Source organism: Lonchura striata, chromosome 1, assembly GCF_046129695.1.
Source record: "Lonchura striata isolate bLonStr1 chromosome 1, bLonStr1.mat, whole genome shotgun sequence".
NCBI classification, from domain to species: Eukaryota; Metazoa; Chordata; class Aves; order Passeriformes; family Estrildidae; genus Lonchura; species Lonchura striata.
In genome coordinates this window covers 106,166,310-106,310,488 of record NC_134603.1, presented here as the reverse complement: position 1 = coordinate 106,310,488, position 144,179 = coordinate 106,166,310, and positions in this window count along the sequence as shown.

Here is a 144,179-nt window from a genome sequence, read left to right as displayed (position 1 = left end):
GTGGAACTGGTGAGTATACAGATTGATTGCAAATATTATTGTGGTGAATAAGTACAAGCATTTGAATTGTCAAACTGCTCAATATTATGTTAAACAGAAAGTCATAAATCTTTCCACCATTGGGGCATCAAACAAGAATACTTGTATGTCATAGGTATGCACAGTTAGTCTGGTAAATAACACAGATCCTTTTCTGAGCTATGGATACAAACTGCTCTGCCAAAGCTTCTAATTAGTTCATGTTTGCAACAGATATACATAAAACATCTAACACCTACTTAAAACTTTATAAACTTTTACTACAGATGCAAAGCTCATCCATTTCTTAAACCATCCAGAAAACATCTCTTACCAGTGAAGAAAAGTTTTCCTAATATCTAACCTAAACCTGGTGGACTTTAGGCTGTTTCCTCTTGTATTATCACTTGTTACATGGAAGAAGAGATGGACTCCCACCTTACTCCAACCTCCTTCCAGGTGGTTGTAGAGATCAATAAGGTCTCCATGAGCCCCCATTTTCCCCAAATACCCTCAGCTCCCTCAGCTGCTTTTCACAGGACTTGTGCTCCAGACGCTTCACCAACTCCATTCCCCTTCCCTGGACACACTTCAATATCTTTCTTGTAGTGAGGGGGCCAAAACCTGAACACAGGATTTGACGTGTGGCCTCACCAGTGCTCTGTGCAGGGGACTGTCACTGCCCTGGTTCTGATGGCCATATAATTTTTGATCCAGGCCAGGATGCCATTGGCCTTGTTGGCCACCTGGGCACACACTGGTTCATGTTCAGCTGCTGTCACCAGCACCGCCAGGTCCTTTTCTGCCAGGCGGCTTTGCAGACTGTGTCACTGGCTGTGGTTGTTGAGAACAAGTGCAGGACACTTCTTGTTGAACCTCTTACAGTCAGCCTTAAACCATCGATGCAGCCTGTGCAGTTCCCTCTGCAGAGCCTTCCTAACCTCCAAGCAGAAAAACTGCAATCTTCAAACTGACTGAGGGCTTACCCAATCCCCTCATCACTGGCGAAGAAACAGAAATGGCCTCAATACTGAGCCCTGGGGAACACCAGTGATGTGTGCTGTTATGTTGGGCCACTAACTTGACAGAGAGTGGTTCAGTGGCACTGGCTAAAGTTCTATTTTACTTGAAGTAATTATCTGTTAGAACTCAAAATGTCTCTCAGACATTTTTAGAGGTTCCAGGCCTTGGTCAGAAGCATTTTAGACCCTGATAGGCAGCTGGAAACAGCTGTGATTTTGAGTCTGAGCCATGGAATGAGTTACCAACTTTGGAGGTGGAACAAGAAGTCACAAAAGGTTAGATAGTATAGTAAAAGTAGTTACAAAACAGAGGGTAATTTTTTTTAGTATTGTACAGGGGGGTTTTAACACTTGTACAGGGGGGTTTTTTACTTTGTACATGGGTGTCAGAAGTTCCAAGATGGAGGAAAGTGGGATGATCCTGTTCTTCCTCCTTCTTCTTCCTTGCCTCCATGTTCTTGGTGATGTTAGCACTCACAGATTGGTTTAGAGTAGAAAAGAACTTTGTAATATAGGTAGTAGGTATTGGGGGAAACTATAAACATGTAATAGGTAATATATCATATAAAAGATAGCAGCAGCCCTGGGCAGGGGGAGAGAAGAAGAAGACACCAGACAGCGAGGGTGACAGGAGTGTGTGTGTGTCTGCCCAGGCCGCTGATCAAACAGCTGCAGCCCAAGAAGACAATCTTTTAGATAACCAACAATAAACTGCCTTGAGACAGAACAACAAGAGCCTGCGCAGTTTTTCTTTGGAAGCACGGGTTGGAGGAGAAATTTCACCACCTTATGAGACCCCAGAGTAAGCCCGGGGTTCCCACAATTATCCTTACCTTAGTACATGATTTCTGCACAAAAGAGATGTGAGAACTTATTCCAAACTTGTGCTGTGCCCTGCCTATATCACTATTTTCATGCCTTTTCAAAAATGACATTTTATCTTCAGTAAAAGATTTCTAAAGTAAAAAAAAAAAAAAGTTAAAATATTAAACGCATGATCTTTTGAAAAGATTATTTAGCACATCTCTCAAATATACCCATTCTGCACTAGACACATATTGCTGACCTTACAGGTATTTTGTGTGCTTGTGACAGGTTGTGACAACCTTCCTGTGTGTATCTTCAAGGCAGTCTCTACTGGTTACCTTCTGCTGTTAAGGATGAGCTCACAGTATATGACCAGCTCCCACCATGGCATAAATGTGGGGTCACGGTGCTGCAGCTGGGCTGCCATGGAGGACTTAAAGTTCACAGATTCCTGCCTGCAGCGCATATCAAACACATCAGGTGAGCACTACTCAGTCCTTTCTTATCACATCTTCTGATGTGCCAGACACCTACTGCCATCACATGTCCTGACGTGGATTCTCACCTGTCTGGGAGAATTGCTTGAGAAGTCTGGTAGCTACAAGGGTCAGAAAGGCAGCAACTGAATAAAAAATAATGTAAATGTAAGTCAGCTGAAACTGCTACTAGAACTCGTAAGTTTAACAGTTCTTCTGTGTCTATAATACATCACTTCTAGCTCTGTGTTTCTGTTACACCACAAGAGAAACTTTATGGAAAAGGGAGGGTTGGGTTTCTTTTAAAGTTGTGATTATTATTATTATTATTATTATTATTATTATTATTGCAAATATTAAAAAGAACCCCAAACCCAGTCTGGAGCTATTGCTCCTCGAGCCTGTCTACAAGGTATGGTGGGTTTGTTAGCTACAAAATTAGAGGGATAAACAATTCTATTAAACCAAATTTAAAAGATAATAATTTGGCCTCCAAGAATCAAGTGAAATAATAGAATTTCTTTTTAAATAAGCCTGATCTCTTTCAACTTGTATAGCCTGTCTGCTAGGCACTGATTTGCAGTAATCTGTATTCAGATCTGGATCAGGTTTAGGTTCAGTTGCTATGGCTCCCTGCTTTAAGCTCTCCTTACACATTCACCTCTCTCCCCCGTAATTTTTTATGACAGATTTATTGTAAAAGAAACAAAATTTTGGGTTTCTGAAGGCTGAAGAACAAGCAATACCTTCCTTGCTCCTCGTTTAAAGTCAGGCAGGGCTGTATACAGAGAGGACAAGGAAGGACACATACCATGAGACCATCTGGCAACCCTGGGTAGGCACTCTACAGAGCATTGCCCTAGGGGTACATACTGTCCAAACTTGGCTGTGCCTTCCCTGAGGTGCAAGATGCATCACCTTTGAACCCCTAGATAAACCAAACTTATGCTTAAATATAACCACACCATGACTCCCACCTGAGGAGCATTCAACTCCCACTGCTGTCTGCCCCTGCTGTTCCTAGGGAGTTTTGCCATTGGCTTTAATAAGCTGGAATTTTCACTTGATGACATGGGTCTATGACTATCTTGAAAGAGTCAGATCTAGGAGAAGCAATGAGGTCAACTAGCATGAAAATAAATATGAACAAAACTATTTGTCCATTGCTACTGTTATGGAATACACACACTAAAAAGTACTCAGAAAATTTCATCCTTTTTATAAAATGTCAAACATTATCTACCAAGATCTCATCTCCATTGTGGAAATCTGTTGGTAGAACACCTATAAAAGAGATGGGAAAAGATTTTGCACATGTTTCTCCATCCCATTACCTCTTTCTTATAACCACAGAAATCCAAGGATAAAATAATTTTAAAGTACCAGGATACCATGATACCAACACTGTAACAGTGGAGTGATGGTGCAGACAGTCCTTATTATATTGTAGTACACACTGTACATAACTTTGGAAAGATTTGTGGCAGAATAGTAATTGGTTTTTTTTTCCATTCTACTAACAGTGAAAGAATAAATCATAAATGTAATCTATTCTTCCCTGGTAAATTTAACCTACTCCTTTAGCCTTTTCACTATAGTTTTCTTACACATATAGGCAAGTATACATCTACCAGAGATTCACCATATTTGTGAGAGTAAGGGTGTTGGACCTTTCCTCTCTTTACTGCTAAGAAAACAAATAAAATGTCAGAAAAAGGAATTAAATGTGCACATTTGTCCTATCTATGGTCGCTAATAAAAATTTCTCCACACATACAATTTCTTCCACCATCAGATGAGCACTTCACATATTTTACTCATACTGTCTACAAAAGATCTCTCACAACTTTGAATGTTATCAACCCAATCAAATGCAATGACAGTCATTCAATAAGAATAATTCATTTTAACTATATATATAAAAGAAATTTAAAAACAATACTTACATGTAAAGAACAAAGAAGAACAAATTATCTTATCCAGATCATCTCTGAAATGAACTATGAGATTTCTCTATGCTCTCAGTCCTCTTGGAACTGCTTTATTTATAATTTTTGGCAATTACTTCAATATAGCATCTGCTGGTACTTTAGAATAAGGAGAATTTGTTCTGTACAAGTATTAACATAAACTGTGATGCAGTCTAATCATGCAGTTCAGTGTATTACAGAGGTATATGAATGACGTATGCAAAAAAAAGAACTTTAACTCAATGGATAATCAACACACAAATCAAAATGACCTGTGGCAAGTAAGCGCCACAAAGTTGGCCACAATTATATGCAATAAGAAGATTAAATTGTGCTTATTGTTTTTATACAGTTACTAAGATATCTTGAATTCTTAATAAAATCCCACATACTTCCCAGAACCAGCGTTTCCTTCTTTGCATTACCCAGTGTGCAGTGTCTGACACCTTAATTGCTGATGTTGCTTCATTACCCTCAAGGCAGAAATAATATCTTTTGTTTTCCTTATCTTTGATATTAATAATAGAGAACCTGTATCACTAAGAGTTTAAAGATGACCCTCTGAAAGGGATTGTGATGTTTCTTGTGTTGACTGTATTTTAGCCGATAGCCCTTTTCTGACACAGCTGCTTAGATCAGCAGCACTGAGACTGGTACAGCCATGGACAAAGTAATATGCTGGAGCCTTTCTTTGCATCTCAAATCACAACCTCTTGCCAGCAGTTTAGAAGTAATATATAAACTACTACTATATTTGACACCAGCTTTTTCAGCTGTATCACCCATTTTCAATTTTAGTGTTCCTGAAGCTGACAGGATGCCCAAACTCCTCATAATGAAGCCATTTCTAGTGTAAAACATAAGAAAAAAACTATAGGAGATTTGAATTGAAAATATATTACTCAGCTTTCATTTTGGAAATGAAAATAAACTAAATGAAATTATGGCTGCCTCAAATAAATAGTCCACTGAGTGGAACAATTCAATTTAAATAATCTACTCTGAAGAGTATTTAGAATTCCTTTCAGAATTCATTTCTTACTTTCCATAATCACCAGTGCCCTTTTAATAGTCATTTGTGGTTTAGTGATGACTTTTAGATTCTCTTTTGTTAAAGAAATGACACTGTGAAAGTCCTAAGTGGTCCTCATTCAGTTCTTAACATCGAGAGTTTAAACCTCCAGAAAATTATGTACCGTTCCTTAAAAAACAAGTGGGCTGGTGAGAGAGGGAGAGATTTTATTTATTTGTTTATATTAGTGCCCTCATTTTCTTACTACTTTTTTTTTTACATCTTTGTCCAATAGGACTCAGATGTGCTACTTCTGGCTGCTCTACCAGTTCCTACAGGAACATAATTCTGACTAAAATATTGCATGAAAGTGCACACCTGAGGCCTGCAATTAAAACATAGTTACTCTCTCACTGATGATTTGTCTGCTCTATTAGAATCCAGCTCAAACGTTTAGAATACTATTCCATGAGCAAAGCTACCAGGAGTTAGGGGTGCAATGAATCTATTTCCTCTATAAAATTATGATCCTGAACAGAAAAGGACTTCAGTTTTTTTTTTTTTCTTTAGTACTTGTCCAAAGTTATAATTTCAAAGGTCAAATATCAAACCAATTTCATTTAAAAATTCATAACACTTTCAACACTAATGGTTAATTACATAATAATTAAAATTAACTGAACCTAAAACTAAGATCTAAAAACTAACATTTCAAAAAAAACCTAAAAGTTTATGGTCCAGAGTGAGCTATTTAGGACAGCTACATATTCCAATATTGTTCTGCTTGTTAGTTTTGGAACTAGAACTACATTACTCTATCCACAGAAAGGACATAAGAAGGAAGAAAGTGCTGCAATTCTTGGGTTAACACTATAAGGTAAATCCAGTTTTTTGTAATCATTATTTAGTCTCACCCATGCCACACATATCCCAACACAAGCAATAATATCAGGTTGCACAATCTCTTAAAATCTCCTTGAAGCTGAAGTTTATGTATTTCCCCTCCCATCCCAAAAAAGATGCCCAGAGAGTATTTATCAATCCTTTAGTCGAGGAACAGACTGAAATTAAAAAAGAAGTACTACTCTGATTTTTAACAAACATTGTTGAACTACTTAGTATTTTAGATACTATTTCCTTCCTTAAATTATAATTATTAGTCTTCAAACAGTAAAACTATAAAGAAGGAAGAATATGAATAATGTAAATCCTCACTTCAAGGCACAACATTTCAACATTTTTCTGAGTTGCTAAAACATATCAAAGATAGACAATCCACCTGGAGTCTGCTCAACTTTGAATTATAGAACAAGGTCGGTAAACTCAAAAAAGCCCACATGCTAATACTGTTATTTTTATATTTTGAGGATTTTTCATGAAAGGATTGCAATTGTTATGTTCTACTTATAAAATCAGGAATTATTAAAAAAGATAGCATATTTCATTTTACTATTATTTGCTTAATTTTTATAATACATTTAGTAAAGATAAAAAAGAGGAGACGTTTTCACAAAAAGCATTATGTTAAATGTTTTTTTTCTGAGGAACAGGTTTTCTCTTTCTCCTAAGAGAAAATATTAATCATAAAATAATATTTTGTACTGCCATTTGATTTCTCTAAAGTGTTTTTAAATGAGCTGTTCAATAAACAATTTTTTTGGGGAATAGCAACACTGATTTAAGATATTTCTATCCCTCAACTCAGCCACAGAAATATCTGGACAAATCTGACTTTCAAATGGACTCAACTAGAAGTATTCAAATTATTTCAGATTTGCATAGGACAACTTCCAGAAAAGTAGCTGGGAAGAACACATCTTCACTCATTAAAGGCAATACATAATAATTAATTTTCCCAATTTTTCACCACAATGACCCTGTTACCTTATTTTTCGAAGCCAGTTCAAATATATGTTTTTCTTATCTCTTAATTATTTTTTCCTCTTCCGCTGATGACATAAGACAGAAAGAAACAGTTATGTGCTATGATTTTATGCATTAGATAATTTTTTGTGAGTCCAAAGTAAAATAATATTAATAGAATCACAAAGTATACATCATCAATGACTGGAAGACTCAGATTTTTTCCTTAATTTTATAGGAGAGAAAAGATAAAACAAGACCTTTATAGAATGGCTATTATTGTCTCACTTTTTCGGGCTAATTTTGGCAGTGTGTGTGTTCTTTCCAGTTTCAGTAGGTCACTCTTGTCCAACAGAAATCCTCACACTGTGGAAGACTGAGTTCCAATTCAAAAATATTTGATCAAAACTACCTAGTGTAGTTACCTTGCTGACCTTTTTCTTTTCACCTTTCCCCATCTGATTTTTAAATTTGCTATTAATTTTTCAGAATAAATACCTGATCTTAAGTAAGCCTGCAGATCAGCACTTTCTTCTTTTTTCCCCAGAATTTCCAGAACATCACAATGTTACTTTTGACCTAGAACAAGAGTAAAGGAGGTTACTCTTGAATAATGGTGTATCCATTGGTGCTTAGAATAGCGTGTCTCTTGCTGTCCTATAAAATTTTATTACTCATGGTGAATGACATATTTGAATGGCTACTGTGGGATGAATACCTTATGTTCCATCCATGATCTGAAACACTTTCATTTAATTTGGGGGTGGTGTCCTGGTACATCATTTAATCTCATGGAGCATTTCCAAATGGAAACCTTTTTTAAGAAAGGTGAAGGATCACAGCACAGGACAAATGTGTTATCTGGTAAGCCTGAGAAGCAAGTAAAACTTTCTGCAGAGGGGAGAGGAAAGAAGTGACCATCACCTATGAAATACATGCTGACTAAAACGTTGGACTAACCTTATGGAATTTATTGTAGTTATGGAAGTGTCAGCTTTAATACAAAAATATGATTACACATAGAAGCTACCAGTAAAAAGACTGTTATGAAAATGCATCAAGTTCAGCCTGTCTTCCAAGCTGCTGAGGGTCTGAAAATCTAATTTTTCAACTTAATGCAATTTGAAATGAGTATTTTGATTTCATATTCCCTTTTTGGAATGTTTGGGTAGGGCTGATGTCAGCCGGCTGCCAGACACCTCCATCCAGTCACTCCCAAGCTCCCAATCCTCAATGGTGCTGGGAAGAAAATAAGATGACAAAAGCTTATGAGTCAGGATAAAGACAGGGAAATTACATACCATCTACCTCCAGGGAAAATCAGACTAGTCTTTGGGAAAATTACTTTAATTTATTACGAATAAAAATATATCTAGGTAGTGAGGAATAAAGACAAAATTAAAGCAGGATGTTTCCCCCAGGCTCACTTTCACTCCTTCACTCCCAAACCCCACCTGCCCTGACTCTGCCCTGAGGGATGCAGGAGATGTGGGTGATGTGGTCAGTGTCTGTATCATCCCCTCTTGGCTGCTCCTGATCCATCATGGGCTCCTCTGCAGAGGCTACAGCTCCCTCGGGAGACATCCACCTACTCTGGTGGGAGCTCTCCAGGAGGAGATCTCCTGTCAACTCCTGCTCTCCCCTCAGGGCTGTCTGGGCCATTTCTCCCCCTTTTCCCTTCACCCGTTCCTGCCCAGGGCTGAGGGTCTCAGCTGTGCCTGTCATTGCCTCTCCTCATTGACACCCTTGCAACACCCACCAGCACCTATTTTGATCAGAATCCTTTTAAAATTTTGGGTCAGGTGTATGAACATGAGCACATGAACATAGTTGCTGAAAAGACATTATATGGTTCAAAGTTTCAGAAAATGCTGACCATACAATTTGTGATTATAGAGAAATTAGAGTAGTTTTCAACATCCTAAAGGTTCAAAATGCTTATCAGGTTTTACACAGGTTTTAGTCCAGACAACTCATATGCAAAAAGCCACTTTGGCAACACCAGTTGGTCAATCCCCTGAGATTTCTCTCTAAAGAGGTTAACTTTAGTAAATTATCAAGAAGTTTTAAGAATATTAGTTTGGAGGATACCTTCCTTACCAGGCAGTGGCATGGAGTGGATGGTCAGAAATTTTGTGTGTCAAAGGGAACCTGTCTAATGCCTGATGGAGCCCAACCTGGTTCGAGGGCTCCATGAGGTGGAAAAGTCTCTCCTCCAACCTGTGTTTCCAAAGAAAGGCTCAGCAGTCTCTTGTTGTTCTGTCTCAAGGAAGTTTATTGTAAGCTATCTAAAAGATTGTCTTCTCTGGCTACTGAGGTTTGCTCAGCAGCTCAGGCAAAGGCACACACACCCCTGACACCCTCTCTGACTCCCGATTTCTTCTTCTCTCCCCTGGCCAGGGCTGCTGCTATCTTTTATATGATATATTACGTGTTAAATGTTTACAGTTTTTCCCCAATACCTACTACCTATATTAAATGGTGCTTTTCTACTCTAAACCAATCTGTGCGTGCCAACATCACCAAAAACATGTAGGTAAGGAAGAAGAAAGAGGAAGGACAGGATTGGCCTACATCCCTCCATCTTAAAACCTCTGACCCCCATGTACAAAACAGAAACCCCCCTGTACAGGTATTAAAACCCCCCTGTACAGCACTAAAAAATTCTTCCCTCTACTTTGTGACTACTTCTACTATAATATCTAAACCTTTGTGACTTCTTGTCTTTTCTGCAAAGTTGGTAAATTATTCCATGGTTCAAACCCAAAATCACAGCTGTTTCCAGCTTCCTGCCAGGGTCTCAAATGCTTCTGACTTGGGCCCAGAACCTCCAAAAATGTCTCAGGGACATTTTGAGTTCTGACAAATGCCTGTCTTTGTATTAAGCCCCCAGTTCCACCCGGGAGGGGACACAGCCTCATGTTTATTTAGCCTTCTTCAGCCACCACACACAAAGTTCTGCTTCTTCGCGAATGTTATATTATTATAAACCTTGAAAAATGGAAAAATTCTACAGCTGTTGGAACTTCTCATATCTTTTTATCTGATAGTTGCCTGACCTATAATAAATCTGTTATCTGCAGAAATAGCTTTTTACTCAGTGATGCTGAATACTAGCATGAGTAAGACAGACAGATGCTGTACAAAATGCAATGTGTTCCATGATAACATCAGCAAGCCAAGTGTACCTCTGAAACTGTAGCACAATTATTTTATAGAAACATTAAAATACATATGAAGCAGACAAAAACACACTAAGCATGTTAAAATATCTGCAGTTTGCTTTGTCTGGAGGGAGCGTGTCTGGAGGGACCTTAAATCTGCCTTTATATTGCAGGTGGAAGAACAGAACCTGCCTGCACCACTCTATCCAACACCGACCTAAGCAGAGACATTAGAGGTCATAGAAATCCTGTTTGTCTTAAAGCTTGAATCTGGTCTTATAGCCTGAAGATACAATGAAAGTAAGGCTGCTTACACACTATTTCCAGCTCTATTTCAGGACAACAGATTTAATGACATAAGAATGAATTAACTGACAGTCTCTCCTCCTTGTATTCTCTGTTAATAAAAGATAATTCAGGCTGCACTTGAAAAATAGGACAGACCAGATTTATTATTCCCAGTGGGACCTTAATTCTGCTGCCCTGTATATCCATTTTGCGCACTGAATTAAGCTGAAGTTCCATGCATAAAGTAGGAAATAAACAGACTGCCAAGGACTCTTAAAATTAAGACATCCTCCCTGATAACAAGGTGATTGCTCTGGACCTACACAAATCACCATAAGAATACCATCAATTTTTCTTTAAAATAGATATGTGAAATCTGGTATATGAAATAGGTTGTACAGGTATAACCAAAGATGCACTTTTATTGCATGTGTACTTTATTTATTATTTTGAAACTACTTACATATATGCCTTCTCTAGTCCAGAACAGACATATGAAGGCCTCCCATGTAGCCAGTGCAGGGGAAGAAAATACTCAGCTCAGTCTGGTTGAAGCATCTGTCAGCCTCACTTCTACATAGCAGATCCTCTTCAGGGTTGGGTTTCTGCACAGCCTAGGCTATCTAGAGATATATCACTCATCTCCCTAATACTCCACTCTCCTCTGCACAGCTGTTTCTTTTGCTATTTATTGTCTTCTAACAGGTGGTCAGCAGAACCCACCTTGCTTACTGTGCAACCCCACACCAATATCTTTGGAAGGCAGTGGCTGGTACTTGGGTCACTAACACTTTCAGATCTCCCATCCCAAAACTGTTATCAGGATGAAAAACTGGAAAGATTTTAAGTCTGCATATTTGTGCCTTTACAGCACGTATATGACCCTCAGACAGAGGTAGTCCAGAGCTTTTGGGTACACAAATAATTCTGCAACAATTATCTTTTACACTGTTTACCCAGTGCATATCAGAATCGTCCAATAAGTAAGAGCTGGGCAGATATTATGAAGATCTTGCTTAAATGACTGGTACTTTTGGAAATGCTTCAGCCCCTGATCTGTGTCTATTTCCATCAAAACTAAATGTGGCTAAGCTCAACTTCAATTTTAGCCAATCATCAAAACCTCTGAATGCATGTAAGAGAAAAAACTCCAAAAACTAATGACACTTATAGGGGTAAAATACACCTGAAAGAAAATTTCTTAAATAGATACACCTTGATCTTTGGACTTTTAGCCAAGGAGAGAGTCAATCAAACCAACAAAAGAAGTGGAAGAGTACTGGCTGTTACTATCCTCACTGATCACTCTAAATTACTCAGGAAAGCCCAGGACAGTCTTTTCAAACTATAGTAGTAAGTGAAAATCAGAGAATAAGGAATCCCCAGTTATAATTGGCGGGGTTTTCACCATCAGTACAGATCTAAATGACAGCTCAAAGCCAAAACAGGAACAATTGTATCTCACTCAAAATAAGAAAACATGATTTCAAGTATTAAACTCCTAGCAAAACCCCAAGAATATACAATTACAAGGAGAAAATTATTTTTAGAACCACTTCTGAGTTGAAACAAAACACCTTTATATATTTACAAGGATGATTTTAAAGGTTGATTGGTAATCTGGTGAAGCCTGCTTCAGCAGATCAGCAAACTACAAACTTAAGGCACCAAGGTTTTCTCACTTTGAATTATAAGCATTATAATTGTATATTCTGAACCCATAACAGCAAATCTTGATGGAACCAAGTCATTAACCTGAATGATATGGCTGATTTTTCTAAACATCTATTAAAAAACATTATGAGCACTTGTTTATCCGCACTTCTATAAGCTCTCAGCATTGAGTCTATTTATTTTTCTGCATCTAATTACTTTGCATAATGACATGTTTATACTACTGGTAATCTTCTCTTTGAGAGTAGAATTATGTGTACAGTATCCATATAGACATGATCCAAACTGAAGAGGTTAATGAACATGCTATTATAAGTAAAAACTTTTTAAAGGAAAAAAAGTTTTATATATCATTTAAAAATATCAGCATCTTTCAAAGACCCATTTTTTATGGGCTGACATTTCATTTTGAATATTTATTTAAAATAGTAATGAAATCCTGTCTGTCCTGTGGAATTTAGCTGTTCATCCCAATAGCTTCAGGGATGCCCCCTGAATTCTGCAGCTGGGTTTATGTTGTTCTCATAGATCTAGAAACAGCTCTGGAAGTCTTGTAAAGACAAGACTAAAGAGATGTTTCTAGTATCTTCACATAGCATTCAGATCACCTGTGTGGAAAGGGCAATATTTTCTCTTTTGTGCTGTTTTCTTATAATAAAGATATTATCAAGTTCTAAAAATAAATATATCTCAGTGAAGAGAAAGATAGTTAATTATATTCTTATTAAGATCAATCTAAAAATGGGTGAAGATTCAGATCACTTAAATTTTTCAGCTTATTCTCATGTCCATAATTTCATTAAATATCTGAAGCACTTTAATTTGTAGTTTAAAAATAATTTTCCTTATATACTTGTTCTGAAAAAAAAAAAAAAAAAGCAATAGCCTTTGCCATTTCCTTTATATTGTGTTTTTTTCAAGGATTTTCCTACAAACTCATACTGATGAGTTTGCTTACAATAATTTTTTTTTCTACATTCCTTCTTTCTCCTGCTCACTAAAAGTATTTGCAGTTTAGAAGGTGAGGAAAAGTCTTTCCCTTCAAAATCCAAGATGTAATTCTTTGAAATTAAGTCCAGTTGCATATCCAAAAGTCATTACAGGTCTTTAAGTCAAGAGCCATTTAGGCTTTTGTCAAATACAACAATAATTTGATATTTCTTGCGTGAGCCTGGCATCTTTGTACCCCCAAAGCACATGAATTCATATTCAGATGGCTGAGCATGAGCATGACAGCTCATGTTCAACAGGTGGCTGGCATGAACTGGCATTACAAAGCAAAGAATGGGTAAATCACATCAGAAATCTGGACATAAAGTCTGTTGTGCAACTCAGAATTCAGACCCTTATACAGATAGGAGCAGAGGAAGAAAAAGCAGAAGCTTTATTCAGGCTCACAAACACTTTCCTTGAGACACTTCCATTTTTCTTCCCAATATGACATCCATGACTACAGTGAGTGTAGATGATCGTCTTACTGGATTTTGCTCAATACACCCCACAAGTAACCTACACCATTATACATTTGTTATTCTCACTCTGCCATGCAACTTATGAGTGTTTGCAGACAAAAGCTCTGAAAACCAGGCTGGTCCCTGTTAACTGTTTTGGTCTTTTGGATTACCAGTGGTTGTTTTCTCAATTATTTTGCAGTGCAGGCCTAACCAAGCCATTCTGGTAGCACCTACTTTATTATTAAAAGAGGAAAAAAAGGTACCTAAAAATAATACTTGCAGTTCTAAAATGTACCATTAGGTATAACGACATTTTTTAAAATTCCTCTCCATTTATTTGCCAGGTAAGGAAAAATGATAATTGATGATTTAATTATACCATAAGGCAGTTTATTTGAGAGAACATAATAATTTATTTTTGAGATACAAATTTAAGTACTCATCTTTAATAGCTATTATACTGATACTGAAATTAATCACTGAAACCTGTATTCCTTTCAGGTCCATGAATTTATTTCAGCTGCTTGTTGATTGTAATGGGTATCTGACATAAATTTAAAAGCATTTGAAGCTAAAATATTAGTGACAGGGAAGATGTTAAGGAAAAAAAACTATGGAAAATTTAATTTATTTTTGGATAATTAATGTGAAATTGTATAGAAATTCTATACAGAAAGGCTAGTGTCTTTTACATTCTAGATGTGATTCAACCATGGAAAGACTATGCAGAATTACAACTAATATTTTACTACAGATCTGTGACCTCTATACCTGGGAAAAAGTTTATTTCAAAATATTTGTTTTATAAATACATAATTCTATAGTGTGAAATAATGTGGAGCTAGAATATTTTCATCTGTTTTCAAAATGAAATTTCATATATGGTTATTTATTGATACTTAGGTAAATAAGGATAAAATTTAAAATCATCAGCATAATTTAAATATTCATGTTTTTGATTTTTTGTTTTGTATAAAAAACAAATTCAAGCTTTTTCCTTTGCTGTGTCAGTGTTTAATGTTTCATTTTACAGTAATAAAACTTCAGTTTATGTTCTGTGTATGTATTCCAAGGTTTTTTTTAGCTATTTAACTTGAAATTGAGTTTGAATTGAATATATTCAGTATATATTAATTTTGTTCATCTAAGGAAATGGCAAATGTATATATAAATGTAATGAATTTGATCTCCAATGTATATACTTAATTGATTTTACCTAAATTTGGTTTCTCCATCCCAGGAACATTGTGTATGTTAAATATGAGCAGGGAGGCTGGACCGGTTGATCTACTGTTCCAACCTTGTTCTGTGACTTTGTAATTCTGTTTGTTTTACTGTATGTGTTGTTTATTTGCTGTAGTTGTTGTGGAACTCTACATGAATCAAAACTTGGTTGATTTCAATGTTTAAATAGTATTTAGCCAGCTTAAAAGAAGAACTAGGGGCTGGTAATGAGGAAGCTAAAAGAATTATCTAGCTGTGATAAGATGGAGACACTTGTTTTTAACACTTGTCATTCCTTCATTTTTTACATTTGATACCATTCATTAATAATTTTTAACATTTCTCAAAACAATATGAGTTGGTCACATGTTCTGTGGAAAATAAAAGGAAGTGCCAAACCAGTTTTAACACTTCAAAAGACATTCAACTATGGTGTTACATTTTTCCAAACCCTGCTGAAAATCAGCCATCTCTTCTCTATTGCACATTTAAACCATGTCAATTATAGACATAATATTGTGTAATTTGATATAAAAAATGAGGTTATATATCTCATTTAATTGTTTCAAATGCTTACTTTGATAAATGTATGCAGAGGACATATAGTCATTAAGTTCTGCCAAAGTCATTTGAACTTACATGTAGTCAAAACAGTCATTTATACAGATAGAGATACATAAAAAATTGCTGTGTGACCTACTTGACAACATTTAAGTGACTAAAAATTTGGATTTTTACTTATGCAAAGACAAATGTATATTGCAGTGTATCAGCACTTGAAAACAGATAAATATACCCAAACATCTGTGGCATCTTTCTTTCATTCTGTCCATCTCTCTGGTCTTCAGTGCCATCGTTGTAATTGGAAGGCATTAACTTACATGCAAGAATTTAAATGTATATTATTTAAGTAGTGAGAAATTATGTACTGCCAGATGTCATGTTAGGGACATGGTTTAGTGGTGGATGTGTTAGTGTTAGGTTAGTGGTTGGCTTGATGAACTCACAGGTCTTTTCCAAGCCAAATGACTCCATGATTCTGTGGTAAAACCTCTAAAAACACAACCTTGACAGCATCAGCATGACAGCTAAGAAACCTGAGGACTGGTCTTCAGAAATAGCATGTCTGAAAACAATTCCAAAACACACTTTAAAAAAATTTAAAGCCTTGTTCATGATGTGATCTAGTTTATCAGCTTCTGAGTATCCTCAAATTCTGGACAGTTGTTTTTGTCACCTGGTTTATTTAGAGCTCTAAATCACTGTCTCTGTCAAGAGATAATGATGATCTACGTTCTCCATCTTCGCTAATGTTTTTGTACAATTAACATATTTAGAATTATCATCCATAGAAACTCTATATATTTAAAACTAATAGAAACTAAAAAGTGATGGAGCTCTCTGTCAATTATTAATTGCCAGTAAAAGGCAGGTGGGCACTGTGTGAACACCTTTGTTCACAGCCAGACCAAGTGATGATTCTTCTCAGGCCCACCCAGTGAGAAGACTTATCATAAAGGCATCCTTACCCAGCAGTGGTGGAAACTTCGACTGACAAATGCTGGTTCTAGGAAATATTTAAAGTTGTCTTTTTCATCAGTAGCAACTTCAGTAGCAAAAAAGTCTGTAGAGGAAGTCTTTACTCCATCTCAGGCTTTTGCATCAAAGAAAGCAGTGATTAACAATGATACTTGTCAAGATGTTGAACCTCTGCTTCAAAACTATAAAAACTATTCTTAGTTAACTTGGCTTCAGAATCTGCTGGGTGAACAAACACAGAAAACACCTCAAAGCAAAATCAGAGTGAAGCCTGCAGTTATCAGGAATATTCTACAAAGTGACAAAGCCAGAAATTCCAGCCTTCCATGTTCCAGCTGTTAATTCTTACATGCCCACAACTGTTTGCAGCAGCTCACTGTGACAATGAAGTGTCTGTGGAACTCCTTTGTAAAACAGACAGTTATACAAAATAGAGAATAGAAAGGCTCTTATAGTGCACTATGTTATACTTCCAGGAAGCAATTAGCCTTTGTGACAAATCCCCTATCCCCAGGATTTCTGAAGATTTTTGTAACAAGTCCGAGTGGGCTGAAGTATCTTCAAGAGTCTCTGAGCCTGGAGTTTATGAATTTCCAAAGCCTTGTGAGCTAACAATGCATGAAAGAGGGTCCAGGCAGAGAAAAGCTGGAGTTTGTACTAGGTGACGACTCTGAAGGAAGTCTGTATTTGTGTTTCTAAAAATATGGATATTTTTCTTTCCCTGAGGAGCTAGGTTATTATCAGAAAGATGGATGCTTTTTTTTTAAAGCTTGCTATTTTTCCCTAGCCAAACACTATTTGCAAGAAATGAGAGATGGTTCATTAGAGAAAAGCTAGAACACACTACTTGGGATTGATAGCTTATTTATTTCATGGTGATTAATTGGAATAATTTTTGCATCAAAATTTTAATTTACACTTCTCTAAAGCTGTTGATTTAAAGGTGACTTTAGCATTTGTCAGTTAGCTATAGCGCTTTGCAAGTAATAAATCTGTTTTCTGTGACAGTTGGATAGGAGCTTTGTGTTTTTCCCGATATAGCTTATACACCAAACTCCTATAGAAATATATCTACACAAAGACCATTCCCAATGTGGTATTTCTCCACCACTAATGGTAACTATATCTTTTGTACAATATTGTACACTCAAGTGCTATGTAAAAGAATTAAGACTTTCAACTTAATTTGATGATTTTGACAATGCAGTCCTTGCTGGTTCTATTCTGTCAATATGAATAAAATGTGCTATAAATTATTTCTGCATGTATGTGCAAACTGCTCAAAGAATAAGAATATTGTGCTCAGAAATTAGAGACCAAAAGACATAAAGTCTTTTTTTGCTCAGGACTTGAACGACAGAAATGTAAAACATTCATGAAAAACCAAGGCTGATCTCAAATAACTGAGGCAGAGATATAGATGTAGCCTACATAGGACATGAAATGCTGAACATGGAAATAACTGTGTGATCTATAGCCATATGTCACTAATTTAATCCTGGTGGAGAAACAATTTGGCTAAAAAGTTTTGCCTCTCAGTAAGGTTCTATATATATGGCAAAATCAGTGTTTTGGTTTAAGTTAAATAAAATCTGTAATATTTCTAATATATGGAATATGTTTTGTCTCAATTTTCATTTGACTTAAAATAAATACTAATTGTCCCATACAGACCTGAGAAAAGTAGAGTGCTGTGCTAGACTGTGAGGGATTTGAAAATGATATAGGATTGTTTCATAAGCAATAACCTGTTTTCTGCTTGATAATACTTGTATTTTGCTACCAGTTAAAATTTCCAGATGCATTTACTTGTATATTGCTGACATATAATCTTTTTTGGCAATAATTATTTTTCAGAGTGGAATTGTTTCTAATCAAGCATAGTTAAGAACCTGGAAGGGTTTATGCTTATGATTATTAGTAATTTTTGTAATTGACAGTATGCATGCACGTGGTATTAACTAAATTTTTGCTGAATTTTCATAACAATATATACTTTGCATATGTAATGAGAATCCTAAGTTTCTGTAGTTAACAAGAGCAAATATTGCAGATGTTATTCTGGAAGTTTTGGCAATGGATAGAGATCCCAAGAAGTAATATATTGGCATCATCAAACATAATCAAATATGTTATCTGTACTTTACACAGAAATACTCATTAACCTCAATGTTTTGGAACATACAGTGTCTAGAGAAATAAGTTTTGATAATGTAGATAGAAGTTAAAGATTTATGTAAGGACTCTAAGATGCAAATGGCTATCACTACTCTGGCAAATAAGATAATAAAATATGTGAAAAGTACACCCACTAAGACAAAAATGAGCTAAGAAGTTATGGGAATCTGGTTTTTTTTGTATATTCCATTAAAAGACTTCCTTATTTTGCAGATTGCAAATATGAATGATACAAACTGATTAAGATAAGATATTGGTTCTAACAGCTATTCCAAACTGTAATACATGGGGAATAAATATATTTTCTCCAGTGTTCAAGAAGAAATTCTCCTTATTGTGAACTAAAAACCCTGAGAGATTTAAAAAAAACATGCTAAGCCTGTCCTTGTAAAATAAGGTTATGAAGGTAACAAAGATGGTCTATATATAAAATTTTGATGAAAAATACAGGAAAGTTTATTTAAAGTAGAAAAATGTTTGAAAGCCTTGGGCAAACAAATCCTTGTTTTTGGAAGGGACTTTTGCTTAAATAAAAAGTGAAAATAAATAAGTAAGTGAATAATGAAATAAATAAATAAATAAATAGTGATAGCTTAAATAAAAAGTAATAATAATAGCTTAAATAAAATAATATAGTAATAATAATAATAGCTTAAATAAAAAGTGAAACTCAGTGTTTCTAAATTTAAATTATTGTTATTATTAGCCACAAAAATATAGATGGTGACTTCAATTTATCCAATATACAGACTGCTCAAGTGATAGTGGACTGGCCTGCTATGAAATCAGTAAAATCTGATTGAGATAACAGAATTTGGCATGCTGACAGAAAACAGTGTCCAGCTCTTACAGTGAAGAAAGTGATGCAAACATCTAGACAGGTTTTTCCTGTCCTCAATGTAAGATTGTATATATGCAATACTGCAAGACAGGAATATCCAGCTTCTCAATGAGGTCATTTCACATACTTCCAAATGAGCTATTTAAAGCAGAAAGCAGTAAGTAAATCATCTTTAGCTTGCTGTAAAAATGTACATTTTTTTTTTTAATCAAAATATCCTTGTGAAACTCTTTTAAAAAATGCAGAAAATAATATCAATTACATTTTAGTTGTATTCTTTGCAGCCTATTACTGAATATCATACTGGGCATTAGAAAAAAATTATGTAGCAACAACATTAACTTACTGTCCAAAACAGAAGCAGAAAAGGAAGCAGGAAAGCACATTTGTTCAATCAAAGAGTAAGCTTACTTTCTCTCTAAATTGATTTCAGAAATATTTAAATTTGAGTTAAAAATTGCTAATAGTATTTCAGCTGTTCCAAACCTTGGAATATTCTATTTAGATAAGGTGGCTGAGCAAATTAAAACATAAAGGCTAAATTCATTCTGAATTCATATAACAGTCCCAGAGTCACTGAAAGTGCATTAGAATTAAATTTAATGCCTACAGATCAAATGAGAAATATTTGTGCACCAATTAATCAAAAATGCATTTTAATGTTCTTCCATAGAACATCATGACTGACATTTCATAGAGACAAAGCTATGGATTTTGAAAGAATTGGCAGTGTTTCAACAACTGGAAGGTGTTTCCTCTCTCCTCATCGCTTCCTGAAGCTGCTATTATAATCTCTATTATAGGCAAATAAGTCCTCCAAAAAAAGAACATTTTACTACATAATTTCAAGAAGAATTGCTCAAATATATTTCAACAATGCTCCCTCTGCCCTAGGGAGGAAGTGGAACAAACCCCCAGCCATCTGCTTGTAGAAACTTCCCCTGAATTCTAAAAACTGAGGCCAAGTATTCATTTTTCACATTGATCATAAGGTAAGTTTTGGAAAGACAAATATGCTCCAGAATCTAAGCCTGGCAATGGTCTTTTCAGTTCCTCTGTGGCCTGTGGGTCCCATTGCCCCATTCAGCAACCCAGAGAGTGTGCTCCCTTTGTAAAGGCACTAAAAGCACACAAAACCCAGAGTGGAAGGGACATTCAGGTGTTTAGCCAGTTTTAACAGTACATTTTTGCCTTTTCTGCTAGCTGTCAATTTGCCAAAGTTGTATTACTATCCAGTTGCCAAGCTGTCTGGTTTAAAGCCTATTTGTTTAAAGTAAGCTGTTGTTACCCTTTTCCATCCCTCAGGGCAGTGTTTAGATGGACTGTGCTGGAAAAGGTACTGAAAACATATATTTCTAGGCATTTTATAATATCTTCACTAATCCTGAACCTTGACTGAAAGTACCTATGGTGTCCAAATAAGGAAAACAAGCTTATGCATGTCCCTAAGTGTGAACAAACATACAACAAAAATATTCTAATATGTGTTGTAATGCTTACAGGCACTGTTGATGAGAGAAGTAAGCTTGCCCTTGCCTTGGTTCTCCTTCTGTTGCACAAGTAATTGACTTTCAGGGACCAAATCCAAGCGCTGTTAAAGTCAGTGGAAAAATTCCTATTGTCTGCAGTGTTCACAAAATCTATACTGAAGTGCTGTAATTCTTTAAGTGTTTTGTTCTGGTGTTGGTAATTAAACTTAATTTCCGCTTTCTTTCAATTCATCTTTATTTAAGTTTCTTCCCCTATATAAAGTGCCCAGACATGTAAAATAGAAGCAGCTGTGTTTTTATTAGTACTATAAAGTATGGTCTTAACCCATTAGTAAGAGTGAAGAAACAGAACAACTTTATAAGTCTTATTTTGTCAAAGGAAAACATTTTGTGAAGCTAAAAAAAAAATGGGAGAGTTACTACTTAAGTTGAAATTAGATGTACGAAAAATTACAGATGTCACTTTGGGATTCCAGACTCTCTAGACGTATTGTGATGAAATATAGAATGTTTCTGCTCAACCGGCAAAAACTGAGACAGTTCTCAATACTTCTAACAAGTTGCACTTTATGTATGTATTTCATGAAGTTATAGAATAACCAGGAGTGAAAAAGGCTGGCTTGGTCATTTAAGATGAGCCATATGAATCACTTTCTGTTCACAAGTAAGAGGTGAAAAAAAATATAAAATTCCTAGTCTTAGAGAGAAAAAGTGTATTCAATGATAATCACAGGTATAGTAAATTGGTTTTTAAGTCAATGGAAATATGTGTCTGAAGATCTGGCTGAGCAGTTATATTCTACTTATTTTATCCTGTCATAAATCATGTAAAACTGTTGGAAAAATTGATATCAGAAAGATAGAAAACTGGCATAAAGAGAGAACCACTCATAGAGACCTCTTCCTGGATGCAATGCAACACTCAAAATTTTGTGTTTGCATGAGTAGTGTCAGTAACTGCAATGGGATTACAAGTGAATCTAGCCAAGCACAAATAAAAATATTTTCAAGATCAGAACCAAAATGCTACTGTTCTCAAATGTTCTCAAGTGACTTTTGAAATGAACTGTGTTACAGATGAGGGCCATACAAATGGCTGACAGTAAATCTTTGTTGTCATTACCATTATCATCAGTAGTGCAGAAGGGAACGGATGGCAGCACAAGGAAGCAGGCAAAATGGCATATTAATGTTCAGAGCTGAAATCCACTCACCTTGCTCTGCTCTTAGTTTCACAGACACCACTTCTGCTTATGGAGATGTCTTCACTGTGGTAACACAGTTCTGTGGCTGGTGTGTGCTTATGGGTTAGATAGAATGAAACAAACATTTTAAAAAAAGGTATTTTTAAAAATTACACATCTAGAAAGTGGTGAATTAAACGGCAATCAGAGCCTTTGGATAGGACTAGTAGGTAGCACTATATGGAAAATCCTAAATTAACACCACTGTAATAAACATGCTTTTGGATTTGTGTTGCTATCAGAGAATACCAGATAAAGATTTGATACTAGCTCTTGTGCAACCACTGGTAGCTTAAATTTTAACTTTTTTAATTTTTACCAGTATCATGCTACATGCTTGTCTAGATCAAATTTACTATTATTGAAGTCAATAATGTTTAATAAGCAATGCTAGATCAACACAATTAGAATGTTCCTCAAGAATGTATGAGCTTTATCAAAAACAGAATTAAGTTTTTAAAAGCACTTAATGTAGGATGCAAACTACAAGTCAATTTTTTATAGAAGTGCACAATTCAATTTTGATAAATTCTGTAGGGGACTTTTTTCTCCTAAAATTTTCTTTTTTCTGATAAATTTCACCTTTTCATTATTATTCAGGACTGCCAGCATTTGCCTTAATTAAACAAAACCCAGAACAAGTTATGAGACACAGATTCTTCGGTTTAACAAAATTCTGGTTCATAACACATATTTATGGATGTGAAAAATCCTACTAGAGCCCTTATATTAAAAATTGAAATAATTACATTAGTAATAGTATAGTGATGAGTATTCAAGAAAAGAAGAAAGTAAAATCTTCTACAAATAATCCCAAAGTACACTAGATGATCACATTTTTTTAAAAAATCCTCTAAGAATGAACACTTTAAGCAGACCTACAAACATCAGCTAACCACCCTAATGTAAAAAATGCAACCTGAAAGATCAAAACCATTTCTGCTATTAGTAACTGCTCAAAGAACTATCTTAATCCCAGTTTCTCCACATGCACACAGCACAAGTTAGTAAAATAGTAAATTTTGTCACAAGGTCCAAAGGTTTTTAGGTTAATGACACTAAAACAATGACAATGTACCAAACATATTCTGAGGACTGTGGTAGGATCGGTCACTAGGTGATGTTATGTTTTTCAACACAACCCCCTTCTTTAACCTGTTAGTTCAGAGTCTGAAAGGAGATGTATAAAAAACCCTTGTAAAATAAGCATAACATTTAAATCATTTAGCTTGCCTCAAAACTAAAAACTATTAAATTGAAAGCTGTGGATTTTTTTGAACATTAGTGCCCCCAGCTACTGAAAAAAAACCTCAAATTTTTAGTTTCTGTTTGAGTTCTGAATAAGAGCTTTCATGCTCAGAATCTTGCCTGTTTCATTCAAATGTTTCAATTCAAATCATTAATGCTACAATTTTTCTGTGGTAACCTGGCTTCTTAAAAAACAATATGCAATGCAACTGTAAGAGTTAAATGTGATTTTTAATAAAATGGATCTTTTTAGTTCAGTGTCAAAATAAAAATATTGCAGTGAACACTGTAATGTAGGAACCCCTTTTCAACTAGTGAGAACAATTCATACTACAATAGTCAGTAATTTCTTACGGCTTTTTCATACAAAAATATCATTTAATGAAAATAAATGGTTCCTGAGGAAAAACATAGCTTTCAACACATCACATATTTAATTTAAAAAAATAATAATTATTGGGGTTTTTTTTTAAGAATAAAAGGTCCCATTTTTCATTTTCAGATCAATTTAAAATTTAAACTACTATATGTAAATTATTTTATAATAAAATCACTCAGATTTTAAAAGTTTGTCCTAAAGTCTATCTCTTTTTGTGTATAATTGCATTCAAAGGTAACTAAAGTCCTAAAAAAAATATTTTGGATGTGGAAATTGTTGTCTTGTACTCCAGACATGAATGTGACTAGTCCTTAATACTACCAAAAAATTTTGTTGCTTCTGCATATTCCTTGACATAAAACAATTTATAACATATGCCATATGAAGGAAAAGCATTGCAGATTTGTTTGTACATATATACTTACATATATAGTTGACATCAACTAACAATAATTTTGAAGTGGAATTTGGGAAATATAGGGAAATATGAAGCTCCATGATGCAGTTAATTTCTTAAATAAGCTAAATGCATCTTTAATGAAAGCTATTTCTCCCAATTGGCTAAAAAATAAACCTGTTCCTAATTTGAGATTTGAAATCATTCTCTGGTATAAAACCATATTGTGTATTTCCTGTTCAATCACATTTAGCCATCAATTTCACATTATGGCTGTTATTTCAAAATGCAGGAGTGTTACAGTTTTTATATTAACAAAATCATTTATTAATAACTAATCAAAATCCCTCCCAAACATATTTCAAGAAAGAACTGAAGTTGAAGCTTTACGTTGTGACTATAAACATGAACATTTCTTTTTCAGACTGATTGACTGACCTTTGACTGACTGACTTTTTCAGGATCAAGTTTTGTTGTTAAAGGTCTAACACTGCTGTAAATGGACTCACATCATCAGTGAAACAAACATATAGACATATGTTCCATCTTTCTCCAGGTGTACAGGTGTAGGGTGACATACTCTGTTCTGGAAGGCAGTGAGATTTGGCATCCATGGTGTATGAATATTTGCCCTTAGTAAACTGTTACAGAAGATGCTCCTTTGTTTTGTCAAATTCATATAGAATTTAGATAAATAGATCAAATTCATATAGAATTTGATACTGACAAAAAAAGGACTAAACCTGGAATTTATGGTGAGCATCAGTGGACTAAATATGTGTAGCTTAACAGAAAGTTTACAAATCCCTTCATTTGGGCATTCATGCCACAACTTTTGCAATTGTTAGTTCATTTTCAAAGTTACTACTTATGCTAGGATACAAGGTAAAATTTCCGAAGTTTACACATGCATCTTCTGTAAATGTTTTATATTACATTTCATTTTGGTTACTTGTGTTAAACCCCTGCTGAATCTTATAGATATTAGTTTTATTCTTAATATATACTTTATTATTAAGGTCTTAAGATTTTAAGATTGAAAAGTTTTTTGTTCCAAATCATAGTATTAATAGTATTTAACTGTCTGAAATCATCCAGCAACTAATTAATAAATATTTCATAAGAACTGTGACAAGAATTGTCAGGAATATTAAGGTGTTTTCAATAAGAAAAAATCTGTCTGAGGGACTAACTTCTCAAATGCCAAAAATAAATTTTATTTGTAGAAGTCCTGCTGTGATGCCAGTACCCTTGCATTTGAAAATATGCCATATACTAGTAACTTATTGAATAAGTCTGTTGGTCATCAAGTTTTTTAATTAGAACTAAGAAATAAAACAGAAAATTAGGACTCTACCATGGTGAAAATTCCTGATTGGAAAAACTATTATGATTTTAAAAGAAGCAATTTGAAACATCATTCACAGAATCATAAATTGGAGAAAGATGTAAGATTGACTTTTAGACTTCAGACACCTTGCAGATTCAGTAAGAATTGAATCACTGCAGTTTTACTATGTCTACCAGGTCTCAGGATGTGTACTTTAAATTATATGGTATAAATCTGCTTTAAAATGTAATTGTAACAAAATAAAAATAATTCTGTATAATTTTCTTAAATTAACTTTTAAGTGGTGGTTCTGCATAAATCCAAAGAAATTAATTTATGCTGTAGTTATTTTGTCACAATCAATAATCTTTCATATATATTCTTTAATAGAATAAAAAGAAAATCTAGTATGTGGGAGATAGAAAGTAATATTTGATAGACCTGTTAAGATGTCTCCTGAAAACAGTTATATTATCATGTTATACCTAAAAAGAATTTTATCCCAGATGCTGAATTTATGCTTCTCTAGATAAAGCTGGTCAGTTTATAGGCAAATGCACCGCTGTTATGGAAGCAGTCTGTCATATTTTCTGTTTCCATACATATTTTGATGTAAATAAAAAAAGATTTATAGCAATATACATTATTACCTCCTCTATTGTTCATATAAGCATATATAATGGTTGTGTGTTGTCTAATCAGACAGCAAATAGGGTGCAGTCTTTTACTTAGAAATATTAGCACTTTACATTAGGCTTAGAATTTTGGACATAAAATATCTAAGATATCCTCTTCATTTATTATTCCTCTTATTCAAAATATTGCCTGTAAAGAATATATATATATATATATATATATATATATGCATATATTATTATTACATGCATAGATGTAGCTATGTAGTTGCTTCCAGGGTGCAATAATTTTAAATAGAAGTGAAATGAGATCAAAAGACAATATCCACTCTGAATTTCTCAAGGGAAAAATGTACTTGGTGTTGTTTGAGCAATATAACCTTTTTTCCTGTGGTCTACTACAAGCACAATGTGTTATTATATATTTTCCTGCAGAGAGAAACAAGTACCCACCTTTGGTCTGACTTACAACGGAGTAAGTGTAGGCAATAAAAAGTAAATTAATGATAATTTTTTTAAAAATAAGCACTAGCAAATAGTTTTTATGAAAATTGAACTGAACTGAACTTGCTTCTGTGCTTTAAGAATTTAAACACTTCTTAGCAAGTGTATTTTAAATAAACTGGCCAAAGTGAAGGTTGAATGGTTAGATAATATTTCTGTAACATATGTCTCTCCACATGGGCAAGAATTCTAATAAGACACCAAAAGAAGTTTAGACAAGTTCTGATTAGGCTCTAACCATGTCTTACTCAGATTTTGCCATTAAAGAAGTGATACACATAGATAACAGAGTTTTTCACTTTTGCTCATGATTTGAATTACTCTTTTCTAAGTGAAAAAGGAAAATAACCAGAAATCTTCCATTTTTCAGTGTAATACTAATCTGATATCAGCCCATCTCCCAGTGCCTCTAGAAAATCAGAAATATGATGGTGTGCTGGTGGTCCTTGAGATAGAGGCAGTTTTATTCATGGTAGTTTGTATGGGGTTGTGTTTTGCATCTGTGCTGTGGAAACAGCATTTATAATTTAGGGACATTTTAGCTCCTGCTGAACAGGGCTTGCACAGCATCAAGTCCTTTTCTGCTCCTCACCCCACCAACACTGGGGCTGCACAAGCAGTCAGGAGGAGACACAGCCAGGACAGCTGATCCCAACAGACCAAAGGGATATCCCACACCGTGTGGTATCATTTCAGTATTTAAAGCTGGGAAAAGAAGTAGGAAGGGGTGCATTTCCAAAGTGGTGGCATTTGTATTCCCAAGTAACAGCACGTGTGATGAGGCCCTGCTCTTCTGGAAGTGGCTGAACTACTGTCTGCCCCTGGGAACTGCTGATCGAGTTCCCTGTTTTGTATGCATGGCTTTTGCTTTCCCTATTAAACTGTTGGTATCTCAGTCCATGACTTTTCCCATTTTTACTGTTTCAACCCTCTCCTCCATCCCACTGTGAGGGAGTGAGCCAATAGTTGTATGAGACTTAGTTACCAGCCAGGGTTAAACCACACCAGATGTAAAAAAGGGAAGCAAAAGAATGTCTTTATCTACTAGTCAGATTTTAATTATGGAGAGTTTAATATTAAGCCAGTTTTTTAGAATTAATTCAGAAAAATCAAATACACAGAATTTTCTAATTTTACCAGTACTTGATTGGATTTTGTCTTCGTAAAATATGAGATAGCATTTAAAGTTCACAAAAAACAGTGACATTCAATCACAATAGATGAAAACAGCATAATCCCTTGGATCAGGAAAGGAAAAATTGGAGCATATTTTTAAATGTCAACACCAGCAATCAATTATTACTAATTAATAATCAAATACACTTATAATTCTACTTTGCCATATTATTTGTGTTTACCAAGAAAAACTTAATAAATTATTGTGTTCTCAATTGAACAATTATCATATGAGTTTACTTCAAAAATATGAAAGTATAAGAATATTAATTTAAAATATTTCTGCTTAAATTGTCATTGTATCAAAAACAATACCACTACATTAATTTCTGGTAATCTGTACTGACATTTGGATTATGCAAAAATGAATTTTGATCCAGGGTTTATAAAATCCATTTTTTCACTTAAAATTACAGATGCCCTTTCAAAGACAAGTTAAGTCTTACACATGGAGGTCAAATGAAACAAATGGAAAAGGGGCAGATTTCTTTTTGTCATGATTATAGTATAGAATTTACATACAATGTCTTCAAAGCTTTCATATTTATAAAGATCACTTCTATATTACAGACATGTTTTATGCACCTACAATCAAAAATATGGGTTGGAAAGCCCTACATGCTGTTAAAGGGCCTATGGTTGCCAAATAAAAATCAAGCTTCAGTGAGGAGCACCAGCAATCAAAGGTGTGTCATATTCCCTAAGCTAAACATGGACTGAGATGTAATTGAGCTAAGAAATTTATCTTCTTACTTTCCAATGAATTATCAGGCAACTCTTACAGAAAATACTCGCAACACTATATATAGGGGTAAGGAAATTATCCCTTAAGGAATTATGATGGTTTCCATCAAGCACTCAATATCTCCACAGATAATAGTAATTTCATCTATGCAGGCATAAGCCTTCTAAAATAACCTTAGCTAAAGCAAAAGCAATAAGCTCCGTCTGAAAGGTGTACCACTGAGACAAGGCTTCATTAGATTCGAAAGAGTAGGGAATTAAGAGTAAGTGAGCTTATATCTACCCTACAAGTCACTGTAAGACTGCATCTATTACCTGTTTATCTTGGGACAGCCTGTCACCTGAAATGGCAGGTGAGCATTCTCCATGAGCCAAGGCAGCATGTCTAAAAAGGCCCTGCAAACTGTGGTTGTTTCCACAGTTCTTGTCTCTACGTGACCATTGCATTGCAGCAAAGCTACAGAAGCAGAGAGGGTGCATCAGGAAAACCTGGTAAGAAAAATAAACCTATCTTTATGTGCTTCTCAAGGAAAAGGAGGGAAATTTGCTTATAAAAATGGTGAGGGGCAAGGAAACAGGAGGTAAAAAAAAAAAAAAAAAAAAAAAAGAATGCCTTGTTAGTATTACCCAACCTGCAGAGAAACTGCTGCATTTAATGAGCAATCAGAATGTTCATTTAGTCTAGTGTCAGATCTTGTTTTCAAGGAGACATTTGTACGCTTAGATTGTTAATTAGCTACAGCATCCATAACCATCCCCTGCATATAGGATAAGGGCAACAGTATAATTGAAGCACATGTAGAATTATAAAATCCAAAATGAGATTTCAGGAGTGGGAAAAAACTGTGAAATTAAGATTGTCTCTCTTTAGATTCATGTGAACAGGACCTTTGACAGAAAGTACCAACATAGATACAGGCCTTTACAAAGATATAGCGGAAATCACATTCTTCTTCTCTTGTTTCTCAAAGTTGGATAATGGAACCATATCCCACTGACTTTCTAAAAATATTTTTCAGACGTTAGTATTATAGTTAATGTGTCAGGAGCGGCAGGAAAGGCTGGAAAAAAACAGCCAATCAGGAATGCATTTAATATGAGATCAATATGTAATGTTTGTGCATATAGGTTACGTAGTGAATTCAGTAGGGGACAAATCATGAGGTTTTAAACTCTGGAGCTTTAATTTTGATGACAGAACACACAGACTACTACAGAAGATTGCATATGCCCAGCAGTAGGTTTAGGTTTTATAAAGCCTAAACTAATTTGATCTAAGGTAACTAAAGTAGCCACAAGCAAAGTTAAACTGAGGGTATCCAGTTCCTCTTTATTGATTGTATTGCAGTGTCTTGCATACCTTGCTGACTTTTTACAGGGGAAGTGAATAGAGAGCTATACCAATTTTTCACATTCTTTCACATTGAACACATAACACTTTTTAACAAAGAAGAAAATATAAAAAACCTTTTGTAAGCTGAATTGATACAGTTCATGTACAAAATCAATAGAAGCATAATCAATAAACAAGGCACCCTTGTACCTTGTCCAAGCAACAGAATTAAGATTTCATTAAATTGCTCTTCAACTTCATGTCTGGAAGTGTTATCTCACTCATGTTTCAGGAATCAGCATATCAGTCCTCAGGAACTAAGGATGCACTTCTGTATCATGTTTCAATAGCTGTACTCATGAGGACAACACGTTGTCTTGGTCCAAATGGCCACCAATTGCTTCACATGACAAGCAACCAAACTCTACCTGTAAGTGAAAAGAAGGGGCAGCAAGACATGCCCTATGATCTTGTCAGCCTTTGATGAAGCTAGATATAGTTGGCAGGATCCAAAGGGAGGTGTTTTCTTTGAACCAGCAGAAACTGGAGGCAGGGTAGGATTCTGAATGCTGTGGCTGTTACAGTTTATCCATAGTGTTCTCTACAAATCACTGTAGGGATGAGTTGGACCATGCTTTCATTACTTCCTTCTGCATATCCTTTTTACAGTGTGAATCTAGCACAGGATGCCTGTTGGGTGCCAGGAGGCTCTTTTAGGCATAAATCATGTTGCTGTTGTATTAAGGTAGCCAGACCAGTAGGCACCTGCCAGGTATCTGCTGGGAACTCAACACAGAGGAGAAGAAGGAGTCAAGGATCTCCATAGAGTGCATGGAAGATGGCTTCTTGTCATGGCTGGTGAATGAGCCTGTAAGGGGCAGTGCCTCTCTTGACCTGATGTTTACAAGCAGAAAAGGGCTGCTGGGAGACATGGTGGTCAGAGACCTTGTGGGGTAAAGTGACCATGAAATAATGGAGTTTTCAATATTTGGTGAGGGGCATTAGCAAAACTTTTATGCTGGACTTCTAGAGGGCAGACTTCAGGATGTTCAGGATGCTTATTCAGAGAGCACCTTGGGAGATATGAGGGATCCAAACAAATTTAATGTATCTGTGTCACAAAACTAGCTGTCCTGTTGTGATTACTTTCAGTGAATTAATTTGTTCTTGTTCTCAGCACTTTACTGTGCCTATGTATGTTCACTTCATTTCTCTCATAATTTGGGTGCCTATTTTGAGGCCACTAAAATCTTGTATTACTCATTCAGAACATATTTGATTGCCTTCCCTTCTTAAAGCAATTCTTCAAATATGGCATCATTTTTTTGCAGCTTGTTTCCTTTAGACTGGAACCAGCACTGTATGTATGCATTTGTTCTCAATGAGATTTTAACAAAGCAAGCAAGAATAGAAAAAAAAAAAAAATAAAAAGTCAGCAAAATTTTAATTCAAATTACACAATACATTTGAGAAAAGTGACAATTGGAAATTAGAATGGTCCTGTGTAGACCAATGTGGAATTATTATACTAAGACTAATTTTTCAAGAAACTGAAAAAGGAAAATAAAGACAATGAAAACAAGAAATGGATGACATCCTAATAGAATTTTATGTTTTCCCCTGTAGAATGGCCAATTTGGAATGGGTTTCAGTTGTGGTCAGAAGGTAAAAATAAATATTGCCTGTAAAGGAAAATATATTATGAAAAAAAATACATGTTGTTTTGTTTGAATGAATAATTGTTCATCAAAAAATTCCTTAATCAGAAAATTTTTCTTCAAACAAGTATTACTGTGGGAATTCAGGAGACCACAGATGACAGTTCAGTGAAGCACAGAGAATTAAGAGCTAATAGAGAGCAACCTCTAGGGCAATAATCTAACAAGGAAACTGCACATATCACATTCAAGTCAAATGACTGTATTGGTCACTGTCTAGTCTTTGGTGACTGGTTAGTAGTGTCTAGCTAAAAGCTAAAAAGGAAGTAAGAAAATGAACAAAATACAAGGGAAATAGGCTATTTTCTCTTGGGGAATTACTTCTTCAGTTATTAGAACTTTGTAAACTTTAGAGGGAGTGGAAATGGGGACAGAGAATGGGGAAGAGGAGATTAAAAAGGATAGTGGAAAGCTTCCAGGCTAAATATATATTTTCCAGCTGTATAAAAAAAGGCTAAACCTCCAATATCTAATCATCTTGGAAGTGGCTACCTACCACTGACTTCATGTTTGAAGGCATTTGTTATGGTAACTGAAGACAAAATTTTGTAAAAAGTATGATTATAATAATGCAACATTCTCACAATTCCATATATCCTGTTTTCAAAATGCTACACCCTATATAATTCATCTTGACTCACAAAGCTACCTTAGTTATGTCCCAGTAGTAATGTGCTTTATGGAATAGATAGCTGAGGTCTGAAAGCAATACAGCAATGTGTCCTGACTTGCAGGATATTACTATATATCTACATTACATATATTACATTATCTACATCTATATTACATAGATACATCAGTGATATGACCAGCAGAAGCCTCTGCCCCTCAGGCCCCTGAATATCATAAGCTGTAAACTGTTTGGGGTCTAGAATTCCACGGAACTTAGTGGAAATGTGTGTCAGGGCCTTTAAGCCCTACCTTCATCCAGCTATGAATGTCTGAAACAGTTAGGGCTTTTGACTATCTTCTCTACAAACCTTCAAAAAGAAGCTAGCCATCCATTCCCAGAGAAGAGCTGTCAGTGTTTCTGCATCTTCTGCCATCCTCTGGGACTATAACAACTTCAGAGTTATTGTCTTAGGTTGCAATGTAAGATGTAACCAAAGTACTATTATTATTACAAAGTATTCTATCACCATCTTCATAAACTATTAAAACAGGGCAGGGCAGTGTTCTTTATCTTTTCCATGACTCATGCCTGAATACCCACTCCAGGGACATATCTTTTGCTAATGGGCCATCAAATCTCACTGCATGACTGAAAAAATTACATCATTGCATTGTGAGATGCTCCACCCAGGGGTGGAACCAAGCATTCCTACCTGGGTATAATCTGAGGTCTGGAACACCACAGGGGGCCTTATCCACTGAATTCTCAGAGGAAAACTGGACCCTTCCACACCACCACTGGACCTTCAGAGGAAGACCACACTGTTCTACAGGATCACTGCTTCAACAGAACTCCATCTGTCACTCCAACAGGACTGCAGCCATCATTTAATTGGATTGCTACCACCACCGTGACCGACAGGGTTGTATCCTGACTCTGTGAGTGTTTCTGTACTATTGCACTGATTTTAATTTTCCTATTAAATTGTAGCTCAGGCTTGGAATCTCCCACTAATTTGCTTTCAAACTAGAACAGTTATTTAACTGGAAGATGTTATTAAAAAAGAAACTGATACAATTAACCATACAATAATTAAACACCATGTGAAGTTTTATATTCATTATATACTTTATAGGATTTTTGTGAATGAGTCACAGAATGTAAAGCTTTGAAAATCATAACTGGCCACAGCTGCAACACAGTAATGAGCTCCACCTTGGCCTTGGTTTTGGGTGTCACAATATAGATTGGTAAGTGGAACCTGAAGGTAAGTTAGGCAGTGTGTATTGTTTGTTAGCCCTTTAGTGTGGGAAACCAGGGCAGGGGTAATATCCCCCTGTCTGCCTTGGGGTGCTCTGATTCTCAGGGAAACACTGACTTTGATCTTCATTCATGGAGAAGGCCTCCAAAGCTTCAAAGTAAACTAGAAACCACAAAAGTGTGAAATAGAATGTAGAGTTTGTAGAGAGTAGTTTCGTATGTCACATGGATGAGAAATTTAGGTTTTAGGATTTTTAGCATATTGTAGATGGGTACAAGATGGAGAAGACAGGGTGTTGTCTCAAGTTCCTTTCTTCTTTCTTCTTCCTTCTTTTTGGGTTTGGGTAGTATCTTGTAATTGGGTAGAAAAATCCACATTACGGGTCTTTAGGGGTCAGTTTTTGGGTTAGGAAGAGAAATAATCTAGGTGTCACTTTTTAACTGGATAGTTTAGTTTTTGATTAGACTTAAAAGGCCTTGCAATATGAGGTTGTTAGCCATTTTTGTGCTGTTTTCCTGCATGCAAGTTCTGGGTGTAGTCAGTGTGCGGAAGTCATGATAACAATAAAACAAGACTGAAAAAGTCCTGTGCATCTGCTTTTCCTGACAAAGAACTGCTTCAGGAGGGTTTCCCCCTGTCAAGGGAGCCCTCAGAGAGTTGCCCAGCATGGGGCCTGCAAACTCACATTTAGAGAGCATGAACATTGCTTTGAACCTCAGTTAGAAAATTAGCATTCATCAGGCAAAATTTTTTCCCCATTTTAGGGTTGTGAATTAATTTGTTCAGGGAAGAAGCACCTATAAAGGAGACAAACTGTTTTGTAATCACAATGATAAAAAATTATAAAATGAGGAAAGCACATAAAGAAATGATGACTACCAGTTAAGTACCTTCACAACAACTTGCTCCCTTTTGTCCCCCACACCAGAGAAAACCCAGAATTGTGCACTGGAGTAAAGACAGGGAGTTCACTTAGCAGTTGCTCTCATGAGCAAAACAGACTCATCTTGGGGAATTTATTGACAATTAATCTATGTATTCACGTACTGATTCAGATATTTGGAAATGAACAGTGCAAACACTAAGGGAGAGCATAGTGTTCCTCCCTCCCCAAGCTTGTCTCCCCTCTCCTGCCACCTTTTTATCAGCACAGGTTACACTCAGTCCCTTCAGTGAGGTAACGGCAGCTCAGGAAAAGATCAGGACATAAGAGTCTCGCTCAGATGTCCCTTTCTTCTCACTCTCCATTAAAGGGTTGCAGCTCCTATTGGAATATCTGCTGTACTGATCTGCTGAGTACCTCCTTTTTATTTTCCCCTGACCTTGCTGTTCCTGCTTTTTTCTTCCTTGAATTCTTCATCCTCTCTCTCTTTTCTCTCTGCCCTCTATATTCTGTGGCATTTTGTGACCGTACTTAAATATGTTTTCCCACACCTGATGGTTCCTGATGTGCTCATCTGTATCCCTTGGTAGGACTGTTGCATGTTCCTGGAATGGGGTAGCTCTGTCTTCATAAGACACCACCTCTGTAGTTGCCCAGTGACCACATTTGGATGCTTGCACCCAATCTAAGGGCTTTGGAAGAGAAACCAAACATTTCCTTTGCTGAAAGACTGTATACCTGAAGGTGTCACAGGTTTGGCTTGTGATCAGCGGGTGTATTGCAGTGACAGGTCTTGCAGAGTGCAACACTGAAAGTCTTACAGAGTAGTCAGTTCCAGAAAAAGGAAATATCACAAACGCAGTGTGTTCTTACCATATCTTTGAAGAATATAATCATGACATCCCTTCAAATATTTAAACTGCTCTAGTTAGTGCATGCTACAGAAGTCTTACTTTCCCTCTCATTTGCTACACACTCCTTGAGCTAGGAAGCACGGTATATCTGTTATTGCATGGCATATATTCACACAGCCTTTTTGTGCAACAAAAGCATTGAAAATTAAATAATTCATTTGCATCTAATTTCACCTAGATTTTGTGAAGCATTGCATACTTGTAACATTGCAATTCATTTCACCTTTTTGAGGAGAGATCTCAAGTTAAGATTTACAGTGCATCCCTGTTCAAAGAGGTCCTGTGAATTCCTGGTACCCTGGGCTGTAACAAACACAAGTGAAAGGCATTCAGAAATCATTTGTACTTTAATTTAGTTAAATGCTGAAATAAGTGTTGACCGGTTGGCATATTTACCTGTTAGTCAAGTCAAATCCTACAGTGCACTACAGATGGCAAATATTTTGTTAAAAATCTTGTAATACCTGAAGTCCTGATAGCAGACCTTTTCCCTGCTATCATGTTGTGCAGGACCATATAAACCCTTCAAAATTGGTCCTGATATTTAAGTACCATCTACAGCCTACAGTAGATTATGCAGTATGAAAGAATTAATTCAATCAATTTCTCTGTAAAAATTATGACACTGCTACGTGGCTCTAAAATATTTCAAAGCCTCTTTCAATATCACAGTCACAAACTATTGTGCCAAAGTCCCTCACGCCTACACCCTAACACCAAATTGTTTTCAGAGGAACTGCCCATATGTAAGTGAGAAAGTAATTTGGCTTGGTATGTTGTCTCCAATTGCAGAACACAGAGACAAAGGTCTTTTTCCCTCCTTCTTTTGAATCTTAAGATTGATACTTTAATTATATGCAATGATGGCTCAAACATCAAACTTACTTTGAGGAAAACAAGTTATAAGCACTGATTTTGTCTCAATTGCTAAAAAGAAAGAGAAGGAGTATAAAAGTGATTGTTTGTCTGTTTTGCAGGCAAAAGGTGAAAAATATTAACAAAGTAGAATTCTAGACATTAACCTAGTGAAACTGGGACACATTTTATTCATTATGTATTGATCTCACTAAGTTTGACAGATCCAGTACTGCTAATTTCTAAATCAAATTAAATTTCTAAATTCTAATTTCTAAAAGCTATTATACCTTTTTTGTATTATGACAGTTTTAAAAACCCAGCATACATCCAGGTGTTGGAAACTTCCCTTTACCTGATAGCAGATGAATTCTGGGGGGAAGATACATGCCCAGTGTTTCCCACAACATCTTTTGTTTATTAAGCTGCAACTTCAAGTACCAATCTGGTTTTGAATCAATCACCTATTTTTTCACACATTCACTTTTATGTACCTGCTTAGAGCACAAATTAGCATGACAACATGAATTATCATTGAATCACAGAATAGTTTGGACTAGAAAGGACTTAAAAGGCCTTTAAAAATGTCCAGGGATTGGGTCACTCCTCTGGGCAACTGTTTCAGTGTTTCACCACCCTCATCATAAAAAATTTTCTTCCTTATGTCCAGTCTGAATCTACATCCTTCAGTTTGAAGCCATTTCCCCTTCTCTGATCACACAGGCCCTACTAATATTGTATACTCCAAAGAGCATGGCTGTGCTGGCACACCAAGAGTTTCTACATAGAGTTTGGAAAGTCCCTCAGAGGACCTTTTGTAGATATTGTTCACATTTCTGGGCCCCATAATTTAGAAAGGATGTTGGGGTATGTGATCATGCCCCACGGAGGGCACTAAGCTGGGGAAGGAGCTGGCAGACACATCCCCTGAGGAGTGACTGAAGGCACTGGGTTTGTCTTGTCCAGATGAAGTTTGTACAATTCTGTGTCTAGGTGAGAGTAAAGGAACTGGGAGACAATTCTGGAAATGCTTATATTACTACATAGAAGCTGCTAGTGATGTAGAAACACTCAAACCTGCGAGTCTGAGGAAACTTCCTGTGAGGAAAAATAAGATCTTTTCATTTCTTGAGTTCAGTGACTCAGAACAGGCAGAAGTGAACTGAGGGAGATAAGGAAATCTTTTGCTAAAGGAAACACTGAAGTGTTTTTTCTGTTCTTTTCCCAAATGAATGTTCACTATCAAAAAAAAATCATATATTATCTGAGATAAGAACTACGCTAGGAAAATAAAAAGTGGGGAGAATTTTTTGGAAACAAAAAGAGAAAGCCTACAGCTGAGAAAAAACAATGAAATCTCATTCACACAAAAGCAAAAAAGAGAAAAAAAACACAGAAAAAAATCTAAGCTACTTTTATTTATGATGAGCTAAAAAGCATTACATTAAAGTAGTAACAGATTCTAGAACTAAACTAAAACTTCCTAATGATAATAGTGTGGTAAAACAACATAAAGTAAAAGATATTGCCACACAGATATGGGATTGTGTCCACCTTTCAGTGCTCTCTAATCTGAAGGAAAAATGTATCACTTTACGACTTTACATAAGAATTTTTAGATATGATCTTTCACTTCTTCTAATCGTGAGGTGGCCCTATTTTTTTACATCAGTGCAACTAAAAATAACCCCAGTGCCTTGAGTTGCTCTAACATCAAATCAGCCAAATTTTAGAATCCAGCCTCATTTAATTAGAAATAATTATAACAATAAATTAAATAAAGAATATGGAAAACAGAAGTATATTTTTTTGTGTATTTGAAAGGGTTGTGTTAATCCCCACAATAATTTTCAGTGCCCCCACTAGAATTAATTTTTCAGTACAAAAACTACTCACCATACTGTGAAAATAGATCTACTATATCAACAATTTTAGCTTTTAAATAAGCCAATACAAGTGGATAATTATTAAATCTTCAACAAATTTGGTAAACTGTCATGTATTTTAGTTTGCAAGGGACTATATGACTAAAGACACAGGAAATTCTACCACTGAGATCAATAATCAGGCTTTATCTTATTGTGAATGTACTTGGAGCATTGGAAATTATTTTTTGTTTTCTTTTCTGTTTATATTCATAATTGAGTACAAAATACCTCTACTTTTAATGTGAAGGAAAAATTATATCTTCTTAGTGATATTTCTTACATACACAGAGAGAGTAAAAGGCTCAGCTGCCTCTTCTACTTTCCCTTTATGTTCACAGAATATTGCCGTCCTGCAGAGTTTTGTTTGCCTCAAAGTACCAATTCCATTGAAGGTCAAAGACGCTGTATTTGCACAGACAGTGATCCTAAAACTTCAAATAACCAAAACTGTTCAAAAGACAGAAAAGAAGCTCAGTTATTAAAAAAAAAAAAAAAAAAAAAATCCCTGAATTAACCACTGCCTGAAACTCCTTATTCTGTTTCAAAAATCCATAGCTTCATGTGGGCCAAAGCTACTTCCTTTATGCTTTGCTTTTTGTCGTTATATCTGCTTGACACAGGATGTTTCTGACTTGTGGCAGATGCACCTCCCTGAAATAAGTGTACTTTAGTAGTGCTTAAGCTCTTGATTCTCATCTGTAAATTTTTTGGGCTTCTCTAGCAGTAGACTCAAATCCCTGGCTTTATCAATGCTCCCTCTTATAAGAACTTGCTGCTTTGCTGAGGCTTGTTGGATAGGCACATCGAGCTTGGATCATTAGTGTAAGAATGACTTTGACGTGGCATGCTTCCACCTGGAATATTGTCCATGAAAATATAGCAGGCTGGATTTTTCAGTGCTTACCTGATAGAGTAAATAAAATAGAAAGTCACATTATTCTGAGGCAGCACTGTATTTGTTATAATCTTAAATCTTAAAAGTGATATGATATTTCTGTATGCATGCATCCCTGAAGGGGAAAAAAGGACTAACCAGCCCCCTGTAACTGTGTATCTGTTCTCCTTATTGTAAGTAGATGTTTTAGCCTTGAAGCAGGACCTGTATTTTGACAGCCTCATGCAATTGCTGTGAGACCTAGAGTCAGGAGACTATTTGCAATATAATAGAGATTGCACCAGTAATAATGGGAGACACTTGCATCTATAAATACTTTTCAGTTTTAGTATAGAGTAAAAAGCATATAAGTGTTCATGTCTGTGATGTTACAGGTATCCAAGTCAGTTTATAGGCAGAAAAAGACACAACTCCAAATTTAGTAGCGTAAAGGGCAACTGCCATAAAGTGAGCCATCAAAATTTCAGCAATAGCTCTTAAAAAGGTTTTCAAAGTTCTAGCTGCAGTTTCATGAGGTCATTAAAGGAGAAAGAAAATGCAGAAAGGCAGACTGGGGACTGGGAGGCAAGAACATGACATTGAAAAAGTCTGCCCGCAGTTGATCTTTCAATGTATAGAAGGGAAGTCTAAAACCAGACCCTTAGATATGGTGGGTACAGTGAGATATGTCTGCAAAGCAAACAAATAGGACAAAAGATGTACAGACCTCATAAAATATGAATTAATTACTGAAGGATCATTTTGACTTTGCCAATATTTTTGCCATGTATGGTCCTTGTGGTAAAAAGTTATCAAAAATAATTTCCCCAACCTGTATGGAATTTTTTCTCATTTATTTATTATTAGGACCACAGAGGGGAAAAAAAAATCTTTTTTCCATTCTTCTCAATTGACTTCTAAGTACAAAATAATATATCGAGCTTTTCAGGTAATGTGGTATTAATTTTAGGAGCATTTTATATTCTGTAAACAAAAATGAGGCTTCCATATGAAACCTTCTGCATGAAGTAACACACTAGGTTTTATATCTTTACTTGTCTTCTCCTGCAAGTGCAGCATCTCTCTTTAGGGTATTGTAGGGCAAGCAGCAAAGTTTGAATATTTGAAGTAAGTTGCATTCAAGTGAGGTCTAAATACAGATCTCTGGATCTTAATTCATCATGTCTTCTTTATTTATCATTCCTTCTGATAGGTGATTTTTTTCCTGCAATCTATATTTTTTATACCATAGTGTATTGATGACCCTGTTTATTTAAAAACTGAAAGAACTTCTACTGTGAAAAGGAAAGGAAATTGTTACTTTGGATGCTTAAATCTATACCTATCTCTCTATAAAAACTGTACTGATGTTCAGAAATGTGAATCAGCTGCAATTTTCAACCAAACCAATACCTTTGATTAAGGGGCACCCACTAAAAAGCACACAGCATGGGCTAAGTAATGGTCCTGTCAAAAAGGAAAATACCTACTTGTCATGGGAAAAGAGATGATTCCTCATGCACTGAGTTGAGAAATGAGTTGTAAGGTTTGGAATCACTGTTAGCTGAATGTGCTTGGACTTCTGCCCATCAGGGAGTAGATGCCTGCCTCTACACACCCTGTCATTTGAAGATCTATGGCAGTATTATTTGTGAAGAACAAAACATCTGCATACAGCAAATATTTTTCAAGCTTTTGAGGCACTTTTAATCTGCTTATAGAGGCAAAGAAGACACAAGAAGTAGAGGATTTTCCCAGCTCTTTGTTACACCAAATATAAGTAACTGAAAGAAAAGGAGAGAAAAAGAGAAGACTTTTGTATAACTTCATTAATTATTCATTTAATAATTTAACATATCAGACGGCAAACTAGCTACATGTGTCAAAAGGAGTGAATTTTTTAGAGAAAAAGAAGTATGAATAATACATATTTATAATAATATTGTCTCCCTATCCCCTGCTGTATGCCCTTATGTTTCCTACTGATAATTGTCCTTTTACAAGATGCAGCTCAAGACATGTGCTGGGTTTCTGGAGTACACATTGTTCCTCCCAATTTATTTCTTTGTTTTTAAATTCTTTGTAACATGATGTTATGTTTCCAGATTATGGCTGTATTTTTTTAAATGAACCCTTAATAAGTGACTGCATTTAGCAAGAAAAACTTCTTAAGGAGAAGATATCATGTTTCCTGTTTCAGAGATAAAAATAAATTCCACCTTTTTCTCCCGACTTTATTCTCTTTCCATAGTAAGCTGCTAGCAAACAGGTTCTGCTTTCTTAATGTCCATGAACTATAAGAAAAATTATTTTCTGATAGTTACCTTCTCACTTCATAAAGTTTCTTTTCAAGCCCTTATGCTAAGAACTGAAAGTGTTTAAAAGTCAACAGACTTTTAAACAGACTCCTGATTATTTCTTCTGCCTCCCTTCCAATCAAACTGTCTGAGCTGTCCAGCACCAAACTAGAAATTATAAATGTTAAAATTAAGATTAAGCTATGAAAATAGTGCTGATCATATTCTAGGTTTCAGTTACTGTCACCTAGACAGGCCAATCTAGATCTTTATCTTCCTTTCATTAAAATAAAATACGTTACTAATTGCTTTATATAACTCAATGTGATTCTACTGGCATAAAACTAATGAGTACATGATGTATTTAAATCCACTTAAATAATGAAATAAAGTATGGAAGAACATCTTTCCTCTTCCATGCAACATAGCAAAACTCAAACCTCTCCCACAAATGCTAATTGGATGAACTACAGGATTACAAACTCCACTTCTTTACCACTTGTGAGTGAAATCTTGCATTTTAAGGTGGGAATATATTCCTAGCTTTCTTAATAATTAAAGAGTCATATTTTTTTTGTAGCTGTAAGAAAGCACAATGTAATTATAAAGAAATAAGCAATTTAGCTTACATTTTTCAAAGATGGGATTAATATATTACCTCCTCTTCTACTCACTACGATTTGAGCCTGCTACCTAGTTTATTTGTATTAGCAGATGATCCTTGGAAAGAATGCAAATGAGCCTCATTAACTCCAGGAGACTGATGCTCTGGCCTGTGTGTTTAACTGTCACAGAAACATTAAGAGCAAGGCTGTTTATTGCTGTTAATTAGGTGAGGACTTGAAGCAAGTCACTGTTGATGGAGATCTCTTAACAGGACTGAAGTTAGTCACATTCTGTATCCTCTGCTTTGAATTAATGCTGAAAGAGTCTTACATAGTCACTACTTTTTGCTTTGCTGCAAGGACTACTGCAGATGTTTTAAAATTATATTCAAGCATTTGCAGTCTTTTGTTTTTCCAAAATGACATTGAGCTGTAAGTTTCTTAGTGAGGTTGTGAAAGGATAGATGATGTATAGCCAAAGTTTGATTAGAATCTCATTGAAGAAAACTTCTCTCTTCACTCTGCATGCTATTTTTTATACAAATCCTTTGAAATATAACCTTCTTAACTCGCATGGCCAAAATTATGTCAATCCTTTCTTTGTTAAGTTCTGGTTTTTCCCATGTTTCAGAGAAGGGGAATAAAAGCTAAGAGGTCTGTACTGGTTTAAAGTATAAGTTTTTTCAATAAATAGTTCACACTTTCTGTGGAGAAACCAGATGAGTGTCTATAGCTATATTCTTCAACATTTTCCCAGTATTGAACACTTTATAGACTTGAATGGCAAGAATTTTCCCTGCAGTGTTAAGAACTATTGTCTGTGCCCTGGTAGGGATCTTCATGCAGGTATCACCACTAAGAACAGCAAATTGATCTTTCTAGCTTGCACTGTACCATGGCAGAGAACAATTTAAAAGAGGAATCACCTAAATTTTATGCAGGTGATGGTGGTAAGAAGAATGGAGCAAAAAAAGTAATTAAGAAGAGGTGCCATATACAGGGAACCAGTGTCTAGATATCTCTATTGGAAAAATGATAGAAAGCAGCAAATGATCAAGTGGCTATGGGGAATTTGTGACCAGACAAGAAGCAGAAGGAAATGATGGGCAGAAGAATGAGATTCAGAGCTGTTGGAAAGGTAGGGCCCAGACACAATGATGGAAAAAGGGAGAGTTGTTGAGCAAAGAGAGTAGGAGAGTTTAACCCTAATGAACAGGAAATTACGTAGAGCAAGTCTGATTTTACATTAAGCCATTGTATAGAGTTTCAAATCATAATTTAGGTCTTTGAGGACCTAAGCTGAAATCCTAAGCTTACTAAACTTCCACTCATGAAGCTTCCTTCCATCTCCTTGTGTCCTGTTGCTCACTGGTCACCAGAGAGAGGAGACACCTTCCCTTCTACTTCCCCACTTGAGGAAATTTTAGTCTGTCACCTACAACCTTAATTAATAGCTTAAATGTTCATTTTATGCTACATTCTACAAGCATGGCATTAGACGCTACTATTACCTGCAAAAAATTTGGTATATTAATTTCATATATTTGATCATAGTTGGGTAAAACCCAGCAGTTTTTCATAAGACCTACACTTGTCTGTTGTTGAATTAGAAATATATGGAATAAAGGAGCATGGTTAACAGAAGATCTTTGAATCAGTAAAATTAGTAAAAAAACAGGATCCTATCCTTGCACATGTCAGAGAAATCCAATGTCATTAGCAGTTAGTAGGCAACCAGTAACTTTACTCAGGTGGTCACTAAGAATACAATCTTTATTTTCTGGGAATTTGGCTTGCAACTCCCACATCTTATTTGCAGAAGAAGTGACCACACAGCATGAAAGTAGAATTATTTTTGAACATGTAAACTACAGCATAAGGTTAGGCAATTAGAAAAACAGAGTTATTTTACAGTGATTTGCAATTATAATTGATAACAGTGATTACTAATAGATGATAGTGATAATACATAAAAAGATTTTTTTAACCTGAGTTTCTACATGCTTTTATTTCTCACTTTATCACAAGGGGATGCCGTACAAATTCATTTATGAGCGTTAGTGAAGCATTAATATATTACAGAGATGAGCTCTATGAAAAAGTCTAAGAAGAAATTAAGTATTCTGTTTTCCAAGCACAGTTTGAATAGTGCGCAGTAAATAAACTATGGGATCATAAAACAAATGGAATAAAGCAAAATATTGAATTGCTGCTGACTAAGTAAGTGGCTTACATTCTGTGCCTCAAATGAAGAAGAAGTCCTGTGGAAAAATAGAATGAGATCATATAATTAAATGCTCTACCATAATGGATCCTCACTAGCATGTGAATTACATTTCGCTAGTAACATTAAATCTAGCCTTTGCAAACATTTCAGTGCCTGACTCTGCAATTTAGTGCTATTATTTTTATGTGAGAGCTTTGATATATAATTGTTATATAGAATATGCTTATGGTCAGTGGCCAGCAGTTCAGTAGAATTACAGTGTTAAGAAGTATAATTCATGAAGTGCTAGAAAATTAGGTATATTCCTATATAGAAGTGCCACATTGTCAACAAAATGCCAGTGGATGGGATGGGATGACAAATGTAAATGATGTGATAATAAATGTAAAATGATGTATAGGTGGAAATTTAAAGTGTGCTTTCACAAAATACAAACCTCTGCGCTTAGGGATTTCGCAACTTAAATTTGTGCTGGCAAGACTTTCTCAAACACTAACCACATATTCTGGAAAACTGATAAATATAGAAAGACAAGTTAAAGATGCCCTTGAAAATGAAATATAATCTCCTAAGTCACTTCAGAATTTTCAATATCTTCACTGAAAAAACTATGTAATACTTCTGGTATACATTTTATGGAAGAACAGAGGAAAACATGGAAAAATCTCACCATTAGAGCTGGAAGTCCCAATAGGGGATCACTGCTGTATTTACCCTGCTATTACTATGCCCTCTCTCAGAATTGACTTATGCAAGACATAAAATTGATCTATTGTGCTTGAAATCCAAGAGCAGAAGTATTCCAGTGAAATATTTTAGCCTCAGGTGTGTGGATCTTAGCATTATGCTTTTCTCTTTCAAAAGTAAGAGATCAGTTCCAGTGATTTAATTTCAATATGGGAGTAATTCTTACAGATCATCAATTGCAATCTACAATAAGTAAGCAAGAAAAATGGAGCTGCAACTTCCAGGGCTGCAATATGTGATTAGGAGACAAATTCAGCCCCGTGTAAGAAGAAGAACATACAGATCCTAGCCATGGGGGAGCACTAGATTAAAATATGTGACTCAGGTCAGCAGATCATTTACGTGTCGGAGGGCATGCTCTGCAGAAGGAAGCACTTCTTTATTCTCCACATGCTTGAACGATGTAGACATCCTCTCTATATGGACTCTGGGGCAGGGAATAAGCTTGCATTCACCACTTCAAAGCTCTTCAGTGTGACTCTCAGTCACTTTTTGTCAAAACTGGGCAGATGGAGGAGACGCCTCTTTTCAATCAGTCTTGCCTTCCAAAGAAAAGTGACCTAACTCATAGCTATTTTCAATATGCTGATGGCCAGTTCTACTTGGAAAGCTGTTTATCTGACATCTTACAGGTTTCCACTGGGCATCTATATTTTATTTTAATCACACTCAAATTTCCTTTCTCTTAATGCCATTTTCAAGCTTTCTGACCATGGATATTTATGTCTGCTTCTCTTCCTCTACTTCCCACTATTGAGGTGCTGTGCCTAAGAGAGTAGGGATGTAGGGATGTTTTTGTCATGGTTTATTAGATGGTCTCTGGTGTTCTGACAAGTATGAAGGTCTATTCCATTTGGCCAGTTATTAGAGATATGCTACAATTTTTAATTTTTTAAATTTATTTATTAGGAAATTTCATCCTCTAAGGTCAAGTGCTTTGTAGCTTATATATCTAAAGTACTTAGAAATATAGTTTATATGTTAAAATTCTATAATTTTTAATATATAACATTTAGATATTTAATTTACATTAAATGTTTGGTTATATGACCTTAAAATGCATATTTCAAACTTTCTTGCTCAGTTGAAAGACAGCAATGAATAGCAAAAATGATACAAAAAGAAGACCCAGATCTTTGAGCAAATGGTATCTGGGAAAAGAGTTGTAACAAGCAAATTGATAGGTTTTGGTCTTTAAATAACATGAAAACAAAACTGATTAAAAAAAAAAGAGCAGCTAATATTGCAAAATGAGTAGCTAAATGCAGCTCAGTGATAACTGATTAAGAATACCAAATAATTTATTACAATAGAAGCATATTTAAAAACTGGTGGCATTTAAAGAACAAGGACTAACACTGAAAAAAACCAGTCATCTTGGAATCCATTCATTCTGTGTCAATCAAGTTGGTTGAACAGCTGGAAGTTGGAACAGTTGGAAGTTGGTTTTTTGCACAGCTTTAGTACAAAGAACATATTCACATTTCAAGAATTATCTATCATTATAATAAAATGTACATTAAAGTACTAGCTTTTCTCAAAAAACATTGACAATCAAAGTCAATGTAATCAAATAGTTTGCTATTTAACTCCTGAACTTCCATCTCTCCATAGGGTATGAAAGCCACCTAGCCTCTTTTTTTTAAAAATCAGAGGACTGGAACAACTTGACAACTGTGGCAAAGTCAAATACCTAAAATATCTGCACCAGGGAAGAATTAAATTGCACCTTCCAATGCCTGTAGTTCTAAGAGCAGACAGAACCAGAGGAGTTGTAAACACCGTTTGGAGAGCAGCAGGATCAAGTGGGATGAGAAGGCACCAAGCATGAATCAGACACCAGGAAAAAAGAAGGGCTGGCTGATAATTTGAAGTTTTTGCATCATCTTCTTTCATTTGTCACTGGAAATGCTTATATTTTGTTTTAAAGGGGAAACGCCACTGAGCAGGAGAAAGTAGAATAATTTACCATCTCTCTTTACGTAATTTTGTCCCATTTCCCCTTAAAAAACTAATTTTGTTTCTATTGCAGACTCCAGACTTGTTTGATCATTATGTAGTTCTTTTGTCATCAGCAAAGGAATAAATTTCTGACAGGATACAGAAATGACATGTTGTCCTGTTGCAGTTGACCAATGAATATAGGTTTTTAATATGGACTTTTTGCCAAACATCTGAATTATCCTCTGAAGTTGGAGTTAAGTGCTTCTAATTTAAATAAACAGTAAATATCTGCAAAAATCCATATAAAATGTAATTCAGCATCACAATTAAAAAAAAATATTAGTTTGTAGAAACCAATAGCTATATTTTATGTATAGCACATGCACAGGGATGTCTGCAGAGCTCTATTCTCTGACCATTCAAACACTGTCAGCTTTGTCCATCATCATTTTGAGGTTCCAGAAAATATTTTCAGGGTTGGAGATTTTAGTGGTTTACTATTCAGATAAGGTACAATTTCACTAGAAAGCATACAACATATCTCTGAATGCTCTAAAAACATAAACAGCAGATAATATCAAATTAATATTGAAAGAATTTGAGCTAGTTTTAGTCTTAAATGCAAAAGTCTGATCTGTTTTTACCTTCTGCTTTTAATAACAACTGATCTGAGTGATGTTGTATCGCAACTGTTATGGCAATTGATATGACCAAACATTCACTACTAGGGCAATAATCAGGTATTTAATAGAGATGAAGGACTCTCATTCAGTGTTTGGTCTCTCTCAGACAGCACCTGTATCTCATGTTACTTTGCAAATGTATGCTCCATTAATATATCCCAGGTTGCTCCTTAAAATGAAATGTAGAGAAAAACAAGCTGAAATCTTACAATGTTGATGTATAGTATTAGAAGAAGTGGTAGCATTAAGTCCCATGACCTCTCTGATGGTGTTGAATGATATTTGCCATCATATACCCTTTGCTGTAGATCTCAAAAAAAAACCCCAAACAAACAAAAAAAAAAAAAAAAAAAAAACAACAAAAACATGAGCTAGCAAACAACAGAGTTACAGAACTTCAATATTAACATATGAAAATGGAAAATGTAGCTTATCTCTATGGTTAGAACAGTTTTCTCTTTTCCCAGAAATTTTATGTCCTATTTACTAAGCTTTCAATTCAACATGTACCTGTCATATACTAACACATAACATATTAAAAACACAATATGAAACACTACATAGCTCAAATATTAGCAAAAATGCCTTAGTACATCCCAGAAAAGTTCACCCAATCTAGCCTTTTACTTATTTCACTCAGGAAACAGACTGAGTAAGTAGATGGGTTTTAGATTAGCTCTCAACAGTCACAGGTTCTGTCAGACCAAAAGGAGAAGTGAATTATGTTTTCCTGTATCAACAGTACTTGGTTTTAAGATAGATACATTTAGAAGCTGTACTTAAAAGTCCTGTGTTTAATTGCAAATTATATACTGGCTATCTGGAATGGGTAAAGTACCTTAAGAATTCACCTTCCAAATTATAAATCCAAAACAATATCTTGATATGCTATTAAGAGAAATCAAGATTGGTAAGTTAAGTCAGTAAAACAGAAATTATGGAAAATTAAGTTATGCAAAGATCTATAAATCTCAGAGCTTCTTCATAACTCATACATCAAAATAAATAAACTTCATTATTTTTTTGGTCTATCATTCTAAACAAATCTGGAGGTACTATGAATTGAATTGTCATTTTTTATTCCCATCACTTGTCATGTCTTAACTGTAAATTATTCCCTTCATGTTTGAAGCCTCCACCATAGGAGAAATTTCTTTTGATCATCTTTCTGTTCTGCTACAAATTTTGAAAGCTTCCATTAGATCATGTCAAAATTGCTTTATTTTCTAGATGAATTTATGTAAGAGGCAGAATACTGTATGAATTCTGATATAAAATAAAGATACTAAACCATTCCTTTAGGGTTCCTCAAGTAAAACAAAAAGTGACAGATGTCACACTTCTGTCTGGTTACTGTAAACTGTGAAAGTCTCATCTTTGCATTCAGGAAAAAAACAAAGCAAAACAAAACAAACAAACAAACAAAACAAAACAAAACAAACTACTGAATGTTCTTTGCTACTGATCTGTCAAGTGTCGACATCTGGATTCCACTGTGCAAGACCAATGCTGTCAATTTTAACTACAGTAATTTGTCATATAGTTTCCATAAACTATATGATGGGAACAAAGAAGTAAGTTTCTTTAATGCTAAGCCCTTTACTGGGTTGTATCTAAACAAGCAGAGTGTGAAATCTCTCATTGCTGTGGTCAATATGCTTGTAGCTTCAGTGATATAGCAGAATATGACAGTTTTGTTTGTATTAATGACTGTGACCTTTAGCTATGCACACCATCAATTTCTGATCCCAGTCCTTGGCTCCTTGGCTGCATCCCTACCAATGTAATTTATGCCAAGGGATTGCCTTGTCTTCTATGCTTCAGCATTAATAAAAAACAAAAGGGGAAAAAAAAAGGGGAGAGGGAAAGAAAGAAAGAAAAACCCCAACTAAAATGCAACACCTGTTGCAGACAGGTACTACTGTTAGTTGAGTGAGTGATGGCCTGTGACAGTAGATAGAAATGTCTCACCTGCATGTATGGCATTCTTGTCCAAATAAGAGTGCACATGATATGATTTATTTCTGTGGATGTGGGAATCTGTCATGCATAAACTATGAGTTTCATTTCTTATCATAACCATTGACTAGATTAAATCCTCTGAACTGTTACCCATTGTGCCAATGTGTCTTCTTACTGCGATGCATTTCTTCATTTTTTGAATGCAGGATAATGTTGAACAAGAAAGCTCGGAATGGTGTCCAAGAAACCTCTTAATTATGACAAAATTTTTGCAAGTAGTAGAATAGAGCAAGGTAAATCATCCTTACTTTTTTGTTTTGTTGTGGTTTGGTTTTTTTGTTTTTTTGCTTTTTTGTTTAGCACAATATTCAGCTGGTTGCTGATACTTCTGTGTAGTCAGCTGTGAAGGAATATGAATTACTTCACTTCCAGTAGAGATACAGTTTCCTTTCCCTAGAAAATGGGAATCTGGCATTCACATGTGCCTTGCATTTAGACCTCAGAAAAACACCTACAAAGTCTGTATCAAGTGGAAGTGGGTATAATCCGTACTAGTTAAGTGAATATCTTCCTTTAATCTTCATTACCACAGGACCTTCTCCATGTAACTGTCTCATCTAACGTTCTGCTCTGGGGTCAAGACTTAAAAAGGGGAGCATTAGCTAACTGAAGTATTAGCTCCTCAGATGGCTCATCATAAACTATTAATAATGGTCTTGCCTTATTCTTATGTCTCATAGATCTAGTCAGTGTCAGCCATGTTAATCTTTTTTTTCACTTTCACTTACCATGTATAATGTCTGAATAACTTACTGTTTTATAAGTTTAATAATTTTCTTCATATTTTATTTTTCTTTCTGAATTAGTACTAAATCTTAGTATCTGGGATATTTCATAGACGATGTGTTTCAAGATTAATAGTGGAACCTGCTTTAATCTTATATTTCCTAAGAAACTGCCTTTGTACATAAAATACTACTTTTTATTCTATTTAATAGATTGTACATCATAGGAGATTCAGCAGGAAATAGAACGAGGATGATTACAAATTACTTTCCAAACTACTTGCTAAACAATACCAAGACAAAGAACATTTACTCTTTTCTTCACAATGATCCAATATTTTTTTCTTTTGCATTCTCACTATATATATCTACAGATATCATTTGGCTTGGAAATAATTAACTTTCTATTCCAGGGAATAAAACTGTGGTAAGTTTAAATAGTTATATATATTTTTTCCTAAGCCAGTGTGATAGGATAAACCTGGTGACATTTCTGCTCCCTGTTTCTCTCTCTGTAACACTTGTTGCTGATCTTGCTGTCATGTGGGAAACTGCTTCCATGGAAACACCCTCTGCACTGTACGGTATCTGCTTTCGATTTAATGCATTTTTCATAACATATTTTTTTTCTCCGTTTGTATGAGGAATTTGCCATTCTTTGGGTATTCTTGTAATATTCATGGTCTCCCACCCCTGTTCACAAATACTGGGTGTGTTGCACACTTCCACACCAATTTGTGTGATTCCCTCGGGGCTGATGATGTGACTTTGCTATCAGTTCTAGTCACAGACACCAAGTGTCTACTTGATCTCATGCAGTACACACTGTGCAGCTCATCCAGATCTTCTTAAACTACCTCAGCATTCACCACTACATGGATCCACAACAAGATGCAGCATTTGCACTTTGATTAAATGCAGCATTTGAAATATGGGAAAGGAAACAGTGATTAAAAACTTCAGGATTTGAAGTGAGACAAAAAAAAAAGGTAGCTTTTCAAGAACCATTTTTTTGAAAGATACAGTGGTTTTCTAGGGGAGTCTGTGATTTACTGCAGTCTCTAATTTTGTTTATATCTGGAGAAAAATTAAAATACGCCACATGTGGAGAGCACTTAGACTAAGAGTGATATAAATGTGAGGTTTTTTTAGTCTGTTCCATCTTTTTTATAAAAAGTTAACACCAGACTTTGGTGTTAGCAAACGTTTCTGAAGGGACTTGCTTTTTAAAAACAGTATTAGATTAAAAGAAAAAGGTAGACAGCAAACTAAAACTCACATTTTTTTTAATAAAACAACAATGGTATTCACAAAATTAATAGTAAAAATAAAATTGAGGTCCTTTTTTTTCTTCAAATAAACAATGTAAATGTTGTACACATATAAAACATATAAATCATAGAAACATTTAATGATTTGAGTGAAAAAGAATCTTTAAATATCATATAGTCCAACTCCCTTGCTGCATATTTAAATTGTGATTCAAATTGTGAAGAGTCAAAAGTTTGAAAATACCACATCTAAGTTTGCTCTTACAGTAGTTCTACCTGCATGTGAAAAAGCTAGCCACTACTAATTAACATTCAGTAGAAGATGAGCACTCCCATTAAGCTAATTTAACAATACCAAAGATTGAATTATTTTTCAAAAGAGCTGATTAGCACTGTAGAGTGCTCTTAAAGGCAGGTAAGTCTTGAGGATGTACTTTCCAATACATATCAGCACTTTTAAACATGGATTCATGACCCATTTCTTATAGTTCTGTGTTATGAAGCATGGACTTTGTAGGAATTTATCAAGTACGCATTAAATACCTGAGCAATCTTTACCCTTGTAACCAACATTCATTCTCACCCCATTGCTACTGGAGATTTCATGTAAAGTACAGCAGCTTATCCTCTCACATTGTCTCTCCTTCTCTGGTATTGAAGTAATAGTATCTTCTCCACTCTAAATCCATCAGTTGTTTGGAGTACTAGTTAGCCATGTATATGTAAGTGAAGGTGATCTATTAATAATGTTAAGTGTTGGCTTTGGTCACAAAAAGAGGAAGAGGCATGCAGAAAATAGGAGCACAGTACTGTAAGAGAGAATGTACTGATTACAAGCTGTTTATAATTTCAGCTTTTATAGCAGAGCCTTGCTTGGATTCCATGGCTACATGCTCTGCAGTGCTCTATGAGACATAAGAATAAGGCAAGACTACACTTATTCAAAGGAATTTGTCCAAATAATTTTCATTCCCTTGACTGTCTCCTTTCCAATGGAGATTAGATCTTTTGAATCCCACTTATCTACTCTGGCCCTTTGATGCTTACGAAAGGACAGTTTCTAAGATGGTTTAGCATTAAATGGTGAAAAGGTGGTTTACCTTTTATTAAGGATATGTAGAAGTAAGATCCAAGCACCTTGAAATATCGAGGTTGCTTGGATCCAGACAGAGTCATTACATATGGTTATCTCTAAAGTAGACCAGAGAGAACTCTCCAGATACCAGCATTTCTGATCTGTTGGAGCCTTCCTTTGGAACAGGACTGAGGTAGAGATTGTTGGAAAATCTTACTCTTCTTTGTCTGCCCAATGATGCCAAAGTTACAATTAGTGGTACATACAATAGAAATGGTGGTACATACAGGAGAAATCTGACTTTGACCAGGTAGCCCTTCTTCAGCAGCAACACAAGAAGTTTGAGCTACATTCTCTGACACGCTCTGAACTCTTATTAACAATGTGTGAGGGTAGTGAGTAGTGGAATAGCAAAACCCCTAGCTCCAAGAAAACCAGCAGGAGAGGCCCTGGCCCTATGCCACTGGAGCACTCTGCATAGGAGTCTCTGAGGAACATGTGCCCTGCTGTGTCTGCCCACAGACAGCAAACAGTGCCTTGGCATCTGTTGCTAGTACAGCCCTGGAAAAGTCCAAAATGGTTTTCATCTTTGGGCTTGAGGTACAATTGGAATTGTTCTCAGAAGGCAGAAAGTCATAATACAGTCCTTAACAGCACCTTGCTTCATGCTTCAATGCAAACAGTCTTGTCTTTTGACTTTAAAACACGGTGACATGAGATGATCTGCTCAAAGTGTCACACATTTCTGCTGGCAGCCATGGTGTGCAACTAGTCAAGAGCTTTTCTTCTGCCTATTTCTCATTGCTGAAAATCTGCAGGGGGAGTAATTAGAAGAAAAAATTTTCAACATAAATGATGTTTAAGGCCCATGCTAAGAGCTTACTCATCCCATCTGCTTAAGAAAATCATCCCTCCAGTAAATTCATTTTTAATTTGAACAAGAACCCTGGTTTAGTCACACCACAGTCATTTTTAATTATGTTATTGAGACTATGTTGGATCTTTCTTGCCCTTCTGGGCTGATGCTTTATTTCATCATCAGTGCTGCCTCTTCTTGACTCTTCATTAGGAAGACAGGGACTCAAAACACAATACACAAAGCAGACCCACTTTTTTTTTTTTTTTTTCATTCAGGGTGGTTATTTTCCTAAAAATACACTCATTTACTTTTTTCCTTTCCCAGCTGTCACACAGAGGCATTTTTAGCATCTGTTTGTATTAGGAATCTATAAATAGGAGTATCTACGTGCAAAACAAGGAAAGAGTTTTTCCCTTTTTCCTTTGAAATAGGTGGGAATAAAAAGGATATATTGATAGGATAAAGGATATATTGAAACGATATATTGAAAGGATATATTGAAAGAAAATAGTAAAGGAAGGAATGCTGAATATGTACACATAAATTTTCTTCTAAATAAATATGGCAATTAATCAGTTAGAGATACATTAAGACTACTGTACTTTAACAAGCAAGGAAAGTGATACCTACCTAACTCAGAAGCCTCAACAGATATTTGGATCACACAAGGCATTTTGTATGGGTTCTTGTTGGAAAAATAATTCACAGACTAAAAAATTTTAAATATTGTCCTACCTATCTTCAGCTTCAGCATTCTGTATGGATTAAACAGTTGTACATGGACAGCACATTTGCACTATGCTTTTGAAAATTAGATGGTCAACAGTAGCATTAACACAGCCAGCTCTCTCCAACTACATTCCAAAAATTGCACTCCACCATGAAAACCTGCTCTCAATAAAGTCTGTTTCATGAGAATGTATCTCATCAGTGTGACTGATGATCCCTCTGCGTAACAGAATATTTCCATTGAAGTACTATGGAAAATGCGATAGAAGACAATCAAAAGTGTATGGATTTAAGATATTAGAGGGGACAAAGATAGAATCTAGATCTCAGATTCAGTGATTCCTTTCAATTTATCACATGATCAGTCATTTCTTGCCTGGCTATTGTTGTTTTGCATCTACTGCCTGGTGCTACTTTAGCAATGACTGCAAAAATGCAGACATTTGTGAGGTGGTAGTTAACTTCTTCACGAGAGAAAGGACTCTGGCTTTGCACTTCAAGCACTGCAGAGCTAAGAATATTCTTAGTGTCATGATCAGCAGCTCCCATCCCACAGGCAGCTGCAGCGGTGAAAGAGGAAAATATTCAGGAGCCATTTGCTATTGACTTGTCCTCCTTGACACAGTACTTTATCTCAGTTTAGTTAGTAGGGAAAGTTAAAGGCTGGAAGTGTCAAATGACATTGTGAACTGTGATCTACTTTCTCGCCCTTCATTATCACTTTCTGTCTCCACTGGTTGAATTAAAAGGAAATGGCCATCTTGCTCAATTTCCTCAAAGTATGTTTATAGATACCTGGTCAGAAGAAAGGCTCTTTCTTAAACCTTGATTTGTATCCTGGAAAGTAATTTAATTTCAAGGAATTTTAAACTGAGACACAATGCTAAAGAAAGGTGCAACTGAAGAACTGGAAAGTACTACAGTTCTAAGACAAGGCTCCAGACAGCTGAACAGTCCTTTGTGCAGTGGACAGATTTATCTGATGGGAAAAAAAAAGGAGAGAATCTCACCAAGGTTTCATCACCACTACACAGATTTTCTGTAGAGCTGTCAGTGACATGTGATCAAAGCTTCCTTAAGCTACCTTTTGTAAAAGAACTGATTTTATTATCTCTAACTTATTAAAACTTGGTTGTGATATTTCCTTTATATTTTGCATTGTGTTTTAGGAAATACCTTATGACTGTGGTTATGAACATAAAATTAAAAATTCATGCTATACTATGGAGCATCTTGATTTTTAATAAAACTTGAAGCTTATTTATGCAATGGAAGTATGCTTTTCATATAGTGGGATGTGTGTTCCTCTGGAAGTTTGTAATAAAATATTGCTGAAAACATGCAGATCTCATTTCAATAAAGCTAGTACTTTATATAGAAATGCAAACAAGATCTCGTCACAGTAGATATTTTGGAGAAGTGCGGGCAGGAAAAACAACAATAGGAGAAGTGCATACTACCTGAGATTTAAAATATGTATTTATTACCTAGAAGCATAACTGCTCACACTCTTGCCCTTGTAGTTTAAAGTCAAGTATAACAGAGCACTGTTGTTACTGTCTTTGCTTTCCTGGCCTTTTCTGGATTGAACCTCCGCCTTGTTCTGTGCATTCAGAGCTGCTGTGCTCCTTGCCTTACCTCCTCCTTACCTCCTTGTCTGCAGAGGAATGTAATTGTGAATCACTGGGACCAGATGACAAAATTATGAGATTCTGGTGCACAAAATAACCTTCAGATTGTGACAAGAATCTGCCTCATCAGTTCATTTGTTAGGATGAGGCTCTGCTTACTCTCCTTTCATACTTCAAAAAAGTGTCAGACAATCCTAAGCTTTCTTAGTCTGAGAGTTCTCTAAACAAACCTTCCTTTTCTGTCTTACTGCCGAAAGTTGATAAAGACTCTTCCCTTACAGGTTCCTTGGTTCAAAGCCCATGGGAACACTGAAAAGCAATTAAAAACTAAATTTGTTTTCTTACTTTTCAGTTTTAAACACAAAATACTTTCCCAACAGCTTGGAGATGCTAAGTTCTGAACACTTCCAAATTTTGGAAGACCATAGAAGAGGGTACTTCCATGATGGGAGGCCTATTTTATGGTGATTTTTTTGTAATTGCTGATTAGGAGGGTGCAACAGTTCAAATGTGACTGAGCTAGACAGTGGCTAGATTTTCTGGCTAAAAACTGAGCAATGACAGAAGGACATGAACTAACAGAGCAGAAAATGATCTATGGCATTATAAAGATTATTGGAACATGACAGAAGAGCTGTTGTGGTGATAAAGCATGCACTGAAGAGGTGCTGCTTTGAAAACAGAAACAGAAGCTAAAGTGGCAGGTTAACACACACATTTAGAGAAGGGCTGTTAAGAGTAAGGAGGGAAAGCACAATCTTTGTAACTGGAAAAACATTGTGCTCCCCATTTTATGTCTTCAGAATATGTTAAACACTACTCATGAAAATGCTCATGCCTTGTAAAAACGACGGAAGCTTTGGATTTTGTAAGAGGAAGAAGTGTTCAGAGCTAGACAAATAGAATGAAATTATGAAACTTTTATCAGTGTGGCTTCATCTTTTCCTCCATTAGCAAGACCAGCACCAAAGCTCTGAAAGCAATTTTAGTATTCATACTTGGAAAACATGAATAAAGTGAAGAGAGAAAATTGACAAAAAATATGTTTTTTATAGTCTGAAGAACTCATTTCTAACGAAGGCCTAAAGGCTTTTAAACAACCTACTGAGATGTAACTTTCTCATCTATACATATGTTTCACACACAGAATATGCCTGCCAATTCCACATTTTTTTGGTTTTATCTTATCAATATTTTAAAAATGGCTTCATGTAGAAGGTTGACTTCATCTTCTCTTACTCAGACCATTATACAACCGCTGCAAAACACTTACTGCATAAGAAAATCTGTAAATCATTCTTCCTAGAGTAGAAAGACATAAAATAATATGCAATAACCAAAACTGAACTGACTTATATTAGAAATGTATGACAATTTTTGGTGTTTTTTTTCATAATGAGGGTAACTAACCATTGGAAATCTTTTGATATAAAGAATACTGGGTTATTATTGAATAGCTATATAACAGACATACTGTAGCACAACTGAAAATTTTGGAGCTTGAAGCAAGAATCTCTGTGGCCACTAAGAGGCAGAAAGTTATGTTAAATTTTACAATAAGTCCTCATATCTCTGTTTCTGTATACTCGGGCCGACAAATGGCACAACAGAATCCTATGGATCCCTTCAGGGATAATGACCTATTAATGACCTATTTAGAAATAGTGTTTCCTGGGAATTTTCACAAAGGAAAAGCAGATCTGTAGAGTACTTCTGTTCATTCTTTGTCATGAGGAGTTGCAGATATGTTGACAGCAGTTGCTGCCTTTCTCTCTGTTTTGGAAAAAAATTTATTTTATTTTAGCATGAGAAAGTTTATTTCATCTGTGAAAAGAGTATTTTGAAAACTTAAATCAGAACTATAAGGACCACTGTTGCACAAGTGAGAAGAAAAGAAATAATATAGAAAAGATAATACTGAGAAGAACAGGTAGAAGTCAGAACTCTCAGGCTTAGGTGAGAACTCCAAAGAGAAAATGTGGGGAAAAAAGGTCTGTAACAAAAGATGACAGATGTCTTTACATTCACAATAACACAAGAAGCAGTTGCAAATTGGCTCAAGATAACTCTTTTATAGAATGTAAAAACTGACAATGATAAAATACATTAGAGTTCTAATTGCCCTTTTAAAAAATGATATCAATACAGTAAATGAGCTTCTAAATGCCTGTAGATGCCTTTTGTTGTTTTTCCCCATATTCAGAGTTATAAAAATAGCTGCTCAAAATCAGCATTGGTGGCTCTGGCTCACAGATTCATTCTTTGCTGTTGTAACTAAAACAAGCTGTTGACTAAAATTGACACTGATTTATTAATTTACCAGATCAGAGGAAGGTCAGTAATAACTTGTCCTCTTCCTCCTTAATATTATCTTCAAGTTTACAGTCAGATCTCACAGAGATTTTCATTACATTAACTATACATTATGATCTTGGTAAGAAATCTATTTGAGTCTACAAGAGATTTTCCCCTCATTACTGTTGGATCAAGCTGAGCTGGACTTTGCAGAAACGTCATTTGGCATCTGTCCATACCATAAGTCATACAATGCTCTATTCTTTGAAAGTATTCTAAATGTTTCTTGAGCACAGGAATGTCTAAATCCACAGAATTTATCTAAGAGAGAACATTTCCTGGAAATATTTTGTGGATGGAAATACAGGAAACAAAATATTCTGTACCTGTAGATTTCATTAAAGAAATAAATTAGAACTCTCCTTCTGTTAGAATATGATCACTTTCCCACTATTTAAATACTCAACCATAAAACTGGCTAAATGTAGCTAAATACTTTTTTTATTTGTTTAAAAACTCCAAAAGAGAAAGTGTACAAAATTCCAAAGAGAAAGTGCACAGCTAATCACTCATCTGCTAAAATGTGTGGCATTTACTCTTAGGCGTTGATAACACATGCTAGGATGTGCAATAAGTGCCATCATGGAATGTAGGTATGCATTTTTGTAACATAATCAGGCATAAACCAGGTACCTGACGATAGAAACAGGCATATTGATCTCACTGTGAATGTGCCAAGTAATGAGAAAAGGGCTGAAGGATCTTTGGGGGGAAAAGAACTGACAAGTAACTTAGCTCCCAGAACAATTAATTTGCTCTATGATTTCCTCTTGAACCATAGTAGATGTTCTCAGGGGGAAAAAAAAATAGCATGTTGTCTGAGATAGTGAATTTTTGCAAAATAAATTTGTTTCAGAAACACCAAGCTGGACAGTCCTGTGCTTACAATGGTCCAGGAACACTCATACTATAGAGAACAATATTAGACATAATGATTGCTATGTTTGTGGAGCTAAATATGTGGCAAGTGTCTAGTGAATATAACTTCTTCCCCGAAACTAACAGTAATGATGCTGATACACAGAGGAGTTATAGATAGAGGTAGAAAAAGATAAAGACACAGACAGAAGACTAATATTGCATTCTTTCTGCAATATCCTGCATGTAACAGAAACAGCATCTTGGGTGGATACAACACAAAAGACTGGTAATTCCGTCCATATATATTTCTTCTGAATTCATATTGACTCCTCAAAACTTTTCAGGTCCGTGAACAAACATTGGTATCACAGCTATAACACTTCAGCATGTGAGGGTATCTCAATTTGAATCTTTCCTCAAAATTTGAATCTTTCCTTATCTCTGTACACCTGTAGCATCTTCACTGACAATTAGCTGAGACATTCAGAGAATACATTTCAAGAATACTCCTGCAAAATCTGCAAGCAGTTGTTTAAAAGCCAACACCAGATGTGCACTATGAGCGTGCCATATTAGCATGCCATGGTTTTGCCAGATTTTTATGACTTCTTTTGGTTTGTGTGTTGCTACAACCATAAAAGATTATTGCGTAAATGCGATTAATTCAAGAGCTCATCATTCTGCACACAAGCTCAGTGTAGTTCTCCACTGGTATAGTATACTGAAGGTGCAGCTCTGCCTTTCATGAGAATTGGTTTGGCTATTGGATCCAGAAATAACACTGATCGCTTTTTATAAGCTTAGTTTTTCAGGAAACACTAGAAAAAAAATCCAGTAACAAGATAATTTAGTTACTCTCTGCTTATGTCAGATGTCAAGAAAGTGATTTCCCATCAGAACAAATGAGTTAATAGGATAACTTGGACTGGGAATGAAAGCTAGCCAGCCCCCACTCAAAGTGGAGTGGTCTTCAATATTTACATCATACAACCCAGAATTTTGTCCAATTTTGATTTATTATCTTAAGAAATAGAGATTGATATTTGATTAGCCTACTTTAGTATATCTTTCTGATGACTGATATACCAATGAATTAATCTTTCTGCAAAGAATCCACAGAAAATACTCACCTCACATTTATGACAGTATTAATGTCCATACCACAGATAAGTTTTAGAAAAGATACAATAGAATGTGTCTCATCAGAAGCGATCTCAGTTAACTTCCGTTTAATTTTGATGTGCACATATTACCATAGTAATGAGCATTTCAGAGATGCCCAAGACTCCTTGGATATGATAAAACTTCTTTACTTATTGTCAGAGGAAGCACTGATGCCCACAAATGAGAATCTTTGAAATATTTTGCTTCAGACTGTCAATTTTTGACAACCAGCAGTGAAGTTTTTCTTTTTGCAGAAAGAGCACTTATCATTTTGGAATCTTTATATGGACTACAATTTGGTCTGACTAGAAAGCTGGACAACTGATCTTTCCTGATAATGTTTTTAAAGGTTGAGCTCCTGATTGTATTGACAACAATCATCATCCTAACAATGAAAATCAACATTTAGATTATTGCTGTAAAAAAACTTTGCTTAGAGTGCAATGACTCTGATTCAGTGGCCTCTTGCTAAACAATTGCAAATGATAAATTTGGCTCAAGAAAAAGATGGTGCTGAAAAACCAAGACCAAGACAATTATATAACTTGTCATTGAGAACATCACCAGTTAGAATGCTCAGTGATGCAGAGCAACCGAGCAATATAAGCAGTGATGTCCTTATCAGATTGTAAGTTTCACCTATGAAATTGAAATCTCTAGACATTGACAGATAGGGCAGACATGAGGTGCATCTTTGGCAAGGCTATGACTTCATCCCATGGCCTTTACTTACAGTATCTGATTTGCCTATCTTATTAACAATTATCTTGCTCACAGGAAAGGGAGAGAGGACAGTCTTTTCAGAGGCTTGTCTCTTGTTTGCCTTAAGATAATGTGATCATCTTTCTAAATAAGAATATCTAATACAGGTTGAATAACATCAGCCTATCCCCATGACTGCCATTTTAGATAGCAAACAAGCAGGCACATTCATTTAGATTCTGCAATGGCAACTGTTTTATCTCAAGCCTGTAAAGTCACACTCAAGATCATTCTGCACTGTTCCTAGGAGTGGCTCCAGAAGTTCTGCTGCTTGTCAGCATCAGCATGTAAACCTTTTCACCAGAAATCTGAGGCCATAGTTATGAAGCACAGTTGCTGGGGTCTTAAATGTACTAAAACATCTTGACCAACCCAACTTAGGGCTTCTATTGCCATTTGGCACAGACATGGGCCAGGAACTCCAACTTAACTCTGGGCCTTCAGTGTCAGTCTAAACTATGTCATAGGAGTTCCTCCTCAGCTCAGCCACTGGGTTGGTTCTGACCCTGATGTGCAGAATGGCTTCCTGGCTCACTTGAACCTGTGCCATCACTATGGCTCTGCTTGTTGACCACTGAACTGTGTCTGACCCTGGCTATGATTGCTGGACCTGATTCTGCTCCAACCTGCCAATTGTAAATCCCTGGCTTGACCTTGGACCTGCCTTATTGCCACAAACTTGCCTGGCAATCTGGACTCTTGATTTAGCCTGGCTCCATGTCTGGGACTGAGATCTGCAGTGAAGGATATAGCACACTATAGCAACAAGCAGTTCCAGATCTTACATACAGTATGAAATAAAAAATAGTATCAAATAATTTCTACATCAAGCCCATCATTTCCATAGGACAGGCATTTTTAATGCAGATGACCAGTTACGATTAAAAACCTCCAAGTGAATCTTCTGCTTTCCTAATTAAAACATTTTTGTAAATTACTGCTCTTGTCTTTACAGGCTTGTTGGGTACATCTATGTTAGTGAATATAGCTGGTGTGAACTCCTAACTAATGGATTTCATTATGACCATTTGTTCTGCCAGAGTAAAGGAATAATGACTACAAAAACTGATTTCCTTATGTGACCGCCTGTAGGTGGTGGTCAAGTCACCTTTTAATCTTCTTTTAGATAAAGTAAACAGATCCATTTTCTTTAGTGCCTTGGTATAAAACAACAATAGTCCTCTTGATTGTTGTGAGGAAATTTTAATATAAATTAAATGGATGATAATAATAACAATATAATGAAGACCTGGTCAGAAGGTCAGAGGAAAGGGATGGAAAGTTACTAGCAGAAGGAAAGAAAGTAATGTCTAAGAAAAGCCTTATTTTTTTAATTTTATTTCTGATCTCAGATTTGGTTTCACAATTTTCTAAGGGTATTTTCATGTTATGATGAAGTTCTGTTTCTCATCTCCCATTATATTTTACTATTAATCAGATTTGGGCAAAGGAAAAACAGTGATACATAAAACCATAAAGGAAGTGAATTCAGTGGTAGTATTTGAAGTATGTTTCATTTTCTTCACATATACATTTCCCAACCATTTTTAAGGTAGTGTATAATTAATCACACCAAGTTCTATAGTAAGAACAAAGGTTTTTCAAGACCATATTAGATTATCTAATAGATCTGATGCCAGGAAGCACTCATGAGTAGTGATCAGTCCTAAATATTTTAAAAAAAAGAGGAAAAAAGTCCACTATGGAGAAATGACTGTGGCATAAAACATTCTCAAGGAAAGAAATGCAGCGGTATGCCAACTCAAGGCCTTGTAAATGCTTCTCAGGAAGAGCTGAATTCTACATATGCAATTTGAGGCATCTTGAAAAGAGCATATTTCAGGACAATTATTGAAAACTGGCCCCACTGTGAGCAATGTATTTAAAAAATCTAAAATAACTGATCAAAGTGGAATTTATTCTTCGTAGTTGTCTGAAAATTTGAAATGTAGACAGTATTCTTAGATATTCTCCTCATACTTTTTAAAACACACCTATAAAACAGTGTTTAGCAGAGTTGGCCATGATTTTTTTGCATTTACTGTAAAGACCTTTCTGGGATTTTCAGGGAACTCTGTAGTACGATTCTCTCCTTTATGGTGAGAAACTTTAAAATTCTCAGTGTAATGAAAACAGAAGGAATTTGCTGGGTTACATCATATCTGAATAAAAGCAAAATTATTTCAATTCAAGGGAGTAAACTTTTTTCCATCTATACCATGGACATAGTCACAGACCACCATCAATTACAATTAAATAAAGGATATCATGGACCTCATCACTGATTTGTCACAAAAGCAATTTTCAGGACTAGATATAATGATAGACTACCATTTTAAACTGTGATTCCTGCAAAATAAGTTTTTGCAGGAAAATCAGATCAGAAAAACAAACACTAGGAGTCTGATTAAGTACCTTAATTTCCTAGTTCTATCCTTCAGCAGGATGAAAGCACTTACAATGTCCTCTTACATTCTTGCCAGCTTAAATTGCCTTCAGGTTTTTATATTACAGCAAGAAATAATTTCAGTTTAGTTCAGCTTAGTGTTTGGTTTGTTTCTTCAATAATATTTTAAATGTTGTTGAGATCTGTTAGGTATCTGTAAAACAGCCCCAAGAGGCAATTTAATTTTTTTCCTTCTCCTAAATTTTAAAAAAAGGAACACAGTAAATTTGAGTTTTTGAGAGGATCAGAATACAGGCAAATAAGGATACTACCATACTGTTTCTGTTGCAAAACAGGAGCAAAGGTGTGGCCTTCTCTTCAGGTTAAACAAATACAGAGTAGTTTCAGGTAGATACAGAGACTTATTTTCTTAGATGCTTACCTAAGACAATTGAAAATTGTCAGAAAACAAGCCATTACTTCTGTCAAAAACATTGATGGGAATGAAATTAAAAACATCTTTAGAATGTGCTTATACTTTACTACTACAATAGACTTGGAACACTGCATGAACCGCAAGAGACAACTGCTATTAGCCTCGAGTTACAGTCAGTAAGGACAATATGACAGCATAACGGCTTAGAGTAATCTGCAAGAAGTTCACATTCTAGACAATTTCCTGAGTTTAGCTTCTTATTAGCTAAGTAATTCTTCCTTGACTGGTATTTTATTTTATTCCCTTTGACTGGTTTTTTAGAGATGCATAGCCTTTTCCCTTCCCTAAGATCAAATATTTAATTTGGGATTTCTGAATTTGAACTTAAGACATCACACCAATATTTGGAACTGAATTCATCATTTCTCAGCATGAATTTCTAAGTATGGGAAGATTCTTATTCTTATGGAACCTTAAATTTACTGATCAGGGCTTTTTGTGGGGGGGTAATATAATTTTAAACTCAGTGAGTTAGAACAGTAAACCATGGGACTTCAGTCTTGTACTGTATTTATTTCCTCCTAATGTTAATTTTATCAGTGGAAACAAGCTTTGCTCTTTCACCTGTATAAGCAGCTGCAGTTTGTTTGATACTGGATGCACCTGATTTTGTTCAGAGGCATATTTTATAAAAACCCTTACCATATATTCAAAAGGAAGGAAGCTATTATTTGGCCTAAAATTATTTTTATCACCCTTACTATTAGCTAGAAAAGGCTATGAAAACACAATTAAGCAAAGTTTGTTGCCCCTCTTTTTTTTTTCTAGAGGAGTATGTCTTTCTAGCTTTGCACACCATTATATCAATGTGAAGCTGAACTGTGTTTCATTTGCTTCTGGGACTTAAAAAGAAGTGAATACTTGTCTTGTATTCATGATAAAATTCTAGAGGTAACTGTGAAGTGATAAACCAAGGGAGAGTAGTTAACTGAGATGATTGGAAAACTGGACAGAGTATTTTCAGCGGGGAAAGGATACGTCTTCTTTAAGGGGTCATACCAGGTTGTGAATACTATTCACAACTATATATACCAGGTTGTATCTACTATTTAACTATGGTTAAATAGTAGATACAGTAATTCACACCCTTCCATTCAAGGTGTGATTGTGTTGGCTGCCTTCCAGAAGACACTGTGTGTGAGAAGTGAGCTACCTTGAGCAGACCATGTCTGCTCTTCTGGGCACTGTTCTCCAGGTCAGAGCAGCCCATATGTCAGCACCAGCGACTGCTGCAAGGGACTTTGGTGGAGTGCCCCATGCCAGCCTGCACTGCACTGAGGTTAGGACAGGCAGACCACTCCAACCTGCCAGGAAAAGCATATGGCTCTGATTTTCACACAAAATGAAATGTACTGTGGCATGGCACAGAGGAAGAACTCTGTGTAAGCCAGTGCACTGCATGGTGGAAAAATCCATACAGGGTCATTCTGATGTGATATTAGAAACAAGAATTCTCAGCCTCTGAAGAATGTAAGGTTGACCTGTTATCTATATTATTCTTTATTCCATTTTACTAAACCAGGTATTCCATTATACCATTTCTTTTGGGGCCATTCTTACTGAGATTCAGAAAGAATCCTTCACTGTCTTTTCCTCTCTTTCTCCCACCACCTCCGTCCTCCCCACCACCAGTGCAGAACAACACTGAAGCTGATAACATCCTGCTCCTTCATTATTACAGATTCTGAAAAGATTTGTCAGGTGGTGATCAGTCAGTAAGAATGAACTATTAAGAGATCTTGAATGAGCGCAGAGCTTAGATTGAAACGAATAAGTGCTTGAGGGTAGGAGGAATGGCAGAAAAGAAGCTGTGGTGTGTGGAGGGAAGCCAGTGCTGAGTTTAGGGGATGGAACAGTAAGAGGACTGCTCAGGTGAGAAGTTGGAAGATTTGATATGCATTCAACATTAAATTTAATGCTTGTTCTATGGAATGGTGTTGCAGCCTAGTAAATCTGATTTCTGCCATTACCACAACAAGACCATTGGCTTCCTGCTGACTGGCAGCTAAGGGTTCAAGATTTCTTTGGGTTTGACTTTGCCTGAGCAGGTAATACCTTGTAGTACAGTGGCTGACTAGTGCCCAGCTAGTTGTGAGCTTAATTTCTGAGAATATATGATAAAAGTCTGAAAAACACATGTAATCACTGAGTAACAAAAATAGCCCTGAATGTTAACTGTGGCTGCAGGGAAGTCACTCTGTGATTTTTTAGCTTTAGTTGGGAATCTGTGAAAAGAAAGAGTGCAAAACCAGACTGTTTTAAGAAAATATTTCAAAGAGCTACCTTTTCTAAAGATTCACAGACATGAATACTTCTCATGGTTATTGATTGATCAAAGCCCTCTTCACGCAGGCTAAAATTTGTTGCTTTCTACCTCTTAGATCCTACTTAAGGCTCTTAAGGCATATAAGGGATAAGTGCTGTACAAAGGCTCTACTGGCTTTTGGCAAAAGGATAATTTTTAATAATAACATTGAAATAAGTCCTTCTTGAGCTCAATTCATCCTACTTGAATCCCTTCTTGTCGCTGTATCCTTCAAGCTCCTTCATGAAAATGTCCTGTATCTCTAGCGCTCATTTATGTTATTTGCTCCAATGACCTTACTTGACAACTTACTCCAAGTGTTTACTGCTCTTTGAACAAAGTAGTTCTGCCTGAATTCAGGTGCAGTTAAGCGATAATAACATTGCTGCTCTGTTTTATGAGGCAATAAGGTGGTTCAGCTGAGTAGTTTATCCCAACAAGGGAACCAGAATATTGCAAAGTAAAACACTCACATAGCTCTTTGGCCACAAAATATGTTTGTAACCAAACACTTTAAACAAGGAGCAGCTTATTCAAGGCTACATCACAATTTACAAGTTCTTCCCTGTTATACTTCTTAGGCAGACACCTCCCAAGCAGCACATGTCACTGAGCTTTTTGGTTCAGCAGAAGTGCCTAATCTGCAGCACTGATTGGACCAGTGGATCTTGATCCTCTTCATCCACTACACTAGGTCAAAACCTCACTAAAACAGCTTAAAATATTTGTCTTACAGTCTTATTACTCTGAAGGAGGGGGCAAATATCTCGGACAATTAAGAGAGAGATCCACCTATTGAGACTTTGAGTTTTGAAAAATGGGAGAAGTTCCTTGCATGCCTTGTCATCCATGATCATGTAAAAACCTACAAAAGGCAAAAGATGAAAGATAAAAAAGGTGAAGATGAAAGCAAAAAGGAACTGCATAATCTCTATTAAAAATTTGAAGTGATGTCTGATAAAACCTGCTCAATTTTTTGTGAAAATACCATGTTGCTGTATCAGCAGGGAAAACGTACTGTCTTACCATGTCACTAGGAAACAAAAATCCTTTTCAGCTTTTGTTACGGATGTCAAATATCTTGCAAATATTTTTAATCCAAATCATGGTAGTTACAGATGTCTTAATTGTATTTGAAAATAAGGGGCAAGGTACTTTGAGTTTGAATGTAAAACATGACTTTGCTGAATAAAGATGGGTAACTTCTAGATCACCATACAAGAGACTTTAACATGACTGTTTCAAATTAAATCAGCAATGTGATTGTATCAAATTTTCAAGTTTTAAAGTTTTAAATTATAAAGCACTTAGTGGAATCTGAATTAATTTATTTTTTATTTCGCTTTTGAACTTAACAAGAAGTTTCAGTCCACATTTGCCCTAGTACAACCAACAGAGGTTTCAATCTACATTCCTAGAAACTAATAACTATAACAACAATTTTTCATTTGTTTTTGTTCAGAAGGCAATTCTGATAAATCTAGTAAACACCAGGGAATATTTTATTAAAGTGTCAGAAAATAAAAATCAATGAAGGAGATAACTCTGCTCACATGTCCACTCTCTGTCACTTTTATTTAAAACCCCAATTAATTTAATTATTATAATATTGATTGCTAATTTTTGAAATGTCATATTAGCCTTTTCAGTTCACCCAGTGTATTTAATCAGAAAAAATTTTAACTGTTGCAAAGAGATACAGAGAATAAATTAGAAGATGAATCATCACTTGCAGAATTTTGTGACATTTCATTATAAAATCCATACTTTGACTCAACTAAGGTGGTAACAAGGTTTATTATAAATTCAAAATCTAACATAAAATTTTTAACTGACCCTGGGCTAATAAGTTTTCATTCTGAAACCATGCAAAGCACTGGATTTTGGAAAACCTGCAGAGTTTGTTCATTTGGACACCATGCTGTTCATCTGTTTGAGCTGTTTGCTGAGATTCACCGCTAAAGCTGCAGTGAGAATAGATGATGTAGACTGGATAGTTTCAATTAAGAATTAACATCTGCAGTCATAGGACATATTTATTTCTCTTGGAGAGCATAGATACAGTAAAAACTAACAATGAAGTGTAATTAGAATTTTCAAAAAAGCAATAACCCATTATGACTTCATGTGCTTTGCTTACAGGAGGTAAGGTTAAATTTGCACTTATTGAGGTTCTTGTAGGTCCTCTGCAGGGGTTTGAAGCCTGAGCAAACTCAGAAGTAAAGGTATCCAGGGAGATTCATCATGTCCCAAATCATACGTGAGAGAAAGGGACACTGGCCTCCTGTATCCTGAAGTTAGAAACCTTTTTTTTAAATATTAACTTTGCCATAATTTTATCATGTCAAAGAGCCTTAATGAGTCTTGTTTATCACACCATATAATGAACTATATTAAAATTTGGAAGAATGATGTACTCGATTCAGACTGACATCAAGGATAAACTATTAAAAATGTTTCCTCTTATAAATACCAAGCTGCAACTTTGCTAAATCCAAATCCCAGAGGTTATTCTCAGATCTAATATTATTGCAACATATTGACCTATTTGTCAAAGTCCATAAGTGGGTGACTGATCAGGGCTATTGAAATGAACTACATGTTTCTTTGCAGACTGGACTTTATTCCACAGCGTCTAAAGCAGTTACATAGATAAATCTCCTAGTGCTAATTGAAAGTTATATTGCCTATTTTAAAGAGAGAGAAAAATGAAGACAGGCTAATGGTCAAACAGGAAAACCTGATCCAATTTAAATTTTATTACCATTACTCTTTTAGTAGTAACACAAAATACACCTAGACATTGCTCTAATCCAGTGAGAAAACAAATTGAAAAGTGTCAGCAAAGGTCAATAGTGGCTGGATGAGCTTGACTTTTCAAACATAGTATACAATTACTATTTAAGGTCCTACATGAAGGTTAAGAAAGTGATCGAGAGTAGTCAACTTGGTTTTACAGAGAGAAAACTTCCTGATCAACCTGATAACCTTCTAGAATGAGCTGATTGGCTTTGTGGAGGAGGTGTGAACAGGGAAGACCCTTTATCTTGACTTTGGTAATGCATTTGACACTATACCACAGCATTCACATAGACAAACAGATGTACATGTTATGTTAACAAGTTAGATTGACTGAGAAATTATTTAATGTCACTCCGAAAGAATCAGTAGCACAAAATAAAGATGAGGATCCCTATAGTATCCAGTAGTGCTTAACATAGTCAGTATTGACATTGTGATGGGACAAAATGCACACCCAGGAAGTGTACCTAGGATATAAACCTGGGAGGAGTGGCAGACACACCAGTGTGTTGTGCTGCCTTTCAGAAAGATCTCTACAGGTTAGAGCACGGCAGGAATCACCTCAAGTTTAACAGAGAAATGCAGAATGCTGTATCTGAGGAGATATAACCCAATTCACCAGCACAAGCTGGGATCTGATCTTTTGGAAAGTAGCTTGGTAGGAATGAACCAGCAGATTCTTGTACAAAAAAACTGAATATGAGCCAGAAGTACATGCATATGGCAAAGATCAAAAACATCCTGAGCTGTATTAGTAGCAAAAATGCCAGCAATTTGGAGGAGGTGATCCCTCTGTTACTGGAGGGGTCACATAAGGAGTACTGCACCCAGTTCTAGGTGGCTGCAATGAGTTTGACTGGCTGACCATTGTGCATCAAGGAGTTAGCAAAATACATAATAGTCAATGTCAGTATATTCAGGACTATGCTGGGTTGCATGACCACTGTGTTCTTCACACCTGTATGCTTTTTTCCCATCATCCAGGTCATCAGTGACTCTGTTGAATAGGATTGCCTTCAGTGCAGTGCTGTGCTGCAGGACCAACTCATCCAGCTCATTGTTATAGAGGATCTTCCAGGCAGTTCCTGCCTGGTACCAGCAACTATACCACCTGTGTGTACTTGTATCTAGGAGAGTGGCAAGAAGTTGCCACATGAGCAGCCTTTCTGTTTGACATTGAGAATGATCATTAGAGCCATTTTCTTGGAGGAAAAAAATTCCACAATAGCTTTAGTGACCAAGGAGGCAGAACCTCTTCCATGGAAAGGTGTCTGCACAGTGTGCAGTGTGTGGATTAGGGGTCTGCTTCATGCTACAGCACTTGTGGCCCCAGCATCTGAAGGTACTTAGGATTATTTGTACTTTTGCCTCCTTATAGTTATAGTTAGCTCTATATAAATATCTTTCAAAAGATATCTTAAAGCGTGTCAGTGCCTTTTTTTACGGGATTCATGAGAGATATCATCTTCTGGAGCAAAATATCTTCCAAGTCTAAGAAAGATATGAATATATGTAAGTGAGGCTAATAAAGGGTTGCAAAGATGTTAAAGGACTTGAGGCTTCTGTCCTACAAAGAGACAAGACAGATGAGACTGTTTAACCTTGAAGGTCTTGCCAATGTGTATGAATACTGTGGGAAGGAGTAAAGAAGGAACCAACATCTTCTTGGTTTTGCCCAGTCACAAGACAAGAGGCATCAGGCATGAAATTAAATACAGGAATTTGCATTTAAACATAAGGAGAATCTTAGTTGGAGTGTGGTTGAGCTTTGGAACAGTTTGCCCAGAGGTGGTGGTGTCTCTGTCCTTGGAGGCACACAGGACCTCATTAAATATAATCCTGGGCAATCTGCTGTAGATTACCCTAATTTGAGCAGGGAGTTGCAATAGTGATTCTTCAGATATCCCTTCCAACCTCAGCTTCTGTGAAGCAAAGATTTTGAGGACATATTTATTTTTCAAGTGTCTCTAAAGCACACAGTTCATCTGTATCTGTCTTTATAATGGTAAATATCTGTTTCTTATATTGATGTAAGCACCACCTTTTTTTTTATAAGTCAACTATATTGATGCTTTCTGTTTTCCACATTTTAATTTCACTAACCCATTTTTTAGAGAAATGTCAACAAGTAAGAAATACCTTTTAGCACTTGATCTGCAGCTCCATTAATATCAGGTTTATTTACTTACCTCTTTACACATGACAAATATTCAGTAAAGGTACATAATGTGCTACTAAAATTTACAATATTTACTTTTGTGAAATGACAATCTTTTTTATGAAGTGCTTGGTAAAGCCTTTGTAACTTCTTTCCAGATATTCTTCCTTGTTTCCAAGAAGAAAGATTTTTTTTATCTGACATTAGAATTTATGTGAACTCAGTATGCTCCTAACAGTACTCTTTCATTAAAAGAGTCATGGGGATGTAAAAAATGTTCAAACACCTGAAAGTACAGCAAAATGGAAAATAACAATCACAGTTTTTTGGGTTTTTTTTTAATGGAAAATCATGTAAAGTAAAAAATTCTTATGGAAGAAATGACTAGAAAAGAAAAAAAAACATTATGGCTAAGGAACTTATAATTGAGTTATAGACAAAAGCTGGAGAAGGAAATTCTGAGACAAATAGGCAGAAATTCTGATTGAGGATGGAGGGAGGTCTCTCCTTAAATATGACATTTAGACCAAAGCTGACAGAAACCATGTGACTTGCTTGGAACTCAGAATGGAAAGATGCAGGAATGAACAAATAAGCTAACAGATTTATGGAAACACATTTTAAAAATTAGATTTTTAGCTGTTTAAAAAACCTGGTGACCATTTTTCTGAGTAATACAAATACTATGAATAATTTCTAAAGGTACAGTATAGAATGTAGAAGAATTTACAATCTAGAAATTGTTTGATCATACTATATTCTACCAAGGGATATATATATAGTAAAGTAACTGCTAAACTTTAACACATGTTATTTTTTAAATGCATTTCAGTCATAAAAATGTTTCTTAAGGCAAACCAATTGGTTCATGAAGAACTAACACTAGCAGTACACAGGCAAGATAAAATAATGCTACTTTCTCCATGATTGCTTCCATCATGACTGATTAGTATCATGTGTTTCTGTTTATATACTTCATGTATGCATGTGTTTATGTTTATATACTTCATTTATCTAGTGTTAATGCAGGATCAGTCAATCCTACCTGTAAGCAACTTCATTAGTATTTTAATTCTACTACAAAACTAGCAAGCTCACAAATAATTATGAAGATGTGCTTAATATACATTTCCTTCCATTTCTTCATTTCTGTGTTGTGTTGTAGCATTTTCACTCTCTCTGATGTAACAGTGAGTCATCATCATCACCTTTATGAATACAAAGGAACTGCCGAAAAAGTAGCCCCTGGAGAAAATTACTTTTCAAGGGCCTCACTTGGCAATGTTTGGGAATTTCCCCCAATATGTAGCCAGCACAGATCTCCTGGAGACACTGCTATTGTATGCTTTGTGCTTAAAGTTAACCTGGGTGGTGTGGTGCATGACTGTGTGTCTGATAGTACTCAGATAGTTAACAATTTGAATTGTTTGAGTTTTCTGAAGACAGCCAGAAAATGTAGTGTTTGGAACTGCTAAGAACCCTAAATCTGTTTACAATTTGCTGAAATTGCTGTTTTGTATATTTTAAATTTTATCTCAATGTAATAATTTTTTTTTTTAACACACCAAAGCAGTAAAAGTTTGTCATTTAGGCCCAGTAGTGAATACAGTACTTCTAATTCCTAGATAAGTAAAGCTGTGTTGTAATGCAGGATGGAATTTTTTGACCTCATGCTAAAATAGGACAACCCTATCAGCAGAGAAAAAGAGGTAGCTTTAATGCAGTAATGTAGTAATGACTCCCTCTTTCACTTGAAAATGTCAAAATATGCACCAATAGATGCACAGTATAGCCTCAACATGCTATTTGAACTCTGGGTTGACATGTTTACTTATCATGACATTGTATTTCTGTGGGTATTTCTGTGTGGTTTCCTTTGAAGATGCTGCATTGTCCCAAAAACAAATTAAATATGTGGTGGGAACAGATCTCCAATTTTAAGTAAATTGAAAATTATTGGAGTGCCTTGTAAGTGGGCATCTCCTTGAAATTAGCTTGTCATCTGTCTCCTCATGATTCAATTCCCAATAAGTTGCCTTTCCCCATGACATTCTTGGCCTCTGTAATAAAGTTTGTGCCATTTTATTGGGCTCAGGTGGATAGCTGCTTTCATTTTGTAATGTCTTTAAATATTAAGGAGGTACTTTTTGAATAATTTAAAACTTCTCAGGAAACCTTTATGTCATATTGGTCTTTAGAAAGTATAAAGGCTATAGATTCATTTTTAGTGGGCAGATATGTACACAGTGTTGCAGAATTTCACTCTAATTGTCTCTTTCTTCCTTATCTTTTCTGTTATTGGAATATCAGTTGAATTCAAGGAAACAGCTAACAGATGAATGTGTTAGAATAAATATGCCAATACCTACATAGGTATGTTAATCAATGTACTTATGACTTATGACTTGAATAATATTTGAAGACTTCTCTTTAGTGAAAATAACAAATCTTTAATATAAGGGATTCTGAACTTAAATTACTTCTAATGTGTTTAAAAAAATTTAAACTCTTGTTAGTGTTAGATTGACCTTGATTTCATAAGGAAATGAAACTTATGCAAAAATATTATTTTATTTGCATGTTTTAACTGTTTTAAATATTTATCTCAATTGTTGTATTTTCTACCAGTCTTATGAAAGCATACAAATGAGAAAGTCTGTCTAAGATTTCACTGAAACAGCATTTTACACTCACCTCATATTAGATGTGTGGAAGGCTGCTTCTTGAATGACAATTGTTTCCTTTATCAGTTTCTGATGTTGAGATTTTTCATATGTAATTTGACTAAAAAATTCATTAAATTAAAAAATGCAAATAAATTTAAAAGTTTTTCAGGCTCAGGGAGCTAACTCCTATTTTGTTGTAATTCTAATAGAGAGATAGACAATCCAGGGAGGAATAGATTTATTAGAACAAGCAAGTTATGAGATATGTGAGCAAAAGGAATTTAGCATATACCAGAAGAAGCAAGCAGAAAGAACAATAGGACACAATACAACATAAGAGAAAAGAAGAAAACTGAGCTGTCAAAATCATTCATGAAAGAGACTTTTTTTAACCAGAGATGTTTCAAGACCAAGGGGACCTTTGTCAACAGTATAAAAATCCAAGTGGTGACTAGAAGAAATGAAGACCTTTACTGGTAATGTGACTAAAAGCCAAATTTTGCCTTGGTGTAAACACAGGGAAAGCACACTGTAGAATTCTCATGAGATCCTAGAAAGCTAAGAATATGAAGATTAGTCTCAACCCCACCATTTTCTAGGGATGGGGGAAAGGGTCTCTTCCAGTTGCATATCTTGTTCCAAGTTGTTTTCACCTAGTAAGATTCAATTAGCCCAAATACTTACATGTTGCAGTCCACTTATTCAGGATGAAGCATGAAAGTGTTATATGATAGCAGTAGGTCTTTGGATCCTCTGCCTCATAGTTGCAATGCCTACAAAATTTGTGGTACTCAATACCTTTCATGTATTTGTATTGCATTTGCAAAACACTCTATGTGTGTGTGTATGATTTTCTCTTAAGGTGACTTGCCGTCTTATTGTGATTCTTTTTTTGCTTTGACAGGTCTTTTTCTTTGGGCCTAATTACAGTGCGTGTTCTTTAAATTATGTTGGCTGCCTGAACACCCTGCCGATCCAGTAATCGGACACAGATTCCTATGTTAGACAGCAAAATGGATTTGTGTTCCTGCTGAGCAATCATTTCTTGGTGATTTTATATTTCCACACAATTTTTTATGTGTGTAGCTCTGTGTCTATGGCAGTATATACCAATTTCCCCCTTACACTTTTATTAGATAGTTATTGTCACTGAATTAATTCTCCATTGCACTCCTACCTACATCATTTAGTAGAGAAGGAGCCAGATTCCCCATTTATACAAACTGGTGCTCAAAGTCCAGGAGCCCTGATTCAATTGACAGCAGTGTCAGACCTATGTAATCTTCTACCACAGCGTTTCTCAGAGGCCTTGCATTTTTCCTTAGAGCATTGACACACAAGCTTCCACATCTAGGGAATTGGAACGAGGTCTGCTGAGTTAGAAACACTCACCAGCAGCAAGGTAACAGATATGACCCTCAAGTGCTGGCCATCACATACAAAAAAGTAGTTTGATGAAACCTTTTGATGCAGTGAATGATAAAACAGTACAGTGGATGTGCTTTGGCTACCTCACACATGTAGCTTGAAGCAACTATCCAGAATAAAAAATTATTTAGGATTAGGGATTATGTTTTTATAAGGGAAAGGAACAGGCAATGTATATTCTCTAAATAAATGAACCTTTAATCTTGCTATTCCTACATATGAAGCAGAGGGCTCCTATCACTAGGTCAGATTTATTCAGATGAATATTTTTATTTAATTTGCATACACAATTTTATAACATTAGAAAATATTCTTTCAGAATACTAGCCCTCATTAACTCTACAGAAACGAAGTAGGTGAACGGTATTTTTTAAAAATTGGAATCTTTATAGGCATGCAGATATGTCATAGATTTTCAGACATGTAGAAGGCAAATTTAACAATTTCCACTTGCATTTTCAGTTCTAAGCTAAACTTCACACCTGACAAACTTTTAGCTTTGCCAGGATCTAGTTTCAGTCATTTAAATGAAAGAAAGAGAAGATAAGATTCTTTCTCTCTATAGTCCTGATTGAGAACAGTATCAGAGCTGTATCTTGAGGCAGATTTGGGCACTTAAACCTTAAAGGGTCAGTTTTACAGGCAGAAATTAGAAACAAACAAGCAAAAAAAACTCAAAAAAAACCCTCAAGTTTTCCCCACACTTTCTATGTAAACTTAGATTAGGACACTACTCAGTTTATTTTATGTTTACATTGGGAATAACAAAAATTACATTTCTTAAAATGTTTCGAGGTACAAAAGGTAAAAGACTAAAAAAAGGTAAGGTTATTGGAAGTGTTTTGCTCCAGCAAATAACAGTTTAACATAAAAATCAAGAGATTTGTATAAATAAGTAAAAGAAACCTAATTTATTATTTAATCCATTCTAAGGAAAACTAAGTATGACTTGTATGATTAAAATTTGTTTACTTTTTATTTGTCTTTGAAAGTCATGTATGCCTTGATTTTTAAATCATTTCATAATGTTTTGAAAGAAAATAGGTATCAAACTCTGTCCAGTTTCCTAAAAGGAATGCTTGGTCAGCTTTCTAAAGCAATGCTGTCTTTTAAAGCATAAAATTATATGTCAACTTTACATGTCTTTGAATTGCAGCAATAGCAATCTTCATGTGAGTTTTTAGAGCAGCTTTGGGATGCCAGTCTGACTGTGGGTTTTTTCTTTCTGAGACTTGCTTGATTTCTTGTCAAAGTAGCCACCACATGCAATCACACTGCAGTTGCAGAATTCCACATTGCAGATAGAATCAAGTTAGACAACTGGAGAAAAAACTGTAAAATTTTATTTTAGAAATAATTTAGCCTTACTTAGATTTACTATTGATGTCAATGAAAAGAGCATGGGATTTTTTTTAAGGATAAAACAGTCCTGCCTCTAAATTGAATCAGTATATTGTGATAGACATTATATATCATCTTTGTATGCCTCTGCAAGTAAGTTTGCTGTGGGATATAGGGTCAAGATGTTTAAAAAGGGCTGTATGTTAACATATACCTGGAAGTAATTTATCAGGAACAAATATAAATGTGAATGTCTGCAATCATGCAGCACATATAAACAAAGAAGGAAGAAATTCTGCTCTCAGAGTAAATTATTATGGGTGGTGAGGACCCACAATACTATTCCTGATTTCTGATTCCCTGGCCTTTTGCAACATTTGGATTTGGACCTACCTTTAGCTTCAGGTTGTATCTGGTAAGGACCTGACTTATTTCAAAGGTTTCAACTTCTTTGTTTCCTATCTCACAATTTTCAGAAAAGCTAGATTTATCTGTATCTTGCTTCAAGCAGTCTTTTTAGAAAGTCAGAGAAGGATTTTTAGCAAAAAACATGTCTAAGATGCCACTTTAAGCTGCATCTCAATGGTAACAGCCTATTTTTTTTCTTAACTGCCTTTTTCTCCCTCGAGCTTTTAGTTACATGGCATGTATCTCTGAAGTCCATTCACATGCAACTCAGACTAAGTCTCCCACTGACTTTCCAGCAAGACAGCTGAATCAGGGGTAATGTACAACTCCCAATTCAACATTTATCTAAAATTAAATGAACGAAGAAGAAAATCCTCTTATTGCTGAGCCTAGGAGTGGTAGGGCTAAGCCTAGCTGAGAAGAAGGGGAAGGAAGATAAGAAAGGTAGGGAGAGACTGGCAAGAAAGCACACAGAAGGCCTGGAGAAGAATGATAAAGGGAATTTTACTGAGCATGACTATTTTTTTTTCCTTTTTAAATCTTCCATTCTGATTGATCACTAGTTACTGTATACAAAGCCTTCATTGATATATTGGTGATGTGAGTTATCCAACACAAAAGAGCCTAACCCAGGCAGTTATGCTGGGTTAGTGCTTAGTAATGAAAACTAATCAGTTGGAATAGGAGATCTCCCACCTCAATTTTATACTACAGTGCCTCTGTATACATTTTGCATCTGTATGGGCAAAATTGAAGGTGTTATCAGCTGCATAAATTATGCTGTCTGTGATGCTCAAGTCACTAATTGTATTTTTTTATTGCTGTTCAAGATATGTAAAGCAACCAGACAGAGTGGTACAAAAGTTCCTGTCTGAAATTGGTCAAATTTCCACTTCACTGCACTTCAGTGTATCTCAGCCTTTTTATCCATGTCACAGAGAGACATTCAGAAACAAACAACATAATCCTTACAGGAATTGAGCAAAGTTATATCACATAATGTCTGTTGAACAGTGAATATCTTAAAAATAATGTTTTCAGTATTGTTATCAGAGCCAGCCCTGGAGAAGTTAGTGAGGAGAATCACATCAACAATAGGGGGCTTCTGGAGGTTGAAAGCCCCTAATCCAAGCAAATCTCCATTAGGTAAGGTAGATCTGGGCTGTGTGTATTTGAGTTTTTAAAAATGGAAGTTCCACAACATCTCCGTGCAAACTGCCCCTTTATTTCACCATTCTTATGACAGAAAATTTTTCTTTAATACAACCATTTCTTTTGGTGTGGGAGAATTCTATCTGATAATTTTGAGACACTGGTTTTGGGGAAATGGCTGAAAATCACCATAAAATCTGCTTTTTCTTGATTTTCTCTAGCTTTATCCAGCATTTGGACACACTCAGGTTTGTCTGCTGAGAGCTAGGTAACAACTTAAGGCTGATATTCCTGAAGAACAAAGGAGATGCCTGTGCTGACTGTGTAGCCTTTGTTCTCAAAGCAGTGTCCACTTCATCACATGGAAAACTCTGCTGCACCAAAAAATCACCTGTTCTTGGTCCTTTGACTCTGGTAAGAAACTGGTTGCAACTTGGATTTCTCTTCATAAGCAGCAGCTCTAAGCAGCTCTACTTTCAATCTCAGCCAATCAAAGTGTTTTCATTCATTCATTCCTTCAGATGTTATGTACTAGACAAGTTCAAAATTATGAGAGATGCAAAATTATATTTTCTCTCCCAAGGGTGGTTTGGTTCTTCCAACTATTTTATGAGAATAACACTCCTGGATAGATTTTCATTTTACGAGTCCTGGGCAAGAAAAGTAACTGAGAAAGGGCTATCCTGCCCCTGTGAGCTTTCCTTTATTGTATCTCGTATCTTTTGTCACAAAGGAAATTTTGGAGCTGAATGATAATACATAAAGGAAAATGTGCCAATATTATTCATATTTTTTCTCTAATTTGACTGGTTAACATTGGGGTGGATTTTACAGAAATAAAATAAGCTTTTTATCTACTTTTTTATAATGAGGACCAAAAGTCTCATTATAATGTTGCACTGGGATATGAGTTTCTGTAGGGAGTGATGGATTACATGGTTACTACTTCCTGAATGTCCCTGCAGGGCAGCAATTCTGTGGTATTTGCAAGATAGTACAGAAATTCAGTCAGAAGCCTCTGGTTTTGAAAATGAACTCCATAATATATATGCTCTCTAGCTCTGGAAGTAAACATAGACATATCTACTATTGTCTAGGGGCTCTGCCTTGAAACTACAACTTGCATAATCAATCCTAAAAATGTACATAGGAAATTAGCAGTCAACAAGTTTATCTAAGAAACTAGATAATTAGCTTGAAAAGGATGTGTGTGGTGGAAGAATATAAAAAGAGAGAAGTCAAGTCAGGGCATGATCCAAGTGTTATTCCTTCTTTCATACTTTGTTTGCTTTTCTGAGACTTTTCCTATTTAAGTTTCTCTCTGCATGGTCAAAGCACGGACGTCCCTCCTAAGACTCTCTTCCATCACTGAAGCACAGAGAATACCTTCAAATATCATTCCTGTCATGAACAGGGGCACCTTTCACAAGATTATTTTGCTCAAAGCACCAACCAATATGGTCTTGAGTCCTTCCAGGATAAGGGAAACCACAGGTTCTCTGGATAACCTGTTCCAGTGTCTCACCATCAACATATTGTAAAATATTCTTTGTGTCCAATCTAAAGCTTTCAGTTTAAAACCATTGGCCCTTGTCCTGTAAGTTACAAGCCTTAGTCAAAACCTCTCTTCATCTGAAGAGAGCCCCCATAAGTATCAAAAGGCTGCAATAATATTTGTATCTAGCTCTCCAAAAACTGTAGCTTGTCTAACAGTTGATTCTTCAAGTGGTACAATGTTTTGAGCACCTATTTTGATTGCTATGAGTCATGAACCATGCTGGAGGGGTTGTTTCCCCATCTTGTTGACCAGGTATCAGAAGAGAGCATATTTCTTTGTCCTACACATCCTGTTTATTTTGCTTCCAGATGAAATTATTTTAAATATGTGCTCATCAAATACCCTTATATGAACAAGGATTTAGCTCTTCAGCATATTTAGCATCCTTTAGAAGTGAGCAATTTATACTAAGAAATAAGCTGCTTTTGCAAATATTTCCTGAGGTCATTTTGGAAGCTCTCTTGACAGTTATCAAACGTTTTGGCCTTAAGGTGTCTTTCTATCCATACAGCAGTAGTAACTCAATAGCTGTAATAAAAAGGTGTGTTTGGCATCCAGTATGGAAAAAAAAAATAGTATTGCTGTTTATAAGAGAGTTCTTTCTTTCAGGAGATCTAACCATGTGTCTTTCTTTTGCAGAGTTTATTAAAGGTTTTTGTCCATTTTAACTACCATCTGAACTTTGTCATTTGACTTGTATGGCATAGCAGTGCAGTATTCAAAAATAGTTCATAGTGATCTGTGAATTATGTGGGAAATATAAAGAAATGTTTGCTTTAAAATATTGCTGTAATACTATGTCTGATGAAATCTGTGATTTCTTTGTGTCATTGTGCCATAGTTTATTTCCTTTCTGGTAGCCTAAATTTCTGGGTTTGTAGTTCATAGCAAAAAGGTCCATCTGTCCCCAGGCCTCTGGAGAAAATTCTGGATTTTCATTCTCTGACTTTGTCACTTGGCCTGCATTTTCCTACTTCCACTATAACCATTTCCTAGCTTGCAAGCATCCTTGATTACAATGTTCAATGTAAGGTGTGTGTACTGTCTAGAAGTCCAAAAATAGCTCAATACAGTCTTGGCAGAACTTCCTGTTTACAATAAGGTTTTATTCTGGTTGACCACTTTTATGTATTAAACCTGTTGGATGTTTACTTCTTTCTAGCTTGCTGGGAAACAGCTGGGTGTTTTTCATTCAGAAATGGTCTTTCTGACTGTACAAACAATACAAAGGCCAGAAGGAACCCTCACTGATTTTTGTCCTTTCTCTTTCTCTCTTGGAGTCTTTCTATCCCTCTCTACAAACCAGCAAGTAATGAGCTTAGTTTAAGATTTCTTTGTATTTCAGTTAGACATAATTCTTTATATATTTGTTCAGTTGCTATACTTGAATACTGCAAAATTATTTTGGAGAAGAAGCCAGCATGTGGATACTAATCCTTTTTATATGCATTTAAAGAGATCATTTTCTACTCTGTTTCTTGTCCATAAACTGTCCATTTCTACATGGAACAAGTGTGATAAGTTGATTTTTTGCACTCTTTCACTGCCCAGAATGTCTCTGATGCAGAAGTATTGGTTTGTTGATAAGAGTTAGGTGAAACAATTAACCAAGCATACAACTTTTATGGAACATCTGTTTAGGTTTATTTTTAGTTTCACATATTTGTTGCTTACAGAAAAAATTTACCGCACCTTCTATCATTCCATGTCAAGGTTTGTACAGGGGACATTATCATGGCTGACAAGTGCTTTTGGGCCACTAAATCTACATGTTGGCATACAAAATTACTGCGGTAGCTGCCTGCTGCATCAATCATTGCTGCCTGCCTTTGGTGTTTTATCTGCGCTGGTTTTACTTTAGTTAAATCAGAAAAAAATATTTCTATGGCAGAAATTTGGCAGTGAGAATTTTCTGAATTGTTTGGGTTTATGCAAATAAGCTGTTTCAAAGGACTGTCAGGCAGCTCTTCCACATAATGATGTTCCTAGCTTTTGCAATAATGTAAAGTTTGTCTTGGTTTTATTCTCTCCAGTGTACAATATTGCCCTCTTTTTTTTCAGTTATAGCTGTTGAGTTATTTTTTGCATGTCCAGGTGTCATGCTTTGAAAGTCATCATAGTCTTAACTAAACATTTCCATAGTCTTTTCCTAGCTCTGCTTTGAAGGCCCTACCATGATTGCTCTGAACAAGTTGCTTACTTTTGATTGTGTGTTTGCTGTATGAATCTTTCCTTCAGATTGAGTGAGATAGGATCTCCTCCTACTGTGGGAATAACCAGTATGAACTGAAATCTCTGACTTTGTAGTTGTCTTTGGATCTTCATTATCCTGTTATTTATTTTGATCCTGTTCATACTATGACCATACCAATACAAAATGGAATTTTGCTTTGCAAGATTGCAGTCCCATTTCCCTCTTGCACGTTCTGAAGACGTCTTTAACCTTGTTTATGCTGGAGAGGTTGTGCCGCCAGCAAACCCCCTTCATGCAGACATGGAGCATGCTGGCATAAGCTCTTTAGCCTGCTTAATAACACCACATCCTTGAATAAGAGCAAAAATCATCTTCTGTTAGCATTGCTACATCCACACCAAGGTATTACTGGTCCAGTGAAATCATCTTTCAGGGATGATTTTTCTCACACCTTGGGCTGACGTGGGCAGGCCACATTCCATGTTATAGACATGGCTTCCATTGTCTCTCTGTTTTGCTTTATTGTGTTTGCATCTGGTGACAGACAAAATATTAGTTGCCTGTTTTGCACTGCATCACTGTCATACACAGAATCAGTAATTTACTGATTTCTTACCTCCAAAAAATTTCAGAGCGCAGAGAAATCTTTTTGGACTGGGTAATGATGTCAGCTGTAATCTCCAGCTCTCACAAAACTGTTTTCTAAAACAAATGTTGACCTATTCAGCAATTCCAGTTTTCAAAATCATTCACAGCTTTAAAAAAGTATAAATATTTATAAAAATGTACCTGATTATAAAATATTATCATTAAAAATATCCTAGAAAAATATCTTGATAGCTTCTTAGTTTTTTCTTCAAATGTGAAAAATTAAAAAAAAAAAAAAGATATCTTCCTGAGAAGAGGAGGTTTTGACCACAAATGCTTTTGTAATTCCTTCCTCAAATTCCAATCTAGTTATTGTAAAATCTGACCTGTGTGATATTCTCTTAATGAATGCGTGTTTGTTTTTATTGGATACAGCTTCACAGAAGGCCTTTGATTTCAAAACCATGTGTTTTTTTTTTTTTCATAGAAATTCTCTGTCTCCTTCAACTACAACTCTTCTTTATAATTGTGAATTTAATTTTACATGCATTTTGATGACATTTTCCTTTATTTTCACATTTGCATTAGCAAATTATCTTTACTGTGATCTTGTTCTAGAGGTGAGATTGTTCAGTAAGTTTGCTCAAAGAGATCCTGTGGTTTCTCTAATCACTCTTTTTTGATCTTCCCTATAAATCATAAAATGGTTTTATTAGAAAATATTTAATCTTACTCAGGTTTGATAATTACAGAAATTGGACAGCTTTCTATGTTTAGCAGTTCATGGATTCATTGTTTCTTCAAATTCTGAGTTATTGTGGTAAAGACTCCATTCTTAGATGACACTTTCTGTGAGTTTCAAGCAGTCTTGGGTCAAGCAGAGGATTTGACAGAGAGCATTCAATACACTGTTCATGTATTCAGATGCTATTTGAGTGTGTCTTTGTCAGCCTCTGTTTTGCTATCCTTTAAAGAGTGCAATTTTGTAGTCTCCCTGTTGTCACTTATAGGCCCCCTAGGTGGTAAATACATTCTGTTGTGGCATCTCCCTGGGAACAGAAAGCTGGGAAGTTGCCATGATCTTTAGCAAAGTTACTCCAAGGCTTTTCTGCAGTGCAGACAAGAAAGGAGGACCAAGGGCAGGCTTCTCCTGCCACAAGTAGGGATGAATGAAGGAGAAAGGACACAACTGGGATGGAGAGCTGCGGGGAAAGCCCTGCAAAGCCAGACTCTTATGTTTTTTCTACCAGTGGGAGAGAAAATGTGAATCTGAAATCTATTGGCTTTGTTGGGAGGGATCCCCCCATGGGAGGGACCCCCCCACAGCAGCAGCCAAACAAAAAATCTGTTTGTCCAGAACTTTAGCAGCATGAGTATAAAGCAGGCCCGGTAGTCTGCTGAGGGTGACCTGTTTTCTGTAGGCAGAGAAATGACCCAATCACAGCCTCTGTTCTGTTTTTCCATCATTCATCACCAGTGTTATTCACACATAATCTGCAAGAGAAAGAAACAGGATACACATGAATCTCTGTGTCTGTGAGGGTGCTCTGTCATCAAAATAATGATGCATCTTGTAAAGCTGAAATCCCAGAGTTTCTGGCTGTCCTTAGAGGATAGCACCCCAAATAATAAGGTTTGTCTGAGCATTGTCTGAGCGTTGTCTGAGCTGTCCAAGTGTACCGTGGGTATCAACAAGCTGTATCATGATGTAAGAAAGGAGACCACATTCATTTTGGGACCTGGGGAGTTGGTGGGGAATTTGAAATTTTGAGCCTAGAGAAACAGACTTGCTGTCAGTCTTAACTGAAATATTCCTTCCTTTTAAATGTTTGGGAAACTGTAAAACAAGGCAGTATTTCCATCTTTCTCAATAACTAAAAACATCCTTATCCTCAGAACAGCCGTGAAAATTAAAAATACTTTCCCTTAGAACAGGATGTGGAGACAAAAAGAATACAGGTTTCCAAGAAATCTAAAGATCTTTGAAGCCAAAGAATCATGGAATGTTAGCAAGATATACCTAAAGAGAAGACATGCATCCTGTTAGAAGCAGAAGTTACCTCTTATCTCTAAGACTTGAGATTACAGTACAGAATGTCCAGTTGTGCCTCCTTTAATACTTCAGCCTCTTTAATAGTTGTTTCAGTGAGTGTATCTGGCAAATCCTTATCCCCTCATAAAAATCAAAAAGTTGGACAAGATCTTAAAATATAGAATTAATTAATGGCTATTATATATGGAAGACAACAACGTAGCTTTGCAAGCATATTCACCCATACAGTATTAGCTGTAATAGTACAGACTGTGTTTTGAACATTTTGTAGTTCTGCAACAGGTTGCCTCTGGCAGTTCCTCAAGGTAGGACTCGGATCTAAATGATTTTGTCTAGTTTGTGAGTAATTTTAGCTATCTGCTCAGAGCTTACCTGCTCCACAACCAAGTATTTCCTAAGTATGCAGAGGTAATAAAGACCTGCATCATCAAAAGTGGGATTGTCTTATTTAGCACACTGCTGCTACATATTAATAGAAAATAATGACTTCAAGAATATGTCATGATCTAACCTCCAGACTAGATCCCTATTTGTCTTTGAAATGGTAGGTTTTAAAATTCTTCTAGTAGTCTTGCTCAACCATTAGATATGGACAACCAAAGTCTGGAGAAGGTTAAGTCAGATTTTCAATGTCCTATTCTGTCCAGGGAAGTAGCTTGCAAGAAATTTAGCAATTTGCAGCCAGAAGAGTTCTACTGTTTCAAAAGATATGAAGAGTGTAAAAAAACCCATAATTTTGGAAAATAATAATAACAACATAGACTCTAAATTAGCAGGTAAAATGGCAGAGCCTGTAACTATTTTTTATTTTTTTTTTTGTTAATCTGGAAAGTTACAAGCAAGTCAAAGATTGGAAAATAAAAAAAAATGAAATTTGTTTAGAAATATTTTTAAAAATTCAAGTTACATTTCCCCATATCTTTTTTTTTTGTGACAGAGTCTGTGTCCTCAAACCCTGTCACTCTAATGAGTTTCAAGACTTTCAAATGGCACTATTTAAAACTGAAATCAACATATGGGGGAGGCAGGTGGTCATTTTCCTCAATAATGGGATATGATATGAGTTCATTTAGAATACTAAATTGAATAGCAATAGGTTCCAAAATTCAGAAGCAAAACAAGCACAACACTTTCCATGTTTTAAATTAAATTATTAGGGCTGTTTCATGGATGGATCTGTCAGCGAAGAGATACTATCTGTTTCAAGGGAAATAAAGCTGAAAAGTCAGTGCATTTATTGTTATATTTCTGAAAAGACTCCATGACAATAAAAAGATGGGCCTCAAAAATACAATATAAATTAACAAGAAATAGGAAATAAATTAATGATAAATTTCAGGCACCATTCTGTACCTCACGGTCCATTATCTTATCTGGAAATGAACAACATCAACTAAAGAAATTTGTTACATCTATCAGAAGAGTTAAGGTAGCTTTGCTGAAATGCTTACAAAGAAATAAGAAACACAAAGAGCTCATTAAAGTCCTGCATGATTTATAGTCTAAATTTTTCCATGTACCACGTTATGTAGTTTGCAGTGAACACTCTAAGAAAAATCACATGGTTCTAAATTCCATTACAACTTTTCATCAAGACAATCATAATTGTCTATCTCCAAGACTCTAGGAGCTACCGTTTCCATTAGAAGGCTATTTTGTGCTCTCACAGGATGCCCTGGTCAAAAATTTCATTCTTTTAGAGGACTCAAATTGAGAAGTGGAACTCTTTCACCCACAAGCACCCTGTTCATCCTCTATTAATTTGCAACATGTTACTGGACTCATTTAAGGAAGTGTTTCTTCACTTCATCTTCATTCATTTCAAAAAAGTGTCTCTCCCATAAACTTGTACCTAACTTTGCTTTAGCAAAGTATGTGTGTGAGAGAACTTTTGTATGTTTGTATTATGCACATAATAATATAAGAAAACAGACTATACATGGTCTCAACCCTTTGCACTACTCCCCACCAAGGTTCATAAAAAGAGTGGGCCTCCTCTTAAGAGGATCCTGTGCTACATGTAGGGGACAAGACATCTAGACCAGGAACCTCTAATAGAAATAAGAGCTGTGAAAATTTAAGCTCAGGGGTTTTTGTTTTTTTGGGTTTTTTTTTTGTTTGTTTGGTTTTTTTTCTTGGGTTTTTTTTATTTTGCCATATTACTACATGACTTTTATTTCTTCCTTCTCTGTTTTATCAGCTTAGCTCATCACTAGTGATGTCTCAGCTGCAGTTGCATTCCACTCCTATTGAGGATGAGTGAGAGAGAATTGTAAGCTGCTGAATAGAAGCCATTGCCACTTAGTGCAAAATTCACCAATGTTGCCAGTAGAACAGTCCAAAGCAAGCAGCTGCTCCCTTGTCCCTTATCATCTCTTGTTCTGCATCAGCTCTCGAAAAACACACTAACTTTGGCATAAGATCCTGGAAAGGCTGCTGCTGTTATGAAGAGCTGGAAAGTACAGATATTGATTCCTCCCTTCACAGCATTATGCACTTTTGTTGCTTTTTTTTTTTTTTTTTTTTTTTTTTTTTTTTTTTTTCTGTGTGATTATTAAGATCCAGTTAGTGAGAGATGCATCCATCCAAATTAAGTGCAAACAACACCATATGACAAAGACAACAAAAGGGATTTTATTTAAAATATATGTGTGGTAAACAGAGGCGGTAAAAATAGAGAAAAAAGAAGAGGGGAGAAAGAGAAAGATGGAGGTCAAGTGGAAGACAGTCACCACCTTCAGATCCAATGTTTTCCTGTTTGTCCTTCTTCATCCTGGGCTTCTTGGTGTTAGGATCCTGTTGCTCTTCTGGGGATACCACATTTGTACAGTCCAAGTTCTGGGTATCCATGGGGTGGTCACAGATGTTCCTGTAATTTGGGACAGCATGTGCATGAGCAGTTGCTTCCTTTCCCACAGTTTGCCACAGCAGGAATTTTTGTCTGGATATGTTGACCAGGATGTGCTAAGCAGATCTTGCCTCCACCAGGCCTGGAATGAGCACCTTCTTGCTGCAAATTCCTCGCTTCTGTTCTTCCCTCAAGTTCTTACTGTGGGGCTTATCTTGAAGCTAGTCTTTTCTGTGGCCTTGACAGTGTTTGAGAAAGGCAACTGTGTTCTTTAAGTCCTTGCAAGTGATGATAGTCCTGAGGGTCCTCTGCTTTCTTCCAAAATTTTTGCTTATGCTGAAGTCAGAGACCAAGCAACAAAAAGGAGCATGATAGAACTTTTCCAAGGAAAGCTTTTACAAAACTTCATACATCTAACAGGAGGAGGAGAACTTCAATCTGTTTAAAATATTATTATTAAGCATGCTGAGGAATTCCCCCATATTTCTAAGTGTCCAGAGCCTACAAGAGAAGAGCATGACTAGATAAAGAAATTTAGCAGCTAGAAATGAGCAGATTACTGAACATTATTGATGTAATTTTTATGAAAAAAAGAAAGCACCTTCCCTCTACAAATTAATAGAAGCATAAAACCCAGGTATTTTGATTAAATAGAGCTGCCCTAACCATTATGTCTACTTCTATCAACATTCATTAACTCATGTTGTGCTTTACTAGCATTCTGTGAAGCATGTCAGACTTTTCATACATCACTTGTCAGATTTCCTAAAAGGTAAATGCACTCTTCTGTGTCAGTAATAATACCTTGAGTTCTGGAAAAGCAGTGATATTTTAGTTATTGCCATTGCTTTTGTTGAAGTTAACCATTGGCACACTCTCTGTCTGGTAATGAGGGAAAGAAATTTGTATTTAAAGGTATCAAGTAAGGAATTTATTAAAAGTACAAGGAATTAGGGTGTTCACAATTCCCATGGCTTTAAAAATGCTTAATGTGGGGTTTGCTGTTTTTCTCTCATACCATAAATTTTTAGGTCATAAAGCCTTAGTAGTAGAGCTAAATATTATGGCAGAAACTGACATGTTTTGTTAATGCAGGTAGTTTTGCTTCGTTTTTATTTTTGTGGGCTGTTCCCTCTGTCTTCCTTGGAGACATACCACACAACCCGCTTTCATAACTAATGACAAAATGCGTGACCTAGTATATAACCTCAAGAATCCTTTTTTTTTTTCAGAGAAAAATAGTGGCATTTTCAAAGCTTTGAGTTTCAAAAGTTTAGCACCAGTCTTTCAAGCCCTGAAGTAGTCTACTGTTATACTTGTAGGGTTTTGTTATGCAAAGCGTGCACAGTTTAAAGAAGAATGGTTCTGCAGAAAGCTGAATTTCAATATGCTGTAGGTTATGTCATGTTTACACAACTGTGTTTCAATAGACTTTTCAATGTCTAATTCTATGCTGTGTTCCAAGGAGCAAGACTTAAGGCATCATCCTGAGTGTTGCATTCCATACCAGAAAAAACTACAAAATTCAAGTGGAGTGAGCTACATCAACTGCATTTCAGACCAGGCATATGCATTCAATACAGACAGACCCAACAGGAAATTGATTCTGTAAAATGTGAGCAATTTAATCCAATCCGGAAACACTTGCATATATTAATAGACCCTCATAAAGTTTGTTCTCAGCACCTTTCAGGATCAGTTCTTCAGAAGTCATAGAAAATATCACAGCAAATGTTAAAAGAGTATTCAGATCCAGATTCTGCACGTGAAAATCCATGAGTTAAAGAGTTTCATTGTTTTATCCAATTCCTGCCCTCAAAAGCAATGCAATCACTTTCTGGATTTAATCTAGAGGTGGAATAACAAGCTCCTCACTTGCATGTGTTCTCCCATTCAGATATAAGAGGCATGATAAGATGCAGGGTTATGTTACCTCTATTCTGTTCTTGGCTGATATTTCAGTCTTTCTGGGATTGTTGGCAACCATTCCATTTAAATCTTAGGAAGGACAGATGATTTCTGAACTGCACTAGGAATTGCTAAAGGAGAACCAAAATGTTGCATTATTTAATTTAATTGGCTTTTCTACAAAGTGGAGCAAGTATTTGGTTACATTTGAGGGCATAGTATGACAAGGAGTTACTCTGAAAGAAGATATGACCAGCCAATTAAGAAATGGAGCAAAAAGACAAAGATTTTAGCATATTTGAAAAAGTCTTAAAACTATGCTACTTTTTGTAGCTGTGCATATCATTAGTTGTAAACTTGTTATATAGTTTGGACTTTCTGAGGACTTAGGGGTATGCATGTGCTTAAAAATCTGTAAAATTTACTAAATTTTACATCTATCCATTTTTAGAAGTACTTATAGTCAGGTGACATATGTGCTCTTTTTTATTCCAAGTATGCATGTAGTACTCCTTTCCCAAGTTGTACATGCCATGATTCTACAAGTCCCTTTAAGAGTCACCTTTAGTGGCTTTAAATGTTTAATTTTCTTTTTTTAAAAAATTTAATTTATATTAAATAAATACATAAAAAATGACTCTACACCATCATGCATTTCTCAGCAAACATTCCAATAAAAGGAGAAAAGGAGAAAACTAATGGTTCCCGCCAAGTCTCTGCTGGCCATCAGATATCATTTTCAAAAGCCTTTGCAAGGCAAGGGGTGAGGTCACCAAGTGGTTACATCCAATTATCTTACTGTGACACATGTGAACTGTGTGCTGTGTTTGCACAGAGCACTGAGACAACTAAGGGTTGAATTGATGTCTGTATGGTAACACTGGTCCTATGTAAAGATTTTGCCTGCACATGTCAGAAAATGTGCTGGAGGGAGCTTTGACAAAGAAGTTGCATAGATTTATACAGAAGACAAAAAGGCAACAACTTAAAAAGTGAAGACATTGCAAAGATGGCAGGTAAGTTTATTCAGGGTGGAAGCTGCCCCACAAGTTCCCAGCAGTAGCTGGTGAGCAGATCTGCATTGGTACCACACATTGACTTGCATTGAGGCACCAAAACCAAATGAAGTCCTGGTTTTCTGTAGAGATTTGGAGTTTTGCATACTTTTGAAAAATATTATTAAGAATTCATGACAATATTTATTATATTAGCATTACCATAATTGCTACATTTAATATATTTAAATTATATATTTGTATAGCATATTGTTCATTTTACCTCAGGAAATTGGAGACTTTCTTAAAAACATAAGAAATAATTTTTGAAATGAACCTCTTCTTTGTGGATAGAAAGTAAATGCTTTAATTGCCATTGACACATTTGTAGCTGTGATTCAAGGGCAAGAACATAGAACTGGAAGCCAAAGCCCATTAAGTTTTCTTGGGGTGAGCAGGAGGAAATTGGAAAGCAAACCCACTGGTCTGAATGCTTATATGAAGGGACATCAAAGGAATTAAGAACTGGTCCAGAAAGAAGAGGAAAAAGTACTTTTTCAGTTCTTTATTGTACAAATTTTGCATACATGGCATTTTGTTTGAAAAAAAATAAAAGTGCCTCTTACCTGAAATTTCTTATTGTTCTAAGAAATAAGCATGCAATCACCAAATTCCATTTTGTGTGGTTGTTTTCAGCAGTGATATGTGTTTAATTCTAAGACGGTATCAAACTATTTCTAAAATAATTGCTATGTTTTATGGAGAAAAAATAGCTCCCCCAGTGTTTTTTCATTTTGAGTGGGTAATTTTTTACAAGATTCTTGCTTTCCTTCAAAAGAGTAATACCTCTTTTGAATACTGCATCTCATATTATGTGACTACTGAACCGAATAATCCAAGGAATAAATCTATTCCACATAGATAAATTAAATTTTAGGAAATAGAAAGTTTTGCTAATTGCATTCATTTTGTAATTTAGTAAAATATTAAGCATATATTTAAAAATGTGTTTTATCTCCATACTGCTTCTATGAAGTTCATAAATTGTGTACCTGCTGACATAAAGGCACACAGGTGAAACCCATTACATTTGTATATTACTAAGGAAAATTACATTTTGATTGATGTATAAAATGAGCTTCATCTCCTAAAATGAAATATTTACAGTGAGTCTACTAAATACCCTGCTAGTTTGCTTATAATGTCAACCTTTTAGAAATAATTAATAGGACATGAAACTGAGTTTATTGATTAAGACTGAGACTCCCCAGGAAATAAAGGAAAATTACCTCTGTAGGGTTGAAATACCAACAGTTCTCAATTCCAAACATGATATAAGAAAGGAAGGCTGAAAAATGCTAAATGTTTTAATATCTATGCACAGACTATCAGAATTAAAATCTCTATTAAATTTATTCAATATTTTTCTGATTTTTTTTGCATATTGTATTGTATTTTTCTAATTCTGTGTTTGTGACCATAAAATATCACATTCTTGAAGGATAAATTAGGGGTTTCTTATTTTCATTTTTATGTGTAAAGAAAAGCAAGTTCAGTTCTGATGTTTGGGTTTTATTCTATAAATTGTGATCTGGCTTTCTGTATGAATGATTTAATCTGTTCACAGATTTACAGCCAGTGTTATGAATTTCTTGGTTTTCTAATAGCAAAAATCTTTCTGTTCAGATCACAAAAAAAGATTAAAAAGAAAAGTAAACAAATGAGGATGAAATGTGTCGCAGAATTATAAAATGGCCAATTTAATGAGTTTCTTCATAAGCATATTTAAGCAAACAAGGAAAACTGAGAAACCCATGGACTTCCTATGGCAAGCAATATTTCACTAATAAAATTTATTAATATTTTTTTTATTGTATCCTGTCCCCCACCCTCTTTTCTTTTTTTTTTTTTTTTTTCAGTGTGAGTCCTTTAAATGTGTTGCCACTGTGTTTCTCTTCAGCACCTCCAGGAGCTTCCTTATTGCTTAAGTCAGCTGCTGGTAATATCTTAAAATGCCTTTGAGAGCTGCTCTGAAGAATATCTACTCTACCTTTAACTTACATTTTTTGTGTTTGCTCTGTTGCATTGAATCCAAAAAAGACAGGCCTAGGAAGGATCAGTTTGGGTCCAGGATTCAAGCAGGAAGGTGTACAGTCAATATTGCTCTATTTTATGTCAAAGGTAATTATTTGGGTTTAGAATAATAGGGAATAATATAGAATAATATAGCAAAAATTAGACTCACAAGTAGAAGGATAGGTCAGAATATTCCATCCTCCTGCCACACATCCATTATTCCCAGAATACATTGTTTCCACCAGAAACTCAGCTAAAGAAAATGACCTCTCACTGGTCCCTGATTTCTCTGGTACAGGACTAAAGTACTGTTTTGATATCATAAGGAAACCTCATTTCAGTAATTAATATTTTAGAACTACTTATATCTGAAATTTGTGAGCAAAGAGCAAAACTTGGGAAAGCTGTATGGGAATTCAAGGCAAGAACTGTATCACAGGAACAGGTTGCACAAATAACACCCTTATTCTCTGCTTGTAAAAGCTGACAATGATGATTGCTTCAGCCTTGCAAAACATTGAACAAATACAGCCTTGAGGCCCTCATAATTTAGGCCAACTTTCTTTTCTGAGAGAGGTCAGTGACACAGATTTTAACTGTCTTTGGTAATGTCTTTTATTTACAAAGTGTTGACAGCTCTATTTTGAACAGAGCAGACCAAGGCAATACCAAAGCAGTTCCAGAAAATCTCACCTTACATGCTACTAATGCTTTGGGTTTTGTAGGTGATGGATTACCTTTTAAACTCAGTCCCTTTTCTTCATTTTTGCAATATACTTCTAAGATGCAAGTGCATCTGTGATGGAAGTCACTGGTCATAACTAATTTTCACAGATTAAAATTGTCATTCTCAGAGTGATTTTTTTAAATAAAATTTGAGATTTTAATTGCAAACTGAAAAAAATTTAAATTAATTTAACATTGACATGATGAGTTCTTTTAATTCTGATGAAAATCCTTCTCTGTAAGAAGATGTTTCAATTCTGATAATAAACGTTTTTATAGATTTATATATTGTTATATAGATTTGCTTTTGAAATGTGTTTGCCAGTTCCTGCTAACTATTGTCAGATCCTAAGAGAATCCTTCACATGGGGACAGATATTTAGCTCATCCTTTTGCAACATTATTCTGAAAAAGTCCTGTGACCTGTCTATTAACCATGTATGTCTATTGACAGACATGAAGGTGAGAATTAACACGGTACCACAAATGCTATTACCAGCACTTTATCACAGCTCTCTCATTACAATCACACATAATGGGGTTATTTTTAAGATTTGGGCTTGGGATCTTTTTTAGTTCAACAGAATGGGCATAATCCCTGGATAATAAGATAATGAGGCTCTCTTGATAGACTTCAAAATTATTATATTTTTTAGCCCAGTAGAAATCATTATAATCATCTCACTCAGCCTCCTGCACTTAGGTCACAACAAACACAGGCAGTGCCACAGGCTGGGGCAGAGTGTCTGCAAAGCTGCCTGGCAGAAAAGGACCTGAGTGTGTGGGTGACAGCAGCTGAACATGAGCCAGCAGTGTCCAGGTGGCCAAGAAGGCAAATGACATCCTGGCCTGGATCAGCAGTAGTATGGCCAGCAGGACCAGGGAAGTGATCGTCCCTCAGTACCCAGCACTGGTGAGGCCATACCTTGAAAACCCCCACTTCCAGGACCCTCAACTTAGGAAGGATGTTGAGATGCTGGAGTCTATCCAAAGTAGAGCTACAAGGCTGGGGAAGGGTCTGGAACACAAGCCCTATGAAGAGCAGCTGAGGGAGTTGGGCTTTTTAGCCTGGAGAAAAGGAGGCTCAGGGGAGACCTCATTGCTCTCTACAACTGCCTGAAAGAAGGTTTTTGCCAGGGGAGAGCTGGTCTCTTCTCGCAGTCAACTATCTACAGGGTGAGAGGACACAACCTCAAGTAGAGACAACCTCCCACTAGGGGAGTTTCAGGATGGACATCAGGAAGAATTTATTAATGGAAAGATTGTCAAGCATGGAACAAACTACACAAGGAGGAGGTCAAGTCACGATCGCTGGAGATGCTCAAGAAAGGACTTAGTGCTATGGTCTAATTGACAGGGTGGTGATCAGTCAACGAATGGACTCAATGATTTTAGAGGTCTTTTCCAACCTAAACAATTCCATGAAAACACATGCCATATAATTCATTCCAAGATTTCTGTCTGAATTTCAGCTACCTGTGGCTGAGCTGGGACTTAACTTGTAATTGAAAGTATAATTTGGTGTAAAGACTAATTGAATGCTCTACTTGCCCCAGTGATATGCTCCTTCTGTTACAACTATCAATAAATGAATGCACAGGGTAAGTTGAAATGCTTTTGTATAATGGTAGAGTTTTCCCTGAAGCATCTTGGAGGAGTGTTAAGCACTTTTAGGTTTTTTGAGAATTTTAAGACAATGGTTTTTGCTCAGGCAATTGAAATATATCTGCAAGGCAAGAGTAGTTCAAAGTTGCCAATATGAGGAGAGACAGGTGCCTTTTAAATTATTCATAGATCTCTGCTGGCTACCCATCTTTTTGCAGATGGGATTTTTGTTGTTGGTTTGTTGGTTTTTTTCCCTTTCTCTCTTTCTTTATCCCTGATGGGTTTAATGTATTTATTGCACTCTTAGCTCCATGAATAGATATGAGAAATGCAAAGGCAGAGCTTTAACTAGTAAGAGAACAAGAAGCATGTTCTGGTTTAACAGATTCTCTGTCTGTTTATCTCTGACAGCTATCTTAGATTGTTAAGGTGCTTCCCAGGAAAGGTTTTTTTTTCCTCATGACTTCTCACTGATGACTATGGCTCTTTGTGACTACAACCCACACAACAATCAGAAGTGGAAGATCAAAACTGCAAAATCGTGTATTATTATATATTTTATCAGTCTGGTAAAAAATAATATTTTTGAGGAGAGAGTGCAACAAAGTGAATGGCTTGCTAACTATTAATTTTAGTTTGCAATAATTTTAATCATGTGGCTGTAGAAATAACTTCACTTATTCTTATCGCCAATGTTCCTTTCTCCTCTGTTCGTATAGGATTTATTTTATTCATCAGTCTTTCTTTAAAAAAAAATAGATTCTGCATTGTAAGTATGTAATTTTTATATCCTTGTCTTACTTCAGGTAAAAATACCTTCCAAAATTCTTCCTCCTTTCTTGTCTTGCTCTCTGCTCAGTCTTCACCTCTTTATGTATTACACCTCCATGCATCCAGTCAGAGATGGATCAACTTACTATAGAGTTGCACATGATTCTGACATCTAATGTCAAATTTGAAAATAAAGTGCAAAGTCAATTTATATTAAAAAAAAAAAAAAAAAAAAAAAAAAAAAAGAATACCTTGAAAATGAAAATCTCTGTCAAGAAAGGTACCATCCCAAGATAGGGCTAAATACAGATGCTGTGCAGGAATGTGTGTGAGAGAATATGCACATGTGAGAAAGGTGATCTATTGCAGCTTGCATTTGGCAGTGATCAATAAAATAATCTTAGCTGTTGTTAGCTGGCTTCCCAGATCTGACCTTCAGATGTTAGGATTTGAGATGGCTTGTATTTGGATAGACCTCAGAAAGTCTTGAAGGCTGGCAACCAGTTCAGCCAGATGCTGAATGTTAGGTTTTGCAGTCAAATAAGGTTCAGAAAAGTTACGTCTTACCTCTGGAAAACTGGAAATTAATTCTGAAGAATTTTTCCACTGAAATACTACTTAGCCTAAAATTGTAGTGTTTTGAGCTGTTTCTTTTCTATTCTTTTCATATTAGCTGGAGTCACAAAGAACAGAGGCATTCACACATAAACATTTCAGCATTCTATTAATCAACTTTAGTTTCCTCTTTAATTCCTCTCAGCCTGCAGTAGGTAGATACTGAGACTGTGTTTTGATCAGTTTTTTTGTTTTTGGTTTTGTGATTTTTTAAGGAATATAGAATAAAGGTCATATGTGCCTTTATGTTTTGGGGTTTTTCTTTGCATGGACACCAAATGTTGTTGTAACTTGGATTGGTGTAGAGGCTGGTAAATATTCCCTATTTCATGAGAATAATCTTTTTATATTGTGTTCCTGACCTGGGGACTTTAATACTGTATTTCTCTGAGGAGCAAGAACAGAGAGTAAAACATCAGCATATGCACCTAAAACTTAAAAATAAACCTTTTATCTCTTCAGCACCTTCACATCTTCAGAATATATATCTCACAAGGCAGTGGCTTACACTGTCAGTATGCAAAAATTGGTTTTGCTGTCAAGATCTGGATTGGTACTGTGGTAGATATTCCAGGTTTTAACTTTTTTTTTTAGTATTTCAACCTATAAGAAAATATAAATTATTGGAGACTGCGAACAAATCTCCACTGACCTGAGATTTAGCTCGTCCCCAGAACATTTCACCTAAAAATGTTGTTGCTCCATAGCATTGTAATTGATAGCAAACACCTCTGTGTTTCTTTCATGTAATGAGAAACATCTACATAAACATTGTTGGGGCGGTGCATGAAATTAAGTAATTAAAACTACTTTATTATTATCCAGTATTCGAATAAGCAGGAATTCATTATAAGTAAATTGAAAAAATCAGCTGTTGTTCATACCTGACCTTGAAAGGAATTATCAGTTCACAAAGAGCAAAATTGTGTTGTGGTTTTTTTTTTTTAACACAATATCAAATGTACAATGTGTACTATTACATCTAGACAAGTGCTTCTCACATAAGGATTAGATGTTTTTTCTTCTATTTTATTTTCTTGCAAATATTTAAATCTGAGAAGTGCAATACTGATGGAGAAGAAGTATCTTTAAAACTACTCTTGACCTTGAATAATTCGAATGATAATCAAAATCCCTGTTTTTTCAGTATGAGATGGTCATAACTTTAAATGCAGACTTTATCAGAGTATATTGCTATATATGTAATATAATATTTAAAGCAATAGGCACAAGACAACTCAGGTGGTCTAGGTCCAATTCCATGGCTTTGTACCGTATTATGTGGTCACAAGCAAACAGGATGGGCTGACCTTGGCTGGATGCCCACCTAAGTCACTCTACCCTTTTCCTCCTCATTTGCACAGGAGAGAAAAAACCTAACGAAAGGCTCATGGCTTGAGATAAGGGCCAGGGAGAGACCATTCGCCATCACAAACAAAACATGCTCAACTTGAGTAAATCACCTGAATTTATTACCAACCAAATCAGAGAAGGATAATGAGAAATAAAACCACCTTCCCCCTGTCTCTCTTTTACTCCAAGGCTTAATTTTTTCCCAATTCTCCACTTACTCTCCTGCAGCAGTGCAGGTAGGTGTGAAATGGGGGCTATAGTCAGAAACTCACATATGAACTGCTCCAACGTGAGTCCCTCGTGGGTTCACAGCCTCCTTTGGGCATATTCACCTGCTCTAGGGTGGGTTCCACAGGCTGCTGGATCTCCAGCATGGATCCATCCATGGATCTCTGCTACAGCATGGACTCCATGGGCTGTAGGGGCACAGCTGCTTCCACGATCTGCACCACAGCCTGCATGGGAATTTCTGCTCTGGTGCCTGAAGCACCTCCTTGCCTGACTTCACTGACTGTGGTGTCTGCAGAGCTGCTCCTCTCACATATTCTCACTCCTCTCTTCTCTGCCTGCAACTGCTCCTGTGAGGTAACTTTTTACCCACCCTAAATATGTTACCCTGAAGCGTTATCAGTATTGCTGATGCACTTGGCCTCAACCAGCAGCAGGTCCATCTTGGAACTGGCTGGCACTGTCTCAGTCTCAGACAGGAGAAATTTCTGGCAGCTTCTCACAGAAGCTACCTTTGTAAGTGTTCTGCTACCAAAACCTTGACACCAAACCCAGCACAGCAAATAATCCTTCAGTGCCTATGTTTTTTCACCTAATGATTCAAAATTAGTACTGCCTTTGTCCTGTTAATCGTGATAAGTTAGGTTCTTATCCTAATAAGTATGAACTGCCTGTTGACATGTTTTACAGTGTTGATCACATTTGGCACAAACCTCAAGCAGAGATTTGAGCAAAAAAGAGAATTTTCATTAGAACTGTTGCATTATCAAAAGACACATGATACTGCTATTCTTCACCTGTGTCCCACAGTGTTTTCACTCCTTTGGAGACTTCAGTAGTTTCAAGTACAACAGATGCAGTCGTGGGTACCACCTGCCTGTAAGTTTGAATTCAGATATGATAGCAAATCATCTGTCCATTCCTATGTAAGTTTATGCAGTTGTCCACATGTTCTTTCAGCAAATTTGCATGTGTTAACTGTAGGACTCTTTCATGAAGTTTGGTTTTCTCAGATGAAAATATAATCTAATATACCAAGTTTCCATGAGTAAGTAAAAGTAATGTTTTATTGTTGCCTTTCTTTACTTGGATGTTATATCCATGGCCTCTAAGGTAGTGAATACTTGGATTTCCATGTTAAAGCTTTGTGTACATTCAGTACATGAAAGTATGTATATTTTTACAATTATGGCATGGCTGATAATCAGGAACATTGTCAGAAAACCAAAAGTACTATCATTCCCACTCAAATTAAATTCATTTTAAAATTCATTTATAGAGGCAATGTTTTTTCATTACATTTGTATTTAGTCAATAAAAAAACCCCACACTTCAATCAATAATGAAATTAAATATTTCCAAAAATACTGAGAAACTAAAATTGCTTCTTTTCTTGGCCGAGACAAATCTAGTTTCCTCTGTGAAGCATGTCAGCAACCATGTGTTTTTCTTACATCTTGCCAGGTATTATGCCAACATGTAATCTAACTTCCAAACATTGTAAAAATGAACATAAATCACTAGGTACATTATATATGACTAAAATTTATCTAAGAATACATTAGGTGCACAAGGCCTCTCTACACTGCAATAGCTTTCTTCCACTTGAAGGTTAACTTACACTGGGCAGATCCTTTTCTATGAAGTTTGTCTAAAGCAAGGCAGAGTCTAACCTCTGCTTTGCAAGAGACTTATGTGCCTCATATTTGAATATTCATTCAGTTGTGCAGATTGATGCTGGTGAAGCACTGCTATGGTCAGCAGAGTGACATTTTTTAAGCCAAGAAATCTGGGATCCTATACAAAAATTCTTCCAATGAATACTGGCAATTACTTCCCTAATGGATTCTAATTGAAACAGAAAATTGAATGAATTAAACTGAACTTAAAGCCCATTATAATATTTGGTTTTCTTGAAGGTAAGTATAACCTATTAATTCATTAATTAATTTTTAATTGGCAAAGTTTCCTGTAGCATAAAACTTTTCTTTCAAGTGAAAATCAGTGTAAGACTCTACTTTTACATGACTATCAATTTTTTCTTGAAGCACCATCCTTATTCATACTTGAGTGAAAGGTAAGCTATGAAGTTACTCTGTAGAGAATCAACCTTTTGTTTTTTGATATTTTTGGTGTCCCTATTAGCAGTCTAAAACATTAGCAATTTTGGGGATCAGGCAAGTGTAGTGTGGTCAGGAATCCATTTTAAATGCATAATGCTTGAACATTTGTACTAATTCATTCTCTATTCCAGCTCTACAGAATCATATTTATTTTTGTACAATTTATATAACATTTTCTTATATCTTACTGAACTACAAAATCATTATCTGTAACTGAAGGATTGTATTCTTGCTTTTTGAGTAAAAGGCTTGTAGGTTTTAATTGAATCTGTAGAAAAGAAGGTTAAGGTCTAGTTTTTTGGTGCTCTGAAAAATTTCACAGCAGATGGTAGACAGTGCAGGGGATGTGAAGGTCCCAGAGAACTGGACTGCTAACATTTTCTTTTTCCAGCTGTATGTCCAGCCTCAGGGACATTAAAAAGACAGCTATTATCAGTCATATCTCACTATAACCCTGATGTACTACTGCTAAATGGTAAAGGAATTCCTGCTCTGGGCCCCAAACAGAGAGAAAGGAGGCAGAGTGAATCAGTAGGAATATTGTATGAGGGGTGAAGAAAGCCTGGCAAAGAGACAAAATACTACATTCTAAATATGGGTTAGACGTATGAGGAAGGTTTCTCACATTATTCAAAACTTTTTTGAACCGGTTAGCTGTAGGAGAAATTATGCCAAGAATTAATACATGCAAGATAAGTAACAACATGGCATTTCTTAGATAAAAAATTATGTGTCTAATGATAAATTTTTCAGGCAATATAACAAACCAATCCTGTTCCACAGTATCATGTGCAGAAAGCTCTATGAGAATGTAGTCACTGCATAAGGTTAAAGCCTGAGCTGTGACCTTCACATCAAACCTGAGGCAGAAGGGATGTTACACTCTGAAAATGGAAAGCACTGAGGACTTTCACAGCCACATCACTTTTGAATGCTGCATAACAAATATAGAAAGAAGCCCAATCTGTTGTGAACTTGGCAAAGCATTTCCTTGTCCCCTAGGAATGTGCTTTACTCCACAGTGTGCAGCAGAAAATGATGAAAAGATTGTTTTCATTAATATGATGACACAAGTCTACAAATTAGTGAAATAACACTGGCTGCTTTCTTTAACAGTCTTTAACAGAGCTTCAAAAGGAACTGTACAAAGTAACATCCTGGAACAAGCAAGGGTATTTATGTCAGCAGTGATTTTTTCACTGAAGGTAGATACATATATGATAGAATTAAGTGATCCAGTTGAATACCCATTGTTGCTGTTCTGTCAGGTGGAAGAATATATGTAATTCCAGCAAGCTGGAGATTATATGGTGTATATTTCTCTGCTAAAAAAACCTATGAACCAAAGGTACCCAAAAGCTAACTTCTATGACTATATTATGGAAGGATTCTTAACAGACACGTGCACACGTGGTAAATGGGTCACTAGTGTCTAATGACAACAGATGTTAGTTCTTTGCTTTCCTGCCACTGAAATGCAAATTATACTTTCCCTTCAGCCTTATATAGTCAAAGCTGGCTACAGCCCACAGGTTCTATTTAACTTGATAATATTCTCTGAAAATTTTGCAAGGGAGTATAATATTTTGCTTTCAAACCTCTCCCCAGCAAACAGACAAGAAATCATTTGGTGGATATTCAGTTTTGTGATGTTGTGTTCATCTTCTGTGATCAAGTTCTATTCTTTCTTCTTAATAAAAGAAATTATTTCAGTTCATATGAAGGTATTTTTTCTTTTCTTCTTGTACAAAGCACTCCAGAAAAAAATGCAAAGTGTAATCAAGTTGTGTAGGACTACATTAACAACTTTAATGTAAAAGGAGGCACAAAATGTGCAATAAATCACCTAGTTAAAGCCTGAAAACCACTTTTTGTTTATACATTTATTGATTTTTTTCTCTAATCATGTCTAGCTCCTTTAATCAACAGTTGCTTGCCTGCCCTCTATTATCCAAAATCAAAGTAATAGACTTCAGCTAAACAATAGTTGCAATTTATAGAGTGACAAGGAATACCTTTTATCCATCAGAGAGACTCCTTCCAACTCCAGGAAAGGACAAACTCTTCAGAGGTTTTTCAGTCTTCGTGAAAAAAAAAAACAAATTGCCAAGGAAAAAGAAAACATTTCCTTATAAACCATCACTGAAACAGCCAGAGGGGGAAGCAGTGATTGTTTTGTGCTGATTTTTGCTGGTTTTGCTAAAGTAATTACATGAAGGGCATGGTGGGCAGGATGTAAGGCAAAAGTTTATGATACTGTCATGGCCCAGAGTAGATGCATTCTCCTGAACTCCCCCACTCATGCTGCAGCCTTCTCTATTTTATAACATAGAAAAGAAGCCCATGCATAAATTTTCTAATTTAGACAGACCTGACAGGTGAGATAGTTGCTAATTTCCAGTGAAGAATGTTGATGAGTGGGTAAGGATGGTCATTAGTATTGAATGTTATGAATGCAATATGTGTCTTCAAGTCTGACTCAGCATCAAAGGCTAGTGTAGACTTGAGTACTTTCTGCTTGTGTATTTTTTCCATGTATCCAGGCATACTGTGTGATATTTAGAGAAAGCTAACATGCTCACATTTCCCCTTATTCCTTTTCTCTTCTTACAAGCAAATGTTAGTTGAATAAAATCTCAAAGGTTTCATGTGTGCCTTTCAATATACATTTCTTGGTTTGTTGGTTTAGTTGGCTTTTTGTTTGTTTGTTTGTTTTGTTTTGTTTTGTTTTGTTTCTTCTTTTAATAAAGCCAGTGCAAAAACGAAGGGAAAATCCACTCAGTTTATCCTTCCTTAACATTCTCAGATGTGTTGACTGACAAGCTGAAAGTGTGGGTGGTCAAAAGAAATTTTCACTAAAATATTTCTCCTATAAATGCTTTTCTAAAATTTTTTAAATAGCCTTAAACAAAAATTACTCCCAGCAGTGCTCCAGGGTTGTTTGAATACCCAACTGATTATAGTTCCCCAATACCTATTGTTTCATCATTACAGCATCAGGGACAAATTAAATAGCTCTTGCTATGTATCTTATTCTATTATTTCCTTCATTTTATTTCACAGGTCATTTGCAATCTCTTGAATGTGAAAGGTAAAAATCTTTATTGTGTAAGCAGTAGCATAGAAATAAGGTATGAAAGTGGATCAGACTCTTGAAAGACAACACTTTTTCCCTCTGATTGCTTTCGTAATTGCTACTTAGGGCTCTTCCTAAGTAACGCTGGCATGCTTATGATGACAGTTTTTGGTAGTAGCTCTTAGGATCCTCATCTTTCAATTCCCACTGCATAGCGTACTGCCAGCAGAGAACCATAAAATTGTTTCTGCTCCAAAGAGCTTACACTGATTTAAATTGTGATTGATAAAATACTATCAACCCAAGTGCTTTCAACTTCTTTGGGCTTTTAGTAAGAAAACCAGATAAGAATAGGAAATAAGCAATATTTTATTTTGAAATTTTTAGATGCAGCCAAAGGTTTTTGTTTAATGGAGACTGGAACAGATCAGCTTGTGGTCTTCAGCTTTTCTCTTGGTTCTCGATTCAGGAAAGGAGTAATTTGGTACCTGCTTCTCTGAGCTAACTGTATCTTCAAGAGGCCACCATCCTTGTGTTTGTGTAGTCAATCTGCAAAGAGTAGATGATTTTATCAGGATTTGTGGTGTGGTTTTTGTCCAATAGCACTGTAGAAGTGACTCAAAGTTCACACCACTGATAGCCCAGTGATTGAAGTGGAGTCCTGGATGTACCAAAATTAATTAATAGGCAGCAACTCACTCTCGTATCAGAATGAGCAGAGTAGAGCATGTAGTCCCCTTGCACTAGAACAAGTGATACTATATATTGTCATTAAGGCATACAGTTTCTTATTAAAACACTCTATAGAGAAAGAGAATAAATGATATATTGCAAATTGATATAACTAGAACAGTCAACATGAACAAACCATAATTAAATAACCACCTTTAAAAAATACACAGGATGTGGGAAATAGGATGATCCATGTTAAACAATGTATGAACATAATTTCCCAGAAAGTTATATATGCAAAATCAAACTCTGCAAAGTATATTTATATTTCTTAATAAGAAGAGAGGGAAATGTGTATTGAAAACTGACAGAGTAAAACCAACCATGAAATCTCATGAGTTTGAAATAAAAGTTATAAAGAGCCACCAAACCAACAAAATATATTATTGAGCAGGAATGAAACAGAGTTCTAACATTAAGCTAGAAATTTCCACTCACCTTACACACATTCAAAATCTGGTCCAGATAGGCTGCCCACTAAATCATCATTCTTGACTCTTAATATTGAGAGCTCTGCATTGTTATTCCATAGAGAATTTAATGGAACTAAAATCTCATGAGAAACAACAATCTCTTGACAGTCTTCAAGGACAAGTTGAGAAAGCTACCTGAACAGAGAGATGCTTAGATCTGGGTTCACACATGCATTTAGGAGCCTAAAGAACATTGATTTCAATACGGCTCTAATTCATAAATTTATTTACGTATGTGTATCTTAATTATGTCTATGAACTAAAGTCAAAGCTACATGCTAGGTAGGAAACCTGTATTTGGAGAAATATCTGAATAGTCCAAGGTATCAAAGATTTCCAGTTCAATTCTCTATACAGGAACAGGTGCAGTTACAATATCTCTACCAGACTGACTCAGTGGCAGGTGAGACATGCTTCTCCAGGCCTTGGGGCACTTGGATATAGCATCTTACTTGATTGGCCAGAGTTTGGTGCATTTGTACACTGAATTGGATCCCCAGAAGACATTTTTTCCCCTACTCTCTGAATTACAGTCCTGCTACCAAAACCCTAACGTAGTACACTGATTTCAGATGCCTCTGTATACCCTTTTCCAAAGAGGCCTGTAAAATATAAATCCAGATTTGATACTGGTTAATACATCAGTGAGAAACGGGAAGAGTCAAGAGCCTCCATGCCAGAGGCAAAGTTCATTCCTATGCTACTGCTGGTATGAAACTTCTGTGCAGACTGTGAAGCATGAGAAAAGAACTGATACTGCAGTATGGTAAGCTGAATACATCAGTGTGGCCCAACAGTCCCATGAGACTCTGATTGCCCCTTCCCCTAGTTCCCCTCTCCCTCACACTGCTCCTGCAGGATTACTGCAATCTGCACTGTTCTCATACAATTTCCAGATTTAACACCATAATTGTCTCTTTTTCCCATGTCGGCCTCCATAGAGGATGAAAGCTCCACAGTCTCCACCACCTCATATCCACTGGGGAGTTTCATTTCAGAGTTGGCGACCCAGGAGCTGTTAGTGATTTTAAGAACCATCCATGTTATGCCTGCTGCCAGGTTCCCTCCTGGGCCAGAGTATTGAAAAGACATATTGTACACTCAGCAAGAAATTGCTGTTAGCTTAGGATATACTTAGACCATTGTTTTGAGAGGGAATATTAAGAACTCAAGGCAATGGGAAAACAAAGGTCTCTTTCCACCTCAGGAGGTAGAAAAGTACCAGAAGGAGGATATGAGGCTTTTGTAAGCTTTGAGTTTGTGAATGCTGCTGTCTGTCTCAAGGTTCTAGCTCTCTAGTATGCAATTTAAAGTCTCCTCTAGGTGCTTATAATTTAATTGTAAGGTGTTTCACAAACATCTTAGCAGGTGCAAAGAGGACGTGAAGTGATCCTTTTTTTGTCTCTCCTCAGCTGGAACATGAAGAAGGCACTTTATGATCCAATTAGTGCTTCCAGGAGCTCTCTAATTGCATTATAAAGCAACCAAAAAAAAAAAAAAAAAAAAAAAAAAAAAAGGCAGCAAATTAGAAATTGCTCTTAAAACCTTAAAAAAAAAAAAAAAAAAAGGAAGCAATGTTTAACTATTTGCCCTCCTGGTAACTCAGCAGTGAGAAGATCCAGCATTCTTATACACCTCATTTTGTCTGTAAGTTCCACATATGTGAAATACATTATCTTGCCCAGAGCTCTGGAGGGTGGAGTATCCTTTATTGGGTTGTAATCAGAACTTGAAATGTGATGGGAAGCTCTGCACCTCAAGTAGCTTGTGACATTAACACATCTTCATCCAAGGAAACTGCAACTGTGCTGCTCGATCTGTGGCCATTTTAGCCTGGTAATATCTGTTCTATTGAGTTTTTATATCAAGCTCATTGGCATAGTGTCTGAGAGATATTATATATAACGAGCTATAACATGATTTCAACTTCAAAGCTCAGCCTCTGTGTAAAAATTATCACATCACTTTCCATAACTCACATATTTTACTGACAGAGGGGGGTGAGAAGAAGATACTGAAATAATATTTAGACTTATGTAGTGCTTTTCAGCTGTAGATAACAAAATATTTTCTGTTGGCAGCTAAGCATTATCATCTCCACTGTGAAGATGGGAAAGACTAAAAGGCAAGTAAGAGAGATGTGAATAAAACCCCAGCTTCTGATCTTTGGTGTACGGCCCTTCCTATTCATTCAATTAGTGCAGCTCCCAAGTACTTTTCTTCATTAGCTGACAAGAGTTATAGGACTTTTATCCTCTTTCCAATAAAGGAATGAAATGTGCAAAAGCAAAACACTTGAATATGTCTGTTATATTTCATATATGACAGTAACACTTGCTTTCCCTTACATCCACATGCAGATAAGCACAATACCAGCTCTGCATCTTCTGTTTCAATCCGTTCTTTTTTTATTATTATTTCTGGGATTTAATTAAGCCCATTGCTGCAAAAAAAGGAACAGTAGCAGGACTCTGAGATGAGGTTACACTGTGAGCAGGGTCCTCTACCCATGCCCTCTAAAAGAGGATAACAAGACCAAGGCTTTCTTTAAGCACCTATGCATCCTTGAAATTATTCTGAAAGGGACATCAATCTAATTTAAATATGAAGTGGTGCTTTTCAAAATTCAGAAATTATGTTACCTGAACCCAGTCCTCCTCTTCCTGGTAAATTTGCACTCATATTTAGGAGAGCCTTTGTTGCCTGGTACTGTGTGCTGGGAACCTCCTCTCCTTCTGGATAGCAGGGACTGACTGTCTTTCTGTACTGCAATAATAGGAGAAAAGGGTGGCACCTCTGGGAAGAAAGACTCATTGTCAGGTGCCATTTCAGTAAAAGGGTAAGGGACAGCTGACAGCTTTCATCTTCTGTGCTAATTTAGTGTGTCACACGCCTATGCACTGGCACACCCTTGCAAACACTGCTTTGAGTAAAGCCACTGATAATGCACAGTAAGTCATCAAGAGATTTTACCAGAATGCTCCTTTTTTTTTTTTTTTTTTGGCTTCTTTTCTGCAAACGTTCACCCCTCCTTTGTCTTATCTGAATTTCAACTCAAAATTCACTCATACTCAGAACTCAAAACCAACATTAGTCCACAAAACCAAGAATGCTGCTGACATTAAAACTCCTGTGATCCAACAAACAGTGTGTCATCTTGTTTCAGATTTTTTCATGGCAGGATCCCAATTTCTGGTATAAAATTCATGGGCCTTAATAAATCTTCTACAGTAATGGTCTGAATTTTAGGAGTTTAACAAACACACTGAGTTTTAGATTTTATTACAAACATTTCATATAATTAGCATGAACAGATGGCATATGATTCTACCATTAATCATTTGTGTACAACCAAAATACAGTAATGTCAGTACCTCCCAGAATGCTTATTTGAAAAAAATACCTGGCTGCAATCCTGATTTCTCTTGCACCCTTCAGACACCATGACTGTAGTAAAATTACTTCTGATTTATCACAGAATTGAACAATGGTAGAATGAAGCCTTTTTCATTATGCAAACTATCCTCAGTGGTTTCAAGACTTACACTGGGTTTTATGCAATATATAATCAGTAAAAAATAACTTCCCTGTGTAGGACAAAAAGGAGGAATATTAATGGAGAAAATCTTTCAAAGCATTTCTGGAAACAATACCCTTATGTATAAAAGGAGTCTTTTTTTGGCATCTCTGTGTTGTAGTGTTTTCAATTCCAATAGCTATAATAAGAAAAAAAATCTGCCCTATTTGTCAATCTGTCAGGAAATATATTTCAGCTTCAAGCATCATACTCCTGGGGTTTATGGAAATCACAAAACATCTCATTCAGATGAAGAGGCTGAAGCTATAAGCAGTGCAATTAATATCTTCAATTTCTGCCTTCAGCATGAAAAGAAGCTCAAAAGCTTTTTGAATCTGAATCCCAAATGCTGTCTAATAGTTCACATCTGGCTTGGGCTATTTGGGAGAAACAACAGTTGTTGGTGTCAGCAGTGCGTTCAGTGACACACTAACCTTGCTTATCCAGGGGAGCACAGAGGTCATGGAAAGGTTGCTTGGCAGGTTCAGCTGGGTGGAAGTGTAGCAACTCAAACGTTGTTATTGTATAACTTGGTGATGGAAAAGCCTGCAGCTCCCTGAGAGTACACAACCATGGATTTCCATGTGTTTCCACACATTGGACACACAGAGTACAGCCAACAAGAGTCATGCTGTTTACTGGCAGCAATCTCTGCACAGTGATAAAGTTTAACCTTTTTATTTGCTGTTGGCACTTCAGTAGAACTCAACACCTCATCTCTGACACTTCTGTGTTTCATGCTATGCAAGCACCTATAAACAGGGGTAATTCAGTCCTTAAAAGAACCTTCCAGTCTAAGCCTTTTTGACACATCTGAAAGAGCCACGTTGTTTTTTGTGTTACGTTTGTGAAACTCTTGTCTTGGCTCAATAATAGACCAAAAAAAAGCTCAAGAAAGACAATGGCAATTTTTATTTCATTACTGCAGCTGGAAATTTGATCAGCCATTCCAAGCAGATTTTTTCTCATATAGCCACTTTACCACAGAGTGTTTCAGAAGGACCCAGATCATATAAAAAGCATGCTGCTATAGCGGAATGTTGTACAGATAGTGGAAGAGGTCACTCTGAAAATTCCACAGCAGAAGTCTTGGTAAGCTTCTTTGCCTGGAAGGCCTTCTTCCAACTTATTCACTTTACAACAAAAAAACCCATCCTTTCTCCCCCAGTGCCTACCTCTAAAAAGAGGCCTCTCTATTAGCAGAGAAATGGAGAAAAACATAGATTTGTATAAACATTAGTTTGTTTCACTGAGGTGGGCGAGGTAACAAAGGAATTTGGGTCACACTTGAGCCATGGATTTGCACTAGGAAAATGAGTGGTGCCAACAGTGGCTTTCAGGACCCTACTGAAAGAATTATTATCAGACAGGGTTTGTTGAAGTGCAGCCTCACTTTGAGCAGGAGGCTGAACTGGATCGGCTCCCAAGGTCCCTTTCAACCTGAATTATTCTATGTTTCTAAGAAGTCATGCCAACATTCAGGTGCCTGAAAAATGGCAAACAACCATGCAGTAATTAATTGTTTGGCACAACCCAAGCAGAATTCTGTACCTCCCATGGCTTTCCTTCCCTTCTGACTGGGCTTTTAATCAGCAATTTACCTTTTAGTTATTCTGTTCCAACCACATCTGAAAAAACTGACAGGAGAAAGGGAGGCAAAAGAAAACAGCTTAGATGCTCTTGCAGATAATGAAGAATACAGATGCTGTATTACAGCGTGCTGTGAAATGTTCTCCATGAGAATGGTGCATGACAGTAAACCAAGCATGATTAAGAAAGCTGCTAACGGGCACAGGCTTCTTATTATTCCTGCAGTCTACAAAAGACAAATGTTTTCCCAATTTATCTCTATTTAAACGTAATACAGCAAAAGAGAGAGAGAGAAGGAAATATGTGTCATCTTGGGATAAATGTCTTTGCCTGAACACTAGAAAAACACCAAGCCAAAGTTTGCTGGCCAAAAGCCCAAAAGATTATTTCTTCACCATGTTTCAAACTTACTGAAAATATCCTTTTAGTCAGTGTTAAATTTATCTTATGCTGCTACAGAAAAAGCACCTTTGCAGCCAAATTTTAATCAGAAGTGTGTCTTGTCTGAGCAGTCACAGGACTGCAATACATGAAGGGCTACTGAGCAGTAGAGTGCTCATGCTTCTGAGCTAGGACATGCAGTTACAAAGCACATAAAAGACTACCTAGGGAGAGCCTAACAAACTCTTGTTCATGGCTGTGAAGTGTAATGAAAGCAGTTTTGAAGGGTATTGTGAGGGATTTTTTTTTCTTTTTGTGAATTTCTACATTTAAACTCTTAAACATGTATTTCTACATTTACTTATTTTGTACATATGGCTAAATCTGAGCAGAGGTAATCACTGTAAGATTTATGCCCTCTGCTTGTTTTTCTAAAAATACTCAGGACAGCTGGAGGAGTGAGACTGGATCTCTATTGCTTTGTCACTGGTGCAAAGAGGGTGTCAAACAGGGCCATAAGGTCTTGATAACTTTTAGGTACAGCCAATCACATAATATATGCACACATATCACATATATACAGGTGATTATCACATAATCCCAAGTACTGAATATTGAGACCCTGAGTGTTACTGTTTAGCCAGCCTATCCAATGCTGGGATCACATCAGAGAATCAGAGGATAGTTTGGGTTGGAAGGAACCTTAAAGATCATCTATTTCTATGCTCTCTCCTATGGCCACAGCTACTTTTCACTAAATCAGATTGCTTAGAGTTCCATCCAGCCTGGTCTTAAACTTTATCTCCAGGGGTGAAGTACCCACAGCTTTTCTGGGCAAACTGTTACAGAATCTCATTGCTCTCATAATAAAGAATTTTTTCCAAATATCTAATCTAAACTTATTCTCTTTTAGTTTTGATCCATTGATCCTTATTCTGTTACTATATGTCCTTCTAAAATGTTTCTCTCTTTCTTTCTTTCTTGCAGGTTCCCTTCAGGTACTGAAAGGCAGAAATTAGGTCACCCCTAAACCACCTCTTTTCCAGGCTGCATAATCCCAGTTCTCTCAGCTTTTCCTCACAGGAGATGTTCTCCATCCCTCTGACCATCTTGGTGGCCTCTTCTGGACTGGTTCCAAGAGGTCAATATCTTTCCTTGGGACCCCAGAGCTGGATGCAGCCCTGCAGGTGGGGTCTCAGCAGAGAGGAGCAGAGGGGCAGAATCCTCTCCCTCACCCTGCTGGCCTCGCTGCTTTGGAGGCAGCCCAGGACACGTTTGTCTCTCTGGGCTGTGAGTGCACATGGCTGGGTCATGTCCAGCCTCTCATCCAGCAGCACCCCCAGGCCCTTCTCCCCCGGGCTTCTCTCCATCTGTTCAGACTCCAGCCTATATATCATCTTGTAACGTTTGTACACAGCAGATCAGCTCATTTAATAATAACTTTAAAAATTATGGGTATCTTCCAGAGTGTGTTAAGGGCCAAAATTTGCCTACATGCTGTATAAATGAGATTGGAACAAGCAGCCTAAACACAGCTTATAAAAGGGGTGGGCTAAATTTCAGTTTTTACTTTTCAGAGATGTCTGTACTGTCCCCATTTCTCTGTGGAACATTTAGGCCAGGGAGCACATGCTGGAAGGAATATGGTATCCAACAACATAGAAATGGAATTTGTGCTGGAACACTAAATATACACTAACTGGAGTGCTGGAAGTATTCTGCTTGCCTGGACTCTTCACAGCTTCAGTTGGCTTTTCAGGGCCTTTTAACTCAACATTTGCTTTTTTTTTTTTTCCAAGTGAAAAGCTGTTATTACCTGCAAAGATTTATAGCTATTTTCTTTTGCTTCAAAGGCCTTTCTTTCCTCCCTCAGAAAAATGATTCCTTCCTGCTCGTAACAAAATTAGCTTATATTCATGAATGAAACACTGTAGAATTTTAGACACAAGATTAGTAATTGTCTTGCTTTTTGCAGAATCAGAGCAAACACCCATGATGTTTAAAGGTAGAAAGAAAGCAAGATTTCCTTGACATTTATATGTTTCCATGAAGATCTGGACTTGAGACAACAATAAAGGTTTGTTTTGGTGGATAATAATGATGCTTAAATGGAATCAAATTTGCATGGAAATATTTTCCTGTATTTTAATTATTATTATTAGGAAACACCACAACATAAGAAAATTACAGTTGATAATTTGATTGGCAAGAATTCAGTCCACAAACAAAAAAGGCAAATTGCCTTGTTTGAGGTAGTTTGCTCTCTTGGTTAACAGATTTATGTAGCAGGGAGTATGGAGGGGGAGGAAATGACTGGCATTCCATCCACAGGTTGTTGGCTCCCAAGCCTTCCTTACCAGGTATTGAGGATGAGTCAGCTGCACAGGACATTCAGAGAAAGGTTAGAATTTATGCCTTAGATATGCATGGGATTTTCCTGTTTCCTCACACTCTTTCACATTCACTTTGATAAAAAATAGAAAATACATACTCTTTAGACATATGACTCCCCTCTTTTCAGGTGCTGTTCCTTAAAACATCGTTGTCTTCAAAAACATCGTTGTCTTTCAAAGAGATCTCTAGAAAACATTATTCTTAAAAATCTCTTCTTTCTTTGTTGCTTTTTTTTTTCCAAGATGAAATACTAAATTTTAACAAATGTGTGGTGGTTTGCTGTTTTATAATTGTTCTTTTGAAGCATTTATCAAATGTTTGTTTTTTAAATTAATTTATAATGCTTTGCTCCATGTACCCATTTTGTGCCCCTAATGGTTCAGCCCTAAGTTGTTATACACCAATATTTTCCTGACAAGTGCCTGTCAATCCCCGTGTCAGTTTCCCCAGTACCTCCCTTGTCTCCTTTTATGTCTTTGTCAATCCTCATTGCACTGCCTCCTACCCCTGTCAGTCAAATTGAGCCCACCTCTTTTGTTCTAAAAAGTTCCCTGTCTGTTATCCCTGCTTTAGTGAGCAATTGGACTGCTAAACTTGCTCCCTCCCCTGGGTTGCCCTTCTTGGACAGCTCCACTTGTGTTCTCCTCCCCTAATTCTTCCCCATTGGTCAAAGGTTGTTTCCACCCCTCATCCCCTCCCCTCTTTAAAAGATGTTGCAAATGTTCGGTTTGTTGACACTTGTTACTGGCTCCTCCTGGGCGTTGAGGTCCCTTGGAGCTCACACAAGTGATTCCTCTCTATTTTTTTGCCTCAGATCTTTGTACTGCTCTGCTGTGCCACCCGCACCACAGCTTGCTGCAGGGCGCTGCAACTCCCTGTGACCACTGCCACCCAAAGGAGTCTCGGAAGAGATCTGGGGACAGCCGCTCTCATAAGAGCCCATCGGTCCCAGGGAGTGTGCTAGCTGGGGATCTTCCACCCTGTGGCTGCAGCATGAGCTTTACAGAAAAGCGTTTACTGATTTACTAGGTGTTCTCCTGCATGGAAAAATTTATAAGTAAATTAAGAGATACGTTAGTTTCCATGTCTTGTATGGCCATAAGGTTGGTGATAGGAAGGCTGCAAAATGGGACTTAAAAAGGAAAGTGAAAGTCTTTTGCAATAATAGGTCAGAGAAAACAAGTAAAGACCTTACCAAAGATTTATTTTTGGAGAGCAGGCATTTAGCATCACTTGAAAACATGCTTCGCAGAAATACTTCACTTTGGTTCTTCGGTTGTCTTTGGAGGTCTATGGGAGAACAATAGAGACCAGAAGAGGAAAAAAAAATAGAAATTAACAGCTATATACTATGATTCTGCTCCATGCGCGTCTTTATACCTTTAATCTGTGGATTTCAAAAACATCATTAAATCTGATTTGATTAACCTAAGGAAATCCAGGAGTTAATTTACAACCACTTGCCAATTTGCAAGCCATTGAAGTGCAATGAAGCTGAGCATTCTTCTTTCAGCACTTTCATAATTAAGCATTTTACTAATTTAAATATAAAACTGTTTTCCCATAATTGCATAATATCACTTAAATATAAGCAAGACAAATTCATGCCTGCTTAAAAGATCTGAGATCTGTTTCAGTGTAAAACCCACTGTAATCAGTGGAAAGATTCTGGGGGTTCTGCCAGCAAGGTCAGAATCTGCAAGAAGAACTGGCACCAAATTTACAGTGTAAGAGCAGACTTTCATTGCATACACTAAAGGAAGTCAACAAAATGGGTAATTTTTGTACTAGCATTATCTGAAATTATTTAAAAACAGAAGAGCTGTTAAAATATAGTTAGGTAGTTGCTAATTATTTTTATCTCATTTTGCTCAGATGGAGATGTTGGAAATGGAAAAGTAATTTTCATTTTCTGTTTCTATGCCTGTTCATTTTCGGCTGAGATTCACAAACACAATTGAGATGCTGGCATAGGCTTGTCAGAGAGTTTGTGGTAACATCCTTATCCTTGGAGATACTCAAAACCCAGCTAGACAATGTCCTGAGCCCTAGCTGACCTCTCTTTGAGCAAGGGAAGAATTGGGCTAGGTATTCTTCAGAGATCAGTTCCAACTTCAACTATTCTGACTCCTTTAAAATATTTAGATAGGAATTACAAAAATATTTCACAATGCAGAAACTGTATCCTTGTAAAATGAACTACATTATTCTTCTAAACCCTAAATTCTGACTGTACTGCTATCTTCTGCTCCTACTAGGAGGAAATTTTATTCCTACTCCTTAACATGTTTTCAGTTCCATCTTACAATTCTCATAATTTTACTTAATTTTTAAATTCTCTTGCAGCAATGCACCACAAAAAATAGATGCTTTGAAAAAATGAAGTGAATTTCCATTGCTTTCATGCATTTCTTACACTTGTTCCAGTAAGGGCAGATAAATTCTTGTCCTGTCCCTTTTTTGGGAGACCCAACCTCAAGAGTAATATAGATATATCTTCCAGTTCACACTCGGAAACAGAGGAGCATACAGACAATAGTTTCCCAAAGCAGTAGTGAGGTGAAGGGGTTTTGTTCCCTGTGGCATGAAACCAAGTCTTCTTTACTTCTGTCTCCAAATTTAAAGTGTAGGAGTACAATAGGATCAGAGTTCCTTTACATGGCTTCTGTGGGTGCACAGCCCTGTCCTTGAGTTGGCCCGCGAGTAAATAGCACACCTGACTTTCCTCACTGCTCTACAAACAGTCAGTGCAATCTATGCATCACTTGAGATCTACTTCAATTATCAAAATAATGTTTTATCAGGACATGGTTTGTGCATAATCTGTGTCCTGGATCTGTGCATGGGATTTAATTAATCCAGAGATCTGGACTACTTCAAATAGCTTGCCTCCTCCTTATCTTCTCTTAGCACCTCCACACAGGAGTTCTACTGTTTCTCAGTTAGAAATCATGCTGATGATTCAAGAGCCACCCACACAACAGTACTTACTTTTTCCAGCAAACATTGCTGGAAGTGTGGGTAAATAATATGACATGTAAAAGAACATTATGGAATTATGGAGTGCACTGTATTATTACTCATCTGGAAGATTTATTTGACCAATATATCAACCATCAGGGAATTTGAAGCACTGTCACATGTTTTCAGAATCAGAAAAATTGTCTAGCACAAGATATGTATGTATTTCATTAGGCCTGAGGATGTGTCATTTTAGCAAAGTATAGGAAAAATCAAAGTCAGTCAGAGGAAAGCAAAACTAATTATCTAAGAGATAAATCTGTGGTTTTTCATACAGATTATGGGACTTTCCTCTACTAGGGGAGACAAGTTCATACCATAAGATCAATACACTGTAGTTTGATGTAAGCTTCGAGCAAAAGTTCAAGTTCTAGTAAAGACATTCATATACCTGCGTTTCTTTGTAAGTTTCGGTACTACTGATCACAGCAGTGAAATGCCTCTGTTCACAGAAATAAAAGACTATAAGGACAGCAAGTACTGATGATTTCCTGATTCTTCTTCTGACATTCTTCTTTGAGACATTTAAGTTTGCTAATGTTCATGATGTTCAGCAAAGTTAATTTTCTTGTGACAAATTGACCAATAGCGGTGCTTAGAGACACACTGTGTGATGGATTCAGTTACATAACCTTGTCAGTAAACAATTTTTTTTGCCTGCCTAAAGTAAAATCTAATAATGAAAAAATATTTCAAGAAACTTAATTACTATTTTGCTTGGAAGTTCAGAAAAGTAAGCATTAGTAGGTTTAAATCAGATTTTGACTGGTATATACCTTTCTTGAAAATCAAACCTTCACTCTTCAGTCACTGACATTAGAAAATCATACCCAAAACATAAATATATCAAGCTGTCTGTCAAGATTGCCAAGGCATTAGTTATTATTCATGTAGTATTCAGTTGCTCTGTTTTTCACAAATTATGATAAACTGAAAATCTGGGACAATGTCACTTTGTCTTTCAAAGTAAGATACTTTTGGTCCATCATATGCATGTGGTTTGGGGAAAAGTTGGTGAAAATATAATATTACTAATCACTGGTAATATTTATTTGACAATAGAGGGTATATGTAATTCCAAAAGTAATTTCAAAAAGGCTGTCATAAACTCTTTTTTTCTCCAAAAGTTAAATAGCGCTTGAAACAATGCAACAAAATTCACATGAGATTGTTTACTACTTTCTGCTCTAGGGAACTAATTTAAATACACAATATGGACTTTAAGGGGTTTGTTTATGTGTTTTGGGCTTCCTTTTTTCCCCTTGGCCCAGCTCCTAATTTCAGAAACAGTTGCTATTTGTTGTAAGCACGGGAATAACACACTCACAATTCCACCAGAGACATAGGCAGGTTATTAACAGCTGGGGAGTAAATTCCAAGTCAAACAGTACCATATTGTTTCTGTTCCTCAAATGCTATTTTCATGCATATTAGCAAAATAATTACACTTTCTTTTCACAAGGAAGAATATTTATAACAAGAATTATGATACTTCAAGGAAACTAGTCATTGCAGCTAAACCTAACTTGTGTGCTGACTATTTTTCACTGGAAAAGGCTTGACAAAAGTTTACTAAAAATTGTACTCTATAAAAAAAAATCACAAAGTAATAATAAAGTTATGGAGGGCTAATCTCATTCCTTCTATTTTTCTATTATCTTTGTTTCCAATGATGGCAACTACAGGAAAGAAGCTGTATTAGAGGAAGGTAGTCCTGTAGAGGGTTCCCTAATGCTCTGAAAGAAAAAAAGTTCAATTTCTTTCTTTTGTTATTAGTTCTTAAAAGGTATGTACTGAGTCACGTAGGGCCCCAGGTAATGTTCCAACTGACACTGCAGTTAGATCCATGGATTTGAGCTTGGCACAAGCTTCATTTCATGCCTACAGAGACTTCTCAATCTGTCAGACCTTTGAGGGTCTGGGCCTGAACCACTCTGAGTGAAATTTGCAAGGCAGTTTTAGCACTTACATATTACTAAATAATATGCCTCTCCAATGAAAGGCACCTACCTGAGACATAAACTGAGTGCCTGTCTGCAAAATAGAAATGTACTTCCATGAAATAACTACAACATAAACCATTCAATTAGTTCATGGGTTTTTTTTCTCAAGCTGTTACAAAGACCAATGAAGAAAAAAATCCATTAGTGAGACCACAGTGATTTTAGTCTCTATTTATTTAAGGCTTAAGATATGTATCTTAACCCTTAAATATGGATCAGCACTACCCCAGTGTGAATTCATATTCAGATGTCAGCTGAAGGGGTAGAACATGCTTAAAGTAACAAATAAGGTTTTCCTAAAATACCTTTTTATGAATTTTTAATCAGTGTCATTTCAACAATACTTTTCTCACGGTGTTGACACACTGCTGCTTTCAACTGAAATGCAGAAGTCAAGGACCGGACCTTATTTCCGTTCTTGCCTTTTACGCTACATGTGGAGATAATGACTGGAAGAATACTAAAATAAATTGATTTCTGGAATGTTGTTTTAATGCAAATTCAGCAGTGTCCATTCAACAGTGATTACAACAACCATCTTATACTGGCTTCATACCTATTGCTATCAGAAGGTTTTGTGAGTACTTGAAGAAAGAGATCAGAAAAAAATAAGACCCTTCCAATTACACTGCAAATTTTATATCCCACTTGCTGTATATCATCCATAGAGCTGGACAGGTTAAGATCCTCAGATAATCTCAAGCATCACTGGTTTAAATTGCCTTAAATTGTCCTATGATGCACCTTTGCCTGTATTGTCATGAGTGATGATGTGTGCCAGGTGCATTCAGCCTCAGAGTTTTCTGCCAGTCTCTTCCAAATAAATTCAGGTGAGCTGTGAGGATATCAAACTCAGCTAGCATAGCTTGCTTTGCCTGTGCTCGTGTTGGTTTAAAGTTCACCAAGCTATTTTACTGTTCAAAATATCTTGTTAAAATAAGAACCAAGATATCTTTGTTGAAAATAAGTCAATTTATCTTCATAATGCTAAAGTCCTAAACACCTAAAAGACCTAAAATTTGGAGTTCATCTGAGAAGTTGAGGTAGAGCTGATCTTGGTGTCTCAAAAATTGTTTGAGTTTACTGCAATAAAAATGGGGTGGGGGCAGGGGGAGAAACATTTCAATAACAAAGAGTACCCTACTTCATATGAGGGCTATGAAAATGTTTCATAAAACAAGTGCTCATTTCACCACTCCTGCAGAGTTGCCTGAGCAGACTTTAACCCTCTAGTTAAGCAGGTGTATGAATGCTCATATGGATGAAGACATTTTTCTCTGAGCCTTTGGTTGAGGCACGATGTAGATGGGCTGAGACGACTCAAGATCAGCTTTCCTCCCAGCAGGTGAGGCCATGTGTGCAAGTCTTACAGCACCTGCAACATGGGATGCACATTATCTTCCTAACATTGAGGCTTGTCCTATTGGCACGTGCTACACTCAGTCACCAAAGTCCTCTGTTAGTCTTCGGGGTAACTAGCCTCTGCTATGTTTGCCTGTGAGTTGGACCCATTTATCTGTCACTGAAAAAAACAAAAATAAAGCAAAACAAAACACCACCACCACCACCAACAACAAAACCATTGTAATTGAGCTGCCTTTGTGATACAAAGGTAATGAAGGCTGTAGGGTTTCTGAAGAGAAAGCGGTCAAAAAATTTTTAGTGAGTAAATCTGAGCTAGTAGGTAAGGGTCTTGTTTTGGAGGGTTTTTTTCAGGGGAAGGAGACATGAGTAGAACAGGAATTGCTGTTAATATTTAACTAGCTCTGCCTTATCATCAGAGAGTCATAGCTTGAGTTCTAAGTCTGCAGATTTTGCTCACAGGATCATAAGAAGTCAAATTTTTCACAGCATCCTGAATCTGCCAAAGACAAGGAGCAGCTTTCATGAGGAACTACTAAGACAAAACACCTTAACACTCACATTTGGGAAGTGCAGGTGTCATGTGTGGGCCTCCTTTTTTCAGAGAGTTTGCTTGTCCTTTTTCTTGGATCCTACATTCCCATAGATATGTTCTTCTGAATTCCTGTCTCACAAGTCTGTAAAATGATTCATTGCCTCATAACCTGAAAATGCCTTTCCCACCAAAACAGTAAATCAATGGGATCAACTTAAACCTTACCATATTTTTTTAACCTTAAAGACTAGAAATTATAAGGAACAGAAAAGCACATTTTGAAAAAAAAAATCTACAAATACTCTGTTCATTCTCTCAAGTGGACACAAGTGTACTCTGTTCTCAGTAAATGGATGTTTAGCTTTAAGCACTTGAACAATCTCACTTAGTTAAATAGGACAACTTAGCCACTTAAACATTTAAGGTTAAGAATGTGCTTTCTTGGTATGTGCATAGCACAGTGACAAGATTGGCAAGCACAAGTCTAAACATTATTTTTTTTCATTTTTCTTTTCTTAGTATTTTTTCATAAGGAAGGAAAAGTGAAGAAATTCCAAAGGTAAAATATTTTGATTGGAAGTTGAAATATTTCACTGGGAAAAAAAACTTTTCTAATACATCATGGCAACTGTATTTTGGTTGCTTCATGCTTCTGTATTCTATACAGCCTTGATTATTTTCCCATCAGGAGCTTTGATGTAAAAGAAAAGCAATGTATGACAAGATATTGTTCTCTTTAAAGCCTCTGACCTATGGACTGTGGTGGAGGTCTAAGTTAGGTAAATATACCTACTGTAAATGACTATCAAAGCCTTCCCAACTAAAAATATTTTACCTTTTAGAATACAGAATCATAAGCTTCCAAGAGCTCTATGAAGAGACAGAGATTTTTTTGTGGAGAGGAAGAGTGTGCTCATCAGCCACACTTGCAAAATGCATATACAAGAGGTACAGGATGAGACACAGTAATTTATTGTTATTGACCTTGTGCACAGTGTTGAATGACCCCATTTCAGAATATTCTGTGATTGTTGCAGTAGAAACTGTCAGAGTTGTCATAGTTTCAAAATGCCTACACTAAAGTATCATTTCATCTGGATTTAGCACAGGTGTTTTTTCAGAAGGCATAAATAAAATGAGGCATGCCCTAAAATCCTTTATTTAGGAGATTGTGACTAGCTGTTGCTGCAGACACCCAGCATTTAATAAAGGGTTTATGTTATTGCTGAAGCTTGAATACATACTTGGAAAGGAAGAAAAAGTTTTTTTGCCTTTTTAGTTGCTTCATAGGCCAGTGACCTTTATAAATGACAGCAAATCTCTGCTGAATGAAGGATGAGGGAAAAGGAGAAAACATTAAGATATTTTGTCCTACTTTTTTGTGGCATGTTGAAAACAATCACAGTGGCTATTTGTCATGTTCCAGCTTTGTCTCCCTTTTGCAGTAGTCTCTGACAGGCTGAATGAAGAAAATCTAAGTGAAGATGAATTGGCAAAGGTATCACTTCTGGCCTGTCTAATTCTGAAGCAGATGAAAAACATATATAATACCAGGATGCTAAAGTGGAGGAAACATTACCATCAAGGGACTGCAGGGATAAAACGGAAATCCTTTGGGCAATTTTGGCAACAAATGAATAATCTAAATGTGTTTCTCATAATTCAGGATCTTCAGTCTTCATGCTATTTGTAACATTACAATAACAAGCAGTCTGTTCACAATGGAAAGGAGTGAGAAAGGTGAACAAACATAGAAATAATAGTTCTAAGAATAGAGGAAAATATGAAAAAATTCCCTAATATCAATAGTAATTTGTGCTGAAAATTTTTTTCATGGGGGGCATGTGTTTCTATTTCGACTCATTTAAAACCAGATGGGGGAAATACTCACAAGCAGATGACACAGAAAAAAATCCTTCCTCAGCAGTGGAATAGATGGGATGAATATCATCACTCTTTCATGCAGGAGTTGTATACCTGAAAGTCTAAAAAATCAGGTGATCCTGGGGAGTGTGACGAGATCCATAGGAAGCTGCCCCAGGGCAGTCCACATGCTGCCAGGAGTGGGGTATCCTGCCAAATGCCAGTGCCTGGAGGATACACCCTGGTGAGCCCAGCTTGTCAGCTTCCTTCTTCCTTTCTCTACCTAAGGCAAATATTCAAGGTCTCATAATGGTGGCCACCAGGAATCAGGGGCTAAGGATCATGTCCTGACCATATTCTTTCATTCAGAGAGGTAAAAGACCTCAGTCCTGTGCAAGAAAACTATCCAATGTGTTACAGTTTTTACAATGTACAATCATTGAGCTACTAATCCTGTTTCTTTTGTGCAGTCCAGTGGCAAGAAAGCTACTCAGCCATGCTTGTACATGAACACAAAAGCTTGCTCTCTCACTCTCTCTGTAGATTAAAGCTGGAGACACATTATTCCATAAATAACAATAAATATCATAAATAAATCTCTGGGCAATTTACTACAGGCACATTGTGAGCCAGACAAGATAAGAAGTTCATAGAGATGAACTGAAAGACCTTTAAGCAAAAGTTTGACTGTCTTACCCTAAGTTCTGAGGAAAATTTCACTAGTGGCCTGCATCTAAAAAATTATTGAACCATAGTTAACAAATCAATTTAAGAGAATTTCAAAGCTGGTTTATACTAGGGTTTTCCCATTCAGTTCAGTAGAATAATTCTCAACTGACAACACTTTCAAACTAGACCCAAAACTTTATCTCCTATAGCTTAAAAGATAAATACCACATCTGAAAATAAATGTAGAACATTAGAACTACTTGAAAGTCTTCAGTAATTATTCTTGCTCCAAAATTGTCCTTGACAGAATAAAAAGAAAAATATTTAGAAAAAAAATCTTCATATTGTTGTTGCTTTAAAAAAACTTATTTGTGTACAAGGTTTTCTAATGTTTATTGGAAATATTATGGACTTGTTTTTTTTCTTTGCTGACCTGATTTTAGCAAAAGGAAACATCTGGATATCTGCAGGGATATATCCAATTCAGCAGTTCAAAAGAAAAAAATGCAGATGCTTGCATTTTGCAAACAAATTGCCAAACCCCCAAAATGGATCTGTTTCACACAGTTTCAAATGTAAATTACATCAAGTAGTTCAAAATGTGTCATGAAACCTCATATACTTTTTCAGCCACCTGTACAGACTAATTGATGTTACATCATCTCTGCCTTTTTTACAAACTGAATTTCTGCCATAGTCACTGTTATTATGAATTTGCTGCCTGTTCAGAGGAGCAGTCACAAAGGGAATTTAGCAAACAGAGGAATGACAATGTCTCATTGAAATTACTCTCCCACAAAATTGGTATGAGGCAGAGAGTGTGGGAGGCATAGAGAGGATTATCTTCAGGTTGTAGATTGATAGGCACCACATGGCCTGATCCTACGGGGCAATGTCTGTGACAGACACTTCATACAGACAGATCTTAATGCACTCTCTGCAATGATTTCTTCAGGCCTGTAACACCAGGGAATGATGTCAGGCAATGCTCTGACGCATGTTTTATTGAAAGAAGTCTGATTACCTTTTCATGGATGCTGATTAAAATTTTGCTAGTGGTTTAAGTGGAAATAAAAAATCCTAAGTTAACAAATCACACACAGCCAGAGAAATTTTGACTTTATTTCTAACAGCTTTAGATATACTGGTGTCTCCCCAGTGAGTTCAGGGAACTATTCTTGATTAATGGCCCAAGAAAATTATCATGGGTGGCAAGCATAGTATGAAAGTCAGCATTCTGATAGCTACCCTAGTGGGAACAAAGTTTCAATAATGTGATATAGTTATGCTTATTAGGCTTATCATCTATTACAAATGCAAGTGAAAGTCCCTACTGCATTCATTTGATTTCAGGAACCACCAAGACACTGGATGAAAGACTGCAAGTGAATTTCATTTTTCACACCTTTTCTCCACAGCCACCAATTCATCCATCCTGAGATGACATCCTAACTTGTGTGGGCAAAAGTGTTTTCCAGTGACTAGATCATTCCCAGCCCAGGACATGTCTTTCATTTTTAGCTTCATGCTCTTGATTTTTCTGGTGGCAGGTCACTTACTGTTGCTGTGTACTCTGCTGGATGTCTTTGTCTCCTCCTGAAGAATTGTGTCAGGGTCCTGAGCATCCCTGTCCTTAGTCCCCTTCTCTTCTTTTTCTTTTGTCTCATTTCCCTGCATTCTCTCATCTGTGAGTAAAATTTCACCTCTTCCCTCTGCACTGGTGATTCCCGCACCTTTTCTTCTCTTCTAGATCAGGTTTTGGTCTAGGGCAAATTTTTAAAAATAAAATTCCTATTTTTGTTCACCAAGATCTCATCAAGACCACCACCATTATTGCTCCCACTGTTCAGGCTAGCATGAGACATCATCTTCAGCACAGCTTATTCCTTGGATTCACACATTTAGGGAGCAGCAATGTCTGATAAGTTGTCATTATTAAGACAAAGCCTTTCCTGTCCATGTAAGCAATTAAAATTTGTCATTCTGGTTTCATTTGTTTGGGGCCTCATCTACTGCAGGTTACTTTTCTCTGGCTTTGAAAAATGTGTGTTTGCCCTGAGGACGTGCATGCAGATTGCAGCTGCAGACAGTATTTTTTATGCTGTGACATTGGCTGTCTTCACTGCTGTGACAGACGCTTGGCTCCCAATTCTCTGCTGTGAAAAGCATTCACAGCATCTCCTCATTTGTAAAGAGTACTCAGGCTGGTTCCCAGCACTCTGTCTTTCAAACATAATTTCATATTGAAATAAAGCTGCCAGTGGTAGCTCAGTGAGCTGAGCCACCACCACAGTCCAGGCAGAATTTTCCTCTTTCTAGAGCAGTGTGGTGCCTTGTAAAGACCCAAGAAGTGGGTCATTCAAGTCTTTCCATTGTCTCTTACCTACTTCTTTAAGCCCTATGGGAGTAGAAAATTTTGCTCCTATGCAGGGTCCTTAACTGTGTACTCAAGTAATACCAGTAATAACTTGGAAAAAAATTACAAAACTTGCTATGTCAGCACAGAAATATTCTTTCTCAAAAGCCCTACCTAGAAGAGGAGTTGAGGATCACTGTCCAATAACTGTCTAGTTAACACATGGCAACAATTACAGGTTGAAAAATAAGACAAAAGTGAAAAGCTACTTTTTCATCCATTTTCAATTCTTCCACACATAATGAGACAGGTGAAAAATGTTTTACTTGGAGGTAGATGTCGCTTCTGAAAGCTTTTAGTCACTAATTACAGAGAGGCTTTGCTTTGTAGCATACTTAATGTCAATTCTTCAGCAAATTCTGGTTTAAAAAAATAGTTGTTACATTAATTGATATGTGATTAAGTTGCCATTTTTTCTAGGATTTCTGTACTAAAGTATTCTTGTCATTGTAGACCTATTAATGTTAAAAAACAATTATCTCTAAGGGGGTTGTTTCAAGAAGTTCAGAATGTTTTAACAAATTAAAATTTGATAAAGTAAACTATGCTTAAAGAAATATATATATATATATATATATATATATATATATATATACACGTCACATCAGTCTGGGCACTTCTCCATAACATGAAAAGCATCCAAAGATTTTTGTCTAGCCTCACAATTGCAGTGATGAACTAATACCTGGGCTGTCCTACCAAATAGATTTTGTGGTTTTGACATGTCATGTACACTAATTTTTGCCTGCAGTTAATGAAGAGGGATAAAGATTCCACCAGAATGCAGCTGAATTTGAGATGTAGTGGTTGCCATTCTATAATCACTTATTCCAGGGCCTAAAATTGTAGCAGTGAAGCTTGTCTCGAATTGTGTGCCTCGGTTTTTGACTATCTAATAGGAATAAAATTGCCTTTCGCTGTTGTAGTGGTTTAGGTTCTCCAATTTGAGATTCTCATCCAATGCATCAATTAATGTGGTGGGTTCAGTGCTGGCCAAATGTCCACGTACCCTCTAGAATGATTTACACATTCCCTGCTGTGAGACAGGATTAGGAGGAAGGCAAAGCAGGCTCAAAACTTTAAAAGGGGATAAAAAAACTTTATTAACAATAACTAAAAGAAAGAATAATAAGAATAAGAATCACTCCCTACAACCTTTTCTTTCCAACTAGAAACATACAAAGAAAATTCTGTCAGTTTATTACCTATAGAATAGTCTTTCTTCAGTTCACTTTGGGAGAGGAGTCCCTCTTGTCCTGCTATGGAGACTTCTCTACAAGAAAACAAGTTCTCTCATGGCTTTTAATTTCCAAAAACAGCAACTGCCCAGGAGTCTGCAATCATCCCATCTCTTGCAGCCTTCCCGCAGCTGCATTCATGAGCTAAGTCAATTTATGGGGTACTATTTTAAGGTACCCCAAAGTGGACATGAGCTGTTCAATATGAGCTGTTCAAGAGTGAAGGTTCTCTCTATGTATCCCTGAGATAATCTTCATCTCTGGGAACAGAGGTCTTCTCCTTTCCCTGGGGGCTAAGGGTCTTCATCACTCTCTCTCTGTTCAAACTTCTCATGGGGTCACAGCTCCTTCAATATCTTCTTGTCACCAGCCTGGGAGGGGAGGGGAACTTCTCTCCCCAAAGGCCAGAAGTAAGAGAGCATTTCCCAGCGTTTGTGCATTTTAACAGGTGTGTTCACAGAGGTGTGTTCAGCTTTCTAGTGGTTTAACAAAGTGCCAGTATTCAAAACTAGCCACTGATTGGTGTTGTCAGGAATGGAGGAAACTGCAACCGGCTTCTCTTAGAAAATCATTTCCGTGGCTGGCTTCTTCCCTGCTCACCAAAAATCAATGAATATAAAACCAGCACAACTATGTTTTCTATTTAGGCTGCCAGTTATTTGGAGCAATAATTATTTTAACAATGCATATGTGTCATACCTATAATAGGATTTATCTTGCAGGTTTTTCCCAATGCTACCACACTACATATTGACAAAAATTAAGAATTCTTTGAAAGGAAGTTATTCTGTGACAACTTAGAAGTCATGTTTAATTTTAAGGAATTTCCTTGAGATTTTTGCCCTCATTGCCCTGTTAGTTCTTCTACAGTCTCTTTGCCTGCAAATAAAATTGACAGTATTGTTGCTTTTCCCTCTGGCAAACCTGGACTATATGTTCTGGCTGGTAGAGTTGAATTCAACACCAGCTTCAGTATTTGCCCTAGTTGCTTCTTGGTTACAAAAGTGAAAGACTGAGCACTTTAGAGTGATTCTGCCAAAGGGATAATGAAGACTTCTGTGGAGATTGTAGTTTTAGGAATTTCTTTTTTCCTTTCTTTTGGAAATACCAGAATGAAAGAATGAAAACATTTCCTCATATAGGAATGAATACTTACTAAATTCCACATTGGTCAGGGTGTTTTTGATTATTTTCTTCTTTGAAGCAGGTCTTATTTGAGCACGTAGCTTTTACAAAACAATTTTGCAAGGAAGATGTGTTAGGAATCATTAATAGGCTACAGGTATAATTCTGTTCTAGTTATTTTATTCTGTGGAAAACTTGAGGATAATTTGGATGCATAAATTTAAAATAGAGACTTGCTTAAATCTCCTCACCCTGTGGTTAGCCAGAATTGATCATGGTGAAATAAGCAGTAAGGTAAGTTACTTCAGTGTCATCAGGAAAGGAGCCTAACCTGGTGGAGGGAGCAGGTCAGAAAATGACTTTTCTCTGCAAGAGCTAAAATTGCATAAATGTCAAGTTCTTGACAAGATCTTTCTCCTCCCAAAATAAATCATTATCCAGTACAGGATTTTAGAGAAGGTAGGGCAATAATCTGATTAAAAATGGGCAATTCCTGTGGAAGTGAGATGGGAAAAATCTGAAAATGGATATGACTATTTTCTGGGGAATACAGTAAAGCTATGCAAAAAAATAGTTTAGATGTATGATTTCTTTTACATTTTCTTTTCTGTGAAGAGCAGCAAAAGCCTTGTCTGATATGTTTGGCATTGTTAAAATTCCTTAGACCTCCTTGTAATGGAGAGCTGGAAACTTCTTTCTTGTCCTAGAAATGGATTTTTCAAAACTCTCTGGTGGGTCTTGCATCAGTCTATATCTTTGCATGACCTAGTAGTAAAGGAGAGAGAAAAAATAACAAGCTTATATTTTATATGAGGCAATGTTGCCCCTATTCACAGCCCACAAGCTGTGATTTCTTCATTCTTCCCTAATGGGCTTTGCAATGAAGCCATTCTTGAAGGCCATAATATTTAGTTTGCTGTTCCTAGGTCACAATTTCCAAGGTATTTTGGTGGTCAGGTGAAACTGCAGAATCAGGCTGTTCTGTTGTGCTACCTTTATCACTATAAAACTGTTCTCTGAAGGTGCTTAACAATCTGAGGTATTGATTTAAGCTTCCTGATTAGTAGTCTGATATAAAACACAGGGATTATAAATCTTGTGTAATATTTGAACAGGAAATAAATACTAAAGTTTCCAGATAAGGATACTTGCCCTTCTGGAGGAAAAGCTTCTGTGGTAGGGTAAGCTCTACACATTTAAGAGCATATTTGAAAACATTTGTTACAAACTTAAATATATTGTGTTTCATTTTGATATCAGGAATAAAACTGGGAAAGTTAATTTATCTGTCTGAGGTGTTAAGGGAAAATCTGCTCATTTCTTTCAGTAAGCAGCTCTTTGGGCTGATATATATATAGTTTTGGCATAAATGATTGCCATTAAAAAGTCATAATTTACCAATAGATATAAAATGTGGGGATATCTACAATGCTTTCCTTAACACTTTCAGAATGCAAAGCAACTGCATTAACTCAAATGCTGTGAGAGGTGAATTTTGATTTTTTAATGAGACTTGCTGCAAGTCTTAAATGTCCTCTGTTCTGCCACAAGTTTATTGAAAGAAAAAAATATAACAAAAAATGCACAAAACCAAACCAAAAGAAAAACTAACTACTAGTGAAATTTCTAAGGCTATTAATTTCTATTTGATGTTTACTGAGGCATATTGCACTGCTTAGGAGTGTGTATAATCTAACAGCATACACTGCTTCACCAGAATTACAAATAATTCCAGAGAAACACAATAATTTTGCTGAGAACCTACTTGTATGAACCCACTTTCTATGGCACCTTTTGACAAAGTTAACCTTTCTGGGTTAAGTTTAGCCTAAAGGTACAACATCAGAAAATTATTTGGATAGCTGTTGAGAGCACGTTTTGGAAGGCTTCCCCTCCTGCTACAACTCCTGGTGCCAGATAATCCTAGGATGAAATTCCTTTTCTAAATTTATCTATGTCCAGGTCACTGGCCTTTGCTCTTCCAGAAGCATTATCATTTAGCTTCAATGGCTCTTTCCCCTTCCCTTCAGACAAAAAGGTCTGTCTGACTTTTCTTCTATACCCTTTCAAAAAGGAAAGTTGTGAATTGATTACAAAAACCAGAAAGAATACTTTCTCATTATTATGGCATATTTACAGATAATACAAACTAATACAATTAGTAATTCCTGTGGGAAGGTAAGATAGATGTTCTTCTGCCTTGTTCATCATCCTAAAAAAAAAAAAAAAAAAAAAAAAAAAACCAAAAACAACAAACCAAAAAAACACCCACCTTCCTAAAAGCCCCAAAGCCACATTACCAGTTAAATTGCAGTTTCAGAATTATGATTGCAGTTAGTGATGTGTAGATGGAGAGACATTGCAGCAAGATTTTTTTTTTTTTTTTAGGTCAAGCTGAGCATGATATTTTGACTTACAAACAATTGTAATGTGTAAGTAATGGGAAGAGAATAAACAGATAACTAAAACATCATTTTCTTGAGAAATTTTAATGGCCTGGGCCACATTTAAATGCAAAGTAAAAGTTCAGTCCAATGATTAACCCAGGAACAAGTTGCTGCTGGTATATTAATTGACCTCATAAAGTATTCTACCTTAGGCAGCCTTTGTCGACATCCATTACATTACAGAGCAACCAGTCAGTCAGAGTAGTTATAATTCACACACAAAAAAACTGTGTTAAAATAATGGATGTGATGTGTCAGCCTACATAAACTGCCAAAATGGAGCTAAGAATTCCACCCCTGAGTCAACAATACTTTGAAATGTAGGGGACAAGATTTAATCACCCCATTCTTAATTTATTCTGGTTTACCAGCATCACAGTAATGAATGCTGCACAAGAAAATGATACTTCCTCAGTTGCTTCAGGATGGTAATTAATGTCCCATAATTTCCCTTTTCAGTAAATTCTTCTCTGTTTTATGAGTTCCTTTATTATTATTAGTTTAAATGTTATTTTCACAAATCCTGTGTCAAACATGTTTCTCAGGACAGGTCACTAGAAAAATACTTAATAAAGTCTTATGTTTTTTTAGAGTCAGTGCAACTCTTTTTAGGGTTAAGCAAAACTCCTGATCCACTTCTATTAAGGGTCCCTGAAAATCTTGAAGTTTTCATATGGAATTCATTGATTGGTAGGTGATGGCCATTTAATGTTTCTATCCACCTATTGGAGGCAAATTAGTGAGAGAAGGTGTCAAAACATCCAGTGAATTACCAATTCAGTCACTTCATACTATTATCACATAACCATAGCTATGATAGAATGATTGTGATTCTTTTTATTACAACATATACAAGCAGAAAATAATTAGTAATGCAGGGATTAAATTATATAAGGAATAATCATTTACCCTAATGTTACTCTCCAGAACTGCAAAAACTTGGTCAGTTGTTAAATAACAAGTCTTTACTGTTGTGGTTTCAAACTGGGCACCTTGACTAAATTAAATAATTTTAAAAACATAATTCTCATTTTTAGAATTTGAATTTCTAGAAAATAATCTCCAATGAGAAAGTATGTTCTATGTGTTAAATAATAGCTTTTGGGTTTTGTAACAATTTTTTTCTAAAATAATCAAGAAACTAATATACTAAGTAATTGCGTTTGGAATTTGTGTTCTCTTCCTTTGCAGCTATGTAAAATGGCACTTACCTTTAAATCCCAAAAATCTAGCACATACTCAAATTCCCTTTTGGATCTAATGGAAAATCTATTTTAATTTAAAAACATAGATTGCCTTTGTATTTATATTTCCCATGGCAAAAAAAAAAATAAAAAAAAAAGAAAACCGCAAACAAAACAAATAAAGAACAAAAAACCCCACAAACAAATGACAAGGAAAACCTACATCAAAACTTGCCTAACAATGTTTTTACATGGGTACAAGGGAATATGGCACTAAAAGGTTGAGAGCTGAGTTGAATTTCTTGATCCTCTTATGGGTCAGTCATAATTATACTTACAAGCTACGAATGTTCTTGAAATTTCTTCAGGAGGAAAGTCGGGAGAGCAGGGGAGGGGAGGGGAGAGCAGGGGAGGGGAGGGGAGGGAAAGGGAAAGGGAAAGGGAAAGGGAAAGGGAAAGGGAAAGGGAAAGGGAAAGGGAAAGGGAAAGGGAAAGGGAAAGGGAAGAACAATCATCTTCCTAACAGGGCATCACACTCCCTTGGCCTGGGAGGAGGTCCAGCCCTCTGAATTGAGTTCTCCCCCTCATTCTGAAGTCTTCTGATCTTTTTATTTAATATTTGAATTGCACTACCCTAGAGGCATTGGCTGTGTTTTCTGTATACACTTGAGTCAGCCCTTGATCTGTGTGACTGTATTTTTGTTTGGATTTTGTGGACAAATTCTGCTGTTTTTATGGTGAAACTTATTAAGGAAAATTTTTCCACAAGGTACTTGATAGAATTACAGCACTTTGCCATTGCTGGGTTTCTGCCATCATATATCATACTGTAGAGCTCCAAACTTCACAGAGAAAAATAGAGACCATTTATTTAGCTACCCCAGAAGACAATTCTGCTTTCATAGGCAGTGGCACCAATCTTAAATTTGCTGACACCAAACCATGGTTGATTCTGTCCTAACCCTTTCCTTCCCTTGCCAACACTCTTATCATTCTTCTTCCCTGTTTTCCAGGCTCTGTGCTCTCCCCTTTCCACCTCAAGAGCTCATTAGACCTTTTGCAAGCCACTTTGACTCACTGCTGTAACAGAAAATGTTCAGTTCTCTTTTTGTTCCCCCTGGAGTTAGTGAATTAAAGAGGCTGTCAAAGAGGATAAAGTGAGCACCAGCATGGAGAACATGTGGGAGTGGGAAAGGGGTAAAAGACATCTCTTTTTGGCAGTGGTTATCTGTTAATTCTCACCATATTTCACTACACCATGCCCCAGAAGATGGCCAGGAAACTCTACTATCACTTATGATGTTTGCAAATTACTAAATAACTCTTTTGGGTTATAGAGATCCTCTTCTATGCCACACTTGCCTGGTAGCAAAATCAGTCGTACCTTCTCCTGCCTTCAGCACTCATTCCCATGACATTGCTTGCCATAATATAATATATCTTTCACTTCTGCCATTTCACCTCTTTGTACAGTGGAATTGCAACCAGATTAACAAGGGAAAACATGTAAGATCAAAAAGCAGGGGTTTTATCACTTTTTTTTTTAAAAATTCTGATCAAGCCTGTAAACACCTTACTAAATCTTGGAGACGTAGTGACTTGCCAAAAAGCCAGAGACTAGCAAGAATGTACTAATCAAGAAAGAAAATGCAAATATTATTTTAGGGAAGCTCACAAATACGTAGGAAGAGAAAATGAAATCTAATCCCAGAAATCAAGGAAGACATATTTATATTTTCCAGTCTAGCCCCTACCAGCCACATTACCCATGCCCCACCCCACAAAAAAAAAAAAAAAAAAAAAAGAAGAAGAAGGAAGAAGGCAGGAAGAAATCATGCTATTTCCTTGCCATATTTACTATAAACCCTTAAGTGAGATTCATTTTACAAGATGAGAGGAAACAGCAGGTATAACTTAAGAAAAGACAAGTTGGGAGATTAGCTGTATTTAGGTGGAGGAGGAAAAAAGAGATTGGAGTGATGGTTCTGAAGAAACTTAAAAGATATTTCAGTTATAAAAAATGAGCAATTTGAGTCAACACTGCTAATCTAACATGGAGAAAGGAAATCTAGATAATTCTAAAATTATGTAAGAGCTAAAGTCTTACTTTTTTCATAATTCATATATCTAAATGTACTCTGCAAATGCCTGCTAGGTACTGATGCAGTGTTCTGTTCTTCTAAAAGATTTGTCACTGGAAGTTGCTTGGTCATGGAAGTAGAATTCATAGTGCACAAAATCCTTTATCAAGCAAACTTATATCTTAAAAAAATAACTAAAACATAAGTGATATTTTTCTTAAGCAGCTTTCCCCAAGCTGTCTTAGTCTTAGAGTCATAACAACTAAATTTACTATGCTATATATCACTGCCAACTTAATTCAGAATGAGCTGTAATTCAGTATTGGCAGCAGTGGTAAATTGCTACAGTCTACTGAAGCTTTCTATTTTTTCCCATATAACTTCTGACTATCTTAGGGCACAACTTTGTTGGAACCACAGATAGGACTCAACATTTCTTTTCAGCTTCTTCTGTTCCTAGGTTATTTAATATTAAATATAATTTTGAATGCATCCTAAATGCCTGAACCTCACGAATCTGAGTCCAAAGTTAGATGTGATTCTATACTGTATGTCTTTAGGTTTAATTCACCTGGCTGAGGCAACTGCCAGACCAAACCAAAGGTGAATAACCTCCAACACGTGCCTTGCATGCTGTACCAGCAGTGAAGAAAGAGGGACCAGTGGTGAAGAGTGGACAGGAATAGGAACTTCTAATTAAGATGGCAAAAGAGCATCATTGCTCAGTCAGAGCTTGCAGGACTGGATTTCTAAAGCAGCCAGTAAGATTTAGTTCCTTATTGTGGGCAGGGGTAACAGGCCCACAGGAGCAGCAAGGATATACATTTTTCTACACCACCCAATTAAGGTTGGTCTTTAAGTTTTAGAAATTATCCCACAGGAGAAAACACCCCAAACCAGTGCAATCCTGCCCTACCACCTGCTCTAACCAAGCCCTCATCTCTCAAAGGCGTCACTTGAGTTTGCCTGGGAATGAAGTGAAGTCACTGAGGTTATTGCCTTCAGTGGTTGTCATCCTGTGTCCAAACTTCCTATCAGGTGGTTCTTCTCCTGGCTTCTGAATGCCCAGAAGTGAATTCAGGCCAGGAACTGAAAGGTTCAAAATCAGTAAACTGCAAAGAGTGTGTTTATCTTCTTCAAATTTATGGAAGCCTTAGCCATTCCTGGTGGGATCTGAATTTTAATTCCCAGGAGTCTGAAGGAAAACTGTATCCCTTCTTCAACTCCTTTTGTCTGTGGATGGCTAAAAACAGAGATTATTTTATCCCTAAATGTTTTGAACCTTTACTTTAAACCATAAATTACACCCCTGGCACACAGAATAGGTAGAAAACATACTCTGTTCTCCTTCATTTTCCTCCCACGCTTCTGCTCATCTCATCTGCATTTTTTCTTGAGTCTCATTTATTTTTTTTCTATACTATGAAGCTTTAAGTAGTTGAAGGAATGACAGTGATATAAGGCTGCTTCTTGCTGTATCCTACATCCTTTACATGGGTGGATGGGTCCATGTAATTGCAGCTGGTTTTAATCAATTGCTCTCAAATACATACTAGTTGTCCTTTTTTTCACAAGTGTTTTGAAGTTTAAGAGTACCTATTACCTATTTAAAATTAATACAAGCTTTAAAGGCACACAAGTCCATGTAACTTTTCATTTTTAATTTGAATCTGTTCTCCCTAGAGGAATCTAGAATTCTTTATGAATTTATCAGTGTTAACTAAGAAAAAAAACGACAAACAAATGCTCTTATATATTGTAGATTCTCCTCTAGGGAAAACTGTTGAGAGTTTACACTTGAAAAACAGTGTTTCTCATTAAGTTAAGTTGTTTTGAACTGTAAGAATGTTCCACCATTCAATAAAGGTCTAATTTAATGCCCATTGAATGCCAAAGAAATAATCTTATTTATTTCAGTAGGCACTAAACCAGGATGCTCTTGCAAATCATTATGATTCACACAGTAGCATTCCTAAAATCCAGAAATGGGTTGAGCATCTGTATGCATGAAAGCAGGATGAGGATGAGTTCTGTTGCACAGATGAAGCAGAAACAATCTTGTCATCATTAGGCAGAAGTGACGTGATTATTTATAAGGGTCATTCAGGTAACTGCAACACAGTGAAAGCAATGGGCAGATAGTTAATATATAGGAAGGTCAACAAATACAATAAAAAAAGTGAAGTTAGAATTTGCTTATGTTTTATAGAAAAAAAATCAAACCTTTTTCTGTAATTGGTAAGTTTGTTTCTCAGTGCCAGTGGGTTTGTTGAGTAGGGTTTTTGCTGGTTGGTCAAATACTGTGTGTTATAAATTGTACAGAACTCTGACAGCTGAATAAGTGAAGAAAATCTTTGATCATAATTTTCAGTGATGAGACTAATTAATAAAATAAGTCTAACCAAGGTTAAAGTTCACAAACCAACAACCAGTGACCAAAGAATAAGAGTTGGTGACTGGGGAGTGTAAGAGCCTGAATGAGAGACCCGGGACTTCAGGCAATTCTTCAAAGTGTAGTTTATTGTATCCAGGATGTTACAGCAGTCCAGGGTCATGGATGACAGAGCCTGCACCTACAGCTGTCAGTTCCAGCTGCAGATGGGCCTGAAGACCCTTTAATTTTGGTTACAATGCATTATACATTTTTCTTTGTTGAGCATCTTAATACAGAAGAACAAATCTATACCTTAACTTTTACCTATAGTCTATCATAAGTACTATAATTACCATATTCATGTTGCTATTTTCTAATCACTAGAAGTTGCATTATATTACATTACAGTTTAAGCTAGAAGTTGTTTTTCAATTTTCTTGCAGTGGGAAGTTCTGAGACCTTTTTTCTACTTGCAACATTGGCATTCTTGTTTGCCTGTGCTATCTTTCTACTTGGTAAAAATATCTTCTTGTTTGAGGTGGGTTTATCCTTTGCTCTAAGCCATACAAACCCCTTCTAACTAACATACCCTTTGCCTTCTTAGTTATCAATAAGACTGGCTCAGCAAGTCTTTTCTTCTATATCAAAACTTAGTTCCATCTCTATTTCATTCTCAGGTTTGCATTCAAAACTCTTTCTTCTAAGCATACATATCTGTAAGACTTTCTTGCAAAACTTTCATCCTTCCCAACAAAGGAGCATTTATCCATTTCTTAAGTGTAAAAAAATTATAAAAATACCAAACCATCAGCTGTTGCTAGTGAAATAATGGAGTAAAGATACAGTAATTGGAGACAGGCATCCCAAAGGCGGTATTCTTCACTGATCACGTGCTTAAAGCTACTCTTTTGTGTGGCATCATGTAGAAGTATTGAAAGAAATTATGTGTTGGGGTTGCAGCTGGAGGTGAGGGTGAACTATGGGATTTAAAGACAAAATTCAGAAGGGGAGAGCTGGACAGGTCAAGAAATATAGAAATTTGCTGATCTGAAGAGCCCAAAGTGTAGATCACCAACTGATCTGGAACAGTGTACAATTAAAGGATATGATGTTCAATGGTGGAAAACCATCATTCTGTTCCAGAGGAAGTGTGGGAGAAATGAAGGTACAACAGCAGATAGAAGAAGCAAAGATCTACTTCAACAAAACTGTGTGTTAAAACAGGCCTGCCACCAGAAGCATTCCAGAGAAAAGACACAGTACTGCCTACGAAACAGAAACTGAAAAGGAGTAAGAGGTGAAGTACTGTGATTATCTTGCAGCCTGGGATGACTGGATACAGCTTTGGATGACTTGTGGTACTTCCACTGCTTCATACTTCTTCAGTTTTGCATCTCTCAGAAACTACACCTGAGCTCTACAGAGAAGCTGACAAGGAAGTTGACTGTGGCTGGTCATTAGGAATCAGATTAAAAGACTCAGTGTGCACACACAACATTTTACATCCATCTCTACTGTCATGTGCATGAGAGAGATCCTTTCATAGTGCAGCAGATGAACTTACCTTTCCTCCCCAGCACAGCTTTGGCAGCTCTCCTGCAGCAGGAATTCGTCACTTAAATCTCAGTCTTTATAATTTTCTTCTTCCTGCTGCTCTCATAAATGAAACTGGGATAGAAGTACTGGTAGATAATAGGAAAGAAATGTGGTGCCAGCCTTCAAAAAAAGAAAGATCGTAGTAATTACTGTCAAGAAAGTCTAGCTTCAATCCCTTTTAAAATACTGGAATAAATAACAGTTTCTAGCCCTTTGGAAGATAGCAGAAGCATCAGGAATAAGTGCAGCTTGCAAAAACAAACTGTAGCTGTTACTTTTTGACAGAATTACCAAATGAGAAGACTATGACATACCCAGTGTAAGAATTCTCTGCCTGTAATAATTTAATGAGAAAAGTTATATTTGCAATTAATTCTTAAAATTAAATGTAATACCAGAGAGTAAAGATGGAAATAACACAAGAGATAAATGTCTAGTGGAACTGGGGTTGGGCACCTGAGAAATATTTATCATGGTCTCTGAGGGGATCTTCAGTGTTTTAGAATGGCTTTATGCTTAGTAAAGCTCTACTCAGCTGGGGTGTGGGGCCTTGGAGCAGCCTTTTGTTTAACCTACTGAAAGTGCTTGTCTGAGGTTCTTCTTTCCCACTTGCACTACCAATTAAATACTGGTTCAAAATTAGGTCTTTATTACCATTGCCTTCTTCCCTGTGTTCATGTCAGTTCCTCCTAGAAGCACCCTGTCATTCTCATCTAGGAAGTCCTATCGTACCAATAAGACAAACAGAAAGAATGTATGATATTTATCATTCATTGCCTGCCTTAGTAATGTTCTTCACAGAGTTAAAAAACACATGGCATGGCAATTTTGTTTTGCAGATAATGTTAATATGGAAAGAGTAGCAATACAGATGATTGGAGAAATATGTAGAAGAAAGTTACCAAGAGGTATAAGGATAAAAAAGACTCATAAGAGAGGATCAAACAATGCCACCTAATAATTCATCTGGATACAAATAACAGCTATCAAGAAGAGGTATATGAAGATTAAATTAAGGAAGGGCAAAATTTGGGCCAAATATCAGGAGAGTTTTCCTACTAGTGGGATTTAGAAGATGCTACAAAGGAATGGTCAAAATTCACCACTTTTTAAGGGAAAAGCAGATCAAAGTGTTCTTTAGAGAAAATAAGCAGATGGGGAGATTAGGCTCCATGTCAGCAATATATAAGCTCTGATGCCTAATTATTTTAAGAAATCTGAAGTTCATAGTAACCTTCCCTTTCTCTCTACAACATGATAAAATACCCCTACCCTTTTCTTGGTGTAAGACATTTGAAGTGTTTTTGGAAATGAAAGTATTAACAGGTTTCCTTTACCTTTACAATTATTTATACCTTGTTTTACAGCAGTATCTTGCAGTTCTACTCCACTTAAGATCCCACTGAGCTAAGTGCTGTCAAGAAATACAGCAAAAGTTATTTCTATATCCCAGAGCTCTAATAATATAAATGTAAAAATAATTCAGTTAGTAAGTTTTATAAATGGTTGGGTATGAAAATGAGGACAGAGTAGGTAACACCACCATGATGGCAAAGTAACAAAAGCTAATTGGTTTTCAAGTTGTTGATTTTGTTTGTGCTATGAGCTCTTTAAAAATCATATACCTACTTCTATGTTGAAAAAAAATTCGATATTCATCTGTCACTGGAAGTGGATATTACAGATAGAATATCACTGATAGAAATTCATATATAGCTTATGTAATGAATATATACAAGGAACTGTATCTGGGAGATGTATCAAAAAATGTTTGAGCATCCTCATGCCATGAGTTGTAAATACATAAATATAGGTGTCCTAAAAAATCTTCTGCCTTTATTGCTGAAATGAAGGACAGCATGTGTACAGAGTATGACTGTGTATCTCTTCTGCACCCAGAAACTCCTGATGAACATTCATTTCTGTATGACCACAACTGTCACTGAGGGCAGGGTTGTGCTGCACAGTTCACAGGTGTGAGGATGGGGATCTACAACTCACCTTGTATCTATAACTTCTGAAAGAGGTGTCCCTCCTTTGTATTTTTGTGAAGCTACTTTCTTACAAAGTCTTTCCAGATTCAAAATAAGAAGGAGAATTGTTGGGTTTTCACTACTTTTCTACTCATATTCATGCTCAGACATACTGATCTGAGCCATGAACTTACCATAAGTCTAGGGGATTTCCTAGGAAGAATTGTTTTAAATTAACACTCTTGGTACTTCAGGTCAGATCTGGTTCCATGCATATGCATTTAATTTTAAAGACCCTAAAGAAATCAATTACCCCACTTTTCTGTCTTTGAATTCTATGTTCTGCACTTTCTTTTAATTGCAGTGATAGTGTATTTATATAAAGTTTCTCCTTTTCCAAATACTCACCAATAATGTAACCTTCCGCACAAAAGCCTTTGAGCAGTGTTTTTTCCTGTCCCTGAGAGGAAAAATAAACCCTCTGTTTCTATATGCACGAGGTAATACATGTTGGAACATGTGATAATATAACATGAAGGTATTCCTTCAGGTCATTTTGCTTGATGCAGTTTGACACCATCCTGTAAGTGATATTGTCTTTGTTCATATTGTTCTCAGTATTCATTGGCAACAAAAAAGAGTATTTTTCAAGTTTGACAGAAAGGGACCTTAGGTCTGCACTCCTCTTGCTCTTTTTCAGGACAATGTAATTTGATATTTCCTCCAGACAGGATGCTAAAAAAGCAACAGACTCAGCCTAGTGATAGAAAAATACTATTTATTCTTATTCTTTTTGAAATCATGCAAAGATAATTGTGGGCCTTTGTATCACCTTGTTGCATTGTATACTAGATCTCGGATACAATCCTTGTTTTCCTTCCATTATCAATATAATTGCACATGGTCAGGAGCAATCTGTCCATATATTGAAGTTTCAGGAGCACAGGTATAGCTCTCTGTGAATGGGAACTGAAGAGATGCAGCTAGTGGCTATTCAGATGAATGTCAATGGAAGAAAAGAGCCCAAAGGATGCATAGCTACACTTACTCCCATCTGGATACTTCCTCCACTTCAAAGCATAGACAAAGCTGGAATTTCTAGCTGCAGGGTTTCACTCTATCTTATTCTGAAGAAATTTATATAGCCTACAGTCTTTTAAGAGCATGCTTTTAACCTGAGTAACTGAAATATGGAGAAAAAAAAAGTTACTGCTGATCTATTTTAAATGTGGCTCTGTAAGAACCTACAAGAACTAAGAGAGCACATTTCTGTTGATACCACACTCCATACTTTGTAGGTAAATGCAGTGACTGGAGAAGACAAGAGCGGCTTGCCAGGGAGCACCACAAGCAGCCTGCTCTGCCAGGCAAGTGGGTAGCTGAGGGTCACACCAAGAGAGGCAGATGCAGCTCCTCACTTACAAAGGTAGCTGTCAATAAGGGCTTCTCACAGCTCTTTTTCACAGATTTGCTGTTTTCATGTCAGACTGGTGTAAGGTCATACAGCTGCACATAGCTGGGAAGGGAAATGAAGCAGTACAGAGAGAGATGGTACAGGCTCACACAAGATGGATGATGCAGTCAGGACCCTGTAATGGTGTTTATAACATGTCCAGTTTATTTTTAGCAGGTGATTTTTCGGCCGTCTGACTAATGAGAGATGAAATATGTCTGCATTACCATGAAAGCTAATTTCATGGTTATGCAGACATAAGCTGGAAAATGCTGTATGAAGCTGTATACAATCCACATGTTTGAAGAGTCCCTTGACTTGGGTACATTCTCCATGTACCTATCTAGCATTTCACATCAAAATCCCTCTTATAGCTCCTTCAGAACCTATAGCATGGGAACATGCCAGAAGCTTTTTTAGAATGCTAATGCACAATGCAGTAGATCACTTCTGTCTGTGTGCTGTTGACAATTCCAGAAAACTCAGATATATCAGTGAGCCCAGACTGCCCTTTCCACAAGCCTTGCTGCCTTTTGTGCCCAAAAGACTTTGTTCACTTCCGGAACAAGAGAATTCTCTTGTCATTAGACTCTCCCATCTCACCAGGAGTGGCCAGCCGAGCCACCCTGCACTTTTCAGGGTACCCTCCTGAAACTTCGTGCTGACAGGAGTGCTGCTGGCAGTCAGCCAGGCCTCCATCACAGACGATGTTTGAAGCAGTTTGCATGCTTTGGTCAGCAGTTCTGTAATTTCACATATGAGTTCCCTAAGAGCTCCCCAGTGAATGCCATCAGTCTGGGTGACTTATGAACACAGCTTCTCTGCTTGGTCTGATGCATCCTGTGTATTTACTTTAAAGTCATCTAGCTCATCTGACTTACTTACTACAAAGCAAGTGTAGACATATTTATGTCATGATTTACACTGAAATCACCAAACCTAGAAGTTTTCTTCAGGCTCCACTGTAGAACTTCTCCGTGTCATCCTATGAAAAGACATTGGCCTTTTAAATCTAAAAATATAAATGAGCCATAGCATGGATAAACATTTGACCTGGTATCTGAAGGAATTTAGGATGGGGTTTCCATGCCATCCAGACTCTAGAGAGCTCTGAAAGCTAAGGAAGTTCTAAATTACTATAATGCTGTTGATACCAGAAGATACCAGGTAACTCCTGTGGCACAGATGAGGAAAGAATCTGGCCCTTGTGGGTAATTCAAAATCATCTTGTCTGCTGAAGATACAAAGTGTTAGCAGTAGCAAGATCCACACGTTTTTGTTATCTAAAATGATGTCCAAATATGTCTATAAGGTTGTAAATGATCTCAAAGGAAAAAGTCTCCTGTAGGAAAACGACAAATATTTATTATTACACAGTAACAAAACCATAAGACAGATGCTCTGCTAATCTAAATCAGCAACTGCTATAAAGACTGCAATAGAGACTTAGCAGAATTTGACATCTAGTACTGACATCTGTATCTGACATTTTGCAATTAATTATTTCACAAATGTCTTCTTTTTTGGCCACTTCAGTTATTGTTTTGAAATAAAAGAAGAAAAAAAGAAAGAGAATTCTAGTTAAATCACACATAGAGCTTTTCAGAGGGAATAAGTCTGAATTATTGCTTACACGGCAGCTTGCCTCAAAACTTGAAGTTACTACCATAATAAATAAGGGCAAAATGTCAATAGCTATTTGAAGTTCTACTGCTATGCCAGCCCTTAATTTCTTTTCAAAATAAGGAGTGTCAGGGCTAATATAGTCTTCTTCTGGACAATGTATAGGACAGGAAGGAATAGTCTGGCTGTGGTCTTTTTTGTGGGTTTGAAGCTATTCTACCCCAAAATGTATGGTGACTGACTGCAGGAGCTTAGTCCTCAGAGGTAACAACATGATGAAATCTATCACTACCCACAGACTAATGCCAGCTTAGTTTAGCAAAGGGCCCAAGGATAAAATTATGTATAATACAAATAGACTTGAGGGTTTCATGTAATATTCAGAGTTTATTTGTCTTGTTCAATTTCAAAGCACGAGGAAAACTTGTATGTCTAGATGACCATTATGTCCAAAATATATATTTAGGAGGACATAATAAAGGACATGACAAGTTTCCTTTTTGTGTCCAAAAAGTAAACTATTACGATTTTCTTGATGCTTTTGGTGCACCCAGAACCAAGGTTCATCTCTTTTTCAATTTAAAAAAAGCATTTTTTGCCATTCTTCATAGGGAAAAGAATCTTCAATTGCTAGACCTGAAAGGCTGTCAGGGTGATTTTTCCTAAAAATCATGGCTTTTCAGAGTTACTCTCCTGAAAGGAGCAAACTTTTAAGGCATGTTATTTCACAGAACTGACACAAAAGGATAGATGCTTTTCACAGCCTATTTCTAAGATCTGTAACTCCAGGAAAGTTCACCTAATTCGCCTACAATTTTGACAAAAGGGAGTGTCTGTGCAAATCTCTACATCCAAAATGTGAAGTATCTGCAAACCAGTAACAAAGAGCGTGGAAGAGGGAAGGCAGTGGCAGATGTATCATGTTATTACAAAAGTTAGTGCTCAATAACTAAAATTGCAACTGCAGAAAATGGGGTTTAAATTATATTTTCCCCAAGTGTTTAGGGACAGTTACATTTTAAAAGGTTTACTTTCTATTTTTGCTTTTTGTCAAATTTAACAGTGACCATTCACAGCTCACATTCTCTTCTGAAACAACACAGGAAAGCCCTGTCTTGTATTCCCAGTGACTTCTCAACCTCAAATACAAGCTCAAATGACTTTGCAAGCTCAAATACAGCTTCATGTGTTGACAGCATAGGAAACTTAGCTGCCTGCAGCACAATCATATTACTTTCCAGATGCTGGAAATAAATATTCCAGAAGGTTTAAATTAGTAGAATCCAGTCTGCCAAGGTACCTCATGGGTAGCCGCAGCTGTTAAAGCCACTTTCTAAGCTGACACAACAGAAGGAAGCAAAATTCCTCCTGAATGAGTATTCCTGCTCAGTTTGTACTGCTGTCATTTCAGTCACTTTTCCAGACTGACAAAGTCCAGGTTGTAAATTGGAAATGTTACAGCATATAGAATGTGGAAAGCTCACAATTATAACACACTGGGGTAAGACAGACTTGGATAAGTCTTGGAGGTGCTGGTTGGGATAACTGGCCCACATACCTGTGTTATTCAGCATTCCTGCCTCATATAAGTTTTTCACATCTCTTGAAGTTAAACATCTGCTAGAAAATTTCATTCTTTTCTTCCTTATGTGTGGAATATCAAAAACCTTGTGTCTTCTCATAATAGCATGGGCTAATGCGTGTGTTTTGGCAACTGCAGTAACCAGCATGAGGATGGAAATCTTACAGGTGACTAAAGTCAAATATCTCGCGATTCTGCAAACAGTTCTAAGTGAGGCCCTTTGACTTCTCCTGGAATATGGAGGGATGCATCAACACTTCCCTTTCAGCAGGACTCCTCTCAAGTTTATGATACTCAAAGGATGACCACCAAAAGCTGACAAGGCCTGGACTGATACCCCTGTTCCTCAAGGCTCAACCGTCACCCACTGTGAATACCAAGGTAGTCCACATGAGCATTTCACCTACACTTGAGGGGAATTTTACAACTTTACCTTTGTGCATACTTCTTTTCGTCTGTGTGCCAGTGTGTGTGAATTGATTTGAAAGGCCTGTAGCAAATATAGCAGAAATATTGTCATATCAGATCTATAACGTCACTATTTTAATTGTAGTAAATTCTTTCGAATCACTTTAAAAATGTTAAATTATTTGATTGATTAAAAGGTTCTAAATCCTTTAGCCATAAATTGTCAAGTCTGAGCTGTTTGGCAAAGGCTTCCACTACACCTTGTCATCCAACAGAAAGATCTCTCTTATCCCTTTTCACCCTTACCCTTTTCCATCCTTACGGTGTTCATTCTGGCCTCCTGTAAATCATTCTAAATTGATTCTATTTTGATTTTCCTTTGTATGTTTGTAGTGGGCTGACCCTGGCTGGAGGCTAGGCTCTCACGAAAGCCACTCTATCTCTCCTGTCTGCAATTGGACAGGAGGGAGAAAATATAATGATGGGTTCGTGGATTAAGATTAAAGGATAGATTAGTCATCAAACACCATCAATGGCAAAACAGACTCATATTGGGGATATTAATCAAATGTATAACTAACAAAATCAGAGCAGGATAAAAATAAGTAAAACAAATCTTGAAAACACTTTCCCTTCTGGAAGGATTGCTGGCTAAAAACTTTTGGGTGCATGTATGTGGAAAAGAGGAAGTTTAGACCTTGCTCTGATAAGGCAATGTCCTGCTCCACACACCCTGTCCCTCTGGGCCTGTATCCCAGCCCCACAGGGTACCAATCCCTGGTACACTGGAGCCAATACTCCACACCCACCCCTGGAGCCTCAGTCTAGCCCAGAGAGACCAAATGAGCAGAAGCCCCACTTGGGGAAATGGCCCAGGAAAGCCAAAGGGTACTTAATCCAGGCTATAAGGAAAACAGGTCTTGACCCTACATCCTCTTGGAATTTTTATCAGTTAAACAACATTCGAGCCAGGATTAGTAGCTATAATTGTTCTGTTCTATATATTATCTGTCTTTTTGTCTTTCTTCCTCTAAAATTCCTTCTTGGAGCTTTGAGTAACATAAAATTGGACAGGCTTGTAGTTTGCAAAGTTGAATGGTCTAAGTTAATGTTTTGTGAAGTGTTTTATGTTGATTAAATGTTGCTCTAAGCTTTTGCCAACATTCTCTGATTTTATGAAGTTGCCAGTAAAGTTTGGGTTTTTGTT